This window comes from Schistocerca cancellata, chromosome 5, assembly GCF_023864275.1.
Source record: "Schistocerca cancellata isolate TAMUIC-IGC-003103 chromosome 5, iqSchCanc2.1, whole genome shotgun sequence".
NCBI classification, from domain to species: domain Eukaryota; kingdom Metazoa; phylum Arthropoda; class Insecta; order Orthoptera; family Acrididae; genus Schistocerca; species Schistocerca cancellata.
The window spans coordinates 327,037,541-327,181,719 of record NC_064630.1 but is presented as its reverse complement, the minus strand read 5'-3'; the positions used below and the strand labels follow the sequence as shown (position 1 = coordinate 327,181,719).

Sequence of the window (144,179 nt, the reverse complement as noted above, 5' to 3'; positions counted from 1 at the left end):
CTTTCCGTGATTGCTGGCAGCGCTGGTCACGAGAATTTATAGTCGCAAGAAGACCTCGCTCCGGACGGCCAAGTGGCACTACATAGAGGTAAGACTATCGTGTTCCCAGTATGCTTCTGATACATCGCACTGCATCTGCAGTAGCAGCAGCAATTTGAGCAGTAGTTGGCACCGCAGTGACTCAACGAACTGTTATAAATTGGTTACTTCAAGGATAGCTACGAGCCAGACGCCCTGTTGCGTGCATTCCACTGACCTCAAAACACAGCCAATTACGATTTCAGTGGTGTCAAGGGAGAGATCATTGGAGGACAGGGTGGAAGTCTGTTGTGTTTTCTCATTAAAGCTGGTTCTGCCTCTGTGTAAGTGATGGCCGTGTGTTGGTTAGAAGGCCAGTTGAGGGTCTGTAACCAACCTGTCTGCGTGCTAGACATATTGGGCCTCCATCTGGTTTTATGATCTGGGGTGTAATTTCGTATTACAGGAGGAACACTCTCGTGATTTCCTCACATGGTTACCCCACATACCCTGACTTTAAATGTGTGCATCAGTCCGGTGATTCGACCTGTTGTGCGGCCAATCATGAACAGCATTCCAGGGGGTGTTTTCAACAGGATAACGCTCGCCCCTATACCGCTGTTGTAACCTAACATGTTCTGTAGCGTGTCGACATGTTGCCTTGGCCTTCTTCATCACCAGATCTGTCTCCAATCGAGCACGTATGGAACATCATTAGACGACAACTCCAGCGACATCCACGGATAGCATTAACTGTCCCTGTATTAACTGATCAAGTGCAACAGGCATGGAAGTACATTCCGCGAACTGACATCAGGCACTTGTATAGCACAATGTTTACGCTTTCAACATTCTGGCGGTTAGCACCGGTTATTAATGTACCAGTATTTCACATTTGCAATGGCTTACCTCGCGCTTACGTTAACCTTTGATCTTGCCATGTTAATCACTTAAATATGTTATCTAGACAAATATATATTTGAAATTTCGTCACGCTATACTAATTATTTTCTGTTGTTGCGTTTTTCTTTTTTTCATCAGTGAATCTGTCGATTGAGCGTTCACTAAAGCAGAATAAAATTTTTGTCGCCTATAAGTGTTACCTCCAGGGTCATGTACTTTTGATACGGCGTAAGGTTTGTTTTAACCGCTCTGCAAATTTCGAAATGCCATTATATCGTTATGAAGGCAGATCCCTGTCAAAAGTATCTTGGATTTTGTACAATTGTTTCTTAGGAATTTTAACAATTTGCATTCGATACCGGGAATGAACTTATGTACTGGTGTGAATGGGTGAGGGGATGGCGTTCTCTGATGGAGATGAGGTGGAGGTGTAGAAGATGTAGGCAAACAGTGGTTGACGAAACAATTTATTGACTTTCTTGTTAAAAAGGCGTAGAAAAGGTGAGTCCACAGGTGGTGGGTGTCAAGCGGAGAGAAGATAACCTCCTATATGGACCGATTAGAATAGTCGCTTCCCGCCCACGCAGCCCTGCAGTGGGTGACGTTACTGCCCGTGCCTGCCATACTACCTCGCAATGCCGCGCCAGACGGCGGCGCCTCAGCTCTCGTATCTGTGAGCCACATTCAGCCCAGCGGTAGTCGGCGGCATTGCCCAGGGTCAAAGCCCGGACCGGTGGCTGAAAGCGGAGGCTGGCATTGGCGAATTCGAGTGCCTCGGGGCTGAGAGGGCCTTAGTTCGTCCCTCGGCCCAAACGAGCTGCCACTGAATCACCAGGTCGGCGGTCATGTCGAGATGGTGGAAGAATGTTGGCGACCTCACGGTGGAAGTTAACACAGGGCAGAAGCCGATTCGAAGCCCAGCTAGTCTCGTGATCGGCCTGGACAGACGGCTAGCTTTTCCTATACGACAGTACAGTCCTCGTTACTGTAGGAGTGAGGTACACGGTTCGTCAAGCGCCGCCGCAACATCTCTAAAGCTGTCCTTTAGCCCAGACACCGGGTCGTGGTTGCTGACTGCTGGCATCGCATAATGCCGAGCCAGCGCGTGACAACAAGCGTCCGTCATCAGTGTCATTAATTAGCTTGAAACTATGAAGAGATAAACACAGTGGCATTTTGCTTGTTGGCGCCACGCGTCACAGCTCATAAGAGAAACTTCCCCTCGCTCCCCCTCAGATTTAGTGGTAAAGTGGCCCAGAGGGTAGCCCGTCAAAAACTGAACACAGTTCAAGCATGAAAACAGGAAGAAAGTGTATTGAACTGTAAAAAAAAAGAAAAATAGAAATAGTGAACGGCCCAGGAACAACAAATACAATAAAGAGCATCCTGAAACAGCAATGGCGTCGTGGTTGAATATTTACGGTGTTGGACTGCCACGCGGGCACAGACGTGTTCAGAACTACCTCATGCCATTTACCTTTTTTTCCCAACATTATGAACTATCCGTCTGGTCACTGAAATGTTTATTCTTTTTCTGGAGTCTTGGCAGTTGTCATACTGTACATCGGTTACAGAATATGATGTAGTGTCCTGCGGTCGGCAGCAAGAACTACCAGTCAATTTGAACACACTTTATTACAATTAAAGAAAAGACGCCTTCTTGGCATACAAGGAGTTTTAAACGCAGGACAAACAGAAAAAAAACCAGAACTCTTTGGTGGCAAAGCAGATGAGGAAACAAGACAATGGAAGAAAATACTGATAAAAACTACTCTACAAAATACAACGTGCTACTACAAGACTACGGCGCGTGAATACAAGGCTAGGGCCAGCGTAAGTACTGGCCGGAACTGTTCCTAGCGGTTGGTAAACACTGCCAGTCTGACAGCCTAGGCGTGCTTATAAAGCCAGGTCGGCTTATTTGGAAAATCTTTTGTTTCTGCCCGCTGACGATGTTTCTCTCCGCGCTCCTGAACGGGGATCGGCAACCCAACTTGCGAGTCGGTTCTGCGGGCCCTCTAACAATAAGGGGCCGTGATGAATACTGAGAGCAGGCGAGATATCACATAGACGTCTCACAGAAATGGAAACAACAAATAAATAGGTTTGAACTATATTACAACAAAGGAATCAAAGAATCAAGACTTCCAAAACAGAATGCAACTTCAAAAACGTTAAAAACACATGTGATTGTGAAACTGTTGCGTTCATTTGTTGCAGTTTATTTGACAAACTATTATGTTTTCATCATTTCCTTTTGAGTGATCACATTCACATTCATACGAACACCTATACCAGGTAAGGAGGCATATCTCACTCACTTACCAGTCGTACAAATTAAGTGCGTCGATAAGAGATCCTATCACATGAGACACGTACTGTCACTAATGTATGATACAGCAGTTCTGTTTTCCGGTGGAGGTCTGACTTATTGCCTTGTCATCAAACGTTTGCGATTCCCATTCGAAAGCCACTTCCTTTTGGCTGCTAATACTGTTGAGTACTTGTGCAAAATCAACTGTCATTATAGGTCTCTACCTTATACCTTGCTGTTGCAAACGGACGTTACACCATGACACAGACACAAATTTGAATAAAGCGTACAGCGAAGAAGGAAAAAGCAATTGACCCGAAGGAGGTTTGAATACAGCTCGCCCACTTGGCATTCCAACACCGTATCCACCTACCCAAGATTGTTGTTGCAGGTTGTTCTTTATTGAACTTCTTGCTCTTGAACCATTCACTGTTCCTGTTTTGCTTCTTTTCACAGTCATTATATCTTCTGTGTACTGCATTTCATCGTATTGTCAAGACTCTGTTTTAATTAATTATCCTGCAACAGAGTTCCTAAATGTCTTCCAAGTGCGCCAAAGTGAAAGCGTCCGGAAAATTATTGAATTTGGATCTATGACATGTAAAAAATAAAGATTTATAACACAATGAAATATTTTTAGGAAAGAAATTCTTCCGTTTACACATAATGGTGCCATAAATTAAATCTCCGTTCATCCTTAGAGGAAGTAAAATATTACTAGGAGATACTTATTCTCCATGTCATGCTTCCTCGTATTACAGTTTTCTGTTGAGAATACCTTAAAATAAGCGCAATTGAAGATCTGTGTAATTCGGAGGAAATGACTCGAGCCGGCCACTGTGGCCGAGCGGTTGTAAGTGCTTCAGTCCGGAACCGCGCTGCTGCTAGGGTCGCAGGTTCGAATCCTGCCTCGGACATGGATTTGTGTGATGTCCTTAGGTTAGGTTTAGGTAGGTCTAGTCTAGGGGACTGATGACCTCAGATGTTAAGTCCCATAGTGCTTAGAGCCATTTTTTAATGACTCGGAGTATTATATACTTGGTGGTCAGAAACAGTCTGAAAAGCTTGCAGGGGTGTTGCACGGTAGGTTGTGCTGAGAAATAATTGTTAAGAAAAAAATTCGATCCGCTGTGCCGTTTCCGAGTTAATTAGAAGAATAGAATATTAGCCAGTCACGCTGTTGTGTGAGCAGTTTCAAGCAGCCTGCCAGAAACAATTAGTACGATATTCCACTGCCTGTGTTATTCCGAATTACTTTGCATCGTAATTCGGAGTACCGTACTTGTAGACACATGGTTGACGACATATGGGAGTTTGTGTCTGGCCGGGAGTCGTGCTCGGACAGCCTAATGATAAGACGGCCGTTCGTGACAAGCGGGAAATCCGGGTTCGATTCCTTGTCTGGCACAAATTTCCACTGTCGTCTTTCCATCATACAGATGATAGTTGCCCGTATTCGCAATTGCGAATACATTTATTATACGAGGGTAATCCCAAAAGTAAGGTTTCCTATTTTTTTATAAGTACATAGACTTGTTAATTTCTACAATGGTTCACATCAGTTCATCAGTTTACAGCTTTAACATTTAGCTATTTTTCGACATAATCACCATTTCTGTCGATGCATTTTTGCAGACGCCGTGGCAGTTTCTGTATGCCTATGTCATACCAGCTCGCCGCCGTGCTGTTAAGAAAGTTATGAACCTCTTCTTTCACCTCGTCGCCGGAGCTGAATCGCTGGGACCACAATTAACGCTGGCAGGTAGTGTGAGACTCTGAAAAAACTCAAACGGGCAATTCAGAACCGGAGAAGAGGAATGTTGAGCAAGGGCGTACACATTCTCCATGACAACGCTCGCCCACACATCGCTCGGCAAACCGATGCTCTCCTGCAGCAGTTTCAGTGGAACATAATCACCCACCCACCCTATAGTCCTGACTTGGCTCCCAGTGACTATCACCTGTTCCCTAGGTTAAAAGAACATTTGGCCGGAAAGCGATTCAGCTCCGATCACGAGGTGAAAGAAGAGGTTCATAACTTTCTGAACAGCATGGCGGCGAGCTTCTATGACATGGGCATACAAAAACTGCCACAGCGTCTACAAAAATGCATCGACAGAAATGGTGATTATGTCGAAAAATAGCTAAATGTTCAAGCTGTGAACTGATGTAAACCATTGTAGAAATAAACAGGTCTATGTACTTATAAGAAAATAGGAGACCTTACTTTTGGGATTACCCTCGTATGTCACTTGTTCTCACAGCATAGATAAAAACTCACGAACTGCTCAGCCTTTGGCTCGGGTTCGATCTTCACTCCCATGCTATGTCCAATTTCTGTATCACTCTCTTGTTCGCTTTTACGAAACCAAACGAAGTACACGTTTGGAGACACCGTAACTGGCGGACCGCTTGAATTTCCGCTCCTAACGACCCGACTGGCTAACTTCAATACTAATTCACTCGGAAACGGCGCAACGTATCGAATCTTTTTCTTGGCAGTCATATGTCAGCACAACCTACCCTGCAACAACCGCACAAACTTTTCATACTGACCAATCTGTATAAATATTATCTGCACGTAAAAACTGCTCTAAATCTGTATACTTTCAACAAATTTACTAATAGCGCTCTGCCAACGATCTGACTTACCCATCAGTTGCGTTGTAACCCCGTGTCCGAACACTTATATAAGGCAGCCCTACAAATTTAGCTCTTCATTATATTGTGTCTCGACACACATAGAGCACCACGTAGAGAACCTCTTACTTATGTGAAGCAATTATACTTTTGTTACTTCACTATGAAAGGTGAAGTTTTCTCATTTGATGTTTTTCAGTTTGCATCCGTAGGAGCAACAATTATTCACAGTTTCTGCTACTAATAAATAAATGCGTAAAAGCGTAGTAAATAACTATAATATCAAAGTTCCATTATTAGAACAAAACATAAAAAAACAGCTGTGTACAGAAGTCGCATGTCAATTGCTGTTTGATTTTGGCGACATGAGCCGCAGACTGTTCTCGTTACACAGACATTCCGAATCTGCGTTTGTAACAACAGGCAGAACCCTCAGCGCTGCATCAGATCATTCACATACATCAGTCAACGGCGAGCAGTCATAGCATGCAGAACCTGTAACAATAATGTACCTATAATAATTTTTTTCTTTATGCATTTAGATAAATGTTTCTTTCTGAATTTATGTAAAATAATGTAAATATTAATTTGAATTTTTTTCCTTTTCGTGTCATGTTAAAGAAACTGTACACAACTTTTTAAATGAATGTTATTATTTATGTTAGATTTCAAGCGATTTGATAACCAAAAGGAAATGTATTTAATGTTAAAACTATTGTAAAATGTGAAAATTGTAATTTAAACACTTGGTCCATACGTAGGTAATGCATTAGGATATGTGTAATAGAAAACCTGTGGTGAATACCCTACCTGTAGGGGCGCGGGGAAAAGGTGGATGCAGGCGAGCGCGGGAAAACGCACACTGGCGCGGATCGGCACAACGGGCTCAGTAACACAGTCGGAGTTCAGCATCGGTCAGAGGAACATGTACTGTACCGAGGAGGCTATCTAGGAAAAGTGGATTCCATTAAGCCTCGGATGGGCCGATTCCGACGACTATTTGGCATGGCTATATTCTCAGGCACAAAACTGGAAAGATTACGACGCTAAGAAGAATGAAAGTGCCGATACTGTGAGAGCCTTAGCCGTTCTTGTATGTGTGCTGTGCTACCCGCTATCTCGCTGCCCGCCATCCGCCTCAACGACGTGCACAGGTCAAACATTTATTTCATCTTTAGAAGTGTATCTGTGTGGACCAGTGTTGAGACTGTTCTAACTGTTCAATAATAACGTGACTTTTACCAGAATTGCCTTAGCCGTTACTTATCCTTATCACTGACCTAGACAGGGTCCTTACCACATATTGTGCAACCCGAGTATCCCGAACTGAAAGTTTACAGTTAGTATCAAATTATCTGCAGACCAATTTAAGCTATAAAGCAGTTGAGAGTTAGGAGTGCAAATGTAAATGTTAGTAAAGAACTACAGTGTGATTAAATTGAAAGATAAATTTTGAATTGGGCTAGCAATGTTATTTAGTTCATTTGAGACTGAAAGAAGGTTAGTCAATTACTCCAGAAGCGTGACAAAAGAATAGCAATCCATAGGTTGATAATTTTGAGTGTAAATGTACCTTCAGGAATTACTAGTTTCAGTACAACAACCATAACAGTTTCAGGCCCCCCCCCCTTCTCTTGTCTATTCTTGCACATTTTGAAGTGTACTGATCAGAATTGAACAGTAAAATTAATTTCTATATTAAACCTAAGTGTATTAAAGATTTTACCAATTTTAATAGTGACTTTGTATGTGTGTTTTCAAAATTGCTGATTCTAGGGTAATCTATGCCCGATTTCAGTCTGATCAATATACAAAGTGCAGCTCGTAGTAATCATTGCTGTGTGGTGTTGTGTAATTTTAGCTCGTACAAATTAGTACAAAAGAAGAAAACCTTAGTTCAGTAGCTTCTTTCTGGTTCTAAAGTTTGTTATAAAACGCAACATTACCACGTGTCATTATGCTTGTACATGCTACCACTTGTACAGGGAAAAACTCACTAAATGCCTAATTAGGCTGGCGACCGTATTATTAATCATTGGTAGTATCTGCTGTGTGTACTTCTTGTCCATGCGAACGCGTAATTGTACTTTACATTTACTTGACGCATCACTGTAGTTACTTACTGAATAAGTCCGAATTGCTTCCATTAGGTACACGCGGTCAACTTATGTACTAAATCCTTGTTTACAAGGTGAAGCCCGTGAACTTATTACAGTACAGGCTTTATTGAGCTAACGCACGTCCGACTGGGCGGTAGTGTTACACGTGGCTTCCCGGTGACAGGACATCCAGTTGTTGTCGGTTATACACTAACGTAAAGACCGAACAGTGGATGTTCAGTGGCACGAACAGCAATAAAGTTTAGCAAAGTAAACTGCAGTGTGGGTTAAGTATAATAGTAGTGTAATTGGCATTTAATATGGACAGGAACGGGGACAGGATAGATGTGCCAAGCCAAATGGAGAATGCGGCTAGTAGTAGTAGGAGTTTACGCGGCCAGATAACAGATGGCGTTAGCGGAAGACAATTGGCGTACATACAATACCATGAACACGTCAATGAACAGATTGAAATGTCGCGATCACCTCGAACACAGCAAGGGACAAAACAGGAAGTAGAGGGTGACTTTGTAGATGATAGTGGATACGTGAACGAATCCACTGACATATTTGATTCACCACAGATAAAGAAAGAACCGAAAGAAACTTATGAAGTAGGACCGGAACACACGGATTCCGTAGAACAAAACAGTGTAAAAATTTTAAATATGAACGACTTATTTGAACAATTAACCAAACAAATTGTAGGACAGAATGAGCAGCTTAAAACACACGTTGATGAGCAGCTCAAAACACAGAACGAGCAGCTTAAAACACACGTTGATCAAATTAAAGCACAGGTCAAAGATCAAGGAATTAGAATTAGTAAACAAATAGAGCAGGTAGAACAAAAAGTGGGAAATTTAAGTTCTGTGGTAAATAATATGAAATTTGAAATTGACACCATTAACAAAAATATGGATACTATGCAGGAGGAAATTGGTAACATTAACAGTAGATTCGATGTTGAAATTCTCAACATCCAAGAGAAAGTAGAACCTCTGGTTGAAACTAAGGTAGACAAAAACGTTTTCGGTCTTAAAACTGAGATCGTAAACGAATGTCAACACGGAATATCTCAGTTGAAAAAGGTAGTTGTAGACACTGAAAAAGAATTAGATAAAAAAGTAACAGGATGTGTTCAAAATTGTGAACAAAATACTACGAAAATTCAAGGCAGAATTTTCGATCTGGAGAGCAAAATAAAAGATAGGCCTGGTGTTGTCTGTAATGGCACACCGATTACGAAGCTGTTAGAAGGCGAGGAACGCTTCGATCCCGCCAAGAAACATAACGGTTGGCATCCGTTAGACTTCATCAAAAATTGCGAGAGAGTATTTCCTGAGCACTTGTCTGATCAGGAAAAGATAAATGTAGTAATTAGCGCCTTAGCAGGTGACGCTAAGCGCTGGGGAATAAATTTAGATACCGAACGAATGACGTTCGAAGAATTCAGGCAAAGATTTACAGAAGAATATTGGTCTGAACAAAAGCAGGACCATTTATGGCGCGAATTTATCATGGCCAAACAGCATGATAACAGGGGCAGGAATTCTTTGAAAGATTTCTGCGAGTATTGGTACCGGAAATTGACACATCTAAGAGGCCGAAGATCAGATTCGGAAATTATATGGGAACTGTATAAAAAGCTCCCAGAAGATTCAAAGAGGTATGTAGGAAGCAATCATCGTAGCTTCCAAGCATTCCTCGAAAGGGTCGAAGACGAAGACCATTGGCGCGCAAGTCGTGCCAATTATCAAAATTTTGGTAACCATAATAACCGACACAATGACGAACGGAATGACGGCGATGGATTTCGCGTCAATGTAATACAGAGAGGAAGAGGTAGAGGAAGAGGCAGAGGAAGTTATCCAGGTCGCGGTCGAGAGTATGCCGCGCAAAATAATAACGACGCGGTAAACTAATTTCCGCGAACGTTGCGGGCCAAACGGAAGCGGACAATACATACCGGCCCCGATTTAAGAACAGATACCGGACCGACCGTAATGTAATGAGACAGGTTAGAGACAGGCGTGAAACGAAGCAACGTGTTGTGGCAAGACAAGCGTCAGGTGCGAGCGAGCATGAGTCATCTATGCCGCACAGAAAGCTCCAGGTTAACGGGCGAGTGGAGCATCAGAGGGCAACGGCCCAGCCTAGTGGAACATCTGTTCAGAGAGAAGCCGCTAGCAATACGGCAGCAGTAGGGGCGAACGTAGCCGTAAGAGATAATGAAAATTTTACGAGTGATAATTCCGTGGCAAAGGAAACAATAGATGAGACTATGAGTACACAGAGAGGTGCGGTTAGCAGTGTTTGCAATGAGGAAAAGGGCGATAATGAATTAGCAGAAGTAACTGATTGGCGTGTGCAGATCGACGATCTGTACAAGGGCCTAAAGCAATGTGAGTGGGAGGATTTTAAGAAGGAATATGAGGCGAGGAAATTAGTTAATAGAAAGGGAGATGATAGGGGCGTCAATATAGTGACGTGGCCCAAATTTGAAGAGGGGAGAATAAATAGCGCCGCGCAAAGTACGCGTGCTGCAGATAGGAGGAAGATTAATAGTAGGAAGGAGTTGGAGGATGAAATCCTCAGCATTGACGAAGAAATAACTTCTGCTAACAATCCGCCAATAGTGCAAGCTGCTACCGAGGGGCACCGTGGAGAAGGGGCAGATGATTACATGAAAGTAATTAAAGTCCACGAGGATTACACCGAATATGAAGTCACAGTAGAGGTAAATAAAGCTGATGAAGAGGCCGTTTCACCAAAAGAGGAGATTGAATTAAAATCTAAGCCTGATGACAATACCGAGGAAGAACTTAGTGCCTGTCTCAGAAAAGCCTTTAGGTTAGAACCTGATAGCGATCCGGAATGGTCGGATTCCGACGATAGTTCAGATGATGAAATATACGTAAATACAGACAAAATTGAATATACTAGCTTTCCCTGTTGTGCAAAAGTAGCGTACTTAAATGAATCTGATGTGGAGGAAGAAAGTAGTGATGACTCTAGTGAAGATGAATTTTTCGGGGTAAGAGAAAGTGAATATACTTTTACCGAAAGAGGGTATGAAAAAATCAGCGAAATCAAAGGGGATGTAGTTAAGTACGATATTGTACCTAACAATGACGAAGTGTCAAAACAGAATCCAGATGTTGTGACTGAACAAAGAAAGAAAGAACCACCGGACGACTCAGAGTTTATTTCGCAAAGGGTTCAGGTAATTAACGACTTTGATCTCCCGGAACCAAAGAAACCGCCTGATATATGTGAAGTGAATGTTAAAAGCATATCTTGGGACGATGTAATCGTCGACCCGGATTTGCTCAAGGAAGACCACGATAATGAAAAACATTCGACGGTTAAACAAACAATAATACCAGTTGAAGTTTATAACATGAAATTGCAAGTACTTCTTGATACTGGGTCTCAGATAAGTGCAATTTCCCAATCGTTTTTCGAACACATTTGTGATAAGCCTGGGCTAGTAATTATGTCAGTAACAGGTGTAAAAATTGTTGGGGCTACTGGCAAGGCTAGCAAGCCGGTAAAGAACCAGATTTTGGTTGAATTTAGTATAAAAGGACAAAACTTTGAACACGATTTTTTGGTTGTGCCAGACTTGAGTACTGAAATGATTTTGGGAATAGATTGGTTGGATAAGGAAAAGGTTATTATTGATTGTAGCCAGGGAGTGATCAAAATTAATAGTACATTTAGGAATTTGGAATTAAATTTTGAGGGAACTGGGAAAGTGTTTGATTCAGAAATTGATTCTTTGTTGTTGGAGATTGACCAAGGGAATGATGGGTTGACGAACAAGTACGAGATGTACCATGTCCAGAAATTATTAAATGAGAGTGACAAGCAGGGGCATGAATTTAAGGGAATGGTGGAAAATTTAGAGGGAATATCTCCCGAACAGAAAGCAGAGTTGCTTGAAATTTTAGATAATAACAGCCCCGTATTTTCGGACAAACCTGGCCTAGTTAAGAATTTTGAATACCAGATTGAGACAATAGAGCATAAACCTTTCTTCGTAAGACCGTTTTCGATACCCATATCAAAGAGGCAGGCTGTTCAATTGGAAATAGATAAGATGATAGAGTGGGGGGTAATCGAACGAAGTAACAGCGAGTATAATAGTCCCCTTATCATAGTGAACAAAAGGGATGGGGGAGTGAGAGTAGTTATCGACGCTAGGACTTTAAACAAAATTGTAAAGAAGGAAATAGATAGGCCTGAGAATCTGGACGAAATGCTCCAAAAATTTTATAACGTAAAATATTTAACCAGTCTGGATATGACCGCCGGATACTGGCAAATCCCATTGAGTAAAGAATCCCGTAAATATACCGCTTTTCTATTCGCCGGGAAATGCTATCAGTATAAAGTAGTGCCATTTGGGCTTAGCACATCTGTGGCAGTATTTATTAGGGCACTGGACTTTGTGTTAGGTAGAGAACTGAGTTCCCGGTTAACCATTTATGTAGACGATTTACTGATTGCTACAGAAACATGGCAGGAGCATTGCGAGTTATTACAGAAAGTTTTTGTTGCTCTACAAGCAGGGGGCATGACACTTAAATGGAAGAAGTGTGAATTTGTGAAATCGGAAATAAAGTTTCTGGGGTACATTATTACTACCAACGGTATTGGCAAGGATCCGGAAAAGTTAAGTGCAATATCGGGATGTCCAGCTCCTAGAAATAGAAAACAGTTGAAAGCCTTTCTAGGTTTGTGTGGATTCTATAGAAAATTCGTCAAGGGCCAAGTTTTTAATAGTCCTCATTTGAACAATTTACTTAAGAAAAATAGTGCTTTTGTGTGGACTGAAGAATGCATGAGAGATTTTGAAAACTTAAAAAGGGAACTTTTGAATGACAATATTTTGCATCACCCCATACTGTCAAAACCTTTCCATATGAGTACTGATAGCAGTGCTTATGGAATTGGCGTAGAAGTGTTCCAAGAAATCTGTGAGGGCAAGGAAATCGAACACCGGACTATCGCATTTGCCAGTAGAACCCTAACAAGATACGAGAGAAATTACACTATTTCGGAAAAGGAAGCTTTAGCCATTATATGGGGGCTGAAGAAATTTAGAAATTATCTGTGGGGACATAAGCTCATTATACATACCGACCACAAAGCTTTGACTTTTCTTAAAGATTGCCGTTTACTTAATGGTAGGCTAACTCGTTGGGCTTTGTACCTGCAGCAATTTGATTACGATATTTGCTATATTAAAGGTACTGAGAATTATGTGGCAGATGCCTTATCTCGATTGCCTAATGGTATGAGTGAAGTGCCCAATGAAAATGGGGAAGAGGGTACTTTTCAGATAAGGTATATGAAAGAGATTTCAGGAAATAGGAAAATTGAGCAGATATGTAAGAATATGAGGTACCATCAGAATGAGGATTCAACCTGGAAATCAGTGAAAGTAAATTTTGACAGTGTGCAGTATCCTCAAATTAAGAAATATTACAAAATTTATAAAGGCATTTTATATAGGAGGAAAGATTTAGTTACTGAGGAATGGAGGGTATGTTGGCCAAACCAGTTTGATACTGATGTCATAGATTATTTTCATTTGGCATTGGGGCACAGTGGGCCGAAAAAATGTTTGGATAAACTGAATAATGTCGTAGTGATTACCAGTAGTGTAAGTAAGAAGGTAAAGGAACGGATTAAGTCATGTGATGTCTGTCAAAAGACCAAAGTACCGAACAAAACTAGTAGGGGACCAATGCAAAGTACATTGCCTGAAGACACCCTAGACTTATTATCGGTAGATTTATATGGTCCCCTCCCAAAGACTTCGGGAAATTGTGCATATCTTTTGGTGATTTTGGAAGTATTTTCTAAATTTGTGAAACTATACCCCTTAAAAAAGGCCACAGCAAAAGCTGTATTTAGTAGGATGGTCGAATACTTCAGGACCATCGGGAAACCCAAGGCAGTACTATCGGACAATGGACCCCAGTTCATATCCAAAATTTGGAAAGAGGGAATGGAGAAAAATGGTGTGGAGGTTAAATATATTGCAGCCTACCATCCTGCAAGCAATCCGGTTGAAAGATACATGCGTGAAGTTGGGAGATTGTGTAGAACATACTGCAGTCACAATCATAGAGCCTGGGGCAGATTCATATCGGATTTTGAAAATGTCATGAACACATTACATCATGAAACTACAGGATTCCCACCGGAAGAAATTTTGTTAGATAAAAGTAGTAAAAGTTTAATTGAAGAAAAATTAGAGTTTCCACCTTGTACAAGTTTGGGATTGAATCAAAAGAAAGAATTGGTAATAAAAAGGGCAAAGCAAAGAGCCGAATCTAGATCTAGAAGACACGATAAGAATCTAAAAGTTTCAAAATTTAAAATTGGAGATCATGTTCTTCTGAAAACCCACGAAAAATCTAGTGAACTAAACCATGAAATTTCAAAATTTAAATATATCTATAATGGACCATATATAATACAGAACATTCCACACGAAAATGCTTACTACCTAATTTACCCAAAATCCAAAAGACCTTTAGGTGTAAGAAATATAGTGGATCTGAAACTGTATGTTCCCAGAAACGAGTAATTGTGCTGTATCTTACGCTGAACACAAGTTGTTTCAAATGTAACTAATCTTTGTAAATGCCTGTATTCCCTTGAAAGTGTACTAATGTAGTTATGTGAGTTTCAGATTACCAATTGTACTGTAACTGTAAAAATGTATGGAGGAAAGGACTGAAAAGAAAGGATAAATGCTATCTGCCAGATAAAAGATGGAACTGTCTAAAATGAAAATGGGCAGAGTATGAACCAGAATAGGAAGGACTGCCAAATACCAATGAGGGCAGATAAATAGTCGATGGAAAATAGTAAATGTAATCCAGAGTATGTGACAATATGAAGTGAAATGGACTGCCCAAATTCACATAATAGGCAGTAAATATGTGTAGTTAAATTTCTGAAAATTTTGTGTGTGTGTTTTGTTTAGTAAATTCGGAAATGGACTGCTATTCAAAGCAATCAGCGACAAATTATCTTATAGTGTATAAGGAATATGCATTTGGTTTTGTAGTTAAATATTTGCATTCCAGAATTTTAAATTATTTCGTTAAGAAATTTGGGAAAAAATGATTAAATTGCTATTTTGGTAATGTTTAAATGGAAAGTGGGACTGTGCAAAAGGCACTTAAATAAATAACAAGAAACTGGTCTTAATATGTTAAAATAGTGTGAACCTATATACAGTGAGTGGAAGGAAATATGTAGTGTAAATCTTCTTGAACTTTTACGTAAAGATTCAGAACCAGTGTATTATTGTTAAATTCAGTGTTCCCATCAAATTTGGACTTAAGAAAATTTTCTGGAAACAGGGGCATGTGTAACAATAATGTACCTATAATAATTTTTTTCTTTATGCATTTAGATAAATGTTTCTTTCTGAATTTATGTAAAATAATGTAAATATTAATTTGAATTTTTTTCCTTTTCGTGTCATGTTAAAGAAACTGTACACAACTTTTTAAATGAATGTTATTATTTATGTTAGATTTCAAGCGATTTGATAACCAAAAGGAAATGTATTTAATGTTAAAACTATTGTAAAATGTGAAAATTGTAATTTAAACACTTGGTCCATACGTAGGTAATGCATTAGGATATGTGTAATAGAAAACCTGTGGTGAATACCCTACCTGTAGGGGCGCGGGGAAAAGGTGGATGCAGGCGAGCGCGGGAAAACGCACACTGGCGCGGATCGGCACAACGGGCTCAGTAACACAGTCGGAGTTGAGCATCGGTCAGAGGAACATGTACTGTACCGAGGAGGCTATCTAGGAAAAGTGGATTCCATTAAGCCTCGGATGGGCCGATTCCGACGACTATTTGGCATGGCTATATTCTCAGGCACAAAACTGGAAAGATTACGACGCTAAGAAGAATGAAAGTGCCGATACTGTGAGAGCCTTAGCCGTTCTTGTATGTGTGCTGTGCTACCCGCTATCTCGCTGCCCGCCATCCGCCTCAACGACGTGCACAGGTCAAACATTTATTTCATCTTTAGAAGTGTATCTGTGTGGACCAGTGTTGAGACTGTTCTAACTGTTCAATAATAACGTGACTTTTACCAGAATTGCCTTAGCCGTTACTTATCCTTATCACTGACCTAGACAGGGTCCTTACCACATATTGTGCAACCCGAGTATCCCGAACTGAAAGTTTACAGTTAGTATCAAATTATCTGCAGACCAATTTAAGCTATAAAGCAGTTGAGAGTTAGGAGTGCAAATGTAAATGTTAGTAAAGAACTACAGTGTGATTAAATTGAAAGATAAATTTTGAATTGGGCTAGCAATGTTATTTAGTTCATTTGAGACTGAAAGAAGGTTAGTCAATTACTCCAGAAGCGTGACAAAAGAATAGCAATCCATAGGTTGATAATTTTGAGTGTAAATGTACCTTCAGGAATTACTAGTTTCAGTACAACAACCATAACAGTTTCAGGCCCCCCCCCCTTCTCTTGTCTATTCTTGCACATTTTGAAGTGTACTGATCAGAATTGAACAGTAAAATTAATTTCTATATTAAACCTAAGTGTATTAAAGATTTTACCAATTTTAATAGTGACTTTGTATGTGTGTTTTCAAAATTGCTGATTCTAGGGTAATCTATGCCCGATTTCAGTCTGATCAATATACAAAGTGCAGCTCGTAGTAATCATTGCTGTGTGGTGTTGTGTAATTTTAGCTCGTACAAATTAGTACAAAAGAAGAAAACCTTAGTTCAGTAGCTTCTTTCTGGTTCTAAAGTTTGTTATAAAACGCAACATTACCACGTGTCATTATGCTTGTACATGCTACCACTTGTACAGGGAAAAACTCACTAAATGCCTAATTAGGCTGGCGACCGTATTATTAATCATTGGTAGTATCTGCTGTGTGTACTTCTTGTCCATGCGAACGCGTAATTGTACTTTACATTTACTTGACGCATCACTGTAGTTACTTACTGAATAAGTCCGAATTGCTTCCATTAGGTACACGCGGTCAACTTATGTACTAAATCCTTGTTTACAAGGTGAAGCCCGTGAACTTATTACAGTACAGGCTTTATTGAGCTAACGCACGTCCGACTGGGCGGTAGTGTTACAAACCTCCTCACAACGGGGTACAGCAAGTGAATATAATCATACATCACTACATATTCAGATATTAGCGTGAGCACAGGAAAACAGTCACTGACTGCTCGAGACCTGAAAAAAGGAGAAAGAGAGAAATTATTGAGTCACTTGTGGGTGTTAACCGCCTCACAAAAAAAGTGATGCACACGGAAGACAGGGTCGGATGTAATTGTAATTTCATACACGTACACACCGTCTGTGCGTATGTAAATCATTAGACTCACGGTTCTCTGTAACACGTAGAACATCCAACAGAATGCAGCAGTGTTGTTTGTGTTTAGTGTTGTTACCAGTTCTGGTAGCGTATACACGAGGCGTGAACAGAGCCAGAAGCTAAGTGATCATTATGAAGGACAGGGAGATGATGCGTACTCGTGTGCGGCAGCGTTATTAGCGCCTGGCACAGTTTAAAGGGGTTCCCATGTAGTTCTGCATTTGGCTGGTTGGTCGAATTGTGCAATAATCAGATTTGTGGGGCACTCGGATGAGAGAGTTGCTCTACGTTGGACTGCATGTTCGCAAGCAGTTCAACACCAGGCCACTGCGAGCGTAGGCATCTAATACGTTCAATGTTGCAATCTTGGGCCCTTTGATAGATTAATCAAGTCCATGGCGAATTTGCCCAGACTTACAGAGACCATAAATTCTCAATTAATATTACTTACGAGCTCTACACCTTTACGTAGGAAGCAATGCATTCTATCTAATTCTTCATTTTCCTTTAGTAGTTCTATGACATTAATGCTTCCTGTGGCAAATCTGTAACAAATCGGTAACAACAGAAAGTGTTCGTAGTTTAGTTGGTAACACCTTCATGAGAGGTGCGGCTTGCCTAATTTGCAGGTATATCCCTCAATGGAAACAAAGGCCCACTAAGTTCTACTTTATACTGCCGAAGACTAATTTTGGCACGATGTTTCTCGAAAGAATGTAGCCCAAGAATTGCTGAATACCCGTTGCCTTCAGTGTACTCTTGGAAGTCTCTCCTTTCAATATTGAAACTGAGGAATGTTCTATCCACCAACTCTGCGCTATTATCACCCATTCCACTCAATTTATAACGTGGGGACCCCAGTCTCTTCCTGCCTATGAGGTACAGACTGATGACTGACTCGTTTGCACCTGTGTCCACCAAACATTTATGTCTTTCATCTTTTACACAGCCCGAAAAAAAACAATCCATTTACACGTCATCTTATGCAATGTTACGTCCTCTTGGGAATGTTCTCCAAAGGTCAAAACCTCCGCTGGCATTTAACAGTTGCCATTTCTTCTCAAAGTCCTGTGGTCAGTGTCCAGTTTGGCCACGCTTATAGCATCAGGTTGCTGACACTGCTTCTTTATGTGGTCTTAACGTCCTCTTCTATGGGGTGTCCCAGAAATGCAGCAAAGAACTTTGAAGGGTTGTGAAGGATACCTTGAGTAAGAAAACAAGGATAGAAACCCATCTCCAGAAACCTCATTCAGTGACGTTACACAGGATCGAAATTATAGATGCCAGCCCCTGCCACTATGCCATCCCTTCAGCAGCAAACGTGACTTTGTGCACTGATGCACCACAGGCAGAAGGCCTTGTAATGTTGTTTCTTATTCAGTGATCGCGACTGATTGCCACGATCGCCAATCAGAAGCTGATGTTGATGCTTATGTTGATTCTGAATCACCATCTGAATTGTTACTTTCTCACCGACAGGCATTCTGATTCACTGCTGCCACCACAGGCGTACAATAAACCCAAACAGAACATAAAGGAAAGGAAAAATCACAACCTGCCACCCCCAAACAAAACTTCAGGTCCACACTTCCCTTAAAACTTTTATTGATTTCCACTGCTGCTGCATCCTCTTCCGTTAGTCGACCATAACAGCCTCTAACAGTTGTTCTGACACCAAATGTAACAGGTTGTTGTTGGTGATGGCAAATATAGCAGTGTCGTGAGTGTGGCGACAACTGGCACGTGCTATATGTCATGGTAAGGACCAGTTGTGCCAATGACAACGAGATGGACCTGGGGATTTAAATACTGCGTCCCAGAGCTGAGTTTGCAGAGGAACAGTGTTTCTGTGTCGCCTGGAAATCTCTGGAATGGAGACCTATAACTGTTGTAATATATGCAGTGAAATGTTAGCAATTCGTGTTGCTTTTAATATTTGTCAGAGGTAAAGTAACCATGCATAGGAGCTTGTAGTACGAAATGTGAATTTCTGTCACCTTCGAACATGACAATCTGGTCACTGAAAAATGTGATAAAAGTAATTACGGCCATCTTAAATTCCCACTTCACTCCTGTTCTTGATAGCTTACGCTAATTATTGAATCAAGAGAGGTATATGTATTATTAAAGTAATAAAATATTTTACATTAAGAGTCTGTCACGCCTGTGACAACTCTTTACCCATCTGCATTCCCAAGCCTCATAATATTTATCAAACAAAGCTAAGGAATTGAAGTGCCAGAGAATGGAAAAGACGTATTAACAATTTATAGTGTGCTCCGTGTCTTACCTGAATCGGAAGTTGTTTGGGACAATATAATCTCAGATCCATCAAGGCAGAAAGAGAGACTTGCAGTCTTTTTATTCAAATCAGAGATTATCTTTTATCGCAAAAGCTCCCAAGAGAATTGATTTCTCTGTTTTCTGTGTACCACCAGATAGGGCAACCAGTGGTAATATCTGTTATTTTGTCTGTTAAATGTGTGCATATTATAAACTATCGACCATGTCCAAAACATGTTGTGAGTTGTTGACGTATTTTGCAGTTTACAGCATTATAAGCTGGCTTGCTGAACCTTTAAAAAAAACTTTAAGAAATTGGTGAACTGAGATATGATACGTTAAAGGAGTTTTGTAATCATTATTTCAATGTTATGCCAACGGTCCAACGGTGTTGACACAGTGATAACACTGGTTCCCATCAGATCACCGAAGCTAAGACCTTGTATAGTCACCATCTGGGTCTGCGGAGTACTGCTGGCAAGTGGAGTGCACTCATCCCTTGTGAGGCCAATTGAGGAGCTACGTGACTGATAAGTAGCAGCTCCAGTTATAAAAACCGACGACGAATGGGAGAGATGTGTGCTGACCATGTGCCCCTCCGTATACGCATCCAGTAACATCTGTCGTCCGAGGATGACACGGCGGTCGGTCGGTACAATTCAGCCTACCGAGGTCTGTTTGCATAGAGTTTAACGCAATGTTATAAAAAATTCTATGTTTCTATGTTTCATGATCTGTTGAGTGGACAGCCAACAAAGGGAATACAAAAACTGTGGAACATCAAGAGAGGAGAAACGATTGTCTGTGGAGCATCATGTGCAAACTAACAAAAAGTTATGTTTGTTCTTAGTGGCTTACTTGCATCCAAACGGAATGCTTAGAACACCTCAAAATTCAGTTAAGAGTGCTTTATTGGTTATTAAAGTAGTTTTCGTGTTATATTAATAATTTTCTGCAATTCAAGTGCCAAATTAGCAGTCTGACGCAGCAATAGGCCCAGATGCTTTTAGACTGTTTTTTCGTATGAACTTGACGAGCAGCTACCACCGTCTCGAAAAAGAGAATATAGTAATACGAGTAGATCACAGTATTCATTATTTTGGTGTTAAACTCTTTCATTTTCCAATTTTTGACCAGATCCAGGTTATAGTAAAGATTGCCAAGCAGATGATCATGGAACCTGAACAGGTTAGCGACATAATATTGAATCCAGAAGTGGGAGGAACTAGCACTCAGCACTAGCACTCAGGTAGTTGATGGATCACATAACAGAACTTTTTAAGCAACTGGAATTAATGTTTTCGACGCTGACCAAACTGGCAAAAAAGCCGGATGCTAAGTCGACAGATATTTGAAAGATGTCTACTGAAACTACGGAGAGTTCAAAAATGCAGGAAGCTACTGCTATCGAAATTACGGATAACTCAAAAAGACTGGAGGCTACATGTACCGAAAATTCGAATATTTCAGAAATCGCAGAAAAACAGAACACACACTAGTCCGAACTTATCGAACTTTCGGAAGGTCAAAAGAATTTAGTAAAGGAGTTCTCTACTGAAATATCACGATGAAAAGGACGCCCAAGCTATACACTTATTAGATACAAGGGGACATAACTGTTCCGATAGTCAAGCAGGAAATGAACTGTGTAAAAAAAATTAGGACTAAGTTTATCATTATTGAAAGATATTGTAAATAAACTAATAGGAAATGTTAAATGAGAGATAGAAGAAGTAAAATATATGAAAGACATTCAGTCCATAGCACACAGTTCTGTAAACAATTTTACTTCCGAACGAATGTTGATCTGGATGTAGCAAATGCAAGCTGTGCCAGCGACTACTTTATTGCACAATGTGCAGCGCAATATATGGGCTACGTCACTTTATGCCGTGAGGTTACTAGAGAATAATTTAATGTGACATTGTCAATTTCAGAATTGTTACCAGACAAGAAGTTGATTCATCCCGTCATATATATTCGCTTATTTCGTGGGACTATGCCAAAGTCCAGGTCAGATGATCAGAAAATACGTTTTTGAGTGGCATTATTCAGGGCGAAGCCACGATGTAGGCCACAGAAGCTGCAAAATAGGACATACGATGAGTCTGAAAAAGCTTTTCTGGCAAAGTATTTGTCCGACAGAATACAGAAAAGTCTGTGTAAAGATGTATTCAACGCAGAACCCGTTTCAGGACTATCAAGGCAACTTGTGCAAATAGTTCGGAAAATATATTATTAAAACAACATACTTGGATAATCCAGTATTTCACAGAGATGTGCTCCAGATAGTAAAAGCGATACTGTTGGTGCACAAACCGGAAAAATTAATTCCTGTGTCACAGACGAATATGGAAGACTTTTTATCAGTATTGACTTTATACCAGAAGACATTAAGGCCGTGTCCAACAATGGACGATCTATCAGAAATAGTAACAAGAAAAGTGCTTCAGACCAGAGTAAAACGATGGTTGATGGGTGGGATAGCAACGAAAACTAATCAGTCCAGCCGGTATGATTCGAGGAGAGACGTGACATCAGGGTCAAACTATATTCTAATGGTGCTAAATGCGATAGTTGGCATATAACCGTACCACAGTCCCCTGCTAATATTTATGTAGGCGACATCTTAACCACAATGGTACGGATGCCGGTTACCTCCCCGTACTTATACTGAAGAATGCGCCAAAATATGCATGCACCCACTTTTCGCGTTAACAATTTCAAGAATATGGGTGCAACAGGGACCATATCTGGGAATATCAAATGGCAGATTCGGGTAACAAGCAGAGGTTAGGTTGTGGCTCCATCATCAAAGTCAAACCTGGTACAGTGATGGTATCAACATACTGGTCTCTCGTTGGGACAAATGTGTTCCTTTCTAGGGTGGCTATGTTGAAAAATAACAATGAAGTCGTGAAGAATAAATATTGAGAATGTAGACATTCTTTGATAGGCAATATTAATGAAAAATGACATACCATTACAATTCTTGTACGGGGGAAGGTTACTTTATGTGTTCAAAGTGATCTCAGTTAGCAGCCAAACAACGTCGATGCCGCTGAACTGTTGACCATACTATGGCTGTCAGTGTTGCCACTGTGATAGCCACACAGGAAACCTTGATAATTTCTGTACAAGTCGCCTCAGTTAATAAATTTCAGTTTTCAACGTCCCCCATAGGTAGAAGGCGAGAGCTGTAAGTTTTGGAGACCATGGTGGGTATTCAATGGTTCCTCTACGACCTTTCTGTCGTCCAGATAGATTTTCATCCAAGTAGGTTCTGACATTTCAGTGATAGTCAGGAGGAGCGCAATCTTTTTATGGCTGATAACTTTCAGTACCAAACATCTCTCAGATGGCAGGTAAAATAGATGTCTGCAGCATATGAAGACACACCTCATCAGTTATGATACTTTCAAAGAAGACTGTGCGAATCAGATCATGTGACGGCAAACCGCACCACGCATTAATACCTGGTAGATTAACATGTTTGTCCACGTGAATGTGAGGATTTTCAGGAACCCAGTACACTCGTTAGTTGCGGTTTACGGCACTGTTCAGTTTAAATTGCTCCTCGTCAGACCAGATAACCATCCCTGCAAACCGTTCATCCTTATGAAGCATGCCTTCAAACCATTCGCAGTACTCCATCCTTTGATCTGTGTCGTCCTCGTTCATAGCATGCAAGAAACATGAAATGTACACTTTCCACTTTGTAGCCTTCAGAATTCGTCATATGCTTGATTGGCTTACCCTGCTTTCATGTGCATTCTGCTTCACAGGTTTCTAAGGTGACCTAACAAAATGTTGCAACACAGCAAATGTTGCCCGGCCTGATCTTTCATTAAACATATCCTGAACAGTGCCATCGGCTTAAAATTTATCCCAAATATGATAAATTGTTGTACATGTTGGTAGCTGAGTTCCATACACATTATGCCATTGCTGCTGTGCCTCCATCACTTCAATATGACCTTTCATAGTTCAAAAAACAAACTTACTACATACATTGCTGCACTGTCATCCACTGGGAAATGTGCGCCAAGATCTGGTCTATGCTACGGCGCAAAACTGCAACGATATGTCATTGTATTCCAAAGATATAACTATCGAAGAGTGTCTACATTTTTCTGGACCCCTCTGTCTGTATGTTAAAGAAAAAAAAAGTTTATGGGTATATCCACATAATAGCAAAGCAATTAAAATAAATTTAGGCAGCAAGAATTATCCATTTTCCATGTAATAAGCTAGATACTCAGGTTTAGCAACTGCTGACTTTGAGTTGTTATGAGTCCTCAAAAGGACCTAAAGCTACTATCAGAATTTTGCTGGTTATTAAGAGGGAGTTCTAATTTTGTTGTACTGCTCAATCTTGCTGGTGATTAATTTTCTTGCTGGGGTTGACACAAGTAGGTGCAATAGAAAATACATAGTCAAATAACAAATAGCAGCCTATGTATTCCATATTTAAACAATGTCTGTGTGCATTCTAGACACCAGCTAAGAGCATATGTAAACCAGCCCTAGGGCAAAGGTGCTTAAAGAGAATCTACATGCTTAGATTAAAAGAAATGCTTGTATAGGTAGCATAATATTTCATTGGTAACAGGATAATTAGCAATCATGTGAGATTTTGGATAACAGTGTAACAGAAAATTATTTTGTAAGGAAATGATACATGTCAGAGAGATTTGTATATTGCAAATTGACAATATGAAAAGCTAAAACGTTAACTAGTCTAACTAAATATATGTGAGCTGGTGCCATGCCATGGACCTGAAGGGAAGGCTTTAGTTGTGGACTCGAAAAATAAATTGTGAATCCAAGTTACTTGCAAGCAGTGGCCTCGATGGCGAAGGCATTTCTTTAGTGATGTATAAATGACAAAGCACTCAGCCCATGAGCACACCTGCAATATGTCAAGAAGAACTGTTGAACTGTTCTACATGCCACATGTAGACTGAGTAAGATCTCATTACAGCAGGTAACTGTCAATCAGGTTACATGGTGTCATTGTTAAGGAGAACAGTGTGTGCTTCTGACACTTTTAAATTTGATAATGTACATGTGTTGCTAAGACTGCAAACTGGCTGGCTGTATATATATATATATATATATATATATATATATATATATATATATATATATATATATATATCTGTGTGTGTGTGTGTGTGTGTGTGTGTGTGTGTGTGTGTGTGTGTGTGTGTGTGTGTGTGTGTCAGTCATAAAAAGTAATAAACAATTTGTAAACAGAGAGTGTGTAATACACCACTAGGTGATGGACAATAATTGTTTTTAACAAGAGGACAAATTATGTTATGACAAAACAATAGAATATAATGTAGACCTTACCTCCCTAATCTGCCAGATTCTAGTGTGAAGTAAATTATAATATCTTAATGACAGATCACGACTCTGCCTTTGCTGCTAATTGATTATTGCTGTGCTTTTCCCTCACTAGGAATCTGCTATTATTTATTTGTTCTTGCTGCCACAACCGATCGGTGGCACTCCCACAAGCTGTACCCTTTGCTACTGTTGTGAGAGTTCCTTTTCATATGTCAATATGTACACCCTTGTCTGGAACAACAGAATGCTGATCCACTGACGAATCAAGAGGCCAACAACAACTCCAACTTAACATATGTAATTTAAGCAACTAATGAAAGAATTTGGTAAAACCCACGGCTTTTCCATAAAAATTACTTAACGAAAGAACAAAACTTAAGAAACAGTTCAATGTAAGGGCAAAGGTCTCATTCATGATTTAGCCCATTTTTCTATCGAACATAAACCAAATAGAGAGGTACAGTTAAACTGATCAGAGACTGTATGAGAATTCTGATCTTAAAATCTGTAATGTAAACAAGGATCGACAATGCAAAGAACTATGGACAAGAATGTAACATCAAACCAATCTCTGAAAGAAAAAATCCAATAAAAAATAATCTAATAATATCCATAACCTAGGTAATCAAACCTGTATCCGCAAAAAAGAAGCTATGACCATATCTGTCAGCCAAAAATAATCAAAGTTCCTGAAGAAAGGAAAAAACTTGAACTCGGCCATATTAGCAACCATGTAACATGCCAGAGAGTAATGTCAGAATGGTGTCTGCCTTCTTTATTCTATACATAATGTCTTCTGGCATTAGGGGTTTTCAGTATGAAATATTGGTAATTCTTGTTGCCTCTGATCATCGTCAGACATAATGTAATTGTGATACACACCATTACTAAATCTCCACACCGAACAGTGTGGTGCTCCATTCCATGAGGCTCAGAAACGCATTGCTGCTCGCATTTCTCCGAGTGTGGTCTGCTGTCTAATATCGCAGGCTGCCTTTGTGCATGCTCACTTCAAACCACAGAGATTGGCCACACATAACACACAGCGATTGGCTACCCAGAGTATACAGCGACTACAGCTGCAGGCTCCATTAACTATGCAGCCTTATTTGACGTCACTACTGACGTCTGAAAGCCAATTCTCATCGTGCTATCTTCTACTCCGCAACTCGGAAGGCTACACTGCGGTGGAGTTGCTGTACGTTGTAGACTTGGCTGTGCTCTGGACCTAGAATCCGAATGCTATACTTTAACTTGGACTTCAACCTTCCCTAGGCTTAGTATGTCAACGGACTTGTGATTTCTGCCAAAATTCTGCATTTCACTTGCACTTCATGGACAGTGGTATAACCACCATCACTTTATATAAATCTTCATCTACAACTTGGTGCATAGTAACAGAATTACTTGTATTAGTGATGTGTTTATTGCGTTATTCCTGGTTTTAACAATAACCATATTTAGAAGCTTTTAGCGTGAAGTATGAGTCTCTGTCACCGTCAAACATGACTCAGTGACATTGAAAAATATAATAAAAGCCATTACAACCGTTTTAAATTTCCACTTTGGTTCTTTCCTTGACAGCTACTGGTATTCATCGGTGCAAGGAAGGTGTATTTATTCTTAAAGCATTAAATTACACACTGATCAGCCAGAATACTATGACCACCACCCTACTATCAATATAAACCCATCTGAGCGATATCAGCGTCACCAGGTAAGAAATGATCTGCTAGTCAGACACACACATGGTGCGTGTGGTATCAGTGAGCGAGCTGTCCATTTGTAGAATGGGCAAGTTGCGATCTATCTGAGTTTGACTGAGGGCAGATTGGGATGGCCTGTAGGATCAGCATGTCGCATCTTTGAGGAGTGCTGTGGTGAGTGTCCTCAACATGTGGCGAAATCGAGGTGAAACCACATCTAGACGTCGTTGGATCGGGCTGCCATCCCTCATTACACATGGTAGATGTTGCAGGTTGGGCAGACTGTTAAAACAGGACAGAAAGCGAACTGTGGCAAACATCAGACATTAATGCTAGGCAGAGTACAAGTGTATCTGAACACACAGTGCACCAAACACTCCAAACGATGGTCCCACTCAGCCAACGACCCACAGATGTGCCAATGTCAACATCATGACATCAGCAACTATGACTGAAATGGATGCATTTAGTACTGGACGTTGACGCAGTGGGAGAGCATTTTGTGGTCTGATGAATCTCAGTGCCTTCTTCATCGTGCCGATGGGAGAGTGCTAATCCAATGTCTGCCAGGGTAACAGCACTGCTGGAAGGAGACAAGCTGGCAACAGACGCATTGTGCTCTGGGGAATGTTCACTTAGCCGTCCATGGGTCCAGTGGAGCTCATGCAAGGCACCATGACGGCCAATGAGTATTGTACACTGGCTGCACACCGGTTACACCCCTTCATGACAATCGTGTTTCAACAAGATAATGCATCATGTCAAAGGCCAGGAGTGTGATGGAGTAATTCAAGGAACACAATGGCATGTTACAATTGATGTGCTGGTTCCCCCGCTCTCCATATCTGTAACAGAACAAACTCATCTGGGACGTGACTGAACATACGGGAATTAGGTGACTTATGTGTGCAGATGTGGTGCCAGCTCTCTCCAGCGACCTATCAAGGCTTCATCGCTTCAATGCCCCGACAAGCTGCTGCTGTTATCAGAGCCAAAGGTGGGCAGACCAGCTATTACGTAGGTGATCATAATGTTCTGGCTGATGAGTGTAATCGTGTTAAAGCTTACATACATATTCTGCATTCTCATTAGGCTTCTTCACGCCTCACAGTATTTATCAAACGAAACAACGAATTTAAGTGCTAGAGAACGGAAATGAATTTTCAAACAATTTCTAGTTTACTACGTATTGTGTCTTGTCTGATGGAAGTAGCTAGAGAGGATACAGGCTCAGATCAGTCATGGTAGAAAGCCGAACCTGCAGCCTTTAGTGACCTTCACACACTCAGTATTTATTGAGCAATAATATTGTGTAACTATCTTGCGCAAAACTACAGAGACCATGAACGGCATAAAATTATTGACTTATGTTTATGTCAGGACACATTGTTAGAACTCTGTCTTTGTGGTGAATGTGTTGCACTTGATGATGTAGAGCTCACATGTACTGCATCTGCAATCGCTGTGTGTTAAGAAGAAAAAATAAAGCATGACAATGGGTGAAAAATTGACTTGGTAGTCGTTCTGCACATGGCCATAATAATATACAGAGACCACTTGAAGCAGAGCCAGATGATTGTAGAAAAATTTTAAAAATGATCTAGAAACCTCTCTGTGGATTGGTACCTTATGTAAAGATATTGTTGGCATATACCCGTCGGATTTCACTTTTTGTAATGCTGTGAGCAATCAATAAACATGAAAAGAGGAAGATACATTATTGTAGAGGATAGGTAGGTAGTGCCACTGTGTGTTCCTACAATAAGCAATTCAAGCCTCTGAAATGAACAAATAACCAGTTGCAGTGTTACTTACCTGCACTTAAACACTTTTGTTGAATGTTTCTACAGATAATTAGTGGATAAGTATTAAATATGTAATGAAACTTCTTCCCTGAACGCACTTTAATAGACAATTCCTTTCATCTGTCATTCCTGATGTACGCATATTCACGTGACTTTACTGTATCAGTATCCACAAATCATGAAGTCACAGCAGGAACAGCCTTGTCCTGCACAATACCAGCCTAACACAGTGCAATGTACGATTATTTTACAATATATTGAGCGAGTGTCAATATTTTTAAAGCTCTACAGACTCATTCAAAAATGGTTGGTTCAAATGGCTCTGAGCACTATGGGACTTAACTGCTGAGGTCATCAGTCCCCTAGAACTTAAAACTACTTAAACCTAACTAACCTAAGGACATCACACACATCCATGCACGAGGCAGGATTCGAACCTGCGACCGCACTGGTCGTGCGGTTCCAGACTGTAGCGCCTAGAACCGCTCGGCCACTCTGGCCGGCTCCAGACTCATTCAATGCATCACCTAAATCGTCTATACCACTATCATACAGTAAATATTATTGTACAATACTCAGCATTGTGCAATAAATATTGAGTGCCTGAGGGCCCATTTACTAGTCACCACAGAGATTATCTTTTTTTTGCAACACTCAGAAAAGAATTAATTTCCCTGGTTGCCATGTGTCACCAGATAGGGCAGCCAATGGTAATATATCTTATTTTGTTAGCTAAATAGATTTGCACGTTATGCTGTCATCTGGCAGCTGTCATGGGTAGTTGGTCATACTGCATAAGCTTCCTGGCACTTCAGATCATTGGTACACAAATGGATGCTGATGGAGAAGTGGGCACTTTCTACTAACTTTCAGGGGCATCGTCAGTGATGTATCACAGCAGCAGCCTGATTTCATTTCTAGGCTGCTTTCCATGCCGCTAGACTTTAAAACGCTACACAAGTAACACAGCTCGATGAAACGTGGGCCATACACAGTAAGAACTACTACAGTACAGTATAGAAGATAACTGAAAGAAACACGCAATTAGACTAATAGAAACGACGCTTTTATTCAAAGACGATAATTACACTGCAGTCACCACGATTTATAATGGTTCCCTGGATGTTAGAAAAGGAGCACATGCTTCTTAATAGGATGTGTGTTCACCGCAGATGGCAATGCAATGTGCTTCCATGGTCTCCACAAGGTTGGTAAGGAGTTCTTATGATAGGGCTTCCGATTCCTCCACCAACGCATTTGACAACTGTTGAATGGCCGTTGATGCATGTGGATGTGCTGCAGTACATGACTCCACCACACCCAGCACATGCTTTATGGGATTTAAGGTGGATGAATCGACAGGTCAGTCTATTTGCTGTATATCATCTTGTTCCAGTACCTCTTCCACCAGCATTACTCAGAGTCGTCGCACATTTTCATCCCTAAAAGTGAAGTCATGGCTGTATGCTCCCCTCAAAACACACATGTAAGGCAGAAGTGAAGTATCACAATAACATTGTTCAGTGAGTGTACCTTTTCAAACATTTGGAAGTCAGTATGGCCCTTCAACATTATGCCCCCTCCCCCTACACCATAACATCTGCATCACCAAAACGATCATGTTCAATAATGTTCCTGAGTGTATTTCATGTTCCTACCTCTTATCATGTGAGGGCACATCCAGAATCACTACCCACACTAAATACACTCTCATCTGAGAAGAGCACATGACCCTACTCTCCATTGGTCCAATCTTGCCAATGTGTGAGTGTCAAAAGAACATGACATAGCCAAAGAGGACACCTGTGTGCAGGCCTGTGCCACTGTTTATTGTAAGATTGTGTGTCTTGCAAGCATGTTAAATATGTTCACAATTGCGTCGACTGTTTAACGTGGGTTCCTCTTTGCCTGTTGCTCAATGTAGCAGACATCTACTCCTGTAGTTAGCTGTGGTCAGCCACCTCCTCTGTTTCAGACTGGAGTGCTACATCATCAGACTTCAGTCTGCTTCCAGTACCCTGGCTACCTCCTCTGCTGTATGCTGTATGCTCATACTGGAGTGCTTCATCACCATACTTCGCCCTTCTTCCTGTACCCTGACGATTCTTTTCCATCTGAAGTCATCCAAATGTTCCTCTGGGCCATGCTGTTATGAGGAACACTACCACAGCGCATCTTAACTGATCACTGACTGATAAACACTATCTTTTCCCATTCCTTCGAGTGCCTCGGTTTTCTGGACCAGCCTCATTTGGCGCTATAGTCACGCTGACCTTACGCCATGTGGCATCTAGCTTCATGTGCACGACTGGGCGGCATCTGCCAACATGCTTCCACACTTTCATTCATTTCCACCAAGTTGTTAATATGTTACGTTACCTTATCTATCTTGTCCAAGTCTGGCAAAGCAGTATATATACAAAAGAAACTTTTCAAGAAGGAATATATAATTTCTGGAATGGAACTACAGTAAGTCTAATGATTTTAATAAGATTTTATTCTGAACTGTTTTCAAATTATTTGAGTGTGCAAAAAGTCTTTCTGTTCAGCCATTTTTGTGTTCTACTTTTGAAGATATTCAGTGGGACATGAGTTTTCTGTAAAAGTTACGACCTAAATAGCTTTGTACTTACATATTTATAAGTATATCTTTAATGCTGATGTACAGGGTGACTTAGGTTATACCTCTTATTGTTTTCTTCTGTGTGCAAAAGGTAACTGTTTATAAAGAGTGATGGGACCCATATTACATTTTACGTTTTAAAGTAAAGCCCACAAGATTTTTTACTTTGAGAAACTGCAGACATGTGTCTGATGGGCCTCTTCTGTTAGGCAAAAATATGTCTTTCCCCTCAAGGAATATGTGCTGAATATCATTCATTCATTCATTCATTCCCGCGATCAGGCCCAGTGAACCACGCGCCACCACAGTGCGCCACCACGCGCCACAGAGGTCTCCATCTGTCTCTGTCTTCTGCTATCTGTCTCTAGTTTTCCGTGACTCGCAGCTGCAACAAGTCTTCTCTCACTCCATCGATCCACCTGTTTCTAGGTCTTCCCACTGGTCTGCTGCCTGATGGGATCCAGTCCATTGCAACTTTGGGCCACCTTGTTGCCTCCATTCTACTTGTCTAGCCCATTGCAGTCTTTTGCTTTTCACCACTCTCGAGATGTTAGGCTCCTTGAATAGCTCTTCTAATTCTGTGTTATGCCATCTTATCCATTCGCCAGTAGCCTCATCTCGGACTGGTCCAGATATTTTCCTGGGGACCTTTCTTTCAAATGTAAGCAGTCAGTTAAGTTCTTGTTTTCGAGTGCTCCAAGTTTGAGAACCACAAAGTACTACTGGCATTATTAATGTCTTAGACAACCATAGCTTTAGTTGTTGAGTTTTAATATAGGGTCTAGAGAGTGATAGCATCTGTTTCCCACCTGCAGATGCTCTTTTATCTCTGCTTTAGTTGATGTTACTTCTGTAAAAATTGATCCTAGATATTTGAACTCTTTCACGTGTTTATGCCTGGTGTGGTTCACACTTAAATCTTGAGAGTTTTGGATCTTTCTTCCTATGGTCATATACTCTGTCTTTTGAGAGATAATTAGTAGACCAATATTAGCTGCCAATAACTCGAAGGTCTGGATACTTCTTTTCACATCTTCTTGTGTGCTGAATGTGGTCAATGAATAATGGTTCAAACAGCCCCCCCCCCCCCCTCCTGAGTGGGTCATTACCTGCTATACATGTGTTGTAACCTCAAGCTGCTGCGCCACAAAAGTCTACCTGTTGATGTCTATAGGTCAATTCGCCCTGGACATCAATGGAACTGAAGGCAACATCACCATCAAATGGAGATGTGTTCACAGTGCAAGGAACTTCAAGACAGTGTGGCTTCATTTATCCCAGTACTAAGGGATAAAACAGAGGTTATGAGACACCGTTATTGGAATGTAGTATGAAAAGTATGGAATTAACAAAGATAGAGTTTATTACTAGGCCTACTCAAAGCAAATTTATGTCCGATGTTCTAGAGAGAGGCTGTTTGTTAAATTTCCCGTATTCAGCTGAGAAGTGAAAGAAAAGAAAAAGTGTTTTCTAAACATTTCTAAACATGAACATCTATTTGGTAGAGAGAATATTTACATTTTAAGACATTAATCATTGTGGTTTGTTCTCTTTCTGAGTATCAAATAATGTCAAAACGAACTGTACTTTTCATCTTCAATAGATCTTTTTTTTCACTGTTCAAAAAGGATTTTCATTGAAACAGGCTCCATTAATTTACGTCCTCATTTGTGCACACACACTACTGTTGTAGAAGAATACTCATTAGAAAAAATCCAAGTCCTCAGGATACCTTTTGCAACATGTCATGGAAACAAATAGAACAGTAATATAAATATTTAAATAACGCAAAAGAACAAAATTCACTATTATAACATGAACGAGTACAACGAGAATACGTCAGATGTTAGTAACTGAAGCCTGTCTCCCCCCCCCCCCCAACCAACATCATAGTCAAAATTCTATTCCCAAAAATCGTTGATGTTTCCATCATGTTCCATTGCGATTTGTTGACCATTTGTGCCAATGCCATTCTTTGAAATTCAATGAGGATTATTTTGACGTTTTGGTCACCAATGTCTAGTTGGAATGGACCAATGTGACAGTACATTTGGCAGTAACTAATCGAACAGTCCCATGACAAAAAATCTTTTATGTGCAGACCTTATCACAATTCCAAGCATAACAGACATAAAACTATCTAAGCAAAAGTAGTTAAAGAAATCTTCTTGTGATATTAAGATCACTTCACAGTTGACATGAACGGAATGTCAAAACATTCCAAAATGCATTTCACATAGCAGCGTTCACATAAGCCATTAATAGAAAGGAATGGGATGTCAACATCGAGGTCTTTCTGGGAGAAAGTAGATACTGGTGGCTTTGTCTGCTAATATTGGAAATTAAGTGCACGTAGTGCTGACAACATCTAATAAAGTACTTTGTTTCTGTTACTGACAGTTTGGTATTATCAGGTTTAGTAACCAGTGCAATAGAATATCTGAAACCAGGTCTACATATAACATTGGTGAAATGGAAATGACACTCACTTCTCCCAAACAGGTAGCATCTATCATAAAAACCTTAAAATCAAAGTATTCCAGTGGTTATGGTAAATATCAATGAAATTAATCAAAGAGTGTTCATATGAATAGAGTTCTATCTTAAGTCATTTGTGTGGCCAATGTCTTATCAGCAGAATATTTCCAGACTGGCTGACATATGCTGAAGTTACGCCTCTTTACAAGAAGAGGCTAAAGAAATACCGTCAAATCATCGACCGATATTACTTTTGTCAGCTATTTTAAAATATTTGAAATGTTGCGTTCAAGTTTCTTCTTAGGTATCTAACTGCAAAAATATATTGTTGAAATCACAGTTTGGCTTCCTTAACAGTTCCGATATGGGGACGGCTGTTTACACGTACAGTGAGAATGCACTTAATTCATTAGATAACAAATTAGAGGGGAGTGGCATTTTCTGTGAGTTGTCACAAGCCTTTGACTGTGTGACTCACAGCATTCTCTTAAGTATATCAGAATGTTATGGTGTCATAGTCAGTGCCGCAAAGTGTTTCAAGTCTTACATAACTAACAGGAACAAAGTGTGTCATTGTGCAGTACCTCTGGAGTAAGCAATCAGTCTTCATCTGATTGGGAATTAATTACGTATGGTGTTCCTAAAGAGTCCATCTTGGGTCTACTGCTTTTTTGTGTACGTTAACGACCTCTCATCTATTACTTTGCCAGATGCTAAGTTTGCTTTGTTTGCAGATGATACAAACATTGCAATAAATAGCAATCCAAGTACAGATTTGGAAACAGCTGCTAATCAAATTTTCACTAACATTAATAAATCGTTTAAAGATAATTCACTGAAATTAAACTTTGAAAAGACCCACCATATGCAGTTCAGAACCTGTAAGAGATTTCCTTCGAGCATACGTACAAAATATGAAGACATGCAGACAGAAGCAGTGGACAGTGTTAAATTTCTGGGATTACAACTCAATAGTAAACTCAGTTAGAAATGGCATACCACGAACTGCTGAAGCACCTAAATAGGTCTGTATTTGCAATGAGAATGATGCCAGATCTAGGAGACATAAATATTAATAAACTTGCAAACTTTGGTTGCTTTCATTCTATTATGTCATATAGGATCATATTCTGGGGTAACTCATCAAACCATGAAAAAAGTTTTAGAGTGCAAAAGCGTAGAGTGCATAAGACTCATTTGTGGTGTAAATTTAAGACCATCATGTAGACACCGGTTCAAGGAATTGGGTATTCTAACCACTGCTTCTCAGTATATTTATTCCTTAACGAAATTTGTTGCAAATTATATGTCTCTAATTCCAACCAATAGCTCAGTACATAGTATCACTGTTAGGAATAATCTACATAAAGACCTAAAATCTTATGTTGGTCCAAAAAGGGGTCCAATATTCAGGGACACTCATCTTCAGTAAACTACCAGCAACCATTAAAAACTTGGTTTCAGATTAAGTACAGTTTAAACAGAATCTGGAAGACTTTTCAGTAGGCAACTTCTTCTACTGTAGATGAATGTCTTAACAAGGGCTGTTAGATCAGCTTAAGTAAAAATGTCTGTTAGATTTCAGTTTTGGCAGTACTTGGTCATAACAGTCAAGACAAGGTATTTTGTGTGTGATAAATTTATGAAAAACGTGTAATTATCATTTATTCTGACAGTGTATTAATTCTGTAACTATGAGCAGTTCTAGTTTACTGTGACATATTCACGAATCTTCACAATCTGCTGATAAATGAATAGGGAAGTGGGCATTATTTTCAGATATTTTATGGTTTTTAAGTTATACTTCTTGAGATTTTCCACATGCATGAGAATCATCTCATTTTTGAGTTTATGCAAATAAAACTGAACCTAGTCTGACCTATTCTCATGTGACTTATTCATGTTGCAGCAGTAGATTAAGTAGCTTCATTTCTTCTTTGTCTTCATTTTATTGTTTGCTTTGTTTTTGTAATATGCTGCAAATATTTTTAAATCAAGAATCGGAAATTAAGAATTCGTCATTCATCATTTTACAATGAAACAGGCTTCTTCATTGTTGTATAATACAGGATGTAGTAATACTTATGGGTTTATAGCGATATAAAATAACTTCAATTAACTGTAGTACACATATTAAGCATTATAATAATAAAATAAACTAGAGGTAAATTTCTAAGAGCTAGTGTCCGTAAGTTATACTATAGTGTAGTATGGTACAAACACTTTGCAATAATAATTGGACAGAGTATGTGGGACATGATTATACAAAATATACAAGCCTAATTGTACAAAGCATAAACATACCACATAATGATGGAGGAGATTAGTGTTTAATGTCTCTTCAATAAAACGGTCATTAGAGATAGAGTACAAGCTCGGATCAGAGAAGGATTGGGAAGAAAATCATCCATGCCCTTTCAAAGGAACCATCCCATAATTTGCCTGTAGCGATTTAGGGAAATCATGGAAAACCTAAATCAGAATCTCTGGATATGGGTTTGAACCATCATCCTCACAAATGCGAGTTCAGTGTGCTAACCACTGTGCCACCTGGCTCAGTGGACATAATGACACGGTAGTTCATAGGAAAATTTGTTTAATACTAATATCCTCTTCAAGCATCTCAAATAATTATTTAATATAATAAAATGGGTAACCTGATAATCGGATGTACCACATGATTGTAAAAAATTTTAGGTCCATAGACCGAACAGATTGGTACTTTCTTGAAAATTCTGAGTGTGTTCACTTTGTGAGAATTTCCTGTACTTGTTAACCTGTATCTTGGTATATCTAAATTAGCCTTAGCTTTGTTGCTGTGTTCATGAGTTTCTCCCCTACAGCAAATCCTGAAATATTATATCTAACATAGAGAAAAAACACATATAAGTATAAATTTATAATTTTGAGTATTCTGAGCCTGTAAAAAATTATACATAGGACTTTTATTTTCTTTTTAAAATATTCTTAATGTCATGGGATTGTCCCCATACAATCAGACTATACAACATACGTGACTGGAATAGTCCAAAGTATGCCATCCTAAGGTTATCCACATCTAAGTCTATGTGATCCAAGGTCAATAAATCCTTAGCTTCGAAATAAAGTATGACACTCAAGACACTTTTTCCGATATGTGATTGATATGGTGCTCCAAGCGGAGTTTGGAGTCAATGTAAATACTTTAAAGTCTTACTGACTTATTTTCTATTTCATTAGATATTCCGTGATTACTTGACTATTTTTTCCATGAGCATTCTTCTAGAGGCCTGAAAGCAAAAAAAGATTTAGATTTTCAATACTTGGACAAAGGAAAAGCGTATACTGTGTATAAATAAGAACGTAAATAGCGAGAAGAAAGATATATTGAAGTAGAAAGTACAGATGTTTTTACATCTACATCTACATTTATACTCCGCAAGCCACCCAACGGTGTGTGGCGGAGGGCACTTTACATGCCACTTTCAGTACCTCCCTTTTCTATTCCAGTCGCGTATGGTTCGCAGGAAGAACGACTGTCTGAAAGCCTCAGTACGCGCTCTAATCGATCTAATTTTACATTCGTGATCTCCTCGGGAGGTATAAGTAGGGGGAAGCAATATATTCGATACCTCATCCAGAAACGCACCCTCTCGAAACCTGGCGAGCAAGCTACACCGCGATGCAGAGCGCCTCTCTTGCAAAGTCTGCCACTTGAGTTTGTTAAACATCTCCGTAACGCTATCACGGTTACCAGATAACCCTGTGACGAAACGCGCCGCTCTTCTTTGCATCTTCTCTATCTCCTCTGTCAACCCGATCTGGTACGGATCCCACACTGAGGAGCAATACTCAAGTATAGGTCGAACGAGTGTTTTGTAAGCCACCGCCCTTGTTGACGGACTACATTTTCTAAGGACTCTCCCAATGAATCTCAACCTGGTACCCGCCTTACCAACAATTAATTTTATATGATCATTCCACTTCAAATCGTTCTGCATGCATACTCCCAGATATTTTACAGAAGTAACTGCTACCAGTGTTTGTTCCGCTATCATATAATCATACAATAAAGGATCCTTCTTTCTATGTATTCGCAATACATTACATTTGTCTATGTTAAGGGTCAGTTGCTACTCCCTGCACCAAGTGCCTATCCGCTGCAGATCTTCCTGCATTTCGCTACAATTTTCTAATGCTGCAACTTCTCTGTATACTACAGCATCATCCGCGAAAAGCTGCATGGAACTTCCGACACTATCTACTAGGTCATTTATATATATTGTGAAAAGCAATGGTCCCATAACACTCCCCTGTGGTACGCCAGAGGTTACTTTAACGTCTGTAGACGTCTCTCCGTTGATAACAACATGCTGTGTTCTGTTTGCTAAAAACTCTTCAATCCAGCCACACAGCTGGTCTGATATTCCGTAGGCTCTTACTTTGTTTATCAGGCGACAGTGTGGAACTGTATCGAACGCCTTCCGGAAGTCAAGAAAAATAGCATCTACCTGGGAACCTGTATCTAATATTTTCTGGGTCTCATGAACAAATAAAGCGAGTTGGGTCTCACACGAGCGCTGTTTCCGGAATCCATGTTGATTCCTACATAGTAGATTCTGAGTTTCCAAAAACGACATGATACTCGAGCAAAATCATGTTCTAAAATTCTTCAACAGATCGTCGTCAGAGATATAGGTCTATAGTTTTGCGCATCTGCTCGACGACCCTTCTTGAAGACTGGGACTACCTGTGCTCTTTTCCAATCATTTGGAACCTTCCGTTCCTCTAGAGACTTTCGGTACACGGCTGTTAGAAGGGGGGCAAGTTCTTTCGCGTACTCTGTGTAGAATCGAATTGGTATCCCGTCAGGGATGCTATTCAGTACTTGAAAGAAAAAACCACAATGGGTAAGCTGTTAAATGCTCTATATTTTGGCTTATATATATTATCTGATGTGTCTGTAGGCCATGGTATATTTCCTCTATCAACAAGAGCACGATGTTTTCAAATGTTTGGACAATACTTTTCCTATCGTTTCACTTCTCAGCCTTTGTACTACAAACTTCTCTTGTGTAATAGTGGAAAAGAATGAAAAAAGTTATTTAAATTTATGGCTCATCTTGATTAAAAGAACGGATTGGTTATTGGGTGATAGAACACATCCTGAGTCATCAACGAATCGTCACTTTCGTAATGTAGGGACAGTGAACTAAAAATAAAAGAGGGAGGCAAAAGCTTGACTACAGTAAGCAGGTTCAAACGGATGCACGTTGTAGTCATACTCCACGCCCTTGGCCTATGACACGGAACTTCAATGATTGCAGAATCTTGTGTTGGTGGCAATCAGTGATCTCTATAGTATGGTAGCTGTTGATGGCAGAGTGGAGGCAAAGATGCAAACTTGTTTTCGTATGTATAATCTTTGGCACCACGGTGTTTGCATGGAGCTAGGAGTTTATGTGTGGGCTGTATGTGTTGTGTACTGTAGAGACACTGAGTTGTTTTGAAAAATACAGTGAAGTTGTCTTTCGAGATACGTTCTTGTAGCATATTTTAGCTTTACCTGTTCTGTATGTGCTGTAATCCAACAGTAGTTGTGTTTCGTGAACATAACCTGTAGGCTTCATTTCCGTCACTTGTGAGCATTTCATTTAATCTTTGCCTTGTAAACAGCTATTACGTTTTCAGTACCACATAAATATTATTATTTTAGTAAATGCGCGTAGTAATGTACACACTGTAATCACAAGTCTTCGTAGCGGCGGATGTGTTGTTATCACTCACTATGAAAGTGTTATTAGCTAGATGAGCCTTTAGACATTCTGTCCAGAGGTGGAAATATGCAAATGCGGCTATGAAGGAAAGTAAGACGTTTCAGTTTGTTATTGAATTTCACAAAGAATTCCCAGGGTAAGGAAGAAATGAGACGATCTCGCCCATCATTTAAGTAAACTGTGTCAGTTTATGCAAACTTGATAACCACTCAATTCATTTGGCACAAAAATCATAGATTTCGTATCAAAGATTATTTTTCGATGAGAATCGTAAGCGAGTGAATACAGTGTGGATTACCCATAATACTTATAGAACATTGTAGAGTGTGATATGTAATTTGCTTCATTTCTGTGATGAGATATCTAACTTATTACATACATTATGATTCCAGTTGTGATCGTTGTTGGAGCGTTCTTGTAACAATGACGTCATACTTGTCAAAAAAAGATGTAGAAGAAATGAAACCATATGTAGACAAAGCAGTCCAAAAGTTTTTGGGCTTTAGTGAACCATCAGTAGTGACTGCAGCTCTTAACTGTCTAGCATCTGGATATGACAAGAGAAAAACCTCAAGTAAGTATTAATATTGTATGATTCGTTCTGTACAAAGTGTTTACAGTGTTACATATCCCATGATTTATGTAATAAGAGGAAATTTAGTATCCATGAATGTTGTTTTTTATGTGTATGGTGTACTTACAGATAGAAACAAAACATAGTAGCCTATTAGCAGATTCTGTGCTCAAAAGCCCAAGTAATATATTTAAATTATGTGACATAAAGTAGGACCAGAGGTACCATACACACAAAATAAGTTGACACTCTGTGCTGTGTCTGATGGGAGGAACTATAAAGGCATTTCTCATTTACGTTCACTCCCATCAGCCACTGCACCAAGTGGCAGTTTAGTGTGCATACATAGTACTGTTTTTCACATCAGAAGTTACAGTATCAACAACCATAGGCATACTTCATGACACTGATAATTTTGATGTGGAGTAATTAGTGCCAGAGACAGGGATGGGAGCTGTGTTATGTGTGGTGTCACCGCCAGACACCACACTTGCTAGGTGGTAGCTTTTAAATCGGCCGCGGTCCGCTAGTATACGACGGACCCGCGTGTCGCCACTGTCAGTAATTGCAGACCGAGCGCCACCACACGGCAGGTCTAGAGAGACGTACTAGCACTCGTCCCAGTTGTACAGCCGACGTTGCTAGCCATGGTTCACTGAGAATTACGCTCTCATTTGCCGAGACGATAGTTAGCATAGCCTTCAGCTACATTTGCTACGACCTAGCAAGGCGCCGTATTCAAGTGATATTGAGATTCTATTAATGTATCATCAAGAGCGATGTTCTACAAATGTGGATTAAAGTTAAGTATTCCAGAAGCTACGTACTTTTCTTTATAGCATTCATTACGTATCCTGTTTCAGACCTCACGCCAGCCTGCGTGAGTTTTAGTGCGTGCCTTTCGGCTTCCTTCATTGTGTCTAGGCTGTCTTGTCTAGACACAACTTTATGTATTACTGATTTCTATGATATTCATCTGGCATGAATTGGTTATTGTTTTCCCGTGTATAACTGGGCCAACCTGTGTACTTCTTGATCTGGTGAGATGGGACAGTGGGTGAAATGCTGGAGCCGTTTCAAGTGTGCGACTCCAGTTCTTGACTTTGAGCCACGATGTCGCTGTGAGATTATGATTCAAAGGATGTAACTGACCTGTAATTAAATGTTATCAGTAGTTATCTTAGTGGAAATACAGAAGTGTCCGATTCCACCCATCTGCTTTGACCCATGACGTCACAAATATGGCGGAAACAACCACCCACTAAGACTCCAATATGGCGCATATGATGTCATTACCTAAACATGACAACAAACACGAAAATACATTGTAAAACCAACAAACACACCTTCCACAAAAGCCTAATCAAACTAACGGGACAAGTATGGGAAACTGGGAGTTTTTGGGTGGAGACAGACTGAACATAAACACATGCCGCTACATCCAATGGAAAAAAAACACTAAAAGAACAAGACACTGTAACCTTCCCATATTCCACTACACACAAAATCCACTGGGATTGATCACTTCCCTTGACCTATGTAGGTCAACAGCAACTAGTGATACCACACTATAAATCTCAAAACTTTCACCACCACCACCAATTTCGGCCAGCAGTACAGACATCTGCAAAAATGTTATGAGGGGCGTCATGTCATCCCCCATCTCAGCATGTAACCACGAACTGTTAAATTTCACTGTCATATCGATGCCTAACAAAAGAAGCCACAAAATAAATTAAATGCCTTACCGCATGACAAACAGCAAACCAATACACCAATTGACCCATCAATCACATAAAAAAAAGAATTAATTGCTAACTCACTGAAACCAATATCCTTTCTTCAACCACAGTCAATACACATTAATTCACACTGCGACCAACGACACTCAGATGAACCTAATACACCACATAACATGTGGACCATACACACACCACCAGACGACACCACCAACTGCAAGAAGGCGCCCTTTGTTGACTCGCATTTCCTACAATATACTACTGTATTGCTGTGATTCACAGGTACTTACAGTACATATTAATTTCTCCCCACTCAAAACCCCATTTTCTTGTGAGTTTCTTGTTAGTTTATATATTTACTAGCTGACAAACCTGGCATTGCCTGGACATTCATTTTGCCAATTTTCAAGTAGAAACGAAAACAAAACAAAAACTGTATTTGTAGTGAAGTATTGAAAAAATTTCATGTGCCTGTACTCATGTGAAAGCCTTTGAATATAAGACAGTCATACAAAGAGATATATGCATGATGCATAAGTACGATAGTCAGACAAAAAACATGATGCCACGAAGTTTTTGTACACTGGGTGCAGCTGCTTGGCTTGTGTCCAGCAGGATTTTCTAAATGTCTCTATGGCAACACCTCTTCGTAGCTCTATAGACGGCTTTCACCATCAGCCTTTTGAGAGCTGTCAAAAGTGCAGCCAGGTGCCAGGCATTTCCTTTAGTTGGCTGAACTTAGTAGAATCTCGCTAGTAAAGAATAAATGTAGTACAACTTCATGCATGATGCAGCAGTTCGTCACACACCTCAGTGTTTATGACATCGTGTCTCCAGAACTATGAAAGGTAGGTGGTTTTTACCTCCACATCTATTGTTGCGCAACTGCAAGGGGTATGTGTACCAATTTTGGTTGAAATTGGTCCAGTGGTTCAAGAGGTACGTGAAAAGCATGTGTACGCGCATGCAAGCGTACTTAACATAGATTGTTTCTGGGTGGTGGCAGTAAGGTTCATTAATAAGTTCCAGATAAGTCAAGTGCCACATCTGCTGTGATACTTAAGTAAAAAGTTTCACTCTTTGCTCATTAACTTGTGCAGTTGTGTAATTGTCATCATCATCTCCTTTGTTATACATCCCCCAGGAGTTTGGCACCTGCACATACTTCAATTGTTGCTCACAAGTCAGTGATCGACAACAGCTGAGTCATTTGGTTTCTTAAGTCTGTTGTGATTTTGGTGTTGTTTATACCTTTTAAATTACAATTTTTTCAGTGTCTACATCTGACAGTGCTATTTTCACAATATCTGGCTTACATCAGGTGTTTGGGGACCATCTTCATCATAAATGCAGTGCAACAGACAATTCAGTCTTGTTTTAGGACTCAATGTATTATAAGTCACATTTTTCAAGTATTTTACGAACCTACTTGGTGGTTGAGTGTGAGAGGTATGGGAATGCTAGCTCGACAGCCCACTTTTAGGTTTACGAACCTCTTTTAAACACTCCACCAAAGGCTTTAGAACTTTGGAAAGTGCTCCACCCGTGGGCTTGACTTTTCCGTCCATCACTTGTAAACCCTTAGCAGTTCTGGTACCATTTCTATCATTGTGTTAATACTAAAAATTAGCATGGACTGATGCAAGTTAATTCTCAAAGGGAGTTCCAGCATCAGCAAAAGTCCCATGCTTGCAGTGGACTTGGTTGACCTGACATGTTGACACAAAATAAACTGATAGAGTTTTTAGATAAGCTGTATAAAAATGTAGATTCCCATCATGTTTGAAAATTGTAACTTTTGATCAACATGGTGTAATACAATTTCTCTTGCTATATGCTGTAAACTGAACATAAATTAATTTTGTGTATGAAATTTTGTATGAACCTATCTTCTATAATGTTGCCCATAGCTCAAAACATAGAAAAGTAAAATTGAGGTTGCTTCTAGAGAAACACAGCTATTTCTAGATAGTGTTAAATAGGGAACGGATTTTTATTTGCTAAAAAATTTTGAAATATTTTTATGTGTGAAAAACATGCTTAAAAATGCACAGTGGTGGGTGGAAACAGTCACTGTTACAGTGAACTACGAAAACTTCCTCCAAGATTTCCATCATAAACCGATATTGATTGTCTCAAATCAACACACAACACTGAGAGAAGGACCTTCCAACATCATATAATGACAGCCTTCCATATTTCATCAAAAGGATGTCACTGGCACACACATTTTCAATTTCACTGCCATCTACTTCCCCTTAGAAAGCCTTGCACAATTTTACACATAGTGTGAAATCCATTTTTCCTCTTTTTTAATGCACTTTTAAGTTTCGTTTAATAGCTTCCACTTTTGGACCTGTGAGTGAATTAATTTTTTTCTCTATGTCCTATACTTCATTAAATCTCTGAAATTAAAAAGTCGGTTGGTGTTTCTAATTTATTGGTAGAGAGAAACAAAAAAAATCAAATTAGCAGGTCTTTAAGACAATTCATTTTTTAGCCTTCTGTTGTTAATTTCTGAAGAATTTCAACTGAAGGGGCATCATCCTTATTTAGTTCATCAATCACTGATTTAAAATTTTCAAAATTGTTTGCTTCATACACTGCTGCTTTGGACTTTTGGTTCTGAACAAATCAATTCTTGTTGGCATTTTCATTAACACCATCTTGCCATTTGAGATCAATTTGTCCACTTTAGGAAATAATGTTCGTATCTGCTCACATACTCTATGTGAACCAGGAGATGTACAAGTCATATTGTGTGGAAAGCTTACAGACAGGACTTTGGTTGCCTTCTTCATGTGTAGAGCAGCATTTGTAAGGAAGGGCAAAACACTATCAAACTTAACCCCATTTGGCCACAACAACTGCAGAGATTCATTAAATAAGCAAGCCATTGTGACATGATTCAGTGCCGGTATTTTTTTACATGCTAAAAGAAAACACTGCTTGGAAACTATTTTGTCATTTCCTGGCATGCCTACCACAACATTTCCCACTTTCCTACTTTGAGTCTGATGATTCGTCACTGCTTACCCAAAGTATTTTCACAATGTGCACTGATATCTTTCTTAGAATTTCTTCATAACAAGTAGTCATATACAATTTTCTTAATGTTGATTCTTCTGGTGTTTCGAAATTTGTGTAATTCTTAAGAAAATTTCTGAACGCTGGACTTGTAAATTTATATATAAGAGTATCACATGTAAGGAAAGTGTTGCATAAATCTGCATAATATTTGGAACTTTTTGGAACTAACATATGTGGAAAGGAAGCTGCTTCACCTAAAACGTCATCTCTAGAAGATATATGTGAAGTGATCATTCTGTGTTAACTACGACCGAGCGAGGTGGCGCTGTGGTTAGCACACTGAACTCACATTCGGGAGGATGGTGGTTCAAACCTGTGTGCAGCCATCCTGATTTAGGTTTTCTGTGATTTCCCTAAATCGCTTCAGATAAATGCCAGGATGGTTCCTTTGAAAGGGCACAGTCGACTTCCTTTCCCATGCTTCCCTAATCCGATGGGGCTGATGACCTCACTGTTTGGTTCCCTTCCCCAAATTAACCAGCTAACCAATGCTAACTACTTGCTAAATGCTGAAAGACTTGAGATCATTTGGCTGCATTTACTGATTTCCCACATTTTTGGCAGAATAGAATTCTTCCACCAGTTGCAAAGATGCCATTAAATTCAGCAACATATATTTATAAGGGTGCGAATACTTGACTTTACTTTCGTCTTGTATCACCAATCATATCATTTAACATACTGTGCTATAATAAATGCTCTGTTTTGAACAAGATAAGGACAGTGACTGAAGACTCGTTCACATTGTGTCAGTCATCCACATTGTAAATAGGGGATTCCCCCAGTTAGCAAGGAACCACGTGTAGTGGAGGCCACTCGGTACGCAATACATTTATAAATGAAGTTCATTCAAATTATGTTCTCATAATATGACAGTGCACAATTTTTTGTTAAAGTTCAAAATTATAACAAATAAAACGATAATTTGTTTTCAGAAAAATTATTTAAAATATTTATTTACATAAAATATTACAAAAAAATGTATTTTATGTGAAATAGAATTTAGTATACAACTGAAGTGTGCTGTGTCAGGAATTGCTGCCTTAGTTACAGTTTTTGATCTAAAGAAAAAAATATTTATTTACATAAAAATCCATTCCCTATTTTGCATGAGTTGCTTTAATTTCAGCCTTTCTGAGGTGTGATATTAAAATTGCCTAAATATCGGGGAAATATTTCCTGGAGAAGATTTTGCTTCCAGTTATCTTGAGAATCGTCCACTCCCGAAAGCTATATTGTGAAAATCCCATGAAGAAACTTAACAGAAAACAGTCTACAAAAAGCCATGCTTTCTGTGACAATTACTTCAGGAAGTAATTTTGTTATTATGAAATGTTTCAATGACTGAGTGCCCCCTGTACAAGGAATGCCATATCAAAAATTGTATATCTTGTACTTTCCAAACTGGTGAACTAGTGTACCAACTCTTAGCTATATTATAATTGGATTGATGAAAACAGTCTACTCACCAAGTGGCACCAGGATAAAAAACACATAAAGGTTAAATAAACGTCCAAGCTTTTAGAGCCGGTGGCGCCTTCTGGCAGAAAGGTTGAAGTGGAAGGAAGAGGGATTAAGGAAAAGGACTGCAGAGATGGAGACCTCTTAGGTTTCCAGACCACAACGTTCGGATCATGTATTTACTTCAGACTTTTTACACTTCTAGTAGTCCACTGTGACAATGGAATGTGCAGGTAGTAATGCATACTACATAGGCAATTTTGAGAAAATCAAAGGAGAAGTTTTATATGTCAGTGATGTACTGGTGTGTTGTGACTTTGAGCACGAGATGGCGGTGGCCTTGTGGTAAGGATTCAAGCTCCATAATTGTTAGATTGCTGGATCAAGTTCCCTTCATCGGCCCCCCACACAACACTAGCGATATTGTTTCACATGTATTATGTTCGAAAGCTATGTTGTTGTTGTGGTCTTCAGTCCTGAGACTGGTTTGATTCAGCTCTCCATGCTACTCTATCCTGTGCAACCTTCATCATCTCCCAGTACCTACTGCAATCTACATCCTTCTGAATCTGCTTAGTGTATTCATCTCTTGGTCTCCCTCTACGATTTTTACCCTCCACGCTGCCCTCCAGTACTAAATTGGCGATCCCTTGATGCCTCAGAACATGTCCTACCAACCGATCCCTTCTTCTAGTCAAGTTGTGCCACAGACTTCTCTTCTCCCCAATCCTATTCAATACCTCCTCATTAGTTATGTGATCTACCTATCTAATCTTCAGCATTTTTCTGTAGCACCACATTTCGAAAACTTCTATTCTCTTCTTGTCCAAACTATTTATCGTCCACGTTTCATTTCCATACATGGCTGCACTCCATACAAATACTTTCAGAAACGACTTCCTGGCAATTCTGTATTCTATGTTAACAAATTTCTCTTCTTCAGAAATCCTTTTCTTGCCATTGTCAGTCTACATTTTATATCCTCCCTACTTCGACCATCATCAGTTATTTCGTTCCACAAACAGCAAATCTCCTTTACTACTTTAAGTTTCTTATTTCTTAATCTAATTCCCTCAACATCACCCAACTTAATTTGACTACATTCCATTATCCTTGTTTTGCTTTTGTTGATGTTCATCTTATACCCTCCTTTCATGACACTGTCCATTCCGTTCAACTGCTCTTGCAAGTCCTTTGCTGTCTCTGACAGAATTACAATGTCATCGGCGAACCTCGAAGTTTTTATTTCTTCTCCATGGATTTTAATGCCTACTCCGAACTTTTCTTTTGTTTCCTTTACCGCTTGCTCAATATACAGATTGAATAGCATCGGGGAGAGGCTACAACTCTTTCTCACTCCCTTCCCAACCACTGCTTCCCTTTCATGCCCCTCAACTCTTATAACTGCTATCTGGTTTCTGTACAAATTGTAAATAGCCTTTCGCTCCCTGTATTTGGCCCCTGCCACCTTCAGAATTTGAAAGAGAGTATTCCAGTCAACATTGTCAAAAGCTTTCTCTAAGTCTACAAATGCTAGAAATGTAGGTTTGCCTTTCCTTAATCTAGCTTCTCAGATAAGTCATAGGGTCAGTATTGCCTCACATGTTCCAATATTTCTACGGAATCCAAACTGATCTTCCCCGAGGTCGGCTTCTGCTAGTTTTTCCATTCGTCTGTAAAGAATTCGCGTTAGTATTTTGCAGCCGAGGCTTATTGAACTGATAGTTCGGTAATTTTCACATCTGTCAACACCTGCTTTCTTTGGGATTGGAATTATTATATTCTTCTTGAAGTCTGAATGTATTTGGCCTGTCTCATACATCTTGCTCACCAGATGGTAGAGTTTTGTCAGGACTGGCTCTCCCAAGGCCGTCAGTAGTTCCAATGGAATGTTGTCTACTCCGGGGGCCTTGTTTCGACTCAGGTCTTTCAGTGCTGTGTCAAACTCTTCACGCAGTATCCTATCTCCCATTTCATCTTCATGTACATCCTCTTCAATTTCCATAATATTGTCCTCAAGTACATCACCCTCGTATATACCCTCTATATACTGCTTAAGCCTTTCTGCTTTCCCTTCTTTGCTTAGAACTGGGTTTCCATCTGAGCTCTTGATATTCATACAAGTGGTTCTCTTATCTCCAAAGGTCTCTTTAATTTTCCTGTAGGCAGTATCTGTCTTACCCCTAGTGAGATAAACCTCTACATCCTTACATTTGTCCTCTAGCCATCCCTGCTTAGCCATTTTGCACTTCCTGTCGATATCATTTTTGAGACGTTTGTATTCCTTTTTGCCTGCTTCATTTACTGCATTTTTGTATTTTCTCCTTTCATCAATTAAATTCAATATTTCTTCTGTTACCCAAGGGTTTCTACTAGTCCTCGTCTTTTTGCCTATTGGATCCTCTGCTGCCTTCACTATTTCATCCCTCAAAGCTACCCATTCTTCTTCTACTGTATTTCTTTTCTCCATTCCTGTCAATTGTTCCCTTATGCTCTCCCTGAAACTCTGTACAACCTTTGGTTCTTTCAGTTTATCCAGGTCCCATCTCCTTAAATTCCCACTTTTTTGCATTTTCTTCAGCTTTAATCTACAGTTCATAACCAATAGATTGTGGTCAGAGTCCACATCTGCCCCTTACAATTTAAAACCTGATTCCTAAATCTCTGTCTTATCATTATACAGGGTGTTACAAAAAGGTACAGCCAAACTTTCAGGAAACATTCCTCACACACAAAGAAAGAAAATATGTTTTGTGGACATGTGGCCGGAAACACTTACTTTCCATGTTAGAGCTCATTTTATTACTTCTCTTCAAATCAAATTAATCATGGAATGGAAACACACAGCAACAGAACGCACCAGCGTGACTTCAAACACTTTGTTACAGGAAATGTTCCAAATGTCTTCCATTAGTGAGGATACATGCATCCACCGTCCGTTGCATTGAATCCCTGATGCGCTGATGCAGCCCTGGAGAATGGCATATTGTATCACAGCCGTCCACAATATGAGCACGAAGGGTCTCTACATGTGGTACCGGGGTTGTGTAGACAAGAGCTTTGAAATGCCCCCGTAAATGAAAGTCAAGAGGGTTGAGGTCAGGAGAGCCTGGAGGCCATAGAATTGGTCCACCTCTACCAATCCATCGGTCACCAAATCTGTTGTTGAGAAGCGTACGAACACTTGGACTGAAATGTGCAGGAGCTTCATCATGCATGAACCACATTTTGTGTCGTACTTGTAAAGGTACATGTTCTAGCAGCACAGGTAGAGTATCCCGAATGAAATCATGATAATGTGCTCCATTGAGCGTAGGTGGAAGAACATGGGTCCCAATCAAAACATCACCAGCTATGCCTGCCCAAACGTTCACAGAAAATCTGTGTTGATGATGTGATTGCACAACTGCGTGCGGATCCTCGTCAGCCCACCCATGTTGATTGTGAAAATTTATAATTTGATCACATTGGAATGAAGCCTCATCTGTAAAGAGAACATTTGCACTGAAATGAGGATTGACACATTGTTGGATGAACCATTTGCAGAAGTGTACCCGTGGAGGCCAATCAGCTGCTGATAGTGCCTGCACACGCTGTACATGGTACGGAAACAACTGGTTCTCCCGTAGCACTCTCCATACAGTGACGTGGTAAACGTTACCTTGTACAGCAACAACTTCTCTGACACTGACATTAGGGTTATCGTCAACTGCACGAAGAATTGTCTCGTCCATTGCAGGTGTCCTTGTCATTCTAGGTCTTCCTCAGTCGCAAGTCATAGGCCGGAATGTTCCGTGCTCCCTAAGACGTCGATCAATTGCTTCGAACGTCTTCCTGTCAGGACACCTTTGTTCTGGAAATCTGTCTCGATACAAACATACCGCGCCACGGTTGTTGCCCCGTGCTAATCCATACATCAAATGGGCATCTGCCAACTCTGCATTTGTAAACATTGCACTGACTGCAAAACCACGTTCGTGATTAACACTAACCTGTTGATGCTACGTACTGATGTGCTCGATGCTAGTACTGTAGAGCAATGCGTCACATGTCAACACAAGCACCGAAGTCAACATTACCTTCCTTCAATTGGGCCAACTGGCGGTGAATCGAGGAAGTACAGTACATACTGACGAAACTAAAATGAGCTCTAACATGGAAATTAAGCGTTTCTGGACACATGTCCACATAACATATTTTCATTTATTTGTGTGTGAGGAATGTTTCCTGAAAGTTTGGCCGTACCTTTTTGTAACACCCTGTATAATCTATCTGAAACCTGTCAGTATCTCCAGGCTTCTTCCACATTATACAACCTTCTTTTATGGTTCTTGAACCAAGTGTTAGCTATGATTAAGTTGTGCTCTGTGCAAAATTCTACCAGGCAGCTTCCTCTTTCACTTCTTACCCCCAATCCACATTCACCTACTATGTTTCCTTCTCTCCCTTTTCCTACTACCAAATTCCAGTCACCTATGACTATTAAATTTTCATGTCCCTTCACTATCTGAATAATTTCTTTTATCTCATCATACATTTCATCAATTTCTTCGTCATCTGCAGAGCTAGTTGGCATATACATTTGTACTACTGTAGTAGGCGTGGGCTTCGTGTCTTATCTTGGCCACAATAATGCGTTCACTATGCCTTACCCGCACTCCTATTTTTTTATTCATTATTAAACCTACTTCTGCATTACCCCTATTTCGTTTTGTATTTATTACCCTGTATTCGCCTGACCAAAAGTCTTGTTCTTCATGCCACCGAACTTCACTAATTCCCACTATATCTAACTTTAACCTATCCATTTCCCTTTTTAAATTTTCTAACCTACCTGCCCGATTAGGGGATCTGACATTCCACACTCCGATCTGTAGAACGCCAGTAGTTCGAAAGCTAATATGATGGAAAAGATGCATGCATTTGTATGAGCCTATATTGAATTTTTAGTTTTATTTGGTTCTTTGCACATTTTTATTATCAAAATGTCTATACATGCAGTCAAATATCGTAACAAGAACTGCTTTGCACCTGGACACTTGAATCTCCAGACACAGTTTTCATGGACAAGGGACAGGCTTCAAAAACCCAACTCAAACGTTAATAAATAAAAGTCTAAGTAATTATATTCCATAATACAGTGAGCTATAGTGTACCAGAATATGAGGGTAATTTACAATTAATCATCAGATGTGCTTTCAAGATTACAAGCTGCAGGATGATATTTTCACAGACATGGGCAACATAAATTAAAATGACAACTAATGCATCGAATGAATGCATTTCCTCCCATGCATAATGAACTTCAGAGTTTGTAAGGAACAACAAAGTTCATTGACATTTTGAAAAATTTCTCTTTCTTCTGACTATTGGAAGCAAAACATGTATAAAGCACATTTACGTACATATCGGTGCCGAAAATCGGTGATGTCTGATTCAGTGTATCGCGATAGCTTCTTCACGAGAAACACTTTCTTGTTCGTTGTCAGTCAGAAATGAATAAGTTTGTAGATACATGATAAAGTTTTTAACTTGACTATAGAAATAAGTCACATAATACTTGCTGTAATAATAAAAATTGTTGTTGGTGGTGGTGTTGTGGTCTTCAGTCCGAAGACTGGTTTGATGCAGCTCTCCATGTTACTCTATCCTGTGTAAGCCTCTTCATCTTCTAGTTACTACTTCAACCTGCATCCTTCTGAAACTTGTTTACTGTGTTCATCCTTTGATCTAACCTCCACAGTTTTTCCCCCCAGTACTAAACTGGTGATCCCTCGATGTCTCAGTGTGTCTCCTACCAACTGATCCCTTCCATTAGTCAGGTTGTGCCACAAATTTCTTCTCTCCCCAATTCTATTCAGTACCTCCTAATTAGTTACATGATCTACTCATCTAATCTTCAGCATTCTTCTCTAGCACCACATTTCAAAAGCTTCTATTCTATTCTCGATTAAACTATTTATCGTCCACATTTCACTTCCGTGCATGGATACAATCCATTTCCATACGTGGCTACACTTCATACAAATACTTTCAGACAAGACTTCACGACACTTAAATCTATATTTGACGTTAGCAAGTTCCTCTTTTTTCAGAATACCTTTTCTGTTCACTGCCAGCCTACATTTATATCCTCTCTACTTACACCATCATCAGTTATTTTGCCTCCCAAGTAGCAAAACTCATCAACTACTTTAAGTGTTTCGTTTCCTGATTTAATTCCCTCAGCATCACCTGATTTAATTTGTCTACATTCCATTACACAGTGAAATAATGTTGGAAATTCAATAAAAGTACATGCAAACATACATGTGTTACCTTTCAAATGTAATATTACTAGAGTTGCAGAAATATAAATGGAAAAAAAGAGTAGTAGGAGTCAATCCAGCTATCTACTAATTATGAAACTTGAATGCAAACCACGTGACTGCTGCCAGCTCGTGCTCAGTGTCACAATACACCAGTGCATCATTGATGCGTAAAACTTCTCTTGTGATTTTCTCTAAATTAACTAAGTAGTAAGCCGTATTACGTGCACATTGTGTTGTTCTAATGGACTACTGAAAGTGCATGAAGTTTGAAGTAAATCAGTGATGCGAATGTTGTGGCATTCCCTTTTTAGTACTTTTCTTTCTTCTCTTTTTAAAAATGTGATAGCAGTTTTATCTTACTCAGTTATGGCCTAAAAATTCGATGAGAGAATGTGTGCCATGTTTACTCATGGATAAAGATTAAGAAATTTTTTTAACAAAACAAGAGCAACATACACTATACTTTACAGTGGAACCTTCAATTGAGTTCCTGTAAATCCTCTTACAGTTGTTTATGTCACTCTTTTAACTGTTGAATTACATTAGTACTCCAGTTTCTGTATTTTACAAATTGATATGTGTGTGGTACTCAACTCTTGCATAGTTGAATTCTTGGATTTCAACTCTCTTGATGTTGCGAGAAGAACCTGTAAATAGTACACCCCATTGTTATTCATGCATTATCTTAACCTCTTATTACCCTTTGTGTTGTTAACTCCCTAGATAAAAAACTTCTTCTTTGGAAACCTCAATTTTTCTGCTGATTTTAATGTAGTGCCGTCTGTTTGATAACATCATTCATTTCTGATTTTTGTGTTATTGCTGGTACTACTGCCATTATCGTCAAAGAACTGTCATCCATACTGGTAAATTAGATTGCATTTTGTTCCAGATAAGTTGGCTTCACTCCTCGATGAAAAGAAAGCAGCAAAATTTGCGGAAAAGCTGTTTGATTTGGCTGAAGACATAAAATCTGCACAACGGAATAGCAGGAAACGCCATCATGAAAATGATACAAGGCAAGAAGATAGTTCCAAAAAGGCAAAAACCAAATTCACTGAGGCTGAGGCTCCAACAATTCCAGCAGCTGCTCAGCCAAGCCCTGGACAGCTTACAGCCATTCAGGTGAGTTCATCTTTTATACATTAAACTCTAAAACTCTGTATTCGTCTTTCAATGTAGACTTATCATGACAGTTAAAAAATGAAACATTGCATTTTGGGGAAAATGCACAGGATGTATCTTGCCAAAAATTGGCAGATTCAAATAAGGAGCTACCTCATATTTACTTACTATCCGTTGATGTATTGTGTGAATGTAACTTTGCGTAAATAGTAGAAGAAAAACATAAAAAGACTACTAAAGAACACAGTTGATGTTTTTTGTAGTAGAAGAGCTCAATATCAGTAAATGCTATGAAGGCTTGTACAGCTTGGGGGCAATAAGAGTGGAAACCGGAACTATGGGAATGTTGACTCTGCAAAAGAGTTAATCCTTGCTACGATCAGAGTTGTTTGACTCTTTCCAAATTGCATTACACTTTGTCTTTCAACAGTGCAAAAAAATTCTTTTACTTTTTGTATTAGAGTCCAAGTACTGATTCTGAACAGCTACGGTGGCACACTGCTCTGTTCCTTCCATGAGGAAGGAACTATTAATTCCAGAACCAGATAATGTGCCACTTTCACTGCACATTTAGCTTTCTGAAGATAAGTTCTGACCAGCAATTCTGTCTCATGATTCACTTTTTTCCTTGACTGAATTTTCCCTTGCTAAAATTGTGGGCTGAGTTGCTCTTGGCTGATCCGTTGTGTGCTGCAATTTTGTAGCGTGTCTGTACAAGCAGTAGATCCAGCGAAATGAGGAAAGATGCTAACTTGACTATCAGCCACCTTCTAGTACGTGGTTTAAGATTTAATTACACAGGTTACCTCTAGTGCAACCTCTTCTTCCTTGGTAAATGTAATTCGTCCCAGTTAGTGTATTCTTCGTAGATTCTCCTTTTACAGTTCACTCATCAGGCAGCTGACCTGTACTGCAGCTTAACCCGGTAGCTTCCTCCCGATTTCATTTAAGATTTAAAAAAAGAAATTGAATACGTGGTCCTAAAATAATTTTCTAAATAGGACAGGTTTCCAGATTACAGAAAACTCACTGGGCTACATAAAATTTGTCAGGCATCATGCACAAAAGTGTAAATTTGTAATCATGCACAGATTTATGTACTCCTGCTCAGTAGTTGTTCATAAACTGTATATTATACAATAAAACAGTAGACTATTAAACCAAATGATAAATAATATTGCATTTCTGCATGTTTACTCTAACTTAATTTGTTTATTGTTGTATTACATACATATTATTTCTGTATTTATTTGCTTTTTTTCCGCATGTCACAGAAGGTAACAATTTTGAATTTCCTGTTCAAAGTTACTTTTTCTACACAATTTTTTGTATTATACAATAATTCAAACAGCTTGGGAGAATTTGTAGGTGCTGCAATCTGCGCAACATTGTTTATGCATTTATTAGTTTCTAGTGGTATTAATTCTTCCACGAACATCATTTTGCTCCTCCTCTACTTCCTTTGTTTCTTCCTGGTCATATTCTGTGTTGCAGATTTCTATTAAATCTGTTGCTGAAGAAAAAGTAGTGTGAGTTGACAGATAGTCACCACTTTGAATATAGTCATCTACACTACATGAAATGTTTCACGTTTTAATTGATTCAGGATTGCTTCTGCATTTTCTTGAGCTTCAATGGCTTACAAACCATGCTTAATTGAAGCCGTTTTAACAGTTTTGAGCTTTTCCCCCTTGCTGCATCCAGGACAGAAACTAACCTGCAGGATCAAATGCACTTTCGACTTCTTCAACACAAAGAATAAGAGGCTACATCAATAATTACCTATGATTGGACGTGAGAGTGTAAATAACACCTTGGTCCGTGGGTTGTGTTGATCCTGCGGTCTCAGTGAATCAAGACACAAAAGAATTAAAGACTTAGTTGCCAGTGGGCATTGATTTATGTCATTAGGGAAAGTTGAAAATTTATGCTGGACCAGGATTCGAACCTGGGTCTCTTGCTTCTTGGCAGGTGTGCTGACAACTACTCCATCTGGACATAGTGAAACAACTGCATGGAGTAACCTAACTTGCCTCCTGTCAGACTCAAATTCTTAACTTGTCCACTACATCACTAGTGTGTGGATAAGTTGAGACTGTGGATCTGACAGGAGACATACTTGCGTATTCCATGCAGTTGTGTTGACCACTGTGTCCGAATGGCATAGTGGTCAGCGCATCTGCCTAGTAAGCAGGAGATCTGATTCGAATCCCAGTTTGGCACTGTCACATCCAAATGTCCCACAAATCTGGATATTACATGATTTGACCAACTGGCCAAATTGAGACCCACAATGAGGCCATTTCAAGCTCTGTAAAGTGATGATAGCATTCTGTCATAAGAGTACACAGCATCTCTGTGTTTTATCACAGTGATCACTCAACATGTGATGCTGTTTTCGCCCCTTAAACACCCTACTAGGCCTGGTAACAACACTGATGCACCCTTATGGCCCATTTACCTGTTGCAGTGAATTGCAGGTCTTAATAATCATTTACATACCCGCTGACGATGCATAAAGGATGAAGTTACATTCGACCATGTCCTCTGTGTGCTTCATCTTTTTTTGTCAGGCGGAACATACATACAGTAATCAGCAGCTAAGGACTATGACAGTTGTCTATCTGAAGCCAGTAAAAAACATTTGGCAACATCTCTTTTTCAAGTCACACTCCACCAACTTAAGAGCACCAGATCTTGCTATGCCAACAAAGTTGCCATGCTTTGTTAGGTATTGTTGGTCTTGGATTCTACAGCCATTACATCCCACATTACTAGTTGTTGCCATCTGTAATCTTGTTTTAATAATATTGTTTTCACTATTTGATTCTCTATGTGTAAGTTGAAAAGCCTGAGAAGTAAAGCTAACCACTCAATGTATTCTGGAGGTATTTGAACTTACAGCAAGTGCAGATTTATTTTTTTTTTTTCATTAAAAATCAATTTTGTGGCCTTTGTACGTCACAACTGCTATAGCGATACTGAAAGGTAGAAACAGACAGTGAAGAGAACCTAAAGTACTAACAGCATCATTCAGATTCAGAATTGTTGTAGATGATAGTTGGGGACAAAACTAGATGGGTTCAGTTCTGGTAAAAATGTGTATGAATAAACAAATCCTAATGATATGGGGACTGGTATGAAAACAGAAGTGATTTCTCAAAATAATGTCCACCTATGTTGTCGTTGTCTCACGATTCTGTAAGTTTCATTTACACCTGTGCATTGATTTCTGCATCCTGATTTCCTGCAGTTCTATAGGAAAACAAGCCATATAAAATTCCTGGATTATTTCTGAAACTGAGTAGTGATTGCAAATCAGTAACATCAGTACTGATGCAGATGGAGAAAATGTAAATTACACAGAGTAAAATTTGCACTTTTTCTCCTTAGGTTCATTACTGTAACATTAAGGTGTAATGTATCAAGTCATTGTACTGTGTATTTCACCAGATTTCCTAGTGTATTGAGTGACAGTAGTGAGATTTTGTAAATAGTGCACCAAGTGGCTCAATGGAAGAACAGTGTGAAAATATCCATCTGGATATTGTGATGTAGACTTTCCGTGAGGATTCTGACCCAGATTCCTATCTTTTTGGCAGTTTGGAAGGATAGGGGTGGACCGTGTAACAAACTGAATCTTTGAATCTGTCTGTCATATGCATGTAAATAGTGTTAAGTAATTTGTAGCACATTGCCCATGAAAGATGTGTGTACGTAATAATATTCGTTGCTTTTGGTACTGCAAGTAGGATAAGAGGAAATTGTCAAGATTTCAGGGGAGTACCGTTATTATTGTGTGTTTCTGTTATCTGTTTTGGGAGTTTTGCCTACAGAAGACTATTATTATATTTAGCAGAGGAAGTGTACAATAACTTATTTTAAACACATCAGCTAAGGAAGATTACCTAATAGAAATGTGCTTCTGAGACAGTTCATGAGACATTCCTTTCACTGACCAACAGTTTTATGTTTTAATAAAGCCAGTATATTTTTGGAAAATATGACATACATTAATTTATACCATAATATAAGTAACAACTCATGTCTTCCTGTGACCTTAATGTCAGAGGTAAAAAATTAATATCCAGTTTCACAAATAAGGAAAGCTAACTTTTATGTTATTCTTCCATGCAGTTAACAGAAAATCGATAAGTATATTTTTAGAGACTTGGATAATGACAGAGGCACAGGAAGACTGAAAAAAACAAGGCTTATTATCTATGTTCCAGAGTTCTTCATCGATATACTAGAGAATCGCCCCAGCTTCGCATAGGTACTACTAAGTATCTTTGGCCAGATGACTCGTTTGGCGTAGTGGTAACAAATTATATACAAACCTCTCTCATGAATCAGACTACCTGTTGGTGAAAACTGTATCAAAATCCTAACAGTAATTTCTTAAATGAGCCTTTACATACAGGAAGAAAAAGACAGCAGGGAACTTTAAATTTTACATATGTATAGATTTGTAGCTATCAGAGTTAAGAACTTGGTGGACAGAATGAGGAACTTGCATTGCTGTGCAAATGATATACTGATGTAAGCTAATAGAAATGGGCCCTGAAGAATGTTCTGTGCATTGATATTAATGTCAAAAAATTGAATTAAGCATTGGTGCAGTTCAGTTATTTTGATGTTCACAATCATACTCGACATTAACTCGGTCTGATTTCTGGTCTGGACTGCCAGAGATGGCAGTCATATGTGCATGAGGTTTGTTTGCTTTGTGTGTGTGTGTGTGTGTGGGTGGGTGGGTGGGTGGGTGGGTGGGTGGGTGGGTGTTGTTCTCTGGAGGAGGCTTTTGTTGAAAGCTAAATGTGTAACAATCTCATTTTGTTGTGCTTGTCTGCAGCTCAATATGTGATCTTTAATTGAGTAGCAATCTATCATTTTTCTAATGTTGTTTATATAACAAAAAATAATACTTCTCTAAGGAAACACACTTGTAACTAAAATATATAGAGATAGAAAAGGCAGTAAAGATTCTCCATTTTTGCAGCAACTTTATACACAGAGTGCTTTATAGAATCACAGCATGGTACTTTAATAAACAGAGGAAGAATGACGTTCAGAATTTAAAGGAACAAAGAAATTAGTTACACAATCAACCATTATCTGTTCATGTTGTTGGAAGAATAATTGAACACAGTTTCTGATAATTTTTGTCATGGATACGATAACTGGCTCTTATTAACAAAATAGATTTTTTCATATTTCTTTCACTTTTGTTTAGTAATCTTCAATGTGCATTCTGTTTTTTCTTTTATAGATCAAAGAGATGATGGCTAATGCTCAAAAGATGATTGAAGAGAGAAAACGTGCATTAAATGCACTTAGAGTTGATGAAATTCCTCCAATGCGCTCTATGTATGGACGAGATGATACACAATCGATGAGAAGTTCAGCGTTTTCTGCAGCTCCACCTAGCCTGTCATCTGGAATGAATCGTGGTGATCCTGATAAAGCTAGAAAGATTGCACAGTTGCAGGTGAGACCATATCACAGATTGGCAGTAACTTATTTTCACAATGAATGACTATAGAAGTAGCTTCTTTCTCTATTTACTTTTGATAGAACATTGTGTGTACAATAGGATGCAGAGCCAAGCATCATGCTGCAATAAGGTGCTCCTTAGATTACGTGTTACATTTCAGCCCTGATGTGACAATGTACATTATGACCTTCATTCCAAGTACTGTAGTGTGACATGTATTGTATTTCTCTTGAACTCAAGTCATCTGAAATATAAAATGGCTGAAGTGTTTGATTGGGTGACACACAATAGTGTAGTGTGATATAGAACTTAATACAATGATTCGTAATCTACATTAATAAGAAGTTCTCTTAAAGCTACTTCTTGAGAGAGGAAATGTATAATGGTGTGCATGTTAGGAAGTAGCTGTGTGATTCATTCAGTGCAGAGAGGGGGGGGGGGGGGGGGGGGTAGGGGGCTGATACTTCGTGGTGTCACCAGTGGGCTCCATGTCGCTGACCCACACCACATGTTCCCACAGTCATCAACCCTGATAACTGTCACTGCTGGGGTAGGTGCTACAGCAGCCCACTGTTCCTGTTTCTGACTCTCTGTAGTAGAATTTATACTCTTGGGAAACACTCTCGTTTCTTAACTTAATACTTGCCATGTTTGCGTTATGCCACCCATAATGAGCATTGTAGTGCCTAGGTAACTCCTCCATAAGTAAACTAACACAAAAATGAACACTAAATGTTGTACACACAGCTTGAAGAGTGTGCTACAAACTCTAAACAGTGGAATGACACTTGTGGCGGAATTGTCACAGAGTACTGTGCATTGCCTCAGAACTTACCTTTCTCTGTGAAATTCACTAAAAAATAAAGTTCGAGAGTATAAGATAAAGTAGCACATTAAGCCATATGCTCATGATCACAAGAATGGATTTTCCCAAATTACTCCCAGAAAATACCAAGATAGTTTTATCAATAAAGTTGATTCATTAGGTAAGTTACTTCATTAATTTAGGCACATTCTGTGGCTGGAATGATGCCAATATATTTAACCATTTCAGGCACAAAAACACACTAATATGTCGTAATCATGCACTTTCTGGTTATTCAGCCAAGAAAATGGGAATTATTGGAAGTATTGGATTGTTGTACATTGCTTAACAGCATCCATGGCTGAGAAAGCTGCATCCTCGTGAATATATCCACTCATAAATCATATCGTTTGCCCTTCAAGTCTGTGAACATGATAATGCTCCTTTAAATGAAGAAACACTATTGGGTGGACACACTTTTTACTGGGAATTAAAACCTGAAGCTGTTTCCCCCCTGCGGGTTCGGGGGTTAGAATAGGCCCGCGGTATTCCTGCCTGTCGTAAGAGGCGACTAAAAGGAGTCTCACATGTTTCGGCCTTATGTGATGGTCCCCTCTCGGGTTTGACCTCCATCTTTCTAAATTTATCCGAAGAGCGAGCCAATTGGGGAAGGGCGCCTTACATGGTGCACTGTATCCGTCGTGCATTGAGACCTTTAGCCGGCTTTTTCGTCGTTGCAATGGTGTCCCGCTCGTTTTCCATCTCTTGGGCGAGGATACGTCCCTGGGTGCACTTACCACGCTGCACTCTGCAGTGTTGCTTTTAACTGCGACGACGACCTTGGACTTTCTTGCACCTAAGATCCAGCATGGTAGCCAGTCCGTTGTGGTGGGGCTGCCATGTACCCTGTTGGTTGTAGCCCCCTGACAACACAGGGATCGCTCTACTGATGCCTGCGCCGTTAACTCCCCACGTATGCCAAGGAGTAGATGCCCATCTCCCTGGGGCATCGGGACTCCCTGCAATGGCCATCCTGCCAGGTGGCTATTGCTGCGGCTGGGTGGCGCCCGTGGGGAGGGCCCTTGGTCGGAGTAGGTGGCATCAGGGTGGATGACCCGCAATGAAGCATGGTACATCTTCTCTCGCTGGTGGGCCTCCACCAGCAGTCTCTATGCGATCGAGGTCTAACCTCAACGGCAGGAAATACGAACCACGATCATTTCCCTCCCTGGCCACTCCATGGGAGGAACGTATGGCAAAAGAAGGCAGTGGAGAATATTCACCCCGGTTCCTTGTGTGTACGCGAGTTGATGGGGAATCGTTTATGTCAACCAAAACCCAGTTTTTTGTGGAGCATTTAGAGGACAAGTTCGGGGAGGTGGAGGGCTTGTCCAAAATGCGCTCTGGTTCCATACTCATCCAAACAGCATCCTCTGCCCAGTCACGGAGGTTGCTCAATTGTGACAAGTTGGGGGATGTTTCTGTTAACATCACGCCGCATAAGAGTCTCAACATGGTCCAGGGTATTATATTCCACAGGGATCTTCTTCTGCAGTCCGACGATGAATTACGCGCCAACCTTGAACGACGAGGTGTTAACTTCGTCCAGCGCATCCATCGGGGTCCGAGGGATAATCAGGTAGCCACCGGTGCCTTCATCTTGGCCTTCGAGGGTGATGTCTTACCCGAAAAGGTTAAGGTGATGGTTTACCGTTGTGATGTGAAGCCATATATCCCTCCTCTGATGCGGTGTTTTAAGTGCTGGAAGTTCGGGCACATGTCATCTCGCTGTACTTCCAGCATCACATGTCGGGATTGTGGCCGTCCTACCCATCCCGATAGTCCATGTGCCCCACCTCCTATATGTGTTAACTGCGGAGAACACCATTCCCCCTGCTCACCGGATCTTCCAGAAGGAAAGGAAGATAATGGAATATAAGACTCTGGACCGCCTGACCTACACCGAGGCAAGGCGGAAATATGAGCGGCTACATCCTGTGCCCATGATATCCACCTATGCCGCTGCTGCAACAGCGGTCCGATCCTCTCCCATGTCGTCACGTACTGTTGCCTCTCAGCTATGTCAGGATGAACCAGCCCCCTTGGTTGTGGGGGGCACTTCCCCCTCTGTTGCTCCATCTACTCCAGGAGCAACACCACCCCAACCATCGGGGACATTCGTCCCCCCTTCCCAGCTGGAGAAGTGTGAGGCTTCTTCGGCTACTCTAGCTAGGAAGGGGTCACTTGGGGCCCTCCCTTCCCAAGCTTTGCCCAGTGCCAAAGCGGACACCCGCAAATTTATGAAACAACAACCGGTCGCTGGTCATAAGGCTTCCCGCTCGTCGTCAGTCCCTGAGACTGATCCAGTGGGGCCCTCCCAGCCAGACCCTCCAAAGGCACAGCGTGCAAAGCAGTTGAAGAAAAAGGCTCCGAAGCATCCTAACATTGCGGTGGCACCTGTCCCACCGCAACCTTCAAACTCTGCGTCTGAGGATGAGGTGGAGATCCTGGCGTCCGCTGAGGACCTCGATCTCGCTGGTCCCTCCGACGCCATGGAAAGGACTAGCACAGGTGCTCAATCGGAGGCAGCAGGTGACCCAGAGGCGTAATCTGCCTTCCCCGTCCTGTCACGCCTTTCCCAGCCATGGCCAACACCATCCTCCAGTGGAACTGCAGCGGTTTCTTCCACCATCTCGCTGAGCTCCGACAGCTTATCAGCCTTCACCCTTTCTTCTGCATAGCTCTTCAGGAAACTTGGTTTCCAGCAATGCGCAACCCCGCCCTCCGTGGCTATCGGGGTTATTATAAAAACCGGGTCGCTTATGAAAGGGTGTCTGGTGGCGTCTGCATCTATGTCCTTAACTCTCTCCACAGCGAGTCTGTCCCTCTGCATACAACTTTAGAGGCTGTCGCTGTTCAGGTGTGGACGCCACAGGCTGTTACTGTCTGCAGTCTTTACCTTCCACCGAAGGGTGATGTCGCGCAGCATGTCCTGGCTGCGCTGATAGCCCAATTGCCGCCACCTTTCTTGTTACTGGGCGACTTTAACACCCATAACCCTCTGTGGGGTGGGTCAGTGGCAACAGGTCGAGGCGCCGCTATTGAGCATTTATTGGCGCAGCTCGATCTCTCGATCTTAAATGACGGTGCCTCCACACACTTCAGTGTGGCGCATGGCACATACTCCGCCATTGACCTATCGCTCTGTAGCCCTAGCCTCTTGCCGTCTGTCCAGTGGGGTGTGCATGACGACCTGTGTGGTAGTGACCATTTTCCAATCTTTCTGTCACTGCCACGGCGCCACTCTTCTGGGCGCCCCAGCAGATGGGCTATGAATAAGGCTGACTGGGACTTGTTTTCCTCCACTGCTGCTATTGAGCCTCTCTCTCGTGATGACATTGATGCGGTGGTTCAATCGGTCACCACCGGCATCGTTACTGCCGCCGAATCTGCCATTCCCCGTTCTTCTGGGTCCCCTCGGCGGAGGGCTGTGCCTTGGTGGTCGCCTGAGATCGCTGAAGCGATTAAAGATCGCCGGCGGGCGCTCCAGCGTCACAAGCGACATTCCTCCAGTGACCACCTTATCGCCTTCAAACGGCTGCGTGCGCGGGCCCGCCTCCTTATCCGCCAAGGCAAGAAGGAGTGCTGGGAGCGGTATGTGTCTACCATTGGCCTCCATGTCACTCCATCGCAGGTCTGGGCGAAGATTCGACGCGTCTACGGCTATCGGACCCCTGCCAGCGTCCCTGCACTCTCACTGAGTGGAGCAGTTTGTACAGACTCCGACGTCATTGCAAGCCGCTTGGCAGAGCATTTTGCTATGAGTTCTGCTTCTGCGAATTACCCCCTGACCTTCTGCTCCATTAAAGAGTGGATGGAACGTCGGAGCCTTTCGTTTCGCACCCACCATCCAGAATCGTACAATGTTCCATTCAGTGAGTGGGAATTCCGCAGTGCCCTTGCCGCTTGTCCTGATACTGCTCCTGGACCGGATAGCATCCACTGCCAGATGCTGAAACACCTCTCAGTGGACTGCCAGCGACGGCTCCTCGACCTTTACAACCGTGGGTCGAGGGTGAGTTTCCGTCGCAATGGCGGGCAAGTATCGTTATCCCCATTCTAAAACCAGGCAAGAACCCTTTGGAGGTGGACAGCTACCGCCCCATTAGCCTCACCAACGTTCTTTGCAAGCTTCTCGAACGGATGGTGAGCCGGCGCTTGAATTGGGTACTGGAATCTCGGGGCCTTCTGGCTCCATCTCAGGGTGGGTTCCGTAAAGGCCGCTCCGCGGCCGACAATCTGGTGAGCCTGGAGTCGGCCATCCGTACTGCCTTTGCCCGCCGTCAGCACCTGGTCACTGTCTTTTTCGACATGCGGAAGGCGTACTATACGACATGGCGTCATCACATCCTTTCTACGCTTCATGAATGGGGTCTTCGGGGCCCTCTGCCGATCTTTATCAGAAATTTTCTGTCGTATCGTACCTTCCGCGTGCAAGTCGCAGCCTCATATAGTTCCACCCATGTCCAGGAGAACGGTGTGCCACATGGTTCTGTTTTAAGTGTCTGCCTGTTTTTAATTGCAATAAACGGTCTCGCTGCGGCAGTAGGAAATTCTGTCTCCGCTTCCCTGTATGCTGACGACTTCTGTCTTTACTATAGTTCTATTGGCATAGCAGCAGCTGAACGTCAGCTACAGGGCGCAATCCGCAAGGCGCAGTCTTGGGCTGTAGCGTGTGGTTTTCAGTTTTCGGCTGCCAAGACCCGCGTTATGCATTTCTGCCGGCGCCGAACAGTCCATCCTGAGCCGCGGCTTTATGTTGCCAACGAACTTCTTGCTGTGGTGGAGACCCACAGGTTTTTGGGTGTACTTTTTGATGCCCGGTTGACTTGGCTGCCTCATATCCGGCAGCTTAAACAGGCGTGTTGGCGGCATCTCAACGCTCTGAGATGTTTGAGCCACACCCGCTGGGGCGCCGACCGCTCTACCAGGCGTTAATCCAGTCCCGTCTGGATTATGGGAGCCTGGTTTATGGCTCAGCATCCCTATCTGCACTGCGGGCACTGGACCCAATCCTCCATAGCGGGATCCGCCTTGCCACTGGTGCTTTCCGGACCAGCCCAGTGGAGAGCATTCTTGTGGAGGCGGGTGTCCCTCCACTGCGATTACGCCGCCAACGTTTGCTGGCTTCTTATGCTGCCCATGTTTTCAGCTTGCCCGGGCATCCTCATTATCGGCTACTATTCCCACAGTCGCACGTCCATCTTCCAGAACGCAGGCCCAGGGCTGGATCTCCGATCGCTTCTCTCCGGGCTTGGGGCTTTCCCTCTTCCGCCTCCTTTCCGGGCACCTCTGCATACACCCCCGTGGTGTGTGCCTCGCCCTCGTCTTCAGCTGGAATTGGCGCAGGGCCCGAAGGACTCAGTCCCTCCGGAGGCTTTCCGCCGCCGCTTTCTTTCCATCCTCGCCACGTATCAGGGCTCTGGCATTGTTTACACTGACGGTTCAATGGTTGCTGGTCGTGTCGGTTATGCGCTCACTCTAGGGGACCATTGCGAACAACGTTCGTTGCCGGCTGGCTGCAGCGTTTATACTGCTGAGCTGGTCGCCATCTTTCGTACCCTAGAGTATATCCGCTCCTGCTCAGGTGAGTCCTTCGTTATCTGTAGCGATTCCCTGAGCGGTTTACGAGCTCTCGACCAGCGTTTCCCTCGTTCCCGTCTGGTGATGGTTATCCAGGAGTCCCTGCATACTCTTGCCCGTTGCGGCCACTCTGTGGTCTTCGTGTGGACCCCAGGCCATGTTGGGATACCCGGCAATGAGAATGTTGACCGCCTGGCGAAAGAGGCCACCAGTACACCATCTCTGGACATTGGCCTCCCGGAGACAGATTTGCGAGCGTTCCTATGCAGCAAAATTCTCGACATTTGGGACGCTGAATGGCGCGCCCTGCCTTCACGAAATAAATTTTGGGCCATCAAGGAGCCTACTGGTGTGTGGCGCTCCTCCTTGCGGGTCTCTCGCAAGGAGTCTGTTGTCCTCTGCCGGCTGCGCATTGGGCACACATGGATGACGCACGGCCACCTATTGCGACGTGAGGCCCCACCTTTATGTCGCTGCAGCTCCGTTTTGACAGTGGTCCACATTTTATTGGACTGTCCACTTTTAGCTGTGCTCAGGCAGTCGTTCGCCCTGCCTGACTCGCTCCCTGCCCTTTTAACAGATGACTCTGCTATGGCTGACTTAGTTTTGCGTTTTATTCGGGCAGGGGTTTTTATCATTTAATCTGAGTGTTTGTTTTATTTTATTGTTTTGTGTTGATTCTGGCCTTTGGCCTACGGTTTTAAACTGAGTTTTTAGCGTGTTCTCGGTGGTTGGCTTTTCCTTTTTTTTGTTCCTGTGGTCGGCCCACCACCGTCACACTCTGTGTGATTTTATTTCGTTTTGTTTGATCTCTGTCGGAGTCTTTCCTGTCCTGTGTCGTCTGACGTCTTTCATGTTGTTCGTTTTTATTCTCGATGGGCAGTTTTAATTTTTTGGAAAAGGGACCGATGACCGTCGCAGTCTGGTCCCTTTAATCCCCCAAACCAACCAACCTGAAGCTGTTTGTGCATAATAAACTTTTCTTCCATAATCATCTTTACGTAATTGGTTTTCAACCCTTCCAAACTTTGTATGTGAGGTGACACACTTGCACACATTTGTGACTGGTTGCATTATGAGTTTTCTGACAGCTGTGCATGGATTCGCATTTGATCAGAATTGCTCATCACATCCTTGGTCATGTTGTCTACATAATCACTTATAGCAGATTGCCATTGCAAAAAGTCTAGTTGGGCTTTAATATCACATATCCCATTTACTAGTTCTTTACTTAGGGTATCCTTCCTAGATGTGACATTTTCTGCAGCAGCCTGCACTTCTGTGGCTGTCCCTGTTGTCTTGTTCTAAGGATAAATCAGAAACATGGTCTGATAATTGTTTTACTGTTGTAGCTTTACGTTTGTCCTTTACCTCATTAGTTAAAGTTCCAATAACTTCTGATATATGTTGGTTAACCTGGCACAAATCTGGTATTTGTTATCCAGTGTGTGACATAGCCCAGCAATTTTATTTCACAAAACACTCACTTTTGCCGATCAGATCAATTTATTCTTGCTTAGTTGATCCTTGTTTTTCAGTCATATCCTCCTGCTTTTCAGTGAGTAAAGTAACTTGGTTAAACACTGCATTTACTCGTCCACCCATCTTCTCGATCCTGTAGAAAAGTTCCATCAAAGGATTGTACATTGGTTTCTGCTGACCAGGTGGTGCAATATTGTGTACAACTGGTTGAACATGAACTTCGTCCCTATCTTCCATTCTAGATTGCTGTCTACTCATAACACAATAAATTCACAATAAATAAAGAAAATCGTTTTCACTCTTAATTAGAGCAATATCAGTCCCCTTCACTCCTATTAGATTTTTGTAATTCAACAATAGGTCTACAATAACGCAACAAACAAAAAATAATGTAGCAACACTTATCAGTCTGCAATGTCACAGTCACAGTTCCAGATAAAAACAAAACTTTCGCAAAATAACTTCAGTCTGCTTGAGAATTAAATTACCAAAGCTACTCTGAAATATGAATAAAGTCTCCATCCTTGGTACAAGCAAAGTGAGAAAGAGGATAAGCAGTTGCAGTCTACCACCATAATTGACAGCAGTGGAGCCCTTGTTGATCAGTCGACTCATGACTTGCTGCTCTCCTGGTCCTCCACTCATACACAGGACTGAAACATACAAAAATATAAGGGATTAACACAGTTGCATAAAAATAAGCTTAATTTACTTTGGTAAATTCTATAACAAATTTCCTTTTGGGTCCTGTCTGTCGCCACTTAAAGTATCCCTCTTATAAATAATATTACTCTCAGTAATAACTGTATAGTCTAGTGCCAAATAATAGCTACTATAACCTTTCCTGGGATATCTTTTACAAATCAGTAAATAACAGTCAGCAGTCTTTCAGTGCACCAGATAAATTGTAGTCTAATTGAAGTTTATTGGAAGTTTAATAATCAGTTCTTTCCTTATTGGTAAGCAGAAACTCTGTGTCATGCTCTTTGTTGTGTACGCCCTATGGTAAGCTTGCATGTTACTTTGTAATAAGTTAGGGTACTAGTCCACATTGTCTCTGGAGACAGATTTTGTAACAACAGATCATGGGCCACCAGTAATGATCCAATAACTCATCATCATCATCATCATCATCATCATCATCATTTAAGACTGATTATGCCTTTCAGCGTTCAGTCTGGAGCATAGCCCCCCTTATACAGTTCCTCCATGATCCCCTATTCAGTGCTAACTTTGGTGCCTCTTCTGATGTTAAACCTATTACTTCAAAATCATTCTTAACCGAATCCAGGTACCTTCTCCTCGGTCTGCCCCGACTCCTCCTACCCTCTACTGCTGAATCCATGAGTCTCTTGGGTAACCTTGCTTCTCCCATGCGTGTAACATGACCCCACCATCTAAGCCTGTTCGCCCTGACTGCTACATCTATAGAGTTCATTCCCAGTTTTTCTTTGATTTCTTCATTGTGGACACCCTCTTGCCATTGTTCCCATCTACTAGTACCTGCAATCATCTTAGCTACTTTCATATCCGTAACCTCAACCTTGTTGATAAGGTAGCCTGAATCCACCCAGCTTTCGCTCCCATACAACAAAGTTGGTCGAAAGATTGAACGGTGCACAGATAACTTAGTCTTGGTGCTGACTTCCTTCTTGCAGAAGAGAGTAGATCGTAGCTGAGCGCTCACTGCATTAGCTTTGCTACACCTTGCTTCCAGTTCTTTTACTATGTTGCCATCCTGTGAGAATATGCATCCTAAGTACTTAAAACCGTCCACCTGTTCTAACTTTGTTCCTCCTATTTGGCACTCCATCCGTTTATATTTCTTTCCCACTGACATTACTTTTGTTTTGGAGATGCTAATCTTCATACCATAGTCCTTACATATCGGATCTAGCTCTGAAATATTACTTTGCAAACTTTCAATCGAATCTGCCATCACAACTAAGTCATCCGCATATGCAAGACTGCTTATTTTGTGTTCACATATCTTAATCTCACCCAGCCAGTCTATTGTTTTCAACATATGATCCATAAATAATATGAACAACAGTGGAGACAGGTTGCAGCCTTGTCTTACCCCTGAAACTACTCTGAACCATGAACTCAATTTACCGTCAACTCTAACTGCTGCCTGACTATCCATGTAAAGACCTTTAATTGCTTGCAAAAGTTTGCCTCCTATTCCATAATCTTGTAGAACAGACAATAACTTCCTCCTAGGAACTCGGTCATATGCCTTTTCTAGATCTATAAAGCATAGATACAGTTCCCTGTTCCACTCATAACACTTCTCCATTATTTGCCGTAAGCTAAAGATCTGGTCCTGACAACCTCTAAGAGGCCTAAACCCACACTGATTTTCATCCAATTGGTCCTCAACTAATACTCGCACTTTCCTTTCAACAATACCTGAGAAGATTTTACCCACAACGCTAATTAAAGAGATACCTCTGTAGTTGTTACAATCTTTTCTGTTTCCATGTTTAAAGATTGGTGTGATTACTGCTTTTGTCCAGTCTGATGGAACCTGTCCCGACTCCCAGGCCATTTCAATTATCCTGTGTAGCCATTTAAGACCTGACATTCCACTGTATTTGATGAGTTCCGACTTAATTTCATCCACCTCAGCCGCTTTATTGCACTGCAATCTATTGACCATTTTTTCCACTTCCTCAAATGTGATCCTGTTTCCATCATCATTCCTATCCCATGCTACCTCGAAATCTGAAACATTACTGATCGCATTTTCACCTACATTGAGCAACTCTTCAAAATATTCCCTCCATCTGCCCAAGGCATCCACAGGATTCACTAGCAGTTTTCCTGACCTGTCCAAAATACTTGTCATTTACTTCTTACCTCCCTTTCGAAGACTGCTAATTACACTCCAGAATGGTTTTCCAGCAGCTTGACCCATAGTCTCCAACCTGTTTCCAAAGTCTTCCCACGATTTCTTCTTGGATGCTGCAATTATCTGTTTGGCTTTGTTTCTTTCTTCAACATAACTTTCTCTGTCTACCTGGGTTCTGGTATGTAGCCATTTTTGATACGCCTTCTTTTTCCTTTTACAGGCTGCCTTGACTGTATCATTCCACCAAGCTGTTTGCTTCATCCTACTTTTACACACTACTGTTCCAAGACATTCTTTAGCCACTTCTAGTACTGTGTCCCTGTACCTTGTCCACTCCTTTTCCAATGACTGTAATTGACTACTTTCAACTAACTGGTACCTTTCTGAGATCGCTGTTATGTACTTGTGCCTGATTTCCTTATCCTGAAGTTTCTCCACTCTTATCCAATAACTTAAAATAAATTTTCCTATGATGAAATTAGGACTCTGAAAATGAAAAGGACTTAAAATTATGTCACTCTGTACAAGATAGATATTGTTCTTTATACATTCTATAATGATGCTGAGGGAATTAGATTAGGAAATGAGACACTTAAAGTAGTAAAGGAGTTTTGCTATTTGGGGAGCAAAATAACTGATGATGGTCGAAGTACAGAGGATATAAAATGTAGACTGGCAATGGGAAGGAAAGTGTTTCTGAAGAAGAGAAATTTGTTAACATCGAGTATAGATTTAAGTGTCAGGAAGTCGTTTCTGAAAGTATTTGTATGGAGTCTACACTCCATGTTTCACTTCCATGTATGGAAGTGAAACATGGACAATAAATAGTTTGGACAAGAAGAGAATAGAAGCTTTCGAAATGTGGTGCTACAGAAGAGTGCTGAAGATTAGATGGGTAGATCACATAAGTAATGAGGAAGTATTGAATATGATTGGGGAGAAGAGAAGTTTGTGGCACAACTTGACTAGAAGAAGGGATTGGCTGGTAGGACATGTGTTGAGGCATCAAGGGATCACCAATTTAGTATTGGAGGGCAGCGTGGAGGGTAAAAATCGTAGAGGGAGACCAAGAGATGAATACACTAAGCAGATTCAGAAGGATGTAGGTTGCGGTAGGTACTGGGAGATGAAGAAGCTTGCACAGGATAGAGTAGCATGGAGAGCTGCATCAAACCAGTCTCAGGACTGAAGACCACAACAACAACAACAACAACAACAACAACAACATTCTGTAACAAATTATGAAATACTTCATTTTAGTCATCAAAAAATAAATAATGGCACAGTAAATATCTGTGATCGGTTAGCGCACAAGACTGCTGCTGATTATATAATCCCTAGTGTATGAAATTACCATGCTTATTTCATGATACACTCTAGTACAGTGTAATGTATGCTCCATGTTTTTCATTCTGCTTAACACATATTGATAAATTATTAATGTTTTATAAGGCTCAAATCCAGTCCAAGTTATCGTCAGGAGTTCTGCCAAGCCTTCCACCTCTGAGACCGGCTGTTCAGGACAAACCAACACCACTCATTCTGGATGAAGAGGGCAGAACAGTTGATGTTACTGGCAAGGAAGTTCAACTGACGCACCTGGTTCCAACCCTTAAGGTAAGAATCTTGAGTGAGGAAGTATTTACGTGTATTATTAGTAAGTGCATGGATAAAAAAAATCTACTCACCTAGCAGCCACTTGGCGCATAGAGTTTTTTGTATATCCAATTACTTATATTTTCAAAAATTGATCATTTTCATTGATATATTATGGTATTATTGTAACACAATACATTCATATTAAAGGGTTGGTTGTTAATATTGGGGTTGAATGAAAAACAATGCCTCCACCTTTGTTAATTGGGTTTGGGGGGGGGGGGGGGGGAATATTTGAATAAATCAAACACAGAAATAGTCCTTAGAATGTGATCTTTAATTAGTAATATTCACTTTTCCACATAATCACCAACCAGTTGGATACATTTCTGCCAACGATGAACAAGTTTTCTGAAGTCATCACGGAAGAAGTCGACACTCTGTTTCCGCAGCCACAGTCTCACAGAACCCTCAACCTCTTTATCAGAAGCATTATGGTGTCCCTGCAGATCGTCTTTCATTATCAGGAACAGATGGAAGTCAGAAAATGCTAAATCTGGACTGTAGGGAGGGTGCCATACGGAGGTGAGATTCAGTCTCTGAAGTTCTGCTGTGGTGGCACATGAAGTGTGTAGTCTGGCATTGTCAAGCTGCAGGAAAACATTTTCCTTTTCCTTTTGGACCCTTGTTAGCCGTCATTTCAGAGTTCGCAACATTGTGATGTAATGCTCTGAATTTATTATTGTTCCACGATCAAGGAAATCAACATTTTGCTTGTGATGCTCAGTGGTTGCTGTCACAGGACGTAAGTCTTTGTCTGTCACGCTGGTCAGATGTTCCCACCTCAACATCTTTAAACTTACTCGCTCAATGACACACACTACTCACATCAACACAATCATCATAAATTGCTTTCATTCTCTGATGAATCTCCTTCAGGGTGACACCTTCTGCTGTCAAGAATTCAATGACTGGATGTTGCTTAAACTGCATTGACCGACCGTCTGCACAGGGTTCCATACTTGACACTAACACAACCATTCAGTGCTAAGGCTTCCTGCCAACTGGAACTGTAGAGAAGAGACTATGGAACAAGCCAGTACCTGCCGCATACCAATGCTGCCAACTGTTGAATAGTTACAAAGGTGGAGGCATTACTTTTCAGTCAACCTTCGTAACTGTAATGTGTGGCATTTGTTCATGTTTGATTTAATTATTCGTATTTCTGTTATGATCATTATAGTTTGCACCAGTACTATTGCAACTTTTGTATTGATTGCAAGAACCAGTATTAAATGAAGAATTTTGGAATATTTCACAGTTTCTCATATGTTGCCCCTATAGGAACAAAATTAGACTAATTACAGTCTGCACAAAGGTATTTAAACAGTCTTTCTTCCCACATTCCGTACACAATTGGAAAAGGAAGAAAACCTAATGTATAGTACGGTGGAAAGTATTATGTGCTATGCACTTCACAGTGATTTGCAGAGTACAGATGTAGATTTAGATGGTGATTATCAGAGGTGGTCAAAACTGATCTCATTGCAGTGCTTGCAATATAAAATTGTTTCATATAGGAATGGAAATAAATAAATTATGAACTATATGATAACTGTTTCTCCAGTTGACATTATGTTTCAATTGGAGACACTCAACTTTCTCTTAAATAAAAGTGAAAAACTGTGTTATGTAATTGACATTAGTACATCCTACTCTCTCAACTTATAGTGCTTGTAGAACTCTTAGTCATAACTGCAATGTACTGGGAGTCTCGTGATCTGTGCCTATTCTATGTACCAGTAAAAGCATTTTGTGTTTACAGAAGACATTATTATACATCTTTATTATGTAAAAATAAAAGATTTTTTTTATTTTTACTAATTGTGACATTAAAATTTTGTGATACTAAGGCTTCTTTTTAACATATGGCAGCAAATTCGATTGTTTTTTTGATGATGTTCTTCCATCTAACACAACCACCACCACCCTACTCCTCCCCTCCCCCCCCCCCCAAAAAAAAATAAATAAATAAAATTCAATACCCAAGTTCCTACTTGTTCATGGTTCAAGGAGGATCCAACTTTGCATTTTGTATATTAGCTCTTCTATTAATAATAACTCACTAACAGACTTCCCTCATATTTTCCATTCTATATTCCTATTGCTTATTTATATCTTCTTTTTCCACAGGCAAATATTAGAGCTAAAAAACGTGAGGAATTCAGGCAACAGCTACAAGACAGAGTTGTAGAAGACCTCTCTGAAACACAGTTCTTTGACCCCCGTATTGGCGCAAAACCTGCTGTTCGTGGCAAGCGTGCTTTACGTTTCCACGAGCCAGGAAAATTTCAACAGCTGGCCGACAGAATGAGGATGAAGGTAAGCTCCTTTCTTGCTGAATTACTGTCTGGTAGAGAAAGAGTTTGCGCCAAATTTAATGGACAACGAAACAATACTTGGAGGTCTAAAGAGGTATATATGACTTTAATAATGGAAGTTATAGTGTAGTCGAAACTGTAGGACTAAAATGCCTCCTTTTGGAAATATCAGAAAATCAAAGGAAGAAATAGATGTAGAACACTTCCCTGTAATAACAAAGAAAAGTATGTCACTTAGAAGCTTGCATCAGGACCTCTTTCTCCCAGCAGCCAAAGAATTGATTGCTTTTTGGTTGACATTCATGATGACATAATAAAAGCAGAAAGTCTCTGTAACAGCACTGCCTAGTGATTTCACTGAATTGGTCTGTAAGAAGCTCTGTTGACTTTTAAGTTGACCACTTAGGTTCCTGTAAAACCACACTCTCGGACATCACAGTGTATTTGAAAATAAACAGCCAAATATGTATGACAAGCAAGAATATGAATGTTATTTCTGCTTATTCCTCTCACAACAATTTAAGCAGTGCTTTTATGTTCTTGACTTACCGCACCCTCAGAAATCTCACTGTAGGCAGAGAAACATCCAAGTATTTGTGACAAGCCAGAATATAAATGCCATCACTGATCTCTCATTTGCAGCAATTTCATCTTTTGTTTTTTAGGTCACAAACTCAAAGAAACTCATTCCTGAGAGGATGTGCTCTTATGTGCTATAATATTGAATATTGCAGTACATGCTTGTATTATATTGCATTATATTACTAAGGATGCCCCAGCATCTGTTACAAATATGAATAAGAAAAAAAAATTAGTTTAGAGAGTTTAGTGTAGGATGCAAACATACTTCCATGAACTCCATTATCCCATGCCTCTACTCATTATGCCCCGGTGAACATTGGAAATTCAGACATTATCTGTCTTTTTACAATATCCTGAAAGCATTTACCATAAAGTGCCATTAACTGACATTAAGTATAACAACTTCTACCTAGAGTGACTCATTTGTTATAAATCTGCAGTGCATCATTGCACTGAAACGGCATACGCCATAACACACAACTTATAATATGAACGAAATGGAATATGATGAATCCAATATGGTGTCTGACTGCAATCGAATTTTGTAGTCACATTGAATCAGGAATGTTACTCACTGAGCAAACCCACTTCTTTGGCATCCTCAAGATGCAGTATGCATCAGTATCGCATTATTATATTATCTTAGAGTTCTGTCTTTGTTAAAACAGTGAGGATGGTTTGCTCTTTCCTGTCCTGTCTCTTTGTTTCTATAAATATTCCTTTCTTCTGATTTTCCTTTATCATTTGTTAGAGGAACATTTATTTAAACTCTGTTTGTTTCCAAAAATGTCTGTTTTCTTCAGTCTGATTTCTACCTTGCTTGTTAGCTGTGTTGTTCCCATTTATTAATTCATACTGTAGTCTTGATGTCAGAGTTAGTTATTTATGTAATATTGAAACTTGGTGTTGACTTACAAAGGCTGATTCAAGACCTTATGTGAAATATTGTACACATTTTTCAGGCACAACTCGAGAGACTTCAGAATGAGATTGCACAAATTGCAAAAAAGACAGGAATTACTTCAGCTACAAAACTCGCTCTAATTGCACCCAAGACAGAGCACCAGGAAGATGAAGTACCTAATGTGGAATGGTGGGATGCAGTGATTTTGAAAGATGAAAGGTAAGTCAGGTTATAAATCAGGCACCTGCATGTTTTACACGCGTCACCTGACAAAATTTTATAAGAGCTACCAGTATTATTTTAATACTTGTTTGCTCTCAGAATGCTAATGTAATAGCTTGAGACAGGAGACGGATTTTCATTTAACCTTTATACAAGTTGGACATTTGGTATTTGTACTTGACATAATGGTATTGAGATTAAGGTTTGAGATGTGACTTCAATAGATCAGGAACAATACACATGGAACCATGCTGGTCTCTCTGGGCATGGTGTCCCCTAATTGATTTTTAATGTATTGCAAAGGAATTAACTACTGTCTCTTTGTGACAGCAATTCAAACTGTTTACTCTCATAATCTCAACAAACTTTATAGTGACATATCGTAAACTGTTGATACAATTGGGGAAGGGGCAGGGAGAAGCACTTACTGCCTTGTCAAGATCTCAGCAATCAGTGCTTTGAAGAGCTCTCATAGGGAGGCACACACAAAGCAATTAACTTTTATTGATTTATTTATGTTATGAAATATGGAGGATCTTTTTCGCGCTATACTAACATGAAACAAGTTGACACAATAGTTAAGACACTAGATTCACTTTCAGGAGGAGAGGAATTCAAATCTATCTTTGGATATCCATATTTATGGTTGCAGCGTCTTCCCTGAGCCAAATGGTTCCCTAAAATACCGTCCGATTTCCTGTGCCATTTTTGCCCAGTCTGAACTTGTTCTATATCTCTCATAATTTTGTGTATTGAAACATCCCTGAAGAGCCCTACCAAATGTCTGATTAAAATTAAAATTCAACTTTTATGCCTTCCATATATTGTTAATTTTTTGACAAGTAAAAAGTTTGGCTATGATCTGATGAGTTTCAGATGCGCGATTAATGCAGATCCTGGCTATCAGTTTTGAATCTTTAGCCTTTAAAATGCTGAAGCAGAAAATATACCACAGTGCTTCATACAGTTTGTAAAACATGGGGATGTGTTAGTTATGGTAATGATCATCCGTTTTTCCTTGCAGGTACTTTCATGTATTTATTTTAAAATTAACTGTGTAATCCTTATATTTTGTGTAGACAGTATTGGATAGTTTTCATAATTATTTGGAACTGGTTGATACACAATTTTACTACTTTTTTATTTCGACTATCAATTTTAGTCGAATTCAGGCCACCCTTGGGCCATAAAAGTTATATTCAGCTGCAGGAACTAATCATTCTCGAAATATTCTATTTAGATATAACATTAATGTGCCCAGTACAAATTAGCCTACTGTTGTTCCAGGCATATTAATGTTCACACTGCAAGTCAGAGTACATGTTTTTTGTAACACATGTTATATCTAAATAGGACATTTGCAAAATGATAGTCGTTGCAATTGTGGAATGGATAATTGAATACTTCTTTTATGGGCGAGGAGGGTCTCAACTTGACCAAAACTGACAGTCAAAATAAAAACAGGAAGTACAACTGTGTATGACATGGTGCAGTTCCTAACGTAGTGTTCTTTTGGTAATGTCCCATCACATAAACTGTTTGTCCTCTTGTCATTAAATATTCATTATTGCATTTTTTCTTTGTATGTGTATTACTGCATCATTTTAGGACAAAATTGTTAAAACTAAACTAACCATTTAGAACAAAACATCATCACCAAAGGGCAAGGCCTTGAGTCTTTATGCTTGGGCTACAATTTTACTAGTATATTTTTAAAATACATTTGTCTACTTTTAGGATGAATTTCAATGTTAGTAATTGTTGCCTATTGTCATTTCTCAAACGTCTTTGATAGATAAATGTTTCAAACTTTGTTTGTTCCCTCAGAAGCCATCCTCACATGAGATGTGTTCTTCATCTTGTATGAGGGTTGCCCAGAAAGTAATGCACCACATTTTTTTTTTTTTTTCCTCCAACAATTCTTTATTGAACATAATGAGAATTATACACACGAAAGAATGGTGTTTGATCCATACATCCTATTTTTCCACATTATCTCCATCCTGTTCTGTGGCCTTCCTCCAGCATGAAACCAGGGCGCGTGTGCCCTTTCGGTACCAGTCCTTGTCCTGGCGGCAGAGTCAGTGCTTCACTGTGTGAACTTCCTTTGCTGATTGACAGATGCAGCACCAACTGCCAAGTCGTAATGCGTCTGTCCTTACATCAGCTTGGTGCAACATGTCAGATGTGACAGCCGTGGATGGTCTCCTCAGCCGCTGCAAATCGTGGAGCTCTGCCGAACCACATTCTGATAACCTCACCCTCCATGGCCAGCAACTAACTGTACTTTGGTCTACAGCAGATGCTCCATAGACTTTGCATAAGTGTTTGTGAATTTCTCTGCAGTAAGAAATTCAATGAAGGCACAGTGCTTCTGATGTACATCACCTACAGGCACCATTTTGAAACTGTCCTGCAGCTACACTATTTGTCAGAAGTGACGGAAACTTGGCGCAATCACTCAGGAAACTTTGAATAACGCATACATAACATTTCGCATATGTAGCATTGTTTTCAGCTGAGAAAAAAAAGTGGTGTATTCCTTTCTGGGCAACCTTCATAGCACATTGTACATGATATCCATCATGTTTGATACGCACTCAAAAATGATATACGACATCTTATAGATTGTGCTCCGCACTGTGATTTGTGAAATGGATGCGTGTAACATAGTTGCTTTAACTCTGTTAGCCATTGTTGAGGGAAAGGAAAGAAAATCGCAAAGCAGACGTTCAACTTATCGATTCTTGAGCAGCAAATTGCTGGTAGAGGAAAGCTACGTATACTGCACAACAGTCTGAGAAATGTACTGGTAGAAGTTATTCATTAACTAAATTTAATCTGCATCACATTTTTTGTTTTAAACTGAATATAGATAAGTGCCTAATGTCAGTTGCAGCGTGCATAATATCCATATTCTCGGAGTTGTAATGTCTCCCACCTTTCAGAAGTAACATACTGCATCAAAATAGGTTCCAAGATCGAGATTTGTTTCATAATTTCCAATGTTTTCGTGTCCTGTGAGAGGTCACCTTAACACTAGTCAGGCAAGTATTTAGTCTAAACATCAACTGATGATAACAATGAGCCTGCACCATTTTAGGTACTAACCTCAAGCTAACACTTGGATTGAAATTTGTGGTGCTTTTTCTAAAGTAAAATTGGAAATTAGACTTGCAGTGTTCGCTCACAAGTGAACCCATTTTTCCTTTTTGTCCTCAGAAGTTGTAATTTTTTTACATCAAGCTGTTCTTCACAACATACTCTATAGTATAAAATGCTATTTGTTGAATAATTACACACACACACACACACACACACACACACACACACACACACATGATAGAATTGTTCATATGATTATAAACAGGACATTTAGAGATAATTAATCGACTACTTGATTGTTTTGCGAACTTGTCTGGCCTGTAGAAAGAATTTTAAAGTAGAAATGACAGGCACTGACTTTACACCCTTTTCAGTTATTTTTCAGACATCCTTCTTGTGTTAAGCTATCAAAAATATTATGGCTTTGTATCTCACATTTGTTTGTGCCTTTAACTATTATTGTTAATATAATTACATACATTTAGCATGTAAAATTTATCATGTTTCAACATTCTTATTCTTACAATTGATCAGGTATTTGAATTCAGTAATGTAGTTGTACGTGCAACTAAATAAAAATACTACTGATACATTTTGTTCAACAATGAGGTGGTATTGGTAAAAGAGGTTACACATAATGTTATAATTTAATTCAGCTCATTAATAATAGCGATCCTCCTCACTTTAGTTGTGGCAGTAACCATTAAAATTTTCTGGATTTAAAATATTCAGATTTTTGTGTAACTCGTCCTGCCTAAAGTGTATACCATTTTCAGGTTTACTGTAAAAGATGGAAAATTTGAACTAAAGGATATGGCTATCAGTCACCTGGTGGAACACCCAACACAGATGCGACCTCCAAGTAAGTGAAATGTTTTATAAGATATTGGGAATTAATGTATAATGTGTTTTAGCTTAAAATTAGCACATCAATGCTTTTTGCTGTAAGAGAGCTTAAAAGCTTAAAAACAGTGAATTTTGACAGCAAATCTAATGAAAAATAAAATATGTATGCTGTTTCATGTAATGTTTATTATGGACATTCAATAAATGGAGGTAGTAACACCACTCCAACCTCCAGCCTCTGTTTTCGTAGGCATGCGGGGGAACCAAAATGTTTTACCCCAAGCTAATGGCATACTGATGTCTGAATTGATTCGTAAATCTTTGTGTGATAGCAAGTTACTAGAATTCTTAAACCTGTGTCAGATCCTTCTGTGCCACTTCAGCTATTATTGCTGCTACCATTATCATGAACTCAGGAAAATTCGTTTCAGAAAACTATGGAATTTCAGAGAGACCGAATGGCTGGTCAGTACTTATATGAGGGTTGACTGAAAAGTAATGCCTACACCTTCGTAAATCTTCAGTAGGTGGCAGCCTTGGTATGCGGCAGGTACAGGCCTGCTCCGTAGCCTCTTCTCTACAGCTCCAGTTAGCAGGAAGCCTTAGCATTGAATGGTTGTGTTGTTACAGTGTAAAGTATAGAACCTTGCGCAGACGGTCGGTCAATGCTATTTAAACAATGCGCAGTCATTGAATTCTTGACAGCAGAAGGTGTCACCCCAAAGGAGATTCATCAGAGAATGAAAGCAGTTTATGGTGATTGTGTAAGTGTGAGTACTGTGCATCATTGGGCGAGTAAGTTTAAAGATGTTGAGGCGGGAACATCTGACCTGCTTGACAAACAAAGAGTTGGACATCCTGTGACCGCAGTCACTTTGTTTCACAAGTAAAATGGTGACAGGTTGATTCAGGACGATCATCATATTGTTACATCACAATGCTGCAAACTCTGAAACGATGGCTAACAAGGGTCCAAAAGGCCAATGCCCAACCACGCACTTCATGTGTCACCACAGCAGAACTTCAGAGACTGTTCTGCTGTAATTTCGGCACAGCGAATTATGAGGCCATGGTCACTACCAAACTGTGGCCAAGTGCAGAGTTTACCACCTTTGACAGAACCCGCTGCCGAGCAAAGTGTGCTCAATTTCAATGGCTGTTTCAGAACCAGTGCTGCTTGGAACCTTCTCTACAACACCACCATTTCTGAATTAAATAAATGGGAGTTGTCCTTGCAACACATCCTTCGGTGTTGTAACTCTCCTGACCTCAGTCTTTGCCAGGCCCTGCCCCACATCCACCTCCACCCTTGCCCCCTTACCATAACTTCACTCATCCTGCACCCACATCCTCTTCTCCACAGGTTCCCTCCTCTTCTGTTCTGTCTGAACCTCCCAGTTCATTGCTTCACATCATTGTACACTCTGTCTAACACACACTGTCTGTGGTCTGGGTGAGTGGGGTGGGTGCACGGGCACTTGTGCCCTCCGAGTATGTACCTCATTCTAGCTCTGAAGAGAATTCGTCCAGAAGCTAGCAAAGTTCTCCGTCTTGGTTTTGTGACTGTTGAAGGCTTGGCATCTCAGCTATTCAGTGAGTCGTCTTTACTCTTTAAACTATTTATATTCTACCAAGGTCTCTCCATTACAAAAAATATTTTATGTTAACTGCACTGTGCGAATTTCATGTAAATCATATAACAGTCTTCTCATTTTTATCTCTGTCCTTTTACCAAGAATAATTTGCTCCCGTGTGACTGACACAAACCAAGAAGAATAAAAATAAAATAGTATTTGGTGGCAGAAAGATATTTTATCGCAAGAACATTAAATAATAGTTTCTCTCCATTTGGCAAACAGTTGTTTATTTTTATTGTGTTTCTTTTTCTGTAACTTGTGACTATTTAGTAAGATTTTCTTACCCAACCTCTGTCACCTTTGCATATTACCTAGTTAACTGATTCTCATGACACTCAGATGGTAAAAGATATTCTACTTTTTATGCAGCGGATCCTTTAAAACCCGTGTACATGCCTGTGTTCCTTACAAAAAAAGAAAGGAAAAAGCTTCGTAGACAAAACAGAAGAGAAGCGTGGAAGGAAGAGCAGGAGAAGATCAGATTGGGCTTGGAGCCACCACCTGAACCAAAGGTAGTATAATTGGACATACAGATTGATGTGTTTAATGACATCAACTTATAATGATTTTCCAGCCAGAAAAAAAAACTGTTGTTTTTATAACAGGACTAAAATTACATGTAACGTTTACAGTTTATAATTATTAAATTTAATCAATAAAATAAACAGCGTGAATATCAACTCAGATTAAGGTTTTGCCATTGATTTTTTAATAATCAAACTGTTGTATTTGTAATTAGCATCTGCACATCTTCAGAGTTGTCATGTTGACATTTTCGAAGATTGACATACTTAAAAAATAAGTTTCCATGTCTTAACAAGTCACCTGCTGGTAATGGGAGTGCAGCCATGTTCTGTTATTGAACCAGACTCATGGTTAAAATAAGGGAAAGAGAAATACTGCGAAACAGGTTGTCCCAGAAAATTTAATTTGCATATTGAATGACACCAAATGTACTGTTCGCTATCATGAATATAAGGTGTATGATTTATGTCAAAGAACAGATAACTGTTGCCCCCATATGTGTCCGCTTATGTGTGTCTATGTTCTAACCGGCCTGATAATGCTGGGCACTTCAATCAAAAACTGTATGAAACGGTTTTATTGATATTTAAAACTGTATTTTCCATTTTCTACTTTAAACCTTTCAACTATTGATAGTTTTGCCACAGAAACTGTATCTTAAAAATACTTCATTAAAGAGAAGTCTATTGGTGTGGAATGAACAAGTAAGTTAATCAACACAACTTTGCCAACCAATCAATATCTTCAGAATATCTGCATTAATACAGATAATTAAATCATTGTGATTATTGGGAGATGCTCTAACTTTTTGTAAACAGGTCTCTACTTTTCCAAACCTTTTACCAGTGAAATTTTTGTCAAGAAATGAAGCCGTAAGATGACAGTTACTCGTGTACTATGTATAACCTTTTGTAACTTAACATTAATTTTGTAGCAGCATGCAATTTTGGTGGGACTCTGCAGTTGTGTCTGTAAATTGTATCACTCAGCTCAAATGTCTTGTCAGTCAATTTAATATAAGAATGTTGCATTTTCCGCACAGTGTTCCAGCTAACACTTTCATTGACAGTTGGATTAAATTTGCAATATATCTTTTACAGTGACCCACTTTAAAATCAGACAAGCACTTGACTTTGAAATTTCTGGCTCATTAACCATTTGCTGTGTAGACTTCTTTTGGAATTGGAGGAGGATGCTGAGTAGTTGCCATTTTCGTACAACACTGGCCTTCCAGCAGGTTATTCATGGATGTCTTGAATACTTCTAGTTACTTGAGACTTTTCTCATGCATGACAAGTTATGTATTCTTTTGTTAGAATTTTGTTTCATTCGATTCTAAACTGTGTTTTCACGTAAGTGATATTTCATATTTCCATTAAAACTGCAGTACAATTATCCTTTTCCTCAGAGATTGGCAATACTTATGCCAATATTTCAAGTTAGTTATGCCTGTAAAAACAAGAAACCCTGAGCCAAATTATAGACAATCAAAGTAATTTTTTTTCTCAAACTGTCATATACCATAATCTTAGAGTAATCAGTGTCCCTTGCTGTTTTCTTGTATTGGCTTTATTACATTGATATTCCTGGAACAATACCCCGTGGAAAAAGAATGGATCTGCACAAATGCTCAAACAACAGAGACTGATGTTATTGATTGGCAAAGTAGTTCTGTAAAGCTTAGAAATATGAACAGTTAACATTTTGCTATGACTACCCACTTAAGTTTTAGACCAATGTTGCTCCTGTGCTATTGAGAAATAATTAGCAGTATATGATCATAACCCGTTATGCAGGTTTTTCCATGTGCAGTCTTGTGGATTTGTGGGTAATTTCCTGTAGCACAGTCATACCTTGTACCTTGCTCTCGCAAAACAATTCTTCATTGATTTTAGTATATGAACCGAAACTAAAATGGATTAGGATCAAATAGAAGAGAACAAAATTTTATTTTCACGTATTTATGTGTCATGTTTTGTGAGAAAGACTGTAAAACATGATGCTGTGCAGAGAGGAACACCACATTCTGCACACCAGTAAGATGTCTCGAAAAATTTCTTCTCGGGCAATCTCCACACATCCTTGTCGGGCTTTCCTCTTTTCTGGTTGACAAAAATTCTGGAAAATGCCTTGCTATGAGGTGAGTCACTTTTAATGTTTGAGGAATATGTCCAGTTGATGAACTTTGTGGAGAGGGGTACAACTAACTGTTTTCCAGAACTAATCATGAGTCATTATAGCAACTATGACTATAAAAGTTTAATGAATCAGTCAAGAAGACTAGGAGAGTGTTTCTGCTAGATAGAGCAGATAAGCAGTTATTAGCATCTTACTTAGACATTGAACTGGCATCACTTTGTTCCAGTAAGATGGATGTAGAAGAATTATGGGCAAAGTTTAAGCAGATTGTAAATTATGGTCTGGAGAGTCATGTGCCTAGTAAGTGGATTAAAGGATGGGAAAAATCCACAATGGTTTGGAGGACACTGAGAAGGCAGAGGCTGTTGTGCTCTCGGTTCAAAATGGAACTCACAAATGACAAGTGAGGGTTGTTAAGAGATTCGGACATCTGTGAAAAGATCTATGCACAAACACCACCACCTACCACCGTTACACCTTAACAAAAGACCTGGCAGAGAACCCGAGGAAATTCTGGTCTTATGTAAAACGATTAAGTGGGTCTAAAGCTCCCATTCAGTCCCTTGTTGATCAGTCTTGTATGGCAGTTGAAGATAGCAAAACAAAAACCGAAGTTTTAAATTTCACATTCAAGAAACTGTTCATACAGGAGAATCATACAGACATACTGTCATTTGACCATCGGACAGACTCCTATATGGATGACATAGTAATAAGCATCTCTGGTGTAGAGAAACAACTGAAAGATTTGAAAGTAAGTAAAGCACCAGATCAAGGTGGAATCCCAGTTCAATTTTACAAAGAATACTCTAAGGCCTTGGCTCCTTACGTAGCTTGCTTTTATTATGAATCTCTCGCCCAGCACAGATTCCCAAGTGACTTGATAAAGGCACAGGTCACTCCAGTATATAAGAAGGGTAAAAAAACCGGACCCACAAAATTACAGACCAACACCCCTAACTTGGACATAATCTCAGATCAAATATAATAAACTTCCTTGAGACTGAGGAGCTTATGTCCACAGTTCAGCAGTGCTTTAGAAAACATCGCTTGTGCAAAACTCAGATTGCCCTTTTCTTATGTGATACACTGAAAACTATGGCTGAAGGGCAACAGGCTGATTGCACATATCTAGATTTTCGGAAAGCATTTGACATGGTGGCCCATTGCAGGCTGTTGACGAAGGTACAAGCATATGGAATAAGTTCACATATATGTCTGTGGCTCAAAGACTTCTTAAATAATAGAACCCAGTATGTTGTCCTCAATGGTGAGTGTTCGTCAGAGACAAGGGTATCGTCAGGAGTGCCCCAGGGGAGTGTGTTAGGACTGCTGTTCTCTATGTACATAAATGATTTGGCAGGCAGGGTGGGCAGCAATCTGTGATAGTTTGCTGATGGTGTACAGTAAGGTGTCGAAGTTGAGTGTCTATAGGAAATGTACAAGATGACTTAGACAAAATTTCCAGTTAGCCCTAAATATGGAAAAATATAAGTTACTACGAATCAGTAGGAAGAGCAAGCCTGTAATGTTTAAATACAGTATTGCTAGTGTCCTGCTTGACACAGTCAAGTCATTTAACTATCTGGGTGTAACATTGCAAAGCGATTTGAGATGGAACAAGGATGTGAGAACTGGTAGGGAATGCGAATGGTCGACTTCAGTTTATTGGGAGAATTTTAGGAAAGTGTGATTCACCACTAAAGGAAACCGAATATAGGATGCTGGTGTGACCTATTCTTGATTACTACTCGAGTGTTTGGGATCCGTACCAGGTCAGATTGAAGGAAGACATTGAAGCAGTTCAGAGGTGGGCTGCTAGATTTGTAACCAGTAGGTTCGAACGACATGTAACCGTTACTGAGATTTTTTGGGAACTCGAATGGGAATCCCTGGAGGGTGGGTGATTTTCTTTTCGAGAAACACTCGTGAGAAAATTTAAAGAACCAGCATTGAAGCTGACTGCCGAACAATTCTGTTGCTTCCAACATGCATTGCTCACAAGGACCACAAAAATATGAGAAATTGGGGCTCATACGAAAGCATATTGACAGTCGTTTTTTCCCTCGCCTATTTGCAAGTGGAATAGGAAAAGAAATTAGTAGTAGTGTTACAGGGTACCCTCAGCTCTGTACTTTATGGTGGCTTGTTGGAGTATCTATTTAGATGTATACATAGATGGGCTGAGTCCCAATTGCTGTTTTTCACTACCATGGATTTTCTAAAGAATATATGCATTGAAGCATACATACGTCTTGCAGTAAATGATGAAAAGATTCTGATAATATCTTTTAGTCTGTTCCTGGCCATTTTATAGCTTTGCAGGTGAGAATTGCTCCTATCCATGCCTTCTATATTTGTACTGTAATCCATGATAACACTTGGCTCTTGTATGATGCCATTCTCTGAATTTACTTTATGAAATGAATTGTAATGTAACATGCAGACCAAACAGCATCACTCTAGTAGTGTGTCATCAGCATCTGCTTTTTACTGTAGGCCATCACAGTTTGTGATTTTTATGAAGTCAGGAACTCCTTTCTATTCTGCCACATGGTGCCATCAACATTGGCATTCTTACGTCGAAGTAAATACAATAACTCTTTCCAAACAAATCACCAGCAAGCTCCAAAACAATGCAAGAAATTATTTTCTCTTTAGGTTGCTGCCTGCCATAATATGTGTCCTTACCAGTACGAACAATGAAGTCCTGTGTATATCCTGAACAGTTTTCACATAGTTTATAAAACTTGACAGCAAATATGCTACACTTTCAAGGAGTAAATTGCCTCCATTTAATACATCTTCTCCGCTGCAGCAGAGGTTCATCAACATGTAAACTGATTTGAATCTCCATTGCTGATGTTCCATAACTGTCTGAAATTTGAATAGTTTTCTGCTCACAGCACCTAAGAGATCATATGATGTATTGTCCGCAAAGTGGAGAAATTTTACCAAGAGAGGAAACTTTTTTTTTCATGATTTATTTTTCTAAAGAATGGTGTGCTGGCTTGCGCAAAATTCATTGAAGATTAAACATCCTTTGGATGTTGGTGATCTTTCTTTTCGTGCTTGTGGAGAAAAATTGGAGAGAGATTCCATCTTACGCCAGACACCATTTGCTTGGTTTTTCTTTACGCAATCATACTTCAGCGTTTTCTGTGCTGTCTTCAACAGTTTTTCTTTTATTGTTTATTTATTTGTTGCTCACCCTTACATGAAGTTAACCAGTTATTTTGTGCTTGTACCTCTATAACTACTGTACATTTTACAGCCCATCGTGATTTTTGATTGTGTTGCATTATTTCCTGATATTTTCAATGTGTTAGGACACTTACTTCAATTGTTAATAGAAACTTTGGTAGTTACACATGCATTTTTATTTATTTTATCACAAAAACACAAGATTTCAGAATTGTATAGTGTGTTAAAACATATCTTTGAAGAAAGTCTTCACTTCATCATGTGTTGTGTCTTGCCAGGAACAAAAGATAGACTCTGCTGCTAAATTGGGATGAAAAGCTATGCATTGATATACGTATAAAATTGTTTGGTCAGTTGTTTTTTGCACTTCATTCTGTAAAATAATGATACATTTATGACACTCTTACCAGGAAACAAAAAGTACTGGCGAGCTGAACTAACATGCACAAAAGCATTTTGCGGCATCTGTTGCAATACTGCATGATCGTAAGATGACATTGAATCCAAATCGCTCTCCGTTTTCTTCACCCTCTGTCTCTTACCGACTATTAAAGCTGTTACCAAAGTAGTCATCGCTGTCTAAAAGCAACTATTATATCTCTGGGTCCAATAAATGGCTCCTTTTTGCCATTGCTGAAGGTCATCATTTTGTAAAAATAAAACTAATGACACAAAAAGCATGGTTTTTGTCACTTGACTCAACAAGTGTGCTAGTAAAAACATTTTAACTAGCTGAGAAAACATTATTTTGTCTGACGAGTGGTAGCATATAGTGGGGGGAAGCATCAGCTAATTACATTATAAAACCTGCCAGCCTGAAGCTCATCATTCCTATTAGCTACAGCTATAGAATGCTGCAGACGAATATATCTGTCGAACTCATTGAGAATGAGCAGGCCATTGATGATATAGCTGTTATGTCCAGTTAAAAGGTTATGGTGAAAATATATGTAAGTTTGAAAATACTTCTTCATCTTAAAACAATTTGTTTGATATTAATGTTTAGAACTATAGTTACAAAAATATTACTTCATGTGCACGTGTTTCAAGTGTTACTCTTTCATGTTTTGCTTGAATGACTCAAAACTGTCAAATTACTTTTCTTTGATTTATTTTTAATTTTATACTTTTCCTTTCCTGCAGCTGAGAATATCAAATCTCATGCGCGTATTGGGAACAGAAGCAGTTCAGGACCCCACAAAAATTGAAGCTCATGTCCGAGAACAAATGGCAAAAAGACAGAAAGCTCACCAAGAAGCAAATGCTGCCAGACAGTTAACAGCAGAACAAAAAAGAGAAAAGAAAGTACGGAAACTGAAGGAAGACACAACTCTTGGTGTATTTGTTTCAGTGTATAGGTATGACAAGTTTTATTATAGGTTTAAAATACTGTTAATGTTTCTTGTTTCTGAGTGCACCCCCAAAGACATGAACTATTTTGTAAATTTCACATAGGTATTGTGATTACTTTATCCTCAGTAATGTTTGGTGTTTCTTAAAATACTTGAAAAGATAGGCCAAAAACTCTTTCTGATTGCATAAGGCCATGCCAGTTTTGATGTCATTTGTATTTAATATTATTTATGCTTGTCATAGCCAGTATTCCTTTATATTTAGATCATTATTTACTGTGTCAAACTAGCTATTTATAAAGTGGTCATTATGTTTGCTGGAATAACAATGTATATGTAATGTGCTGTTTAGAGTCAGGTTTCAGTAAATATTGTGTGGTGGGTTTCCAAACTAAGAACTAGCTGAATAAACTCGGTACAACTGGGTATCAAACACCACAGCTCAGGAACTGTATTCTTGGTATTTGCCGAAGTCTGAAATAACTCCACTCTTAACTTTTTATGGTTTTTTTCCTACACTGATTAATAATTAACTGAGCATTTATAATGCATTTGTGGCCAGCTGTAGCATTTATAATAATGATAAACTGATAATTAATATTATTATTGTTGTGCTATAAGGTAAGAGATTTAGTAAAAATACAGTCTGTAAACTGAAATTAAATGTTTGCTCTGTAAATCTTGAGGTTGTTTCTATTAACTGCTCTCAACCTTGTAAGTTGGGGGAGGGAGAGTTACTTAGTTTTTAGGATTATAATTGGAACAACATAAAGTGAGGCTGAGTTAATTTGATTCATTACTGTTCTTTTATTCATTTCTGAGTCCTGTTTATTGGATGTCACCTACTATCTTTCTTGCTTTATATTTACAAGCACAATTTATTCCTCAAAAGGAATTTTATCCTAGAAAAATGGAATCTTAGGAATAAAATAATACAAACACATCAGCATTGTTGTTATTATTTTAAAAAATTCAGACATTTGTGATACTTAGCATGATATATGCTATTGAATAGGTTTGGTCTTTAAGTTTTAGCTGCTGATGTAAACGTATTTCCATATTTGTGTAGATGAGTCTGGTGTTAATCCAATCTCACTGACATGTATGTAATTATCATTTACAATTTTTTATAGTTTGTATGTTTCACCAGTAGCTGGTCTCATACTACTTACTGGCCTTTAATAACTTACTAGTGAAAACAGTCAATTTTTGACAAAATAATTTAATTGAATAGATAAAAAATTCCACTCAGCAAGCGACGGCAGAACACACACATAAAAGAGGGTTGTAATTAGACAAGCTTTCAGAACCAGTTTCTCCTCCTTCAGACAGAAGGGTTGAAGGGGAAGAAAGACAGGTGAAGGAAAAGGACTGGAGAGGTCAAGCAAAAGGGGTAGATTTCAGGAAAGTCACCCAGAACCACAGGTCAGGGGACACTGACCGCACAGGATGTGAGAATAGTCTTTCCTTATCATCCCGTGCAGTAAGTCTTCCCTGACCGGAGGTTCTGGATGACTATCTCAAAATCTACTCCTTTTCCTGTACCTCTCCAATTCTTTTCCATCCTCTTCAACCCTTCTGCCTGAAGGAGGAGCCACTGGCTCCGAAAGCTTGCCTAATTACAACCCTCTTTTATATGTGTGTTCTACTGCCACTTGATGAGTAGATTTTTTTATCTGTCCAATTAAATTAGATTGACATACATATTTTGTTTCATAGATTAGTGTAAAACTTCAAATGGAGAACCTGTAAATTCTCTTTCTGTGAATGATGCAGTTAATATTTGAAATAAATTATTGTACATGACATTTGTAAAATATAGTAAACTGTACCCTTTCATACCATGTCATTCATTTTTATAACACTCCATCACAAGGAAAAACCTCCACCCCTGGTAGCTGAGTGGTCAGCGTGACAGAATGTCAATCCTAAGGGCCCGGGTTCGATTCCTGGCTGATTCGTAGATTTTCTCCGCTCAGGGACTGGGTGTTGTGTTGTCCTAATCATCATCATTTCATCCCCATCGACGTGAAAGTCGCCGAAGTGGCGTCAAATTTAAAGACTTGCACCCAGCGAACGGTCTACCCGACGGGAGGCCCTAGTCACATGACATTTACATTTAAAAGGAAAAACAATTAAATCATAGCTATTTAAATCAAATTTAATCTGTTTAATGGATTTTGTTACTTTTTTGCAACTGTTAATGTCCTACATTATTTTGTTCCAGGGTAAATGAATTATCAAATCCTGCAAAGAAATATAAAGTTGAAACAAATGCAAAACAGTTATTTATGACAGGTTGTGTAGTCCTTTTTAAAGACTGTAATGTTGTAGTTGTGGAAGGTGGTGCTAAACAACAGAAGAAATACAAAAGATTGATGTTGAATAGGATAAAGTGGGAAGAAGATTCTGTGAAAGATAGTGAAGGAAACGAGCACCCAAACAAATGTGTGTTAGTGTGGGAGGTAAGTGCAGACAATGAAGTTTAGAAATGTCGTTGGCGGATATTATTACTTATTTGTGAAGGATTGTAATGTACACAATACAAGCTAAGATCCATGGTTTTGTAGGCATTAGGCATGATAGTCCATATAATTTTATTGTTCCCACTCTCTCTCTCTCTCTCTCTCTCTCTCTCTCTCTCTCTCTCTCTCTCTCTCTCTCTCTCACACACACACACACACACACACACACACATACACACACACACAGTGTTGCATCCAAGTGTTTTTCGTGAAACTTAAGTTGTTTTTCTATGTTTACATACATCATGTGCATGTGCGCGTCCACAGACATTGTTGTATCCCAGTGTTGCTCATTAAACTTAAGTAGATTTTCTACATTTACATGCATCATCTGCATAGGGTTTCTTACCATTCAGTTCACATATGGAACAAGCGAAGAATGAATGCTTATGTGCCCACTGCTCGTAGTCTAATCTTGCTTCCATGGACCCTACGGAGATGAATGTAGGGGCCATAGCGTATTCTTAGACTCCTTATTTGCAGTTTTGTGCACATAAGAGGGCAGGTGTGGCAAGGAGTAGTGTACCACAGTAATGTCATTCTGCCTGGTCATCCTGTAAGTGTTTGCTTCAAGGTACACAGAGAACATTTAGCATTGCTTTTCATGTTAGTATATGTATGGTGAAGTTACTTAACCAGTGTAATGCTCATTATTGGTGGCATAAAGCAAGCATGACAAATATTACATAAAGAAGTGGCGGAGGTATTTTCCCAGGCACATAAATTCTACTAGGGAGTGTCAGAAGCAGACACGCCAGTCTGGCATAGTGCCCCCAGTTTTGGCAGTTGCAAGAGTAGGCAACACGTGGAAGGTGAGGCATGGGACAGAGATGGAGGGTGCATTGGTGACACCCCAGGTTATCTCCTTCTCTCTTTGTGCAGAATGCTTCACATGCTGTCATCTTAAGTGCACATCACTATGGTGGTTATTTTCAAGACTTCATAGGCAGGGTCTTGTAGGTTAGTTGATCTAATAAAGTTTCTGCCAGTTCACATTTTTCAGCATTTCTGTGATTCTCTTTAGTATGTACAACAAACTGGTGACCATTCCTGCTAACCTACATTGTACTCATTCAGTATTCACTGTCAGTCCTATGTGGTATGTGCCTCACAAATGCTGGGAGCAGTCTGCTTTATAGGCTGACCGCCTTATCGCAGTATTTTACCAATGAACAGAAGTCTTCCAGTTTTGAACATGCAACCGTGTATAAGTTTCAATGGAGAAATACTACAGCAAACCAGTTGGCTGTGGTATTTCTCCATCAGAACCGAAGTTTGTCATTTGCTTGTTCAATGACAACCTTTCTGAACATTCCATTGCATATTCCCATAATTATTACACCTAGATATTTGTACGAATTGGCTGATTGCAATTCTGACTCGGTGATACTGTAGTCATCAACTGCTTTGTTTTTCAATTTTGTGAAGTGAACAACTTTACTTTTATGGTGAATTACCAGTCTTCCCACCAGCTTGAAATCTTGTCAAGATCTGACTCTATATTTATGTAGCTTTTGTCAAATAGTATTCATTACAGTTAAGCGCATCATCTGCAAAAGGTTATAAATATTTTCTGTGAAGTCATAGATGTATGTGTACGTGCACATTAAGGGCCATAGGACACACCTGAAATTATTACTACATCTGTTGACGAGTCTCCATTCAAGATAGCGAGCTGTGTCTTATTTACGAAGAAATCCTCAATTCACTCAGTTTTGTTTAATATCCCATTTGATTGCAGATTCATTAATAAGCTTTCATATGGTAATGAGTCAAATGTTTTGCAGAATTAGTGTGAGATGTTGCTATAATAACTACATAATATTTATACAAAGAAGGTGCTCACCATCTTCACATACTGATTTCAGCTAGAGAGCTGTTTGTGGTGAGCCAATCAATACAATAAATTCCTAGAAAAGTGCAGGGGCCAAGAGGAATGAAATGGCTGTAATTTCGTAACAAGGGAATTTAACATCCAGAGACACCTATTGGAGAAAATTAGTTACAGTATCCACAGTAGGTAATTTGGGAAGTTCGGTCACAGCCAGCAGACTCAGTCATAAGTGCCTCTGCAAAATTGTTATTGATAGTCCAGCCATCCTGGCCTAGAGCAACTACTGGTATTTTCTTGTCAGATTCATTGTTCTGCCACCTGTGATGATTAATTGATTCTCTGCACATATTTGACTACTTCTGTAATGATAAAATTCCAATAATCTACAACCTGCAGTTACATTTCCAATGTTGCATGGCTCAGTTTCCCCATTGTGAAGATCCATATGGCTTACCCTTTGATGATGATACAGCCTCTTCCTCCTTGTCCAAGCACCTTTGCTTTTCCAGCTGGCTGTTATAGAAATTGACTTGCAAGCACAGCTCTCTACGTAGTATCAGCACTTGAACATGATGAGCAGGTGTCTTACGGAAGTAGTGTGGCAATTGCAGCAACATCTGACATTGTGCTCAAGTAACATCTAAACAATATCAGAAATGCAGTCCCTTCTTTCACATTTTGCCAAATTTTGAAATTTATTGTATAGAAAAGTAGTGACGATATGAAGTCAGCAGTTGTGTGTGTGACACAGAAACTGCTAACAGATAGAAATTTGCATTTTACGATAAATGCAAATATAGTTGCACATTCTGCCTCAAAAAGCAAAAATACAGAATTATCTAACAGGTGCTGTTTCATTGCAGATTGTATCTAGATGATCAGTTTCATCAGGGATAGTTTGAAATAGTTTTATTTTCTGAATTTAATTATCACAGATGTAACCAGTTTTCTGTTCATGGTATAGCATATCATCTGGTGAAGCCCAGTTTGGAATGATAATGACATAAGAACGTGATAGCAAAATAAAAAGTGCACAATCACTATGATGTGTCACTGTGCTCGATGCTCTGGTGCAGTGCCAGCTCTGGGCAGTTGAATAGTGTCTATAAGGTACATCCCATGTAATATGGTTCAGTGGCACCCTCAGCATTGCATTTGCTCGACCCATTGCACCATTGCAGAGTTCAACTAGCGACAGGAGCTTTTAGGATGAGTCTGGTGACAAGCATACTGGTGGAGGCTATAGTCCCTCCATTGAAGATCAGATGTGCACAACTGCTCGGCAGTTACGTTGCACACATTAATAGCTCTCTTGAATATCCTAATTACCGTCTTCTTTTCCCAACTACGGAGGTTCACCTCCTGCATAGGTGGCCCAGGTCAGGGCTAATGATTGCAGTTCACGTGCGATCGCTTCTGTCTGAACTTGAGTCCTTCCCTTCCCCACCTCTCCTCGAGGTCCATTCACTTACACCTCCGTGGTGTAGCTGTAGGCTGAAGCTTTGCCTTGTTCTTTCGAGTGGCCCTAAAGACTCCGTTAACCCTGCGGCTCTCCGCTGTCACTTTCTCTCGATTCTTTAAGTGTTCTGGGGCTCTGAAGTGGTGTACACTGATGGCTCGATGCTGATGGTAATGTTGGCTCTGAAGTGGTGTACACTGATGGCTCGATGGCTGATGGTAATGTTGGCTTCGCCTTTGTCCACAAAGGCCATATTGAACAGCATTCTTTGCCTGATGGCTGCAGTGTATTCACTGCAGAGCTGGTGGCCATATCTCATGCATTCCAGTATATCCGTTCATGCCCTGAGGAATCGTTTCTTCTGTGTACTGACTCCTTGAGCAGCCTACAAGCTATCGACCAGTGCTACCCTCACCATCCTTTGGTGGTGTCCATCCAGGAGTCCATCTATGCCCTGGACCGGTCCCGTCGTTCAGTGGTGTTTGTGTGGACCCCAGGACACAGCATTCCAGGCAACGAACTGGCCAAACAGGCTACGCGGAAACTGCTTCTGCAGATGGGCATCTCTGAACCTGATCTGCGTTCTGACTTACGCCGTAGGGTTTTTCAGCTTTGGGAGACGGAATGGCATAACAGTACGCACAACAAACTGCGTGTCATTAAGGAGACCTTGAATGTGTGGAAGTCTTCCATGCGGGCCTCTCGCAAGGAATCAGTTGTCCTCTGCTGGCTCCGCGTTGGCCCCACTTGGGCGAGCCACAGTTACCTCTTGCGCCGTGAAGACCCGCCTCAGTGTCGGTGCGGTGCCCGCTTGACAGTGGCCCATACTCTGGTGCACTGTCCCGCTTTGACTGCACAGGGATGAAATCTTGTGTTACCGGACTCGTTGCTGCTCATTTTGTCTGACAACTCCTCATTGGCTGGTTTTTAGTTTTACATTTTATTCGTGAAGGCGGGTTTTATCATTTGATCTAAGCTTTAGTGCATGTCCTTTGTCCCTGTGTGTCCTCCACCCTAGTGCTTTTAGGGTGGAGGTTTTAATGTGTTGCAGAGTGGCTGGCTTTTCCTTTTTATTCTTGTGGCCAGCCAGCCACTGTAATATGCTTTGTTTTAATCTCTTCTGTTTCTAGCGTCTGTTGTTTTATTGTCCTCTTTTGTTCCTTGTGTTCGTTGCTTTTCCTTCGTTCTTGTGGTTTTTCCTTTCTTTCTGTTTTGTGTTATGTGTCTCATCTGTTTTATTCTCATACTTATGGCATTGTTTTATTAGAGACAAGGGACTGATGACCTCCCCCTCTTTTAAACTAACCAACAACCATGTAATACAACATAGTGCTCAGCTGTGATACCGAACAGCTCAGAGCACAGAAATGTGTGCATCTGGCTGCTAGCTACAGTTCAGAAGTTAATATAATGTGAATGCATTGAACATGATAGTTTTAAGTGGCAGGTGTTTTGAACTGATGTTGCATCAAGCACTGGTAGAGGTTGGGCCTGAACTATTTCTGTTTAAGGCACTGCCAGTGTCAGCAAGCAATTGTGCAGTAGCCATTACCAAATGCTCTTTGTGTGTTGCTCATTGTTTTCTTTTCTTACTTTGAAATAAGTGAAGATACCAATTATGATCCACCACTCCCATAACACCATCTGCGACTATACTGCAAACCACCATGTCTCATTGTACCAATTGTTAGGGTTTATTCCTGTTCAATTCACATATGGTGTGCGGGAAAAATTATTGTTGAATGTATCTGTGTGTGCAGTAATTGTTCCAATCATATCTTAAAGATTCCTATGTGAGCAATATGCAGGGATCTGCAGTTTATTCCAAGAGTAATGATTTAAAGCCAGTTCTTGGAACTTTGTTAACTTCTTCGGTACATTTTTCGTCTATCTTTAAGAGTCTTCCAATTCAGTTCCTTCAGTATCTCTGTCACTCTCCCAAGGATTAACCAGACCTGTGACCATTCGTGCTGCCCATCTGAATATGTTAAATATTCTTTCCACACACTTGAGTAATATTCTAGAACTGGTTGCATGAGTGATTTGTAAACAATTTTCAGTATAGATTGATTGCACTTCCCCAGTATTCTACCAATGAACTGAGGTCTACCACCTACTGTAGCTACTAGTGAACCTGTGTGATCATTCCATTTCATATCCCCACAAAGTGCTGCACACAGGTATTTGTATGAATTGGCCAATTCCAACAGTGATTCATTGATATTATAGTCATAAGATACTACCTTTTTTGAGTAGAGGGCAAAATTTTACATTTCTGAACATTTAAAGAAAGTTACCAATCTCTGCACCACTTTGAAGTCTTATCAAGATCTGACTGAATATTTATGCAGCTTCTTTCAGTTAGTACTTCATTATAGATAATTGCATCGTCTGCAAAATGCCTGATAATTAATATTGTCTGCAAGGTCATCAATATGCAACATGAACAGCAAGTGTGCCAACACCCTTCCATGAGGCACACCTGAAGTTACTTCTACATCTGATGATGACTCTCCATTCAAGATAACATGTTGCATCCTCCCTACCAAAAGGTCCTCGATCCAGTCACAAATTTCAGTTGGTACCTCATATGATCGCACTTTTGACAATAAGCATAGGTGTGGTACTGAGTCAATGAAATCCATGCTGATTGACATTGAGGAGGTCATTCTGTTCGAGATACTTCATTATGTTTGAGCTCAGAGTATGTTCCGAGATTCTACAACAAATCAGTAACAAGTATATTGGACAACAGGTTTGTGGATCACTTCTGCTACCCTTCTTGTTGACGAGTGCGACCTGTACCTGTTTCCAAGAACTGGGCACAGCTTTTTGTTCAGGGGACCTACTATAGATTGTAGTTAGAAGAGGGGCCAACTTAGCCACAAATTCAGTATAGAATCTGACAGGGATTCCCATTGAGCCTGGAGCTTTGTTCAATTTAAGGATTTCCACTGTTTCTCAACACCACTGACACTAATAGTTATTTCATTCATCTTTTCAGTGGTACAAGGATTAAACTGGGGCAATTCTCATGGGTTTTCCTTTGTAAAAGAATATTTGAAAATGGAGTTAAGTGTTTCAACTGTTGCTTTGCTACCCTCAATTTCAGTTCCTGTCTCATTCACTAGGGGCTGGGCACTAACTTTGGTGCCACTAACAGCCTTTACATATGACCAGAATTTCTTTGGGTCTGTGAAAGATCACTTGACAATATCCTGCTACAGTAGTCATTGAAGCCATCAAGCATTGCTCTTTTGACGGTGAAACCCTATTCATTCAGCATCTCTCTATCTATAACCCTATGCTTTGTTTTACATGTCTTATGCAGTAATCTGTGTTTCTTAAGAAGTTTCTTTATAGTGACAGTATACCATGGAGGTTTCCTCCCATTATGAACTGTTCTACTGGGTGCATATGTATCCAGTGTGTGGTCAACTATTCTTTTAAACTTGAGCCAGAGTTTCTCTATATGCTCTTGTTCTGTCCTGAAAGTCTGAAGTTCCTCATTGAGATATGTCACTGATGATTTTTTATCTAGTTTTCTTAGCATATATAACTTTCTGCTTGTTTTAGTTGTCCTTTGTACATCATTGTTGGCACAATCACGTCATGGTCTCTGATACCATTTTCAATGTGGACATCCTCAAAGAGAAGGGTTCAGCGATTCATTGGACAGATGTGTTACTTCTGCTTTCCCAGAAATGCAGAGCACTCTGCTGTCTTGCGAGAGGGAGGCGGGACTTGCTTCCCCCCTTTGCTTCTCCTCCTCTGGCAGTAATAATTGTAATTCATTTACAGTTGGTTGGACTGCTAGTTTATAGTGTTCAGACTAGAAACCAGACAAAACAAAACCTGTCAACGCATTTTGACCATGTCTAAATTCATCCCCTAACATGTGAATAATTTTCAGTTCTGTGTCTATACCTTGCCGTGTCAGTTCTGTCTGTACAGCATTCTACATTTTCAGGTCCCAACACATAGCCAGTCTGCATTTGGCACATTGTGTGGTGTTTCTAAATATGCTATTAGGTGGGCCATTTTGGATGCAGTAGCACTGCTGTCAGTCGATGATGCTACAGTGTGGCTGCAGTATGGCTGGGCAGTTTTTGCAGGTAGCTGCTGAGGGGTTGCCAGTGTTCTTCACCAAGGGTGGGAATATTTCATATAACAGGGCAATATCTCTATCCTCGTTTGAAAATGTTTTCCTCTGTCTCCAACCTCTGCTTCTTACTTCTCTCACCAACAGCACTGCAGTCATAGGTATGAATGAAAACAATACAAATTTGCTATTCTTTGAAAGATTTTTGTGTGCATTTGTATTGCCACATGTTTTCTTATTGTGAGTTTGTGGTTTACAGCAATGGAGAAGTGGACAAATAAGGAAACTGTTAATTTTATAAATGTGATATATCCACATCCAGAGCTATGGGGTGTCAAGATTAATGTATATAGATATTGGAATATGAAAAATCAGTTTATGAGCTGTTGCCAGTGAGTTCGGAATTACGCTTGATGACACACAACCAAAAATTCCATAGTCTTCGAAGCTAAGCCAGATGCGAACCAAAAAAATTGTGTAAGAGGAGTGAAATCATAGATGGCTCTTCATCCAAATGGTTTACATTTGATGCCGTGATGTTCATACTATCTCGAGACATACCTGAAACACATATTGATAGTGCTGGCGGATAAAAATAAAATTTTAAAAGAGTGTATTCTTCCCTTAATGAAAGTTCGTTACATGTTCCATAAAACATTTGATCAATTCTTTTATCAAAATGATGTGGGATGAGCCAGTTTACAGGATATGAATACAAAATTAGTGTTAACATTAATGAACACATTATTATTATTATTATTATTATTATCATTATTATTATTTAAATGCACAAGCTACCAGTTTTAAAAGGAAATTTATCCATGAAGCAGGAGGAGTTGTCCAGGAGAAATGACTTTAGATTAAATTTAAAATTTGCGTTACTGTCCGTCAGACATTTCATGTTATTGAGGAAATGTTCATATATTTCTGTTGCTGCATATTGAAATCCTTCCTGAGCCACTGATAGCTTCTATAATGGATAATACATGTCATCTTTTCCTGTAGTGCTGTAGGTGTGGACCTTACTGCTCTTGTCAAGCTGTAATGGATTATTTGTGACGAATTTCATTAGCAAATACATGTGTTCTGAAGGTGCAGTTAAAATGTCTGTTTCCTTGAAGAGGTACCTACGTGACATCTGTAGGTAAACACCACATATTATTCTTACTGCTCGTTTTTGTACTATCATTTCTTTCTTACTAAGTGGTGAGTTACCCCAGAAAATTATTCCGTAAGACATGGGTGAGTGGAAATATACAAAATATTTCAGGAGGTTAAGTTGTTTGTGTCCAAGATTAACAATTATATGGAGAGCAAAAGTAGCTGAACCCTCAAGCGGGATTGCCTACATATAAAGAGCACCAAGCACAAATAACATTGTTTTGTAACGTTCTGTTGTCGTTATACAATTACAAGCCTGCATCTATTCCTTCATTATTGCTTCAACTACCACAGTGTTGAGCTGTGTCGTTATACTCCCAAGTGAGCAGCAGACCCAGATTCCAAGCTAGCAGTACAACACCCTAAGGAGGCAATTGCCTGCGTGATTGTTAGTAATTGAATAAGTGTTGGGCAGGAACTGAAATAACTGTGCTGTTTAATGCACAAAGTGGGTCATTAATGTGTGGTAACACCTGTTTGCGGCAACAGAGTACAATGAAAGTTTATTTTATTATTGTTTAATTACACAATGATTAGCTCATCAAGTATAAGTTTATTTTATTGTTGTTTAATTAAACTGTGATTTTGCTCATACATGTGTATACTTTGGTAGCATAAATACAGCTGTCCTTTACATGTGTATGCCCTCTCGTTTTACGAAAATCAGTGCACCTGCTGGACGGTTACTGTATTTACTCGAATCTAAGCCGCACTTTTTTTCCGGTTTTTGTAATCCAAAAAACCGCCTGCGGCTTAGAATCGAGTGCAAAGCAAGTGGAAGTTCTGAAAAATGTTGATAGGTGCTGCCACAACTAACTTCTGCCGTCGAATATATGTAGCGCTACACAGGCATCCTTTGTAGGCACAAAGATAAATACTGGCGCCAAAACCTCTGCGTCAGTAAATAAAATTTAAAAACAAAATTGGAAGACGAGCTTTTTTTTCTCCGCCCGAGTTTCGACCACTGCTTTTTCATACACAATCCAACGAAGTAAATACAAATTCTGTATTGTTCATCTTCGAATTTCAATGTACTACGAAAATCCGACTGGTAATACTGAAATTTTTGTCAATATGGCCAACTCTACGTTCTGAATTTTTTCCTACCTGTGAGAAGAGATGGTTGCTAATAGGAACCTGATGAAATGTGAATCACATGCAGTATTCTCTTCACCATAAGAATAATACGAATATAAACATTTTGCCATGTATTCTTTCGTGTTTGCTTCTATCTCATTTAAATCCTGTCTGCCAAATAAACTAAGAAACTAGAGTGAGACAACAGCAAACGCGGAAGAATATACGTATCGTGTCATGTTTATATTCGTATTACTCTTATGCCTAATAGTGATACAGTCAGAAATGAAGCACGGCAACTGACTAGATTTTTAAATCTAAGATGACTAATTTCTGTGCAGAATTTGATGTACTAAAGAAGCGGCCGCAAAGATTTTCAAACGTAGAAAAATTTTCACCAAACTCTCGTTCAGAACATGTTCTATCATACACAGTCTATTATTTGGTTCTTGTTGATCATTATCAAAGAAAGCAGCAGTCTAAGTAACAACAAATAGCAGTCTCTTGCCATTGTTTCGCTAATGAGATGATTCCTCTCTTTTTTAAATTGTAGGCGGCGGTAGCGCGCACAAGAGCCTGCCATGCCGCGAGCAGCGACAGGCCGTAAACCCGCACTATCAGAATGCGACAAACAATGCATGACACAGTATAGTAATGCATTTTCAGCTTCGAGTGACTGACGTAAACACCTATAACATAGAAAACGGCACTTATCAGATCAAAGCAAAATAAGCAATCGATTCAAACCAGACGAAGCACATGAAAAAGGAAGGGTATCCGTATAAATACAGACGGAGCGCCTGACGCATAGCATGGTAAAGCTTAACTGCTAAGCTTTCGACTCGAACCAAACTACTGTAGCTGTATCGTCATTCATTCGACCTAAATTGTGTCTCATATTACAATGGACCAAGTTTGTTTCGATTTGGAGGTGCGGCCTAAAACTTTTCTCTCCCCTTGAATTTCGAGTCTCAAATTTCAGGTGCGGCTTAGATTTGGGAATTTTTTTTTTTTATTTTTTTTAATTTTTTTTTTTTTATTTTTTTTTTTTCCCCTTTATTTCGAGTCTCATTTTTCAGGTGCGGCTTAGATTCGAGTAAATACGGTAATAGTTTGAGAAGCTCAGTAATATTCAGACCCTCTACCAAAGCATTGAAGTACACACTTTTGGTACCATAAGGCTTGTTGATGAATAGTGAACTTTAAAGCGGTACATTAAACTTCTGCATGAATCGCATGAATCATGAACAACTAAAAACTGATGGATTATCTCCAATTGGGTTGTAACTTGTATACACTCTTTCATATCTTTATGGGTTTTAGAAATTCTCAGACAAACTATTTGTATGAGATAGTCGAAATCATGTTTCAACATTCTGCTAAAATTCAATATCTGGTATCCAGCATCAGTTCATTAGTTAAATTTTGTGAAGCATTCCACTTCCCTAAATAATAACAATTATTATTATATTTGCATCCTTGAAGCCTGATTCATCATCTTCTTTCTAACTTTGATTTCTTGTGTGGTGGAAAAGCTGTCGAGCCGCACTGACTTCCACTAGCTTGCGTTCTTTCATTTTGTGGCAATACTGTGATCCTTTGTAAACACTTCTGGCCTGGAAATATGTTGCTGGGCAGTACTGGCTGGTAATGTTGTAGTCATATGGCTGCAGTGTTGCCAGACGACATTGTCAGGATCATCATCATCATCAGTTATCTGCTATATTAGCAGGTCCTTTGCCTCTCCATTTTCTGCGATCCATTGCTTCCTTCTTAAGGCTGCTGTATGTTGTACCGTCCATCATGTCATCCAGTATCTGGAATCTCTTCCTTCCTCGCTTCCTTTTCCCTTCTACATAACCTTCTAAAACTTTTTATCAGTCCGTCATTCTTTCTTAATATATGCCCAATCCAATTTCTTTTTCTTCTCTTTATTACATCTAGTCTCCCACTCTTCTCAGTACCTCTTCATTTTTTACTCTGTCCATCCAACTTATTCTTTCCATCTTCCGCCATGTCCAGATCTCAAAAGCCTCCAGCCTTTCTCTGTCTTTTTTCCTCATAGTCCATGTTTCAGCGCCATATAGAAGAACACTCCATACAAGACATTTTATGAGTCCCTTTCTGAGTTATCTGTCCAGACCGCTGCAGAAGATTCTCCTTTTCTTATAAAACGCCTCTTTTGCCATTGCTATCCTTGTTTTAATTTCTGTGGTGCACTTCCAGTTGGTGTCTATCCTGCTTCCAAGATACTTAAAATTTTGCACCTGTTCTAGTGTTTCTCCATTCAGCACAATTTTTATTTCCTTATTTCCTCCTATTGCCAATACTTTTGTTTTATTTGTGTTAATTTTCATTCCATATTTTTTTCCGTTAGTTGCAATGGTGTCCACCAAATTGTCCAGGATATATTGTCAGAATATGCAATGTTTATGGCCCGTTGTATGTGCCTTAATAAATAAAGCAAATTATTAAGTGCTGCTTGACTCTTAACACACTCAGATTCCTTCATTCACAATAAAAACAGGCAACTGTGTAACACAAAAATCATGCAAATGTGTTTCTTTCCTAATGGTGCACTTACAAACCTGTTCTGCCAAATTCTCTTCTCTTTTTTTTCCAGTAAAGAATTTTAGGTAATGGGAGTGTCACTTTGCATAGAAGTGGTGCGTGCTGCTCACAGTTTTGTTTCATTATTACAGGGAGACTAGCTGGATGGCACAGTTTGGGCCACTTTATATCATTATCAGAAAGGGAGGATGTGTCCTTTAAGGCAGAGTTAATGAAAATCTCACTTGATATAGTCAAGGAGACATAGAAATTTGTTATTTTGCCACCTGTACTTGATACCTATACTGAATATGGCTATAATGCGATATATTATGAAACACTGTAGAAGTTGACATACAGTGATTTACTGAGTACCACTGTAGAACTTGGCAGGAAACATACAGAAAAAAATAATAAGTGATGGAAGAATCCAAGAACTCACTTAAATTACTATATTAACACCAGATTACTTCTTCTCTTTATGCTGAGACAGTATCAGTAACATGGATGACTTTCAATTATCCAGTATGTAGGTGTTATCTTCTGTCACTTGATAATGAATCTTACTAATCTTTGTTCTGTAATGTCGTAAAGTCTCTGAATTTATGTTTCAACATTAATAGTGGTTTTTATTGCTACTATGTTTTGAAGTTCCCAAACAGATGGATTCAGTTTCATGCCCAATGTTTTGATGTCTGATGTCTGACCCAGCAGGTTGAAGGACAGGTGACATGCACAAATAAGACCATCACTTTGAGCAACTGACTTAGGTCACTTAAAGTATTGTGTACAAAGCTGAAATTGTCTACTAAGCCTTACCCCTAAAAATGTGATGAATCAGTCACACTGAGAAAAGCCAGAGATCGCCAAGAATTTTATTGTTTAGTACCTTTTTTATTAATACATGAATTAATTGTATAATACATCTTTCCTGCACCTTTCAGAAACTCATGACAATCCTTTGGTGGTTCTTTGCATGTTTTTCTATGTCCTCACATTTAACTGAATAGACCAGAAGCTATTTGTTTAGCAGGCATCATCAGTTGTGTTCACTAACGTCAGTCGCCAGTGACTAATGTGTCTCAGCTACTGGTTGGGCCTTGGATTTTAATGCAACATTTCCTGTGTTGTCTTGTTGTGATAGATACACTCAAGGCAAGCCTCATCACTCTAATCATCAACTAGTATGATATAAAATAGAGAAGAGTTTTGCACTGAAACCTAGTTGGATTATAATGGTTTGTTAAGGCCTGATTTTTCATTTTGCAGCAGCGTATCTGTAACATAATGCAACTCTGGCACAAATATATAAGCACTGACATCTAGGCAAGGGATTAGTGTGCATTTGTGTCTTTCAGAATGTGCATGTAGTAAATGTGGAAAAATGAACTATAGCAATGTTATTACTGAGTGTTCCCACCACATGCTATTACTCATCTCTTGGCTGCCGAAGGCAAACAACGATAGACATCCATCAGAGAATGAACAATGTGTCTGTTGAAAACCACCATTGTGGAATGATCCACCAATTTCTGTGCTGCTGCTGCATAATAACACCAATTTCCCTGTTGCAAATGTCATAATGCAGAAGTTACACAAACTCAGGTGCGACACACTCGCACTCGCCCTGTAGTTCTGATCATTCATCATGTGAATATCGTGCCTTCACTTCCTTAAAAGAAAAAGAGCCTTAAAGGGTCAACGATTCCTGTCAGGCGATGATGTGCAGCAGGTAGGTGCAGATTTCTTCGTACAGTAGGACATGCTGTTCTTATACCTGAAGTGTCAGTGGGATGACTGCCTCATTGCTCACAGCGAGTTCACGTGATATACTGATTCTGGACAGTATGGCCTTCAAATGGAAACTTTTTGATATGGCCCCTTATGTTTATTAGTTGCTACTACTGATGAATTTTCTTGAAATGTTAGTTCATAAAAATTATTTATTGCTTTATGTAATATGCCCATTGTTTTTCTTCTCACATAAATAACTGAATTTTTGTTTTCTTTTCAGGGAACAGTAAAACAGAGAAATTTTGGGGAAATGAAATTCAAAGTTTGTCCTAGTGAAAAACTTGCACGGGAACATTTTAAAAAACATTCTGTAGAACATTATTGGGATCTAGCATACAGTGGTGCTGTCCTAGAAGCAACAGACGATGTCTAGTCATGAGTTCTCCGGACATGTGGAGAACATATTTCACATACGTAGTTGTTACAAACTACTCTAATAGTGAAAGCAAATAAATTATTGACTATTCATAAATTCATGTGTTTTATCGAAGTGGCTCAGATTATTATTGAAAGCAGTGAAACAGTTTACTGTTCTGTTCAAAAGATTTTTGTATTTGTTGAGTATATGTACATACAAAATGTATACTAAAGAATAAATTGTCAACATTGCCAATGTTATTGACATTGTCAGCATGAGGAAGTGTACATTATTTTCAGTGATAGGGTAAGGACAACTTGTGAACTGGAACAAAGAACCAAGAATATCAAGAAGAGAGTAGCCATTAGAACATGAAGGCTTCAGTTCAAAAGAATGCTGAAAGGTAATTAATTGCATCAAAAGGAAAATTTCCTTGACAAAATTGCTGGAAGAGAGAATGACTGTCTGCTAATTACCTTGAATAGGTGAAATTGTAAGTTGTGAGTGACAAGATGTATTATCCTTGCTTTTGAAACTGTTAGTTGCTTTTTCAGGTAGGAAGAAGGGATAGGCTGGGGTAATGTTATAGGGAGAGATATGTCAGTCAGACCCCAATATCAGAGGGATCTCCCATGTGATCCCTCAACCTGTGAGCTAAGTGACTTGCCCCCCTTTCTAATCACTCTTTCTTCCACAGGGATGGACTGTTTCAAAAGTTATGATGTCTGTTGTAGTACCGTATTTACTCGAATCTAAGCCGCACTTTTTTTCCGGTTTTTGTAATCCAAAAAACCGCCTGCGGCTTAGAATCGAGTGCAACGCAAGCGGAAGTTCTGAAAAATGTTGGTGGGTGCCGCCACAGCTTACTTCAGCCGTCGAATATATGTAGCACCACACAGGCATGCTTTGTAGGCACAAAGATAAATACTGGCGCCAAAACCTCTGCGTCAGGAAATAAATTAAAAAAAAAAAAGTGGAAGACAAGCTTTTTTCTCCGCCCCGAGTTTCGACCACTGCATTTTCATACATTATCCAACGAAGTAAATACAAATTCCGTATCTTTCATCTTCGAATGTAGCAGCATTTCAATGTACTACGAAAATCCGACTGCCAAGACTGTTTGGGATGTTTGTCAATATGGCCAACTCTACGTTCTGAATTTTTTTCCTATCTGTGAGACGAGTTGGTTGCTAATAGGAACTTTTACAAATTGTGAATCACATGCAGTATTCTCGTCACCATAAGAATAATACGAATATAAACATTTTGCCATGTATTGTTTCATGTTGGCTGCTATCTCATTTAAGTCCTGTCTGCCTAATAAACTACGAAACTAGAGTGAGACAACAGCAAACGCGGAGGAATGTACATATCATGTGATGTTTATATTCGTATTATTCTGATGCTTAATAGTGATACAGTCAGAAATGAAGCACGGCAATCGACTAGATTTTTAAATCTACGATGACTCTAATTTCTGTGTAGAATTTAATGTACTAAAGAGGCGCCTGCAAAGATTTTCAAACAGAGAAAAATTTTCGCTAAACTCTCGTTCAGAACATCTTCTGACATATGCAGTCTATTATTTGGTTCTTGTTGATCATTATCAAAGAAAGCAGCAGTGTAAGTAACAACAAATAGCAGTTTCTTGCCATTGTTTCGCTAATGAGACGATTCCTATCTTTTTTTCTTTTTTTTATTGTAAGCCATGCCGCGAGCGGCGACAGGCTGTAAACACGCACTATCAGAATGCGACAAACAATGCATGACACAGTACAGTAATGCATTTTCAGCTTAGAGTGATGTAAACACCTATAACAAAGAAAACTGCGCTTATCAGATCGAAGAAAAAATAAGCAATCAATTCAAACAAGACGAGGCACATGGAAAAGGAAGGGTACCCGTATAAATACGGACGGAGCGCCTGACACTTAGCAATGGCTATCTGGTAAAGCTTAACTGCTAAGCTTACAACTCGAACCAAACTACTGTAGCTATATCGTCATTCATTCAACCTAAATTGTCTCATATTACATTGGACCAACTTTGTTTCGATTTGGAGATGCGGCCTATAACTTCTCTCTCCCCTTGAATTTCGAGTCTCAAATTTCAGGTGCAGCTTAGATTCGGGAAAATTTATTTCCTTGATTTCGAGTCTCATTTTTCAGGTGCGGCTTACATTCAAGTGCGGCTTTAGATTCGAGTAAATACGGTACTTGAAATTTTGCATCCTGATGGTAGTTAATGGCCAGCCATTCTGTCTCCATGTAATTTTATAGTTGCAATAACATAAGCATGAATGAAAAATAATCTTCTTGTTCTAAATCAGTACAACAGTCTGATATTCACGTCCATAAATATTTTAGAATATTGCTGTTGTTATATTATTCTTTGATGCCAATTTCTCTCAGCTTCCTCAGCCAAACTGTTCCATTCTCCTTTATGTGATCAACCTTATACTTTCAGAATCATATTTATTTGTTCATAAGATTCTGTAAACACCATCATTGAAGAGAAACTTAGTAGATGTATTCTGTTGACAAGCCCAACATTTTTCAAATGACAACCATTCTAGAGTTCTGCTCACTGGACAGTGATGAAATAAAAATCACAATCAATCAAGAGCACAACGTAAAGCGTATGGTTGTTTATTTAGAAGACAACACCAGTGGCTCTGAGGCAGTCAGTCACTGGGTGGGCAGTTTGTGAACTCCTTCAGTGATAGCTGTAAGAAAGGCAAGTGCCAGATTTGATTCAATGACCAAACCCTAATTAAATGTATTTGGACAGTGATGCAGAATGCTTACAAAACACTCTTGGACTTATTATTGGGTATTGCTTGTTGGAACATTATTAGTTAACATTAATAGAGGTATAGGAAAGACTGAAAAGAGAGCTGTGAGTTTCATTGCAATTTTCTTTACTAGGAGTAACGGCATCAATGATGCAATTTCAGTGACAGCTGCTACAAGAAAGGCATATGCAACACAGAGGCTTATTGTTGAAATCACACAAACGCATTTCCCAGGAAAAGCCAAGTCGCACAAGTTTCTTTCATTTATTCATTATTATGAAACGACCACAGCCATAAAATCAAATAGACTAAAACATACATAAGAGTTCACTGACAGCTGTTCCCTTCAAGATGCACTTTTTTGTGGGGAGTGGGGCTAGGAGATCACGAAAGTATTACAAGATCTGTCCTCTGGTACACACTCTCAGGTAAGTTGCTGAGTAAAATTGTAGTATGTAGGTTAACAACAACAACAAAAAAAAGATTTTCAGTATTTAATTGTTACAGGAAACAGTTTTCTGCACAGTACAAGTGGAGATGGCTAATTCAGGTGCTAGCCCTTCTGCTGCCCATGAGAAACAATCACCTTCGACACACATTCCTACATTAACAATGACCATTTTCTCATGTGTACACTAGCTTGCATCCCAAAACCATTTAAATATGCACCTTCATCAAAAGTAAAATCAAACATCACCAGAAGAGTGGAACAAATAGTGTTGTTTATTGTGAAAACTGTAAGAATTTTGTAAAGAAGTTTTTTTAATAATAGTTAACAACTTCTATTAACAAATGACACCACAGCTTGTATCAGCATTGCACATGCAAGCCCATCCTCTACAAACAGCCTTAGTAATCACAGCAGGATCTTTTCAACATGTCCACCACTTGCAGTAGCGATATAGTGCAAAGGAACATTTTAATTTTCAGACTGAAGTGTCATATGAAAGTTTGTACCAAGGCCAAGATTCGAACCTGTATCACCTGTTCACTGGGCAGATGAGCTAACCACTTTGCCATTATGGCACAGAGGCTTTGCATAACTGCACAAACTACCCTAGCACACCTCCCTCCTTGGTCCAAATTTCCACTCGTGCCCCAGCCCATTTGGTATTCCTCCTAAACTTGAAGAGCATTGCAAAGGCTCTCCAATTGTATTGCAATAGCACGTCAGCATCTAATGAAATGGAGGACCCTGCCAGAAACCCAGGCATAGGTGCTCTAGTCAAATGAAATTATATGGTTCCAGAGGCATGTTCAAGTTGCAAACATCTACGGTGTATATATGCAGACTGAAGCCACGAATGAAAATTTGTACCAAGGGCTTGTTACAAACTTTCATTCATTGCTTCAGTGTACATATATACACTGATCAGCCAGAACACTATGACCACCTACCTAATAGCCAGTATGTCTACCTTTGGCATAGATAACAGCAGCAATGTCTTGTGGCATGGAATAAATGAGATGTGTTTGAACGGGTTCAGATATGGCGAGTTGGGGGGGCCAGTATGTCAATTAGAACTCACCACCGTGTTCCTCAAACCACTCCATCACACTCCTGGCGTTTGACGTAGTGCATTATCATGTTGAGAAGTGCCACTGCAATCAGGTAACATGATCATCATGAAGGGGTGTACGTGGACTGTAACCAGTGTAAGATACTCCTTTGCCATCATAGTGCCTTTCAAGAACTCCACTGGACCCATGGATGCCCACATGAATGTTCCCCAAAGCACAATGGAGCCACCACCAGCCTGTCTCTGTCCTGTGTACAGGTGTCAAGGAGCTGTTCCCTCGGAAAATGACCGATTCGCACCCTCCCATTGGCTTGACGAAGAAGGTTTCAGGATTCATCAGACCATGCAACCCTCTGCCACTGTGCCAACATCCACTGCTGATGGTCACATGCACATTTCAGTCATAGTTGCTGATGTTGTGATGTTAACATTGGCGCACGCATGGGTTGTCAGCTGCAGAGGCCCATCGTTAGGAGTGTTCGGTGCACTGTGTGTTTACACACACTTATACTCTGCCCAGCATTAAACTCTGATGTTAGTTCTGCCATAGTTCATCACCTGTGTTACCAGTCTGCCCAGCCGATATCTGTAATCAGGGGTGGCTGCCCAACCTCACAATGCCTGGACCTGGTTTCACATTTAGTTTGATTTGAGTTAAATTTGGCATCACATCTTGTAGGTTTCAAAGAAAATGGATTCAGTTGCCACGCAGATTTTTGATTTAAGCTTGTCCAGCATAGTGGAATATTTCTGGCTGCCTCACAAAAAGTAGTTGCAAGGAGTCAGACTGGGTGAATATGACTGCCAGTCCAACACTCCAACAGTAAATCTGGGGTGATCCATCATAATTATTATTTCAAAGCATACATTAAGAAAGCTAAACACAGTTTGGTACAATGTGCTCAGGTCCTGTCTTGCGTGAACCACTTGGTGTCTCGTTGATCTTCCACTGTATGCTGTGCGGCTGTAAATTGTTCCAAAAATTGCAATGTAACATTCACTTGTTATCAATTAAAGGGCTGATAGTGCCTCTACCACACCCCAAACAGTAACTTTGAGAGAATACAGTAGTTTAGCTTCTCATAAAGGAGGATTTTCAGAATCCTGAAATTGCTTGTTTTATGTATTCAGAAATTCATTCAGATGAAAGTGTGCTTCATGAACCAAATGCGCAAAGCATGAAAGCCTTCATTATCAATAATTGTGAGAATCTAGTTCCCAAGATCCATTCTTTTGACTAAAGTAGGTATAAGTAGGACACAATGATTTTGAATGGAAACATGTAGACTGTTTCTCAGAATCAGTCTCTGCTGCAGTTCTTGAGATGGAGTTCCTTGGATGTTGCTGTGTAAGCCCAGGAAACTGAGACAACATTTTGGGAGTAACTACAGTTGGACTAGGATTAACTTTCCCCAATAGATCATCAACCAAAGTGCTTGTCCGTTCAACTTCAGGAAAGAGCTTGCGAATAGTTTTCACTCGGCTGCGTTTGGTACACTGAGTAATGTGTGAACTCTGTACCTCCATGTCAATGTAATAATGTGCTTTTGCAAACTGGTGCTTTTCATTTATTATTAATGTTGTTCTGCCAAGAACCAACAGAAGATTCTGTTAACATGTTAAAATGGATTAAATGATTTCAACCTCTTTCTGTGGCATGCTAACATCCTTTCATATTTCAGCAGTGGATCTGTTTGCTGCAGGCTTCAGAGTAAAAGTTGTGATTACACCACCATCTGTTAGCAGCTTTTGTGACTAATAGTTAAACATTTCTGTATAAAGTTCTTAGAGTTTTCACAATAATGTTCATTGGATTCTTCTATTGATCTTTCTTTTTGTGTTATTTAACTTGAAAATCAGGGAGTCCTTTGTTTAACACCCTTTATAACTGAATGAATTAAACAGATCTGCCAGCTGTTGATAAAAATTAGCTCTACAGTTGGCCACTTCTAAATGAAAGTAACTGATGTTTTGTCATGCTTCTTATGTTTCATGTGGACAATTTTGCATTGTATCATCATAGTGAAGTTGTCAAGTGTTCACAGGAAATTTAATATTGCTAGAAAGCTTGATGTTCAAAACTAGTGAACAGGGCCATATTTGAAACTATATTCCTCCAATAGTCTAGAAATTGTAAGTTCCAAGTAGTTGAATATACACATATCAAAAAAAAGTTTTGCATCACCTTGGTTCTGAGAGTTCCGGAGCCTGTACAGAAAATTGGAATAGAGATCAACATAAACATCATTTCCGCCCTTTTCATTGCTCATGAAAACCACACATCGCATGTTGTACCACCATACAGCGAGACCTTCAGAGGTGGTGGTCCAGACTGCCTTAGACACTGGAACCTCCAATAACCAGTAGGACGTCCTCTTGCATTGATGCATGCTTGTATTCGTTGTGGCATACTATCCACAAGTTCATCAATGCACTGTTGGTCCAGATTGTCCCACTCCTCAAAGGCGAGTCAGCGTAGCTCAGAGTGGTTGGTGGGTCACATCATCCATAAACAGCCCTTTTCAATCTATTCCAAGCATGTTCGATAGGGTTCATGTCTAGAGAACATGCTGGCCACTCTAGTCGAGCGATGTCATTATCCTTAAGGAAGCCATTCGCAAGACTTGCATGATAGGGGAGCGAATTGTTGTTCATGAAGACGAATGCCTCTCCAGCATGCTGCCGATATGGTTGCATTATCGGTCGGTGGATGGCGTTCATGCATCGTACAGCCATTACGGCCCCTTCCATGACCACCAGCAGCGTACGTTGGCCCCACATAATGGCCACCACAAAATTCAGAGAATCCCCACCTTGCTGCATTCGCTGAACAGTGTGTCTAAGGCATTCAGCCTGACCGGGTTGCCTCCAAACACGTCTCCGACGATTTCTGGTTGAAGGCATATGCGACACTCATCGATGAAGAGAACGTGATGCCAGTCCCAAGTGGTCCATTCAGCATGTTGTTGGGCCGATCTGTACCAGGCTGCATGGTGTCATGGTTGCAAAGATGAACCTTGCCATGGACGTCGGGAGTGGAGTTGCACATTGTGCAGCCAAGTGCGCATAGTTTGAGTCGTAACACGACATCCTGTGGCTGCACGAAAAGCATTATTCAACATGGTGGTGTTGTTTTCAGGGTTTCTCTGAGCCATAATCCTTAGGTAGCAGTTACCCACTGCAGTAGGAGCCCTCGGGCAGCCTGAGTTGAGGCATGTCTTCAACAGTTCCTGTCCCTCTGTATCTCCTCCATGTCCAAACAACATCACTTTGATTCACTCTGAGACGCCTGGACACTTCCCTTGAGAGCCCTTCCTGGCACAAAGTAACAATGTGAACATGATCAAACTGCAGTACTGACCGTCTAGGCATGGTTGAACTACAGACAACAGGAGCCGTGTACCTCCTTCCTGGTGGAATGACTGGAACTGATCGGCTGTTGGACCCCCTCTGTCTAATAGGCGCTGCTCATGCGTGGTTGTGTACATCTGTGGGCAGGTTTAGTGACATGTATGAACAGGCAAAGGGACTGTGTCTGTGATACATATCCACAGTCAATGTCTGTCTTCAGGAGTTCTGGGAACCGGGGTGATGCAAAACTATTTTGATGTGTGTAATTAAAGAAAGGTGCAAATATTAAGAAACTGACTGACTGTCAGTTTTGTGTGAGGTGACTAAGGTCATGAAGCAGTCTGCACATCTATTGACACACAGTTCTTGATATCTTTGAGTGTTTCTACATGTAACACAAATCGTACTTAATGAGACTTCATAGTCCCAAGACTGGAATGAGCTTTGCTTCAAACTTACTGCTTTAACTGAAGATAACTATCTACTGTACAAGAACTTTCATTAGAGATTTGGGAGGACAAGAGACAAACACATGGGGCATGCTAAGCAAGATATCTTAAAAGCAAATAATCCAACTTCCTGCAAAACTTGATAAATGTATGAGGCCATGCCAAAAAGTAATGCCTCAGAATTTTTTATGTGGAAACTCTTACAGCTTTTTAACTAAAACAAAACAAACTGATTACTCTTCATATCTACATATTAATTCCTCGACACAGTCACCCTGGCAGTGAACATGTTTCTCCCAACCAGAGACCAGTTTGGTTATACGGTCACTGTAGAAGGTTTGTTGACGGAGCCACAATCTCAGCTGTGCTTGCATACTTCATCACTATTAAAGTGAAGTCCTTGAAAACTACTCCTGCACAGGCCCAAAGGTACCGACTGGCCACCGTGTCACCCTCAGCCCACAGGCGTCACTGGATGCGGATATGGAGGGGCATGTGGTCAGCACACCACTCTTTCGGCCGTATGTCAGTTTCTGAGACCAGAGTCGCCACTTCTCAATCAAATAGCTCCTCAGTTTGCCTCACAAGGGCTGAGTGCAACCCCGCTTGCCAACAACGCTCGGCAGACCAGATGGTCACTCATCCAAGTGCTAGCCCAGCCTGAAAGCGATCTGATGGGAACCAGTGTTACCACAGTGGCAAGGCCGTTGGCAAAGTCTTTGAAGACATTCTTTAAATTCTGAAAACATGAAAATGATATGGGGCCACATTGGGATTGTGGGGAGGATGATCAATGATAGTAAACCCAAGGCATTGGATTGTTGTTGCGGATGTCACAGCATTCGTGTGTGGTCTGGCATTGTGGTTCTGAAGGAGAGGGTGCTACACATGCGAGTGAATCCTGGTCCTATGTAAAATTGCTAAGTGGGTGTAAGGCTTCCATCCAGTCACTTGTTGGACAGTCTGGTGTGGGAGTTGAAGGTAGCAAAACAAAAGCCGAAGTTTTAAACTATATATTGAAGAAATTGTTCATGCAGGAGAATATTGCAAACATACTGTTGTTTGATCATTGAACAGACTCGAAATGAGTAAGTCACCATGTCTGGCTGGAACCCAATTTGATTTTTCAAAGAGTATGCTACAGCATGGCTCCTTACTTAGCATGCGCTTATCGTGAATCTTGCCCAGCACAAAGTTCCAAGCGACTGGAAAAAAGTGTAGGTGACTCCTGTGTACAAGAAGGGCAAAAGAACAGACCCAAAAAATTACAGACCAATATCTGTAATATCGGTTTGGTGTAGAATCATTGAAGATATTATCAGTTTAAATTTAATAAATTTTCTTGAGACAAAGAAGCCTACATCCACAAATCGGAATGGTTTTAGAAAGCTTCACCTGGGCAAAACTCAGCTTGCCCTTTCCTCCCACAATACACTGCAAACTATGGATGAAGGGCAACAGGCAGATCCGCATTTCTAGGTTTCTGGAAAACATTTGACACAGTGTCCCATTGCACGCTGTTAATGAAGGTACAAGCTTATAGAATAAGTTCACAGATATTTGATTGGCTCAAAAGACTTCTTGAGCAATAGAACACAGTATGATGTCCTCGATGGTGAGTGTTTATCAGAGATAATTGTATCGTCAGGAGTGCCCCAGAGAAGTGTGATAGGACCACTGTTATTCTCTATACACATAAATGATTGGGTGGGCAGCAATCTGCAGTTGTTTGTTGATGATGCTGCAGTGTATGGTAAGATGTCGAAGTTGAGTGACTGTAGGAGGATGCAAGATGACTTACACAAAATTTCTATGTGGTGTGATGAATCTCAGCTAGCTCTAAATGTTGAAAAAGGTAAATTAATGTGGATGAGTAGGATAAATAAACCTGTAATGTTCAGATATAGCATCAGTAGTGTCCTGCTGGACACAGTCATGTCATTTAAATATCTGGGTGTAACGTTGCATTATGAAATTGAATGAGCATAAGAGGATTGTGGTAGGAAAGGTGAATGGTTGACTTCGGTTAATTGGGAGAGTTCTAGGAAAGTGTGACTCATCTGTAAAAGAGACCGTGTATAGGACACTAGTGCGACCTGTTCTTGGCTACTTCTTGAGTGTTTGGGATCCGTACAAGGTCAGATTAAAGGAAGACATCGATGCAATTTGGAGGCAGGCTACTGGATTTGTTGCAGGTAGGTTCAAACAACATGCAAGTGTTATGGAAATGCTTCAGGAACTCAAATTGGAATCCCTGGAGGGAAAGTAACATTCTTTTCGTGGAACATTGAGAAAATTTAGAAGACTGGCATTCGAAGCTGCACAACATAGGTTTTGTGTAGGGACCGTGAAAAGATATGAGAAATTAGGGGGTCATATGTAGGCATATAGACAGTCGTTTTTCCCTCGTTCTATTTGCGAGTGGAACAGGAAAGGAAATGACTAGCAGTGGTACAGGGTAGACTACACTACATGCCGTAAGATGAATTGTGGAGCGTCGATGTAGATATAGATGAACGAACTTTTCAAATTCAAAACTTGATTACAGCACACTGTTTTTCACACACCAGCATAGTTACATTACACACTGCCATGCTATGTGCAACAATTTGGAGAGCCCCCTGTTGTAACAGAGAGCTGAAAATATGTAGACATGAACTTTAAATATGTAGTGTGTTCATAATGTTTGTTTTACTTAAATATCTTTAAGCATTTTCACATAAACTCAGAGACATTACTTTCAGTATACTCTTGTATCTCTTATCACATCAAGTCTCATCACATTTATTAGTGTTGAGGATGGTGGTCACATTGTTTTTCTCAAGACATGATGTCTAAGGGCTCTGTGACCAGTTTTAATATAACAAGGATAGGAACTGTACAGGTTATTTTGTATGTTTTTTTTTAATTAACAATTTTGACCTTCGTTACGGGTCATTCTTTTACCCAGTACGTAATTACGTAAAAGCGCGGCTTGTCAGCAGGACAAAGATTCAGTTAAAACTCAATCTGAATCCTAGCCCTGCTCAAGAGCTGTGCTTTGCAATAATTATATTTTGAATCTACATCTACATGATTATTCTGCTATTCACAATTAAGTGCCTGGCAGATGGTTCAATGAATCTGAGGATGATAATCCTAATAAAGTACAGATGGGGCAAATAAAGTGTCCCAGAGAACAGTGCTCCAGGGTACAAAGAAACACAGCGGAGGAAAGGAAATATATTACTAACCTGACAATAGCAAATGTTGAAAGTGACCATCATGCATGTCTTGGCACATTTGGGCCTTGGTCAGCAAGTTGCTGAAGGCAAATCAAAGCTGGACTACTGCAGTCACATCCAAAATGTTCTGCTGCTGTTCTTGAAGACTGTGAGGGTTGTTGCGATCCAATGTAGACTTTGAGGGCTTCCCAGACAAAGTAATCACACACGTACAGATCAGGTGAACTGGGTGGCAAACTAGGGCCGTGACCACATGCAGTACTCGTCTGCCTGATCAAAATGATATGCCGGTCTCTTGTGGCAGGCATCCGGTTGATTTGGTAGGTCTCTGAAGCATTTCCTGGTGAACTGCAGCCGCAATTTTTTGTATGCGGGCACATTTTGGAATGTTTTTTGAATTGCTTGAAACAGATCATGTCTGATGCCCTTTTCAAACTAAGTGTTGCGTGGCACTCTTTTCTGGCACTTTGGCACAGTTAAACATTCAGCAAACAACTGACCACACTATTTCCATGATTTTGTTGTCACACACATTTAAACAAGGAACACCCACAGCTCCACTAAGAGTACCATCATCCCCTTTGAACTACTCCACTTGTGCTGACACGCACTGAACCAGTGTGGACCATGTGGCAGATGAACATGTGGTGAGCGCATCATGGGGTGCAGTTATATGCATATATTCAAGTCCATTCGTATCCACTTGTCTGGACCACTTCTATTTGTCCCACCCTATGTTACTAGCGTCAAATGCATAGAACCTTTAAATAGTGTAAGATCTTTAGCACTTTGTTTTCTCTGGCATATCAAAGACGTGCCAGCTAACAGACTGATAGTGCCCATCACTACTGTGGAAATCATAAAAATTGTGAACAGACATATGAGGTGTGATTATAAAATAATAGAACTATTGCCATAAAACATTTTATTTCAAAAAATACTTGCTTCCTATATGCGCATTTTCCATCAATGGAAAAAAGTGCTAGAAATCTTACTCTATGAGCTGCTTGATGACACATGCCACTCTTTTTTTCCAGTACTCCTATGGACTGAAATCTTCTTCCTTTTAATGCAGATTTGACCTTGTGGAACAGACAAAACTCACATGGTGCTAGGTCGAGTGAATAATGTGGGTGCTGTGCTTCATTGGAGACCTCTTAACAGACTATTCAGTATAAGCCTGTGAATTATCTTGATGCAGAACTTGTAACTTATTCTTTTAGAATTTGGGTCGTTTTTTTTCTTATTTTCTCACAGAGTTGAGCAAGAATGTCAAGGTAGTATGTTGATTAACAATTTGGCCTTCAGGAACCCAGTGAAGATACAAAATTCCATGAATATCAAACCAAAAAAAAAGGGTCATTGCATTGAATCCTAATTTGCTCTTTCGAACTTTTTCTGTTCTCGGTGAAGCTGGGCTCTTCCAGTACATGGATTGGTACTTAGTTTCTGGAGAATACGTGCAAAATCAAAAATTTAGGATCATTTCAAATGGTATTCAAAGTGTCAGTACAAACATTTTCATGAGCTGCTTTTTGTTCATAGTGAAGTTTTGCACATTCTTTTCTGATGTTAAATTGTTTGGGTAAAATTTGCCTTATGCATGTTTTGTCTACAGTTTCAGCAATCAATTGAATATTCAACCGATAGTCAGACCGAATCAAATTATCTACATTTTCAATATTTTCATCCATTTTTTAAGTTGAAAGGTGTGAGTTATCTCCAACATCGTCTAGGCCATCTTGGAAATGCTTGAACCACTCAAAAACTCGAGTATGTGATACAATTTTTGCCATATGCTTCTTTTAGTAAAACATAGGTTTTGTGATGTTCACCTGCTTTATTTCTTTGTTGATAGTCCTCAGTGTTGACGTATTGCATTGCTATACTGGCTGAAAAATGGGGGGGGGGGGGGGGGGGGGAAGTACAACACTGACTACTGCAAATGATGTAGCCGACAGTTGCACAGTTGTGTTTCACAGTTCTTTACTTTCATTCACTGTTTACACCCCCCCCCCTCCCCGTTTTACACAGTTATATGGCCACTTCACTATGCAATGAATACCTAACCACACACTATGACACTATTTTTCAAATACATTGAACAGACACTGTCATTGTTTGTTTTAACACACGGCCCATTTGTGTTACACTAATTCCACTGTTAAATTAATGCATTATTGTTACTCTAACTGATACAGACATCCCGTCTGAAAATCAGCCGTGAACTGACTGTGTTGGGATCAAAAATCCATCTTTTATATATCCTCACAATAATAGGCAGTGAAACTATACATTGTTCAATGTTTAAGTTACAGAAATTACAATTAAAACATAACTCATTCAATTAACTGAATACATCTAAAATTTGCTCCTTTTTAATAGTTCCTTCTATCACAAAGGTTAGACCAAATTATTTGTTTAAATAATGAAATTAACAGATGTAGTTATGCAGACAATGCTTCTGACAAGGCTTATAATTATTTTGGAATTAATTAAGGGCTGGCTTTTCTAACATGTTTTCGAATAGAGCCAAATAAATACTTAAAGACTCCTAGTAGTTCTTCTTCCAAATGTTTATAATTAGTACAGACTTTATAATTGTTTACTAGTCAACACTAGAATTTAAGTCACAAAACAATTACTGATTTCATCCTCTAACAAAAGATATTAATTAGGAATAGTCAAAGATAAATTAGGAAATTAATTACATACACAAAACTAAGCACAAAATTAGATCTGATGCTGTATTTCTCAAGACTGAGTGCCAACTTTTCTCTTTTACGAAAATGCAGATTATACTCATGTATGTTAATTAGTCAAAAATGTATTTAAGGATGCAGATGGCAAAACAAGAGAGGAAGTAAAGAGATCCCAGCTTCTGTCGTCACAGTTTCAGTAGCAGTTATTTTCAAGTTTCATGTGAAACTTAGCGATAATTTGATGATCTGTTATTATACTTACCATTTTTCTGGCAAAACAAAACAACAGCTATTAAAAAAACAAAGGCGACAGCCATGCTGAGTTGTCTACAGACAACAGAGATGCCGCATTCAGCCGAGAATGCTTCACACTGCACAGCTATTTGTTGTTCATCGTTGGTGGATGCATACTTACTTTGTGACAGTATCAGTCCCACTTTTTTATAGTCACACATTGTTTGAAGGAATCTGGCCTAGATCATGTAATAGTAAAATTTTGGCTGTTAAAGGAAATCCCTAACTATCTGACTGATTTCACTTATTCATAACAATACTCGTTATGTGCTGATCTTCAATAAGGGAGGGGGGGGGGGGGGGGGGTCAACTAAGCTGAACATTCAAACTATTTGCGTTCTTACAATTAAGCTTACACCTCCATGCACTTCAGTCAGTGCTTCCTTCACAGATTGTTTAACTGACCAAAAACACCAAGAAATGTTGGACCAATATACACAGCATAATATGCATTTCTAGAATTAGAGAAGACACTCAACTCTCTCAGATGAATAAGTTGATGTACTACCTGTGGCCAGTCTGTTGTTAATATTCTTACATAGCACCCTGATCCAGCCAGTGAGTATTTAACCACAATGTTCTCTGACCAGCTGGCTTCCTCCAACATTTCTCTTGTGACAATCTGAATACATCAAATATCAGTATCATCGAAATCAATGCTGTCCCGTTTGCTGAAGAGATTTGCAGTAGCACATACCACTGACATTGCTGTCTACTGTTGATGTTAAAACTGCCAATCTCCCTGGGGGGGGGGGGGGGGAGGGGGGGAGAGAGAGAGAATGTGGAATCCTACCAAGATGTTATTAAGTTTGAAATTTGAACGCCACAAAACAGAACATCTGGAATCTTCCAATTCCTGAACATTCTAAATCAAAGAAGAAAATAAACAGATGACCAACATACATCAATACAGTAGCCTACCTTGGTTCCTATTTACAAAGTCATGAATGAGCTCAGAGCAAAGAAGTCCGTATGTGGTGGTGGCAGCTCATTAATGTTTCAACAAACACGTATGTATGCATCAAACATATCCATCCATTTCATGAACTGTTATAGTCTACATTCTAATCATCCAACCTTAACATTTTTGCTCTCCATAGCATCTTGCAAATTATGCTGAGCAGTGATAATCATTGTCAAAAGTGCTTCACTTTTAGGTAAGTAAACATGCTTTATTTTAAACCAGGCATTCATTTTCCAACTTTAAAATATAACTAGTGACATTGCTCAACACATTTGGTCCATCTTTCATTACACTAAAAGTGACTGGAGGCTTGCTGGTTGGACATGTCTGCACAGTGGCATCCACTGCTGGACAAAATTGTATAACCTGCCAGTTAATGACAGGTGACAGTGTGGATTACCTAAACAGAAATAGCAGGACATTCTAATTGCTTTCATGATGCTGAATATTAGGCACTGAAGCTGTGAATTATTTTACTATGGAACACAAAATTTTTTTTCACATTAATGTTCCACTCAGGTATATTTGTTGCTTGCTTTATTTGCAGTTGATTGTGAAGCCTTCTACACTTTCATCTTAAACACATGCATATAAATACAAAGTAAGTTACAGTCCTCAGCATAAACATTAAGATGTGAAATACAGTTTACAAGCTGAGTTGTCTTCCAGAGCATAAACAAGTCTGATAGTGTCACAAACACCCTTGCCTGTATGGCATTGTCCATGCTGACTACATTGTGTCAGCACAGCAGCTTGGTGGAGGTGAGATGCTGTAGGGAGAAAGGGGGAAAAGCAGCTGAAACTGGGACAGAGAGGTAGCTAGAGCAAGGGGTAGGAATATGGTGCTAGTGACCTCCTTACAGATGCAGGCAGGCGAAGTTGTGTGCAGCACATGATGACATGGAGGAGTGGATTAGGAAATAGAAACAGAGGAAAGGGAGGCTACACTGAAGAGGGTGTTGCTTAAGGATGAATGGGGCAAGGGTTTAGGTGGGTTATGGGCAGTGACTTGTGGAGACAGATCGGGAGGATTACAGGATCAAAAGATACATCACAAGGACAGCTCACATCTGTGTGTTGCAGATAAGGTGATATTGGAAGGGAGGGGGATCCAGATGACGAGCTGGAAAGCACCCACAGAAATCAAGTACACTGAGGAGGGGAAAAAATCACAACACAAAGAAGAAATTGTGTGACACAAACAAAAGTTGGTAGGTGTGTTTCAAAATCTGAAAGATGATGTATTTTCCAATTTCACCACAGTCACATAAGAGTGGTACTAGTAATACCACTGTGAGGATGAAAATCAGGTTTTCTTTAAATACACACTGTTACCAGAATGAAATTTTCACTCTGCAGCGGAGTGTGTACTGATATTGAACTACCTGGCAGATTAAAACTTTGGAAGATAGTAGACAAGGTACTGGCAGAACTGAAGCTGTGATGACAGGCCATGAGTCATGCTTGGGTAGCTCAGTTGGTAGCACTTGACCGTGTAAGGCAAAGGTCCCGAGTTCGAGTCTCGGTTCGGCACACAGTTTTAATCTCCCAGGAAGTTTCACACACTTCACAGTTGTGAGCATTAGTCACCTTTTGAGACTGGTGTGGTGAGTTGCTGTTAGTCAAGAATGCCTTTTACAGCAACAAAGATATCGTTATCAGCACCTAACCGAGTTTGAATGAGGTCATGCAATAGGGCTACAAGAAGCTGGATCTTCCTTCTGTGATATTGCAGAAAGATTTGGCGCAAATGTAGCCACTGCACATGACTGCTGGCAGCAGTGGTCAGGGGAATATAGAGTCACAAGGAGACTGGATTCCAGGCGGCCACATGCCCAATGCCAAGAGGGAAGACCATCAAGTTCAGTGTATGACTCTAGCGCATTGTACTACCTCTGCAGCAGAGGTAGTACAAACCAAACCCCTGCCATTTGCAACTTAAGTGGCATCAAGTAGAAGCTCCTTGGAGGACAGGGTGGAGGTCTGTTTTGTTTTCTGATGAAAACTGGTTCTGCCTTGGCGCCAGTGATGGTCATGTGTTGGTTTGGAGGAGGTCAGCTGAGGACCTGCAGCCAATCTGTCCACATGCTAGGCACACTGGACCTACACCTGAAGTATTGGTCTGGGGTGCAATTTCATATAACAACAGGAGCACCCTTGTGGTTGTCCGACACAACCTGACTGAAAATCTGTATATCAGCCTGGTGATTCAACCTGTTGTGCTGCCATTCATGAACAGCATTCCAAGGGTGTTTTTCAACAGGTTAACACCCGCCCCACATACCACTGTCATAACTCAACATGCTCTACAGCATGTAGACATGTTGCAAACTTGAGCATCATCCACAGCCATCATTAACCATCCCTGTATTGACCAACCAAGGTCAAGAAGCATGAAACTTCATCCCACAAACTGATAAGCATCACCTGTGCAACTCAATGCAAGCGCATACGGATGCTTGCATTCAACATTCTGGTGGTTACACCTATTATTATTAATCCATCAGCATTTCACATTTGCAAACCTGTGATATTGTAATGTTAATCACTTAAATATATTATCTAGACAAATGTATTCTCGAAATTTCTTCACTCTACATTAATTATTTTTTGGTGTTGCAATTTTTTTGCCATCAGACTATGTTGTGCTAACCAGTCTTTTCTGCCCCTGGATGGGCAACTCTGCTCTAGGCCACATTTTAGCAGTGGCAATTCATTTGGTTGGACACTAGGTTGGTGATCATGCCCGTATACAATGATGAGCTAAAATTTCACAGGACCTGGCATATGATATGGTTGCTTTCACAGGTGTCCCTGTCCCCTACAGAATAGGATAAGCATGTGATAGGACTGGAGGACATGCTGAGTGGGTGTATGGGACAGATCTTGCACCTGTGTATTTCACATTTGTATGACCCAAATGACAAGAGTTCAGCATGCATCCTATCCAGAGATAACTCTAATGTTTGTGAATGCCTAAGAGACGAAACTGCTTAGGTTATCGGTCCCAAGACTCACACACTACTTAAGCTAACTTATGCTAAGAAGAACGACACACACACACACACACTCGCCCAAGGGAGGACTCAAACCTCCGGTGGGAGGGGCTGAGATAACTCCATTATTGGCTAATCCTTGCACTCCACATGTAGGTTCCACTGGTACCATCTAGTATTAAGGTTATACCTCAATACGTTTCATGTACTATTTATCAGAGCTGGACATTGCCTTACTGCCTACAAATACATCATAATCTTTGTTTCTGTGCCTAGTGTATGTTACCAATGTGACCACAACACTGATTAAGAACAATAGAGAAAGGTTAAGAGTGCTACTCACCACATACAGGGGGAATCGAATCACAGACAGGCACATTGAAAAAGAATGCTAGATGTATTTAGTTATCTGAATAAGGCCTTCATCAAACACAGATAACATACACATTCACACAAGCTTACTTTAGACACATGACCACTGTCGTCCTTGGGTGCTAAAGCCTTAGTGCCAGGAGATGACGATGGCCATGTATGTGAGTTGAGCTTGTGGGTGTTTTCTCTACATCTGATGAAAGACTTAGTCCAATATACCAGGTGATCAAAAAGTCAGTATAAATTTGAAAACTGAATAAATCACAGAATAATGTAGATAGAGAGGTACTAATTGACACACATGCTTGGAATGACATGGGGTTTTATTAGAACCAAAAAAATACAAATGTTCAAAAAATGTCCGACAGATGGTACTTCATCTGATGAGAATAGCAATAATTAGCATAACAAAGAAAGACAAAGCAATGATGATGTTCTTTACAGGAAATGCTCAATATGTCCACCATCATTCCTCAACAATACCTGTAGTCAAGGAATAATGTTGTGAACAGCAGTGTAAAGCATGTCTGGAGTTTTGGTGAGGCATTGGCATCGGATGTTGTCTTTCAGCACCCCTAGAGATGTCGGTTGATCACGATACACTTGCGACTTCAGGTACCCCAAAGCTAATAATCACACAGACTGAGGTCTGGGGACCTGGGAGGCCAAGCATGACGAAAGTGGCGGCAGAGCATACGATCATCACCAAACAACACGCGCAAGAGATCTTTCACACGTCTAGCAAAATGGGGTGGTTCCCCCCCCCCCCCCCCCCCCTCCTAATAAAACACCATGTCATTCCCAGCATGTGTGTCAATTTTTACCTCTCTATCTACATTATTCTGTGGTTTATTAAGTTTTCAAATTTATACTGACTTTTTTATCACATGGTATGAATGTATCTAGCATTCTTTTTCATTGTGCCCATCTGCAACTCAGTGCCTCCTCTATGTAATGAGCAGAAATATGTCCTTTCCGTATTGATACTTAATAGATTTTCCACTTTTTGATTAACCCTTTCTGAGGGTTAAATAAATTAACCATTATTTCATCACATTCTCTCCCGTGTATAGTTAATGCCTGTTTATAATAACAGGATGTGGCTATGCCTTCCAATTCCATCCTGCTTTCTGTGTAATGCATTAATGGTGGTGTCTGACTCCTTTCCCATTACCTTCTTTTACAGTTCTTGCCACTAATTTTACATCAGGACATTAACATATTCAGTAATTTTTGAGAATATTGCTCATGGAGACCTGGGGCTGGCAAAAATTATTTTAAATATGAGCAAAGCAGTCTTGACTGCAAAAAACATTTATTTTGTGGTAACTGGTTTCAGTCAGTTTTTGACCATCTTCAGACCTCATACCACGACAGTAGGCAGTGGTGGTGACTGGAGTGGCTGTTATAACTCCACAAAGGTCAACATTGACATTTGTGGACTTATAATAGCTGCTCCATTCACTGCCACTGCCTACCATCGCGATACAAGATCTGAAGAGGGTCAAAAACTGACCAAAACCAGTGCCCAAAAAAAGTATTTTGCAGTCAAGTCTGTGCTCATTTTTAAAATTAACATATTCCTATTAAGTAGTCCATTTTCACGATGTGGCATGTTTAGATTCTTAGCTTTAGATTTGTGCTATGATTGCAATGATAATGTAGGTACATAATACTTCTCATTATTTTGCATCATAATGGCTATGTTGCCCGCCTGCTTAGCTGGGTGGTAACATGCTTGCCTCCCATGCACTGGGCCTGCTTTGGAGATTTGCTCCGCTCAGGGACAGGGCGTTGTGTTGTCCTCTTCATCATTTCATTTCATGCTCATCACCGACTGCAAGCCACCCAATGTGGCGCAGAATGAAATAAGAACTTGCACTTGGTGGCTGAACCCGACTGGGACATCCCAGTCAACAATGCCATATGATCATTTAATTTTTTATTATTTCATGGCTATGTTGATGACTATTACTTACTTTGTATTAACATGCAGTTGTCTGATGATATGACCATAAAAGGATTTCAAATCAATTGAAAATAAAGTAAACAAACACAGGTGGAAAATTAGTATGAATAGAACCTTTTGTGCTCAATAACAAAGTTTACAACTCCACAAAGATCACCCACATAATTCAACAGATTCAGCAGAGTTCTATTCAGAGACCAGAAGCACACTCTGAATATGTGGAACAATGTTGGTAAAAGTATGTGAAAGTTACCTTGGTATAGTGAATCAGACACTGATAGCTCAAGTCTGACACAGTCAGTCAAACACTTCTCTCAAGCAGTCCGTGTGTGCAAGCATTATCAGCAAACAACAACTTCAAATTCCAAGTTCCGGTAAAAACTGAATCTTGCGAAACAATCAGTCTTCTCACCAAAACCAGCTTCTCTGAACTGCACAGGTAGGAACTTTCCCTGTAATATATCTCATGTTCCTGTAACCTACCAGGCCTCAGCCTTCGTTAGTCATTGTCCTCACCCAGCCAGCCCCTTCCGTGTTCCCATTCTATCACTACACAGCCCTTATTCTACCATCGCACCCGTCTTTTTAGCCCTCTCCTTTTTCACGGCCCCTCCCCCCCTCTTGCCTGCCCTCCATCTACCCTGCAGCACTTCACTGTTCCACTACCCCTACCCTATTATCCCTCCCCCTCTCCACCCCAGCCTCCTCCTTGCTCCCCTCTAGTCACCACTCCCATCATGCTCACAATATTTTGCAGTGTCTAGAGAAATGGATCTGCTGCACAAGCTACCCCTATGTACTGCACGCTATAAAAGCAACAGTAACATAACTATAATTTTGTCACATCAAGTCCTTTCATAAAGGCTGTACTGTGATCTAATACCAAAAAAACCTCTCTATTCCAGCAGCCTTACCAATATGTAGTCACATGTACATGTGTGAAAATGAATCAATTTCCTAGCTAATAATACACTGAAGCTCTGCTGGTTTTTTCATCATTGCTGAAGTGTAGAGTTATAGTATCAAATAGAGTTTTTGCTGTCATTGTAACTGAGCAATAATTTCTTTATAGTGGCCAATCGTAGCTGTCTTCGTTTTGGTCTCATACAATACACAGTACAAAATGTTGGAAGGGGGGGGGGTGTAGAGAGGAGTATGAAAAATGGTTTGGTCTATGCAGTAAAAATGCAAGAACAGGAGAGTTGTTTGCAGAGGTCAGTATGGAAAAAAGTGTCCTTTACCTCAAAGCAATTAGAAGGGGACACCATTATACGAAAAGTATTGACTGAAAGTAGTGTGATCGTAAATTTAGCTGATAAATTTGCCATAGAGGATTTCTTGTATTCAATAAAATAATAATAACCACAATTAAGTAATTGCATTGATCACACTGGATTTTGGCAAAGGAACTTCAGTTTCATAAATAAACTACATATCTATTTGAATAAAGGAACAGAAGCAGAAACAATATAAAAAAAAAAGGTTGACATAGACAGCTGGAAAGATGAGATGCACACAGTGTGTAAAGTTTGAATGGTGATATATCTCTCCCCACCAATGTTGCAGTAGTGACCTGGCCCAAATTTCTTTATATACATTACACTTTAATTTTATATAGAGCATACAGAATGTCAATGTAAATCCAAGAATGACTGTACAGTATGAAGGAGCCAAAACATTACTGACAATACCAACATGTAGTCAACTGAACTAATGTTTACTCCAATAGCCCCACTAAACCGCCATGACCTTGCTTGAGCATGCGCCCAGAATTCTTTTTGAGTTCATCATGTTGTATGTAGTTTAGTCACAGCAAGCATTTCATGGGCCACTGTTTAATACAAGCAGAGTACTACACTATCATCTGCTACACCTCACATAAATTGTACCACATTTCATACAATCACATGAACCTAAGAAATTATAATAAACTCTGAAAGTAACACTATCTCAGCTCATTTTCTATGAAAAGGAAAATATTGCTGATTCTTACTGTGTGCTACAGAAAACATTTGTTGTTATTTTCATCCTGCAGTAGAATCTGTGTGTCATTAGTGAATGATCATTATCATATACGTTATGGCTCAGAAGATATAATTTGATATGGTTCATTTTGAAGATAACTTTAAAAACAGCTCTTGTACGTCAACAAAAACCATTTCCAAGTGACTACAGTGAGCACTATAAAGGTCAACAGAATAAAACACAGGCAATTTCCATTCTAATTTGTGGCACATGGCCACAAATATATACTGGAAACAATTTTTAATACCTAAATCACACTATTTTTATACATTTTTTTAGGTATGAAGGTTTTTGTTTAGATTTACATTGTTATTAATTATTTACAGTACTTTACTAAAATATTTTTTAGTATTTTGCAGATCTGCACATAAAGTCACTAAAATTAAGCTATACAAACCAGGGTTACATCACTGTCGAGTCATACATGCATTGTATAAAATAATACAACCTTGCCATTACTTAACGTAATAAATGGAACACTTAGTTCCCACGTTTACTTTACTTAAAGACAATTTTGTACGTTTATAGTCTTTCATGACACACAAGAGTAATTTATGAGGTACTCAAAGAGCACAGCTTTGACATAAAAAACACTGTTCAGGAGGGGAGGGGGAAGGGGCAGCACTTTCAAGTGGATTCCGAATCACTTCCCTTAACTGCTCAATCTGTAAAAAGAGCGTAGGTTTCCAAAAATCGGCTTTAATTTTATTACCAATGAAGGAGACCAGGTCTTATAGGCCTCCAAGCCAGTTAGTTTGAGCCACTGCCATTACAAGTAATAATATGTTTATGACTGAAAATTCATTTTTTTTCTAAGAGGTGCATTATTACATATCAGTTGCTATGAGTATCTTCTTTCTCCTTCAGTGCATTCACCTCTCTCCTGATGTCAAGTATTACTTGTGCAAGGGCTTCAGGATGAGCACCACGCTCAATCAGTCGAATGCAGAACGCCAGTGTGACAGGATCCAAGCCTGTATCTAACAGTTTTGACATCTCCTGAAGAATTTGGAATGCCTCATATGACTCAACAATGTTCTCGACACCAGAGTCATTTCTTGTAGACATTTTCATTTTACCTGGGAAACTACAGAAAACTGTAATCAGTGCACTAGCATCTACAGTTCTTCTAGATACTATAAAAACAGTATTGCAACAGAATCCAGTATTCTATCAGAAAATAGATTACTGTTTCAATGTAGGAAAAAAAGAGGTGGGGGGTGAGGAATGGGGACATTCCAACAAATTTTTGGTAATAACTCCTCTTCTTATGAAACATGAATTTACTTATTAATTTAATTTTTTTCTTTCTGAATTGGTACTATTAATTTCTGTAGCATGTTACACAAGGTTTTTTTTTTATCATAGTTCACAGTAATACACAAAAGGTCAAAGTGTTAAATTCCTGGGCTTTTTTTTTTACCATGGAGCACTATTCAACAGAAGATTAGTTACCTTTCAGCACCTACATAACAACAGCTCTTCTTATTTTTAAATGAAATTAATATATATTTGATTGGTTATGTGCAGCATTATCATTACTAATACAAAATTGAAGAAACAGAAATATAATTGACCCCACAAATTGCACTTAGTAATTTTTGTCCTTTTCTCTTCAACTTGCCCCATATATAGGACTTTGTTGTACTTTGCTGCAAACTCCATATCTTTCACTTGCACTTGCTTACATTTTTCTGTTCCGGACCGAGGAATGAAGCTCAAACACCTAGATTTTGCTTGCTAGTGCTAAGTTGATATTCAGTTGTTCAGTTAATTACAATGCTGCTGTGTGATAGTAGTTCCCCTCCTTGAAATCTTCATTGTAGTGGAAGCCTAATCTGTAGGATTGCAACATTTTTTGCAGTTTTTGTTATAGTAAACACTAAAAGTGAAAGGTAAATTGAGACACACTATCTTAGTGGACAAATCTCCGACACATACTCTGATGTATATTATGTACATTTACTGTACATAAACTACAGAAACTGCAATAAGGGGAGGGGTGGATGATGATTTCACTACCTAACTTTTACAATATACAGCATTTAAAGTACCAAATATAACATTCCTGCTGTATACTCAGTTTTCTGTGAAATCTACCTGAATAGTTCATTCATAACAGTCAAAATAATTCTGCAACATTTGCTTTATTAAAACCTGCAGCTCAGATTTCAGGTTTTCTTAGGGTGCACTGTTGATATTGGCTCATGAAACCTTTTAACCTATTCTGTTTAAGTCCCAAGTACTTTGTAAGCTGTCATACTTATAAGTTAGTGAACTGCTAATATTTTTAACTTTTGATCATAAAGCTCACTGTCTTCATCAGCAGTGAATACTTCTCCACATTCATACTTTGAGTGGAAATTTGCTAACATTTGTGTCTGATTCATGGCCTTTGCAATACTGTCATATTCACTTCCAGTTTAATATCTTCTTTTTTGAGCTCAGGTCTTATTACCCAACCTAAATGCAAACAAATTACTTTCCATTTATTATTCCATATATAAACATATTACTGCCAAAATAAATTATTTCAATGAGCTGAGATTACATTTCAACCATGTAAAATCATCACCCCCCCCTTGCCCTGTTCGAGCACTTACTTAAAGTAAGGTGTTTCATGTGGTTTATACTGTTTTTTTAATGCAGAATCTTGTAATTGGGTGACAATCTCATTTACCTCAGTTAATACTGAGTAACAAAAATGCACTATTGAGAAACAGAACTGAACTTTTACCCTTTGAAAACTGCACCACCAAACAGTATTTATAGAATAGCTTTTCCTATTATGGATAATGGAGTGAAATCCGCTTTCCTTTGATTCAAACACATATTACAGTATGGAAATACTGAAACTGTTAAAAAGTGGCCTAATTGAAATGTACCTCCTCCACTATCTCAGAGTTAAGACTGTCATGTTGCATCCTCTCCACTGCCTACTTATTATTAAAATTAATTCATTTAATTTTTTTGCCAATGAGAACTGCTAGAATTCAACTGGATGTGCATTATTGGTAATGTATGCATAACTACTGGTGAACTTTCCACTGAAATTCATTTGCTGTTTGCTTAGCACTTTGATACTCTTGTCAATCTCTCGGGAAATAAAGCATGTATGAAATACTAAAGAAAATGGGTTCAACTGTAAACAAAATTCAAAAGGATCGAATATAATATGGGCAATTTAAAAAGCTTTGGCAAAATATATTTTGGAAAAAAACAGGAATGGCGTGAAGCTGTAAAATTTGGAACAATGTTCAAAGAAATAAATGATTTGTAAAAATACACGCTGAATCATAGTACAGTAAAGCTGATTTAGTTCATGGCTTGCGTTATAGAACAGCAGCACCCTTAAAATTCGGATTAAAAACACAAGGAGAAAGATGTTCCTAAATTACAACTGTTGTAACCTCAATGCGCCAAATAAAAATGAACGTATATAACAAGATAGGCAGATTACAAATAACATTGAGGAGAAAGGTTGCCGCCCACTGTATTATCATTGTCTTACGTCAATTATGGGAAATACTCAAGGAAGCACACCACGCATGTACATCTGTAAATGACTGACACAACAAGAAATGTGGGGTGCCATCGTTGCTCACAACGAATCACGCAATTATTTGTGGTATGTCTACTGACGGTCTGCCTCCTCGTACATCTTCCCAACAGTTGCAATCACTTGACAGATACACCACATTCTACGAGAATAAAATACGCTCATGACATTCGGTGTTGTTAAATCTACTCCCAAAAATCTAATGTGTACCTGTCAAAATTAATTCCAGGAACATATGTATGCGTATTATTTTTCTGCAGGCTAGATTATTGGCTCAAGATGTCGTCAATTAGGTTTTATTGTATGAACCACTGGTACAGCAGGAGTACGCCCAAGGTATATTCAATTCCAGAATTCACGTTAAATGTGGATATATTGTATACAGTTCTTGTTTTAAATACACAAGTAATTTAAATACTACCACTTCCATTCGAATTACCAAAGCAGTTCACTACAAAAATATTTCGCATACCCTGAAAATTCACACCGCATCGGATCGAATACATATCGAACGAAAATAATCAGTATTACAGTACTGCACTTGATTGTGAAAGTTTCAAAACACCGTAGGAATAAGGCTTCCGCATTTCCCTTAAATCACTTAAGGTTAGAATCTGGATGTTTCTTAGCAACTAGAAGTAAATTTACAAACACTAGACAGCTCAGTTGTGTGTCTTACGAAAGACTGATGCAAAGGGACTGAAATCTCACATTTAGCCTTAACCACATATGAACTTGCTTGTTTCTACAGTAGACTCTCCATGAAAGCTGGGGTTCATGTATTTATGTAAAGACACGTATTTCATTTAAAGACAGAAATGACCCTACAGCATTAATAGTTGATAAACATTTTGAACTCTCAGGTACTGAAGTAACAGAACACAGTATTAATGGTAATTTGTGTGTTCCGATCACCGAGTGGTGATGTGTCTATTTTTTTCTTAAAACTAAATCAGACACCAGCTGAGGTATCTTGCTCAGAAACAAGCACAATCGTCTGTAGGGGGCCTCAATATCAATACCACGAAGTCAGATGAAGTCAGCCATGCTTGTTTAAATGTTTTCTACAGTTATGGCATGACTTCACTTGTAAACTGTCCCACTAGAGTAACCAAACAATCTTATACATTGATAGACCATGTAGCAACGGGTATAGACAGAAAAAAATGCTATATACATGTTCAAGATCTAGGCTTATCAGATCATTTGTGTCAGATATTAAAAGTAAATATATGTGTAGACAAGCCCCCTAAATTAAAAGTATACAAAAGGCTCTTGTCAAAGTCAAACCTGCATGAATTTTCATCCCAGATATAATATGAAGGATGGGAGGAAGTCTATGCAGAAACAAATGTGAACAAAATGTTTAATAGTTTCATGTCCATTTCTTAAATAAAAAAAGTGTTCCCCATAACTTTGCATACCATTGCAACCTCAGAAAAAATATATGGATTACCAGAGGTATAAAAAAATCCTCTGAAACTGTTAGGTATTTCGTTTCAATCAAAAACAGACTGACCCATCCTTTTTGCAATTTATAAAAACTGCAAGAGAATCTACAGAAAGGTACTACTAGCCGCTAAAAAACTCACAACCATGAAATAGTATAGCAGGCAGAAAGCAAAAGCAAACCAGCCTTCGATATTATCAAATGGAAAACAGGAAACACGGGATAAAAACATCTGAATTCACAAATTAAGAACAAAAATGGACAAGTGAACCACCCAAAAGAAACAGCTAACTTTGTAAATGTGTAATTTAACAGTATCACTAAGAAATTACAACAGAACTTTCCAGACACGTGTGTCTTACTCACCCAGAACCATCCATCAAAATAAATGGCACTCTATGCAGCAACTGAGAAAGAGGTTGCACAAGTTATACTTCAATTAAAAAATAAAATATCAACTGGTCTAAATGGAACCCAAGCTTGTATCTTTAAAGAACGTGAAAATTCCATAAAAGCTCCATTAAGAAAAATAATCAATGAATCATTCAAATCTGACTTTTTCCTAAGCACCTAAAACAAGTGAAAGTAATACCCATACTTAGGACCACCCGATTAGCCCTGTAGTCTAACGTAGTCTGTGGACGGTTTTTAAGGTGGTTTTCCATCTGCCTCGGCGAATGAGGGCTGGTTCCCATTACTCTGCCTTAGTTACATCTCAGCAATTGCTGCGCAAACGCTGTCTCCATGTACATACACACCACCATTACTCTACCACAGGAACATTTGGAGCCACACTTGTCTGGTGTGAAATGTTCCATGGAGGGGCGGGGGGGGGGGGGGGTCCACAGGGGGACGAACCGCACCATAACCCTTGGTTCGGTGTATGCCGGCAGTGGGGTGAGTGGACTGCTGTAGCCTGTTGTGGGGTTGTGAACCACTGGGGGCTATGGCACGGACAAAACCTCTCCATCGTTTCTGGGTCCCCAGTTCAATACAATACAATACTTAAAAATGGTGATACAGAAAATGTAGAAAACTACATACCACTCTCTATGCTGTCCACCATTTCCAAAATTAAAGTACTGAAAAATATGTTAATGCAGTATCTGAATAAGTTTAACCTTATTTGCAGAGAACAACATGGTTTTGGGCCCAAAAGAGATACAGAATCGCCTATTACACGGCTTACAAAGCTCATTCTTGAGGTACTGGATGAAGGTGACCATGTAAATGTAATTTTCTTTGACTTATAAAAGGCATTTGATACAGTGGACCACATAATTTTACTATACAAATTAGAGTTAATAGGAATAAGAGGTGTGGTTAAGAAGTGATGTAAGTCCTACCTAGAAACCTGGATGCAGCATTTTGAGATTTCACATACTGCAGAAGGATTTCTAGTAAAACACTTATCAGATCCAAAAACTATTAATATAGGCGTCCCACAAGGTAGTATATTAGGTCGAATCCTTTTTCTTATTTACATTAGTGATTTTCTGCAGAGTATCAGATGTGGGGAAAATTACTCTTTGTTCATCACAGCAACATAGTGATCACAGCCAAAATTCCAACCCAGCAGACATCAAAGGCAAATGCAGCCCTCAAAGATGTTCATGAGTGGTCATTGAAAAATAAAGTAACTTTAAACGTAAAAAAACTAATTGTATGTACTTCCGGTTGAATAAAAGACACAATGATGGTAAATTAACAATTAATGTTGATGTATTCGAATGTTAATAGATGCAAAATCTTTAGGGGTGAAGACAGATTATCAGTTGAAATGGACAGAACATGTAAAAGCTTTAACAAAGAGACTAGTCACAGCATGTTATGCTGTACGAGTACTTTCCTCAAAATGACATATTTTGGATACATGTACTCAATCTGGGAATATTCAGTCTGTCTTCAAGGTACAGAAGATAGCTGTATGGGTAATAAAAAATAGCAGTAATAGAGCTCATTGTACTGAATCTAACTGTCTCATGTGAATACATTTTCCAGACTGTAATGTATGTAAGAAAAAATATTCATCTGTGTTCTACAAACAGTCCAATACATGACCATGAAACTAGATCCAGCTACTACTTATACCTAAAACTGTACAACAGGCTGCCACAGGAAATAAAAGGTGGAAATGAACTTCATATCTTTAGCGAAAAGCCAAAAACATATTTCTTAAGTAAAATCTGTTATAAGGTAAATGAGTATTTAGAATAATTGTAGATAGCAATTTAGTAGACACAAATACACATAGTCATGTATAAAGCAACAGTATATGGCATGATTTTAAATACTGTAAGATTGACCTGTAAAAATTGTAAGAACTGAATTGTAAACATTGTAAGAACCCATGTATATTTTAGTTCATAAGACATAATTGACGACATCCATACAACGTTATTATATGGACGAATAAACATAACAATCAATCAGTTTGAACAAGTTCACAGCCATGCTTACTGTCCTTGCTTCATTTTTTAGATCTGAAACTCACCATGAGTTAAAAGAAAGAAGACAAATCGATCGAAAGGCATCCACTATGCACTGAAAGTGGTTTTCTTATATCATGGAATTCAATGGTTCATACACACTTTTTCTTTTTCTCTCTGTTGCCATCCACTCCTGAATGTAGGCCAGCACCTAATCCGTATACATGCTCTGCAAACAAATGTGAAATGTATGACAGATTTTAGTTAGTATTGTCCCAAGTATTAAGATGTCTCCCTGCTCCCATCACATGCTCAGTGCATGAAGAATGACTGCTTGAAGGCCTCTGTACATGCTGTAAGTAGTCTACTTCTGTCTTCATGGTTCCTACTAGAGCAAGAAGTAGGGTGTTGAAGAACATCTCTAGATTCTGCACTTAATGCTGGTTATTGAAATTTTGTAAACTGTCATAGGATAGTTTCAAGAGTCTGGTAATCCACCATTTTCCTTTCTGTAACACCCTCCTGTGAGTCAAAGAAGCTTGTGACCATTCTAATCCTACATCTAACTGATACTCTGCAAAATACTTTAAAGTACTAATTATTAGGACTTCTTCCTATTCCATTCACGTATGGAGCTCTGGAAGAAGGGCCACGTGGCAACTACAACAGCAATAACGTTGAATTTTGGAAATAACGAAGTCGAGCGGTATCGATTTTTGGACAGGCAAGACTTTCCTGCAAAGGTGGTCTGAGATGTGGTACGTTTTGGCCAGTGATTGGATCTGAAGCTCTCTGGCTTTAATGCTGACGTGACTTTTGCTAATGTGCTTCTACCGACCTATGAATAATAAAAAGTTACCAGAGTTCACAACCATATGATAATTACAGTACTTTTGCGATAATTTCATGCATGTGTAAGATATGCAAAAGCATGTTACTATCGTATACAGATGTAAGATAATTTCGAACGTAATACAAAATTGGACAATACATTGTACTATTCACGCAAACAAAGTTCACACTCAGTGCAGTGGCTGATGTGAGCGACTGTAAATGGGAAATGCCTTTACAGTCGCTCCCATCAGCCACCACGCCGAGTTTCAACTTTGTACTCTTACGCTGATTGACGACAATTAAATGACAAAGATATAATTTATCTCACAGCCCTACTGCCTTGTTACTTTGGTAGGTACACTTTTTGCCTGTTATCTCAGTGGCTGTGGATATCTACCGATCAGTGAGCGAGAGTGTAATGATGTTGTTTGGTATGTATAATTTGATTGTTGATGTTCGCTCTTTACACATTTCCATATTTTGTACTGGAGTGTTGGCAGTTGCGTGCGATCTTATGACGCGGCTGGTGGCGCTGAAGTTTCACGTGTTCATTAAAGGAAGCGATATTCTGAGGCAACACGCCATGGGGCCTGGGTTCGATTCCCGGCTGGATCAAGAGATTTTTCTCTGTTTAGGGACTGGGTGTTGTGTTGTCCTCATCATCCTTTCATTCCCATCTCCGGCACACAAGTCGCCCAATGTGGCGTCGAATGCAATAAGTACTTGCCCTCGGCGGCCGAACGTCCCCGAAAGGGGACTCCCGGCCCACAATGCCGTACGCTCATTTCATTTCTGAGGCAACAAGGAACTAAGCTCTTAAAATAAAAGTGTTGCTCAATTTCTTCAAACTTTAGGGTGCACAACATCTACCTTTCCATGGATTTTCTGCAAGTCACACTTAAGTGCCTGGCAGAGGGTTCATCGACCCACCTTCACAACAATTCTCTATTATCCCAGTCTCGAACAGCACTCGGTGAAATCGGACACATATATCTTTCCGTGTGAGCTCTTATTTCCCGTATTTTATTATGATGATCGTCTCTCCCTATGTAGGTGGGTGTCAACAAAATATTTTCGCGTTCTGAGGAGAAAGTTGGTGATTTAAATACCGTTAGAAGATTCTGCCACAACGGAAAACGCCTTCGTTTTAATGATATCCACAGAAATCCTGTATCATGTCAGTGACACTCTCTCCCCTATTTCTAGATGATACTAAACATGCTGCTCTTCTTTCAACTTTCTTGATGTACTTCATTAATACCATCTAGTAAGGATCCCATAACATGCAGCAGTTCTCCAAAAGAGGACAGAGAAGCGTAGTATAGGCAGTCTCTTTAGTAGATCTGTTACCTTTTCTAAGTGGTTTGCCTTCCCCACAACATTATCTATTTGGTCTTTCCATTTTAAGTTGTTCGTAATTGTAATTCCTAGATATTTAGTTGAATTTATGGCCTTTAAATCTGGCTGATTTATCGTGTATCCGAAGTTAAACGGATTCCTTTTAGCATTCATGTAGATGATCTCACACTTTTCATTATTTAGGGTCAATTGCCAATTTTCACACCAGATGGATATCTTTTCTAATTGTTTTGAAATTTGTTTTGATCTTCTGATGATTTTACTAGACAATCAATGACGGCATCATCTGCAAACAGCCTAAGATGGCTGCCCAGATTGTCTCCTAAATCGATCAGGAACAGCAGAGGGCCTATAACACTACCTTGAGGAATAGGCACAGCAAATGTTTAGTGTGTTGTGTAAAAGGCGTTTGAGTTGCTGAGACTGGTGGAATTCTTCTCCTCTCGACGTGCCATGCCTCTCGCCAGCATTTGTTTTTCCTTTCATCTCGGTTTATTCATCATAACCGAATACCAAAAGGTAAAGGAGTCACGTCTTATATTTTTCCCTGAGTGTGGGGAAACATGTGAGAGTAAACTGACATAATCAAAGCTCGGCACTGACAATCCACATTGTGCATGCGACTTGTAGAGCTAGTGCATTTCCGCATCGATCAGTTGTTAAGGTTTTCATGTACATTGAACTAACATTGCTTCATGAAAGCCTATTTTCCAGATGATCGTCTACAGATGCACAACTACATAATAACAAGGAGTACAACACTTATTATTAGTTCCAGTCACGAAACTACTGCGCCACAATTGTTAGGTCGCTGGTGTTGGTAGCAATAAGATAAAGCAAGAGTGGATGCAAAGTGTTTGGCATGGAACCAACACATGATAGGACTTAATCAGGGGGCCATTGCACAACTTTTCATGGAATGGTTGTATATGTCATTCATAAAACATTAATTCTAATTCTAAAAAACCTCTGTTGATTCGAAAACAGTAGTAAATTTTACAAGAGATACACAAACAGATTTGACATTCAATACTATGTATTATGGTCATTATGCTGATAAGTACGATAATTTTGATTAATTTGGCTCATTTACAATAATTTTATGCCCTTGGTAAGATAGCTGCCTTGTTTCAGTTTTTGAACACTGCTAGTTACTGTGTGTTTAAACGGTGTTGATCGTACTTAGTTCCAACTGTCTATGCCTATTAACTACAACTATTTAAATGCCTCTGCTTGCACTATAATTAATCCAATATTGTCCTGATGATCTCTACTCCAACAATACCAAGGGAGTTGTAGTATATTCATAGATTCATCAAGGTTCTTGAAATTTTCTAAGTAGATTTTCTTGGGATAGTTTGCATCTATTTTATAGTACCATCCAGTTCAGTTTTGTAGTATTTTTATGACACTCTTTCACTGGTCAAACAAACCCCTGACTATTTGTGCTGCCCTACTCAGTATATGTTCAACAAGCCCTTTTGATCCTACTTAGAACAGGTCCTCCATACTTCAGCAATATTCTAGCATAGATCACACAAGTGATTTGTAATAAATCTCCTTTGCAGACTGGTTGCATTTCCCTAATCTTCTGCTAATGAAATGTGTTCTGCCACCTGCTTTATGTACAACTGAGCCTTTGCCATCGTTCCATTTAATATGACTATAGATTTACACCCAAGTAATTGTATGAGTTGAGCGATTGTAGCTATGACTCATTAGTATTATAAACATAGTGTACAACGTTTATTTCATTTTGTTAAGTGCAAACTTTTACATTTCTGAACATTAAACAAAGTCGCCAATTTTCCTGTTACTTTGAAATCTTATGAATATTTGACAGAATCCTTGAGCAGTTTTTCAGACAGTAGTTCATTATACATAACTGCACCATCAGCAAAAATCTGAGATTATTATTAATATCGTCAGCAAGGTTATCAGTATACAACATGAACAGGAAGGGTCCCAGCACAGTCCTTTGGGATACATGTCTTTCAGGTAAAAGAAAGGAAGGTGGTGGATTACAGTTTATGATTATCAGACTGGGTTAAATTCAAAATCTTTCTAGAATGTCTTATAAAGTTTGAACATGTTACAGAGTTGATGGTGACCCATCAGTCAGATAGGAACATTGGACTTAGTAATCCTCTATCTACTATGTAACAGAATTATACCAAATGACAATACTGGTTGTGACCCTGAACCTTAACCTTAAATAACAAAAAATGACATCACGAAAAACTACTAGGTACCAATAGTCACACAAATTAAATTAGTGCACTCACATAATATAAACCAAACGAGTTAGTTTGTACAAATGAAAGATATCATTTCCTCTGTGCAGCTGATAGTCGATTGTTGTTAGCTAGCAGACTATCATATACTAACTCTTCTGTCTTTTCAAGGATTAAATGGAATCTGCAAGGAAATTAAAAATTTTATTTAATGAATGGCCACTCAAATAACTGAGAAGAAAATAATGTTAGTGTGAATTTCACAGTTAACACTAAATTTACTCTTATTGTTGACCACAACTGTAATTATGGCATGAATGTGTTGGCATTTGATTTGTTCCAAGAGTGACACTAATTCTGATTTTTGTAACAAGGCTGGCACCACTCTGCTTCCGTGAGTCACTGGACAGAGATGGTGTTTATTTATTTATTGTATTTCTTTGCACGGAGCCATCAATTAATGGTTTTTGCAAACATCATAACAATGTTTTACAAGTTTCATGCAAACAGAGTAGATGCATTTTATATATGCATAAGTTATTAGAACAATATGATACAAAAATAAATGTACTTAGTAAGATAACAGAATGTAGAGGTTTCGAACAGACACGTTTTATATATACATAAGGGATATCATGTACATGGTACAAATGTCTATATACTTAGAAAGACAACAGAATTGGATATTACATCATAATTATTACAAATATTCAGTTTTTATGTAACAAAACATACAGAGATTTCAGTTTACTTTAATACAGCAAGTACACTTATCGGATTTGCCGCCGGATCGTATTGTGTAACTCGCACAATATTTCATCGATGCAACTGCTCGACGTTATCGGGTGGTGGTAGCTGCTGCTGTCACTGTTGTAAGGCGCGACTGAAGATAATCGCGTGGCGGCGTCGAAATTTATCACACGGGGAGCAGGCAATATGCACTCGCGGGAAAACGCTTATAGTTGGAGGCGCTCCTAGTGCCCCCTGTTGGGAGCCACGGAAAGGCTATAGACGATGACTGTGTTGCCGAACGCTCTAGCGATTAAAGGCTGAACTAAATTCTAGTAGCACGTGCGTCACGTGATGAATTGGAAGTTCTTGTTTTCCCAGTTTTGTTTTAATGGCGGCCAGTGCTGGATTCCAGGCTGCACTTAGTTTAAAACCTGCATCACTGTTGATGAGATTGTCCGCTGTACGGATATGTATGGCCTCCTTCACAACACAGTCCCAGAAAGATGACGCTGGGGATAAAATTTACGTCTGTTCGTAAAGCATACGATGTCCCGATGTCCCACTTCCAGGCAATGCTCTGCCACTGCTGATTTATCAGGTTGTCCCAAGCGTGTATGACGATGGTGTTCGACGCAACGTTCTTGCACGGTTCGGCATTTCTGTCAAATATAAAATTTTCCACATTGGCATGGGATTTTATATATGCCACGTTTCCTCAGGCCAGGGTCGTCTTTGACCGGGTAGAATAAATTCCTCAAATTTACTGGTGGCCGAAAAACACACTTGATGTAGTGCTTTTTGAGGATTCTTTCTATTCTCGAAGACATGCCACCAAAACAGGGCAAGAACGCTGTTGCAGTGGGTGCCTCGGCATCTTCATTTACATCCCTGCTTCGAGTTTGCTTAGAACGGAATGCACAGCGTATCTGCCTTTCGGAATAGCCATTCTGTTGGAATACCAGTCTCAGGTGTTGTAGCTCACCAGGCAGACTGTCAGCATCTGAGAGTACATGTGCTCTATGCACCAAAGAGCATAGGACACTACCGCGTTGCGCAGGATGTTGACAACTTGTGGCCTGCAAATATAGCTCCGTATGAGTTGATTTGCGATAGACGCTGTGTCCCAGTGTACCATCAGCTTTTCTTCGGACTATGACGTCCAGCAATGGTAAGATGCCATCATTTTCCACTTGCGTTATAAACTGTATATTGGGATGGATCGAGTTCAGATGCCGTAGAAACACAGGTAATGTCTCTGTGCCGTCGGGCCAAACCACAAAAGTATTGTCTACATACCGCCAGAAAGAGGAAAGTCTGTGACTTGCCGACTGCAGTGCTTTTTCCTCAAAGTCTTCCATACAATAGTTGGCCACCATGGGAGACAGAGGACTTCCCATGGCGACACCGTCCACTTGTTCAAAATACTGGTCATTGAATAAGAAATAAGTTGAGGTAAGCATATGTTTAAATAATGCCACCATGTCCTTCTGAAACTGGCTGCTGCTGATAAGCTCTAACGAGTCCTGCAGAGGTATTTTATAAACAAAAATATAACATCAAACCTAACCAAAATATCTTTAATACTAAGATTCATTCAGACAGTATAACCACTTATTAATCAAGAATGATTTAATTTCACTTTGAATGAGTTCCTTTTGTGACACATTATACAGCTTGGCAGTTTGTTATACCGTCCCTGGCTGTTAATGTTTAGACTATGGCCTGTTGGTTTTAGCTTAGTTCTTTGTCTGTATTAGCAGATCTATCACTCCTCATCCACCTTACTTTGAGTGGCATGTCAATGTCACTGCTATGCAGCCTGTAAAAAGGAGGCAGGAACCAGGGAGTACATAGAGTGTCATACCCAGAGACCTAATCAATTAGTTTGAGGTGTTGACTCCTATTGAAACTATGCCAATGAGACCCATTTCGCCTTTTGGAAATCCTAGTGCATCCTTTTTCAAGAGGAGGCAAACACAAAATGATAGGGATTATTAATTGTCAGCAGCTCAAATGTATGGTGAATATAGTACCCCTCAGAGAAATGGCAGTAAAGGATGGGAGGGAAGAAGTGCACTCCTTGTTTGAAGAAACAGGGTGCTAACAAATACAGATTGTGGCGCATGTTGCAACAAACTATACCTATTCTCTGTGCTCAGGGAGAATACTTGGATTATTCCAGAGGACGTTGAGAAGATCAGCCTTGCTCATGAAGTTTCAGCAAAGCTCACAGTTTTCAGTATTGAACCAAGAACTAGTCACGCACTCCTGGTTCAGAGTCGCGTGAGGGGTGAACCAGAGGCTCTGAAGTCTCTATGACAAGCTCTACTGAGAATTCCTGGACTTGCGTCACAGGACTGAAAACTGTAGGGTCCCCCTGAATAGGTCAATCATGCACTACACATCAGGGGTACTCAGGTATTTAACTGTGTTTGGGGTGCTCATGAGGCTTTTTTTTTTGGTTAGGTGTCTCTCCATCCAGTCCAGATAACAAGAGGTATAGGAGACCTAGAAGTATCAGTAATAGATACAAACGCACCCTGCAGGCGAGAGAATTAAAATCTCAATGATTAATTGCTGAAGTATTCAGAACAAAGTGCCAGAGTTTGAAGCATTCCTAAAAAGCAGTGGAGCTCACATAATAATATGTACAGAAAACTGGTTTGAACTCGAATTTGATAGCAGTGAAATTTTTGAGCAGAAATTAAGCGTCCATTGAAAAGGTAGGTTAATGGTAAATGTAAGTGGTGTTTTTGTCACAGTAGACAAGGAACTCAGCTCCACCAAGATAGAAATTGAAACTGCATGTGAGATTATCTGGCAAGTCTCGATATCAAAGATGGGCATACATTTATAATCGGATCCCATCGTCAACTACGAGACTCACCTCCATATGTAACCAAAACCTTTTGAGAGAAGCTATCAAGAGAAGTGACCAATTCAACATGCCTAAGCCTGTTCTGCAATTTTTTTCACAGAAAGAATACACTGAAAGAGACACTATGCCAACATTTTAGCAGCTAACACTCATGGCAAGTACTTTAAATAAAATTGGAAATTGCCAAATGCATAGCTCACCAGGTGGCTGGAGGTATTTACACACTTGTCATAGCTGCAGCAGACAGCGCATGCGCAACAAAGCAAGTGCATAACCTTAGTTGACAGCACAATGGTAAATACGGTAGAAAACAGTCATAATTTATGAAGTGATTCCCAGTTTCCGTTGGTAGTTCCTCTGACACAATGGTTTGCAGTTACTATTCACTTGACTTTGCAGCTCGTTTAATAACCATAATAATTGTGATATCACTAAATGTTAACAATGCATGTTTTAAAAATAGAAATAAAACTGAATTAATATTCTTTGTAGTTTCTTTGTACATGCCAGCTAATAGCATCTGCACTAGGGCCAGAGTTACACAGTTATATGGATTCCAATTAATGTTTTTAGTCTTGTTGTTGTTATTGTTGTTGTGGTCGTCAGTCCTGAGACTGGTTTGATGCAGCTCTCTATGCTACTCTATCCTGTGCAAGCTTATTTGTCTCCTAGTACTTACTGCAACCTACATCCTTCTGAATCTGCTTGCAAAGATAAAAT

At 39.7% G+C, this 144,179-nt stretch overlaps 1 protein-coding gene across 1 annotated transcript; it reads left to right on the top strand.

Moving 5' to 3' along the window:
• The first annotated feature begins 39,025 nt into the window (after nucleotides 1-39,025).
• LOC126187666 (U4/U6 small nuclear ribonucleoprotein Prp3) lies at nucleotides 39,026-105,603 on the top strand. Its single transcript, XM_049928895.1, has 12 exons — nucleotides 39,026-39,254; nucleotides 39,783-39,964; nucleotides 53,458-53,690; nucleotides 58,963-59,181; nucleotides 71,424-71,588; nucleotides 73,761-73,949; nucleotides 75,493-75,653; nucleotides 79,538-79,623; nucleotides 81,614-81,756; nucleotides 88,256-88,470; nucleotides 90,692-90,929; nucleotides 105,187-105,603. The coding sequence occupies exons 2-12, from the start codon at nucleotides 39,814-39,816 to the stop codon at nucleotides 105,337-105,339; spliced, it is 1,953 nt and encodes a 650-aa protein (XP_049784852.1). The 5' UTR covers nucleotides 39,026-39,254; nucleotides 39,783-39,813; the 3' UTR covers nucleotides 105,340-105,603.
• The last annotated feature ends 38,576 nt before the right edge of the window (nucleotides 105,604-144,179 follow it).

Excerpts from the sequence above, each read along its gene's own strand:
- LOC126187666 (XM_049928895.1), top strand. The coding sequence starts at position 39,814 with ATGACGTCATACTTGTCAAAAAAAGATGTAGAAGAAATGAAACCATAT. Across the intron at positions 73,950-75,492 it reads CCGACAGAATGAGGATGAAG|GCACAACTCGAGAGACTTCA; the intron begins GTAAGCTCCTTT and ends CACATTTTTCAG. Across the intron at positions 81,757-88,255 it reads AGCCACCACCTGAACCAAAG|CTGAGAATATCAAATCTCAT; the intron begins GTAGTATAATTG and ends CCTTTCCTGCAG.